Source organism: Camelus dromedarius, chromosome X (genome assembly GCF_036321535.1).
Source record: "Camelus dromedarius isolate mCamDro1 chromosome X, mCamDro1.pat, whole genome shotgun sequence".
Taxonomy (NCBI): domain Eukaryota; kingdom Metazoa; phylum Chordata; class Mammalia; order Artiodactyla; family Camelidae; genus Camelus; species Camelus dromedarius.
Window position 1 is genome coordinate 24992983 of NC_087472.1, and position 144179 is coordinate 25137161.

Consider the following 144179-nt stretch of genomic DNA (forward strand, 5'->3'; position numbering starts at 1 on the left):
CTTGGTTCAGGATGGTGGAAACCCCAACTTGTGTCATCCTCTTCTGAACTGTTTTCTGACCACCAGCTCTGGCTCCAACACAAGCAGAGCCCAGCATGGTAAATCCACACCCAGAAGTCAAGAAACAATCACCCTCTGTTCAGACAAGAGCAACAGCTGCTAGCTGGGGTCAGGGAGGGGATAGCTGAAGGCTGTCGGGAGGTTATTTCTACGGCTCAAAACTCTGCCACTGGGACATGACAACCTGTTATCTGGCTAGACTCTCAGGCCCAAAGACACCTATACATTGTAGACTTTGGATTCAGGGAGGTGAAAGAAAAATTTATGGTCTAGTCAGACTTTGGGACTCCCAGTCTCCAGCTCTTTCCAGTATATCAGTTCTTCCACAACTCTTCCACCCACTTTTGTAGAAGGAAGCATGACATGGCTTGGCATTGACTTTGCCCGCCCTTTGCCTCCTGAAAGTCTGTCTTCTGGGCAGGGTGACCAGAAGCTGTCAAAAGGGAGAATCCTCAGCCTAATCCTCATCCTACGCCTCTTCCTCCGGGAAACTGGGACACTATCCTCTGAATTCACTAAACATACAAGGTATAGAGAGGAATTCTAGCCCCAGACCGGCTATAAATGCACAGTATAATGTTGGACAAGTTAGTCACTTAAGCTCTTTGGACCTGTTTCCTCAAAGGGCTGTTGTGAGGACAGCATGTCATCACTCTGCTGAGAGTGCTAGACGAATCATCAGGCCTTCTGGGAAATGATAAGTGGGAATGGCCTCACTCCTCCACGGCCTCCAATTTTTTCTCTCCCCAGCCCTACACTGGCAGCTTCAGTTGTTGCTCCAGCTTCAGTGATCAGAGAGAATGATTGCCTAACATCTCAATGTTGTGGATAAAAAGAGTTTGTAGATAATAAGAGCAAAAGACCTATATGAACAAAAGGGATACTTGGGACTCCTGAGATTAGAAATCTCTACTGAAACCACTTTATACAATTAATTTGGGGGTTATAAATATATGGAAAATGTGATCTTGAGATCCCACCATTGTATACCCCCTGAACCTTGCTGAACCTGGGTGGTCCAGCAAGGATACAGGAGGCCTGGTGCCTTTGATGTAGAGTTTGGCAAGTATCCCCCAGGAGCTAAAACTAGTAGTCATTTAGGGAACAGCTCAGGTGAGCCTGTTGTGTCCTCTGGGAATTTTTTTCATCAATATGAATATGCCTGACAAAAGCCTATTACAAGAACCATAACCCTGGGAAAATAGCATGATTAAGAAGATAAGATGATAGATTAAGGGCTTCCGTTAACCTAGGAGACAGAAGGAAAAAGAATTATAATCAGATAGTTTTAACCTCTTCTCTGCTTAACGAGACACCCAGATCATCCAACTTGAAAAGTAAGGTCAGGTCCAGTGACACGTAGGTGTGGAGGAAAGGCAAGGAGGAGTGATGTCATACGATGCAGCAGCTCCCCCTGTGTACAGCTCAGGAAGCAACAGCATCCTGGGAAAAGAGTGTGGGTTCTGGAGTCAAACAGGCATGGGTACAATTCTCCGTTCCAACACTTTTCACCTGTGTGACCATCAAGACTTGAGATGGTTCTGAGATTTTATCTTACTTGCAAGCTAACAAAACCTGCCACATTTTTTTTCATGGATGCTGGCAGAAGACATGAGACTCCTGGGCCAGAGATAAGGGACTTTGTTTCTCACAGCAACAGTAGTAGCCAGAGTATAAGCATTTTCCTGTGTCAGTTCCCCTTGCTCCCAAGACTCATAAGAGCTACTCAAAACGGGGCCAGGTGACACCTGCACATGCTGTGGGTTGTGTTACAGGAGAGCAACAGTGACCTAAAGGAATCTGAATCCTTTATTATGGGCAGTAATTTGCCTTTCCATTGCTCTGGAGGGAGCCACTATATCTTCCAAAGCTGTTCATTATACAAATATCCTTGAAAAAATTGCCCAGAACAGTGTCAGTCTGTGTCTCTGTTCACAAGATGGGCAGAAACATGGGAGATTCATGGGAAATTGTCTCACAGTAATGATCATGAGCAAGTTATGCAATCTCTTTGAATCAATCTCTTTTTCTTCATCTGTAAAATGTGTATTGTAATAGTACCTATCTCATGGAGTTGTGAAGATTAAATGAGTTCATACATGTTAAAGCACCATACACCTAGAAGATGCTCAACCAATGTTAGTTTCATTATTCTCACCCTCACTTTCTCACCACTGTCACTAGAAGGCTCTACTATTCTGCACTTCCTGTTCTGTTCCTGCAGTCATTTCATGGCTCCCAACGAAGACCTCAGTTTATTTCTCACCATTTTTTCTCCCTCATTTGCTAGTTTCCATTCATGCCCTGTCAGGATTTAATTCCCACTTAACTGATTAATTCTTTATTTAACAGATATTTATAGGATGGTGACTCTGTGTCAGATACTGTGCTGGGTGCTGGCAATACAGCAGAGAATGAAAGAGACATGGTCAGCAGCCTCACGGAGCAGGCCCTTTAGTTGCGGGGGTAGACATTAAACAAGTAAATCAGAAATTATTGATCACCAGGAAAGCATAACATATGGAAGAGAGCGTTATCCACATTATTTGATCTGTACTGCCTCACTGAGAGACACGGTCCACATAGAATCATGTCTCTTACCACTTTTCCTTGTTGGAGTCAGACTTTAATCCTGGGCTCTAACTAGGTAAAAGGTCAATCTAAACTTGCGGACCAGCTAGTATGTAGAACACTGTCCAAGGAGTGGAGTCCTATTACTTTTCAAGACAGGCAGCAACACTGGTGACAGAAAGGAGAGTCATGAATATAAGGCTTCTAGAATCTGCCGAGGACTTGAAAGAACAGATCCCAGTTGACATTATTAGACATTCTTTAAGAGAAAATACAGCTATGAAAGGTGTTTTTGAAAGCAAATCTGTTGGCCTTCACTCTTAAGGAACCTACACAGTGCCCTTATTTTTCACAATTAGCTGCACAAACCTTCCTCCCTTTATTCAAAGGTCAGCGTCACCTCTGGCATATAAAGAAATGATCATGCACTCTAAACCAGTGAGATATTTTCTCTTCCTTCTCCTAGCTGAATATTTTTTCTCTCCAATGGGATTGCAAGAACCTTGAAGGCAAGCCTTGTCCCTCACACTTCTCTTGTAACCCACTTCAACTCTTTCCCTTCCCAGCAAAGCCTGCATCTGTTCAGTGACACGGTCTGTTTTTTTAAAAAAAAAAAAGCTAAAAAAAGGAATGATGCTGTGGAATGGCATGGTGTTTACAAGCATATTCGTGGTTATTTTATTTATAAAAATTCCCAGACTTCTCTGGTCAGTCACTCTTATGGTATCAACAAAAACATTTTTTTTCCCCAAGTATTTTGTTAGCCCAAACAGACTGGTCTCCCTGGTTTCACAGATAGAAAGTCAGGTGTTAATGTGAACCAATCCCATGCTAGTACAGTACTGCTAAAAATAGAAGCAAGGAAACATTATCCCTAACTCTCTCTTTAATCATTAGCTCGGCCTCTTAGTCTAATCCCCTTGATCATGAGTCAGGGACCTTTCCAAGCGGTATGCCAAGACGTCCGTCACTGCTTCTGCCCAGGGCAGGGGGCAAGGGGTGATTAACTTCAGGGGAGGGCTTGAGGGAGGAGGTTGTTACCTCTCAGCTATTGTAACTTGGAAGTCAAGAGGAGGAGCCAGCTCTTTGGAGAAACGAGATTGGAAGGAATTTTTGAATGCTTGTGAGCAGTAGAGAAGAAGAAGCTATGACAATTGCAAAAAATTAGCCCAGGCACTAAATCTGGCTGTTCACTTATCAGGACTGGACCTAGGAGACCTTGGAAAGTCAATAATTCCTAACTTGATTCTAGAGAGGGGGATGGTGTAATAAGAAAAGCATAGAATTTTGACTTTGATAGCCCACTGTACTTAAGTCTAAAGTTAATATACTTACACACCTCCTAAAAAATGTGAGAAATTTAGAGCACTATAACTGTAATCACTTCTCTCCAGACTTTTACTCCTTTTAAAAAAACTGTGAAATATAATATACATACAGAATTTGAAACAGACTTTGTTTTTAGAGCAGTTTTAGGTTGATAGCAAAATTGAATAGAAAGTACAGAGAGTCCCCATATACTCCCTGCCCCCACCAACCTCCCCCCACCATCAACATCCCATACCAGAGCAGGACATTTGTTACAATCAATGAACCTACACTGACACATCATAATCACCCAAAGTCCTCAGTTTACATTAGGGTTCCCTCTTGGTGTTGTACATGCTATGCATTTTGACAAGTATATAATGGCATGTATCCACCATTATAGTATCATACAGAATAGCTTTACTGCCCTAAAAATCCTCTGTCCTCCATCTAGTCATCCCTCCCTCCCCACTAACCCTTAGCAACCACTGACATTTTCACTATCTCCAGTTTTAACTTTTCCATAATGTTATATAATTGGAATCATAACAGTGTGTAGTCTTTTCAGATTGACTTATCTCACTAAGCATATGCATTTAAGTTTCTCCACATTTTTTCATGGCTTGATAGCTCATTTCTTATCTGTACTGATTACACAAATTTGATGCATAAAATATTGTGTGGCCTAATGAAAAAAAATTAAAAGCTAACACCATAGGGAACTCACTACCCTGGGCAAGAAATAGAAGATTGACAGCACTCAAGAAATAATCCTCCTCCCATGTGGCCTTGTAAAAACAACTAGTCTGGACTCTTTAAAATATAAATAACATGAAAAGAAAAAGGGTAAGGTCTGTTTTAGGTTAAAGAAATCTAAAGAGACAAAGTAACAAAATGTAATATGTGAACCTTGTTTGGTTATTGGTTCCCCACCCCCACCCCCCAAAAAGACCCATAAAAGACATTCTTGGAGAAGTTTGAATATGGACTGTTTATTAGATGATACTATAGAATTATGTTAATTTATTCAAGGATGATAAAGGTATTGAGGTTCTATAGGAGTATGTCCTTATTTGGGGGAGATTAATGCTGAAATATTTAGGGATGTTTCCTAATGCCTGCAACTTATTTTTATACAGCTCAGCAAAAATATACATGGATATATATGGGAGTTCCATTGCTGGCATGATGATGTGAGGAGCTCTGTGGACCAGCTCTTCAGTGAAATTGGTGGAAATTGTGAAAAAATACATACGACCATTAAAAATCTCTGGAAATGATCCTAAGGACATACAAAAAATGAAGAAACATCTACTCAAGAAAGTCTACTAAAATTTGATTAGAACATGGGGACAATGTGGTATTTGAACCAAGACCCATTCCCTTCCTCCCTCTTTCCTAGCTCTGCAAGAAGAAAACTCCTCTCCAGACTGATGCAAATAAGAACACAGGTCTCTACCTTCCCTGAGCTCCCAGTTGGAGGGCTGACTTCTCAGGAAGTGCAGGATGTGAGCTTTTCTCATCTGGCCCTTAGCTATCTGTTGCTGAGGCTAAGATCCAGTGAGTGTGGCCAAGAGGTGCAGGTTTCCTTTTTCTGTGCAGCCCCCACTTGTGGGATGGAGGCTCTACCTTGGGTATGGCACTGCTGAGAATATTCGGGCACCGATCACCCTTGCTCTGGCTTGTAAGGTGGTGGTTCTCTGCTGGGAGAAGCAAGCCTTGAAAACTTGAGGTTACTGCCCCCTATTCCTCTGAGTATTAAGCTTCTAGAGGCAGAAGAGAGAAGGGAGCAGAAAAAGTATTTGAAGAAATAATAGCTGCAGTCTTCACAAATATATTGAAAAACATTTGTCTACACATCCACGAAGCTCAATGAACTCTAAGGAAATACAAAACAAGATAAAAACAGGAAATGCAAGGAAATACAAAACAAGGGATTTATAAAGAACTCTTACAACTCAGTAATACAGAGAGAAATAACCCAATTAAACATTGGGCAAAATATCTGAATAAACATTTCTGCAAAGAAGAAATGCAAACAGCCAATAAGCACATAAAAAGGATGCTTGACATCATGACTGATCAGAGAAATGCAAATTAAAACCACAGTTGGATGCCATTCACACCCACTAAAATGACTATAATAAAAAGTCAGATAATAACAAGTGGTGTCAAAGATTTGATAAAATTATAACCCTTATACACTGCTGGTGGGAATGTAAAACAGTGCAGCCACTTCAGAAAACAGTCTGGCAGTTCCTGTAAACATAGTTACCACATGATCCAGCAATTCAACTCCTTGGTACACACCCAAGAGAAATGTACATACATGTTCACACAAAAATTTGTACACAATGGTTTGTTGTATAGCAGCATTATTCATAGTAGGTAAAAGGTATTAACAACCCAATGCCTATCAACTGATGAATGGATATACAAAATGTGATATAGCTAGACAATGGAATATTATTTGGCTATAAATAGGAATTAAATGCTGTTATAGACTGAATTATGTCCCTCCAAATGTATATGTTGAAGCCCTAACCCCCAATGTATATGAATTTGGATGTAGAGCTTTTAAGGAGATAATTAATGTTAAAAGAGGTACTAAAGGTAGAGTCTTAATCCCATAGGACTCGGATGCTTATAAGAAGAGGATGAAATACCAGAGATCTCCCTCTTTGCAGGCACACAGAGGAAAGGCCATATGAGGCCATTGAGAACATGGCGGTGTGTAACCCAAGGAGCAGTCTCACCAGAAACCAACCATGATGGCACCTCAATCTTGGACTTCCAGATTCCAGAACTGTGAGAAAATAAATGTGTTGTTTAAACATCTCTGGTTGTAGTGTTCTGTTATGGCAGACCAAGCAGACAAATACAAGTACGGACACATGCCATGGCATGTATGAAACTTTAAAACATTATGTTAAATGAAGGAAGCCAATCACAAAAAACATATGATTCCGTATATATGAAATGTCCATAATACACAAATCTACTGAGACAGAAGGTATACTAGTGCTTGCTTAGGGCTGGGAGGATGGGGGGATGGGGAGTGGATAGCTAAAACTATGACGTTTACATCTGAGGTGATGAAAATGTCCTAAAATCGAATATGCTTATGGTTGCATATAGCTGTGATTATATTAAAAACCATTGAATCATACACTTCAAATGGGTGAATTGTATGGTGTATGAATTACATTTCAATAAAGCTGTTAAAATGTATGTATGTATACATGGAGAAATATAAAGCAAAATGCCAAGATGTTAGCATTTGTTACATCCAATTAGAGGGTACGTAAGTGTTAATTGTTTTATTTTTCCAACTTTTCCAGTATCTGTCAAATTTTCCTTAATAAAAAATTGAAAAAAAAATAGAAGCCTTCCCATGTGTCCCTTCTTGGTCACTCTCATTTTTCCTCTTGAAGAAATAACCAATATGTTGACTTTTGTTAATCATGTCCTTTCTTTTCTTTATAGTTCTACTATCTATGTATGAGTTCCTAAACAATGGAGTTTAGTTTTCCTGTTTTTCAGCTTTCTATACATGGGGTCATAGAGTATGTAATATTTGTTCCTGACTTGTTTCCATCAATATTATGTTTGTAGGGTACATTTGTGGTCTTACATATAGCCACAGTTCATTAATTTTCATTGCTAAATAGTATTTTATTGTTTGGAAATATCACAAATTTTTATCTTCTCTACTGCTGGTCAACACTTTGGATTATTCAAGTATAAGGGCTATTACAACAGTGCTGCTAAGAACATTCTTGTACATGTCTTTTGATGAACATACATACAAATTTCTGTTGTGTGTATATATAGAAGTGGAATTGCTGGGTCACAGAAAATGCATTAATTTCAAATCTAGATGATGCCAAACTTTTTCAAAATGGCTAAATCACATTACATCTCCACCAGCAGTATGTCAGAGTTCCTGTTCCACATCTCTGCCAAAAATTGATATTGTAAGGATTAAAAAAAAAAAAAACTTAGCTATTCTGGTAGATGTGTGGTGATATTGCATAATGGTTTTAATTTGCATTTCTCTGGTAAAATTGAGGACATTTTCATATGTTTATTGGCCATGTGGATTTCCATTTTTGTGAAGTTACTGTTTATGACTTTTTGCCCATTTAAAAATTTTTATTATAATTTTCCAGCAATTCTGTACATGTCCCAGGTCCTAGAACTTTATTTGCTACATATATATTGCAAATATCTTCCTCTATTCTATGGATCAATTTTTAATTCTCTTAATGGTATCTTTTAATGAACTGTTTAATTTTAATGGAGTCAAAGTTATCAGTTTTTTTCTTTATGGTTAATAGTTTTGTGTACTATTCAAGAGATTCTTCACTATCCCAAGGTTGTGAACATAATCATTTACCTTTTAAAAGCATAATTTTGCCCCTCAAATTTAGATGTATAACCTGTTTGTACTGATTTTGGGGTATTAATTGAAGTAAGGGTCCAATTTATTTCCTTTTTCTATGTGTGTACCCAGTTGTCCCAGCATCATTTTTTAAAAGAACCATCTATGCCTCTTGGCTATTCTTTCAAGAAGATTTTGCCATTCAGCTGCAAGGAGTGCATTTAGCTGTCAGCCTCCGGTGCATCACCTTTGAGATCGCTAAAGTATTTAAGCAAAAGCCAAGATCTTCCCACACAGCCCCTAGTCAATGACTGAGCATGGGAGGTGTACAAAGCTAAGGTCTGATCCTTTCTGCCCAATGAGGAATTTCTCTAATGAACTCTTCATTCAGGATGCCAAAATTTTCACAATTTAAGGTTCTCAATGCCCAATCTTGCTTTCCCTTCCTTTCCCACGTTACCCTCCAGTAAACCTCTTGTGCTTTGTGCTCCATTTAGGTGTCTCCTTACCAGAGGACCTAAACTAATACATCTGCTACCAGGAGTGATCCAAGAAATCAGGCAGTAAAATGGAGTTTGGGAGATGGTATTACTCACCACCAGGCTGTCAAGGCAGACCCCATCCCTAGTGGTAAGTGTGGTATGTATTGTCCCAGGCACCAGATGGTGGCACACTTGCTGAAACTTTCACAAGTAGTGTCTTGGGGAAATGTTCTATGAAAGGGAATGCTTTGTCCATGCAATGATTCAGGCTTCTGGGAAATGGGGGCAGGGGGCGTGGAGAAGAGGGAATCATACAAAGACAATGAAATTTATCAGCTGTTATTTAGTTTTATTGATACCTACAGAAGGATAATGAAAAGGTGAGGGCTGTTAATGAACAGTCAAATACTGTGAAATATAGAGTGTCTCTTTGGTAACTTACACCAAAGCTCTTATCTTCTGCAAGGGAAGAACACAAAAAAATCTGAAGACCAAACTCAGGATTTTAAAGAGTAGAGGAGCTTTGAAGATGCCAATATTTGGTAGAGGCAAGTTTGTTATGCTAAAGTCAGAGCCTTGGTTGGGAAAACTTGGGGCACATGTGGTTGAATGACCCTGAACATTTTGGCTTCTTAGTCCATTCCAGTTACTATAACAAAATGCCACAGATTTGGTGACTTATAAACAACAGAAATTTACCATTCACAGTTCTGGAGGCTGGAAGCCTGAGGTCAGCATGCCAGCCTGGTTGGGTGAGGGCCCTCTTCCCTGGTAACAGACTTCTTGCTGTGTCCTCACATGGTGAAAAGGGCTAGTGAGCTCTTTGGGGTCTCTTTTATAAGAGCACTAATCCCATTCATGAGGGCTCCCCACTCATGACCTAATCATCTCCCAAAGGCCCCATCTCCTAATACCATTAATTGGGCATTAGGATTTCAACAAATAAATTTGGGAGGGACACAAACATTTAGATCATAACAGCTCCCCGAGCTAGCACTGCCAGATTTAGCAAATAAAAATATAACAAAAATTAAAATATCACATGGGACATAATTATGCTAAAATTGTATTTGTTTATCTGAAATTCTAATTTAACTGGGCATCCTATCAATTATCTGACAGCACACCCCAGCCCCCTCTGCACCCTCAGTACCGGCACAGGTGGCCCATTCCTTCTTATTAAGAAATAATGCACCAGCCCCCCTCCCCACGTGGGAAGACACTGCAGAGGCCTCTCTCCCTCAAGGCAGCAGGAGACACCCTCAGGATCTACCCACCTCTTCTCCTGCAGTCATAGCAGCATAACCCATCTAAGAACATCATGGGCCTGATGGGGGAGGACAGGGCCTGTATCCCAAGGGATATGCACAAATTAGCTAGAATGTGTTGGCTGGAGTCAGAAGAGTATTCATGGGACTTGATTTTGAGGGTGCTCAATCAAGGGGGCCATGTCATAAGACTGGATAAGGGAGAATTTATTGATTTGAGGATACTCTCTTGGGGTATAAGATTTAATACTTGTAATAGTTCATTTTATGTGTCCACCTGACTGGGCTAAGGGATGCTCAGATAGCTGATAAAACATGATTTCTGCGTGTATCTGTGCAAGTGTTTTTTGGAAGAGAATAGCATTTAATTCAGGAGACTGATACAGAGGTTCACCCTCACTCATCAGTGTGGACAAGAGGTCCACCCTCACTCATCGATGTGGACAAGCATCATCTAATCTGTTGAGGGTCCAAAAAGAACAAAACGGTGAAGAAAGGGCGAATTTCCTTTCTCTCTTCTTGAGCTAGAATGTTCATTTTTCCTGTCCTCGGATATCAGAACTCCTGGTTCTCAGGCCTTTGGACTCAGAAGAAATGATATCACCAACTTTCCCAGTCGCCAGCTTACAGACAGCAGATCATGGGACTTCTTGGCCTCCATAACCACATGAGCCAATTCCTATGAATCCCCTCTTACATATCTATGTATATGCTATTGATTATATTTCTCTGGAGAGTTCTTACTAATACAGATTTTGGTCCTGGGGGCAGAGTAGTGCTGCTGTATCAAATACCGAAGAAACCGAAAGCAGCTTTGGAACTGGGTAATGGATAGAGGCTGGAAGAGTTTGGAGGTACCTGCTAGAAAAAGCCTACAATGCCATGAACAGACCATTAAAGGCCATTTGGGTGATGGCTCAGAAGAAAAGAGCTGTAGAGACAGCCTCAGTCTTCTTAGAGAATAGCTAAGTGGTCATAAACAGAATGGTTACAGTATGTCACAGAATGGACAGTAAAGGTCATTCTGATAAATTCTCAATGGAAATGTGGAACATCTTATTGGAAACTAGGGGGAACTTGTTATAAAGTGGCAAAGAGCTTGGCTGAATTGTGTTCATGTCCTAGTGTTTTGCAGAAGACAGAATTTGTGAGCGATAAAATTGGATATTTGGCTGAAACTATTTCTAAGCAAAGTGTTGAAGGAGCAGCTTGGCTTCTCTTGAATGCTCGTAGTAAAATGAGACAAGAGCAATGGCTTAAAGACAGAATTGTTAATCAAAAGTATAACAAATTAAAGTTTTGGAAAATTCTCAGCCTATCCATATGGTGAAAAAATGAGAAAGCATGTTCATATGAGAACACTAATAGCATGACCAAGGGATGCTTTGATAAGATTAGTAGGGTGTAAGCTGTGAACTTAATCAGCCACCCCAGCAGGAAAACAGTCTATTTGAACTGAAGGAGGAGATGGGAAAGAATGAGAGAAAAGTTCTTAGATTTTATAGGACAGGACCATAGAGTTATTCATCTGTGAAAGTGCAATATTCTTCAAGACAAGGGACAAAGGACCCAAAGGCAATTCAGAGATTATCATGGCTGCCTCCTTGGTTCCAAAGGTGGGGGGCATCTCCTGGGTTTCAACAGACCAGATGACTCCCACTCAAAGTTATGGGTGCTGGACTTCTGCCCAGTGGAGTTGTTGGGAGCTGAGTCACCCCTAAGACCCAGACTGGTAGAGCCACCAGCATGTGATTCCAGCCTGAGAGAGCTGCCACATGAGCTGCATCCAGCAAAGCCATGGGAGCTGAGCACCCCAGTGTGTCCTGAAGGCAGAGTTCCTGTCCCAATGTGTCTAGAAGGTGGGACCTCTGCCCTAGAGGGTGAAGCGTTAAGTTAAAGATTATTCTCAAGCCTTAAGATTTAATATTGTTTGTCTTGGAGTTCGACTCGCTTGGGACCTGCCACCCCTTCCTTTCCTGTTTCTCCCTTTTGGAATGGGAATGTCTGCTCTATGCTGGTCCCACCATTGCGTTTTGGAAGCTCATAACTTGTTTGATTCCACAAGTTCACAGCTGGAAGGGAATGTGTTTCAGAATGAATCATACCTTGAGTTTCATCCAATTTAGATGCTATTTAAATGAGACTTTGGACTTTATACTTTTAAGTTGATGCTGAAATGAGTTGTCTTTTGGGATGGAATGAATGTATTTGCATGCAAGAAAGACATTAATTTTGGAGGGCTGCGGTGGAATGCCATATTCTGAATGTTTGTGTTCCTGCAAAATTCATATGTTGAAGTCCTAACCCCCAAAGGTGATGGTGAGGCCTTTGGGAAGTGCTTAGGTCATGAGGGTTGGCAACTGGAGTAACCTACACATTGGGTCTTTTGTCCTGGGGCATAAAAGCTACAATAGTGGAAAGGCAAGTCAAAGGTTCTAAAACTGCAGCAGACAGCCAAGATAGTAAATAAAAATCAATACTCCACCCCCTACCCCAGGCAGAGATTGGTGCTACTCTAAGGATCTCAAGGGTGAAACGATGGTGTTCCCCATTTCATACATACACCAGTATAGACCCTGCAAAAATTGAATAGAACTTGAAAAATTGCTGGAGATGACCACAAGTTTAAGCAATTAGTAGCCAATCACAACCTCTATGCTGGTCATGGATCTTTACTAGAGCAGATTAATTTGGCTTTGGGTACATGATGTATGGCTATTGATTTGGCAAATACGTTCTTTGCTATTTCAAACAAGAGAGAGGATCAGAAAGAGTTCACATTTATGCAGAATGCAGAACAATATTCATTTATAGTTTTGTCCAGGGATTTGTTATTTTTTCCTGCCTTCTGTCATAATATAATTCAAAGAGATCTGGCCTCTAGGAACATCCACAAAAATATCCCATTTATCCATTACATCGATGATCTCATTGTGCTGATTGAGCAGGATGAGCAAGCGATGGCTAGTTCTCTGGAGGCCTTGGTAAGACACATGTGCTCCAGAGTGGAGGAGATAAAGCCTATAAAGATTTAATGAAGTGTTTCATGAGGGCGAAAAAAAAAAAGATTTAATGAAATGCTTAAGGATCCAGGGGTCAGGAGCATGTGGAGAAATACTTGCCAAAGTAAAACACAAATTGTAGCATCTTGTGATCCCTGCCACAAAGAAGAAACGCACTGTACCAGGAAGAACTATTTTGGTTTTAGAGGAAATAATTCCATACTTGAAAACACTGATCCAGTCATATAAATGGAAGTCTACCACCTTTGAGTAAGTCACAGACCAAGAAAGGGCTCTTTGCAGCAGATCCTATGGAGTGGGAAGAATAAGGGGTGAGAAATTTGTAGAGTTTATGGCAAGTCCCAGTGGGCTGCTGTTACAAAATGGGAACAGGATGAAATATGAATGGAGCTTATGTAATCCATTTGGACAACTCTTGATACTCCATTGCCTTGCTCTATTTTAATTGTGAATGGACAAGTGCAGCAACCCCAAACCAAGGTGTGTATGGTTGCCAGGGTCTCAGGTTTCACAGCATTGAGGGTTTTACTGACATCGCAAAGTAAGCCACCAGGACTAGCAGAGGTGATATCTGAGGGTGAGAGGAATTTAGGATGGATAGTGAAGGAGGGAGACAACACACGTAAAGCAGCTTCAGAATTTTGAATCTATACCACTGCCAAAAACATACCCACTACCTAGAGTACACTATTTGTTTGTACTTATTTTGTTTTTAAGCCTAGGGTATAGAGTCAAAATATTGTGTTCAAAAGTTTCTTGGGTTAGTTCTCACTCCACTCCCAAACCCTAAAGTGGTTGTGTTATTTGTTTAAAATACTGTTAGGTTCATTTGTTTCTGTTTTTATTCTATTTTGGATTTCTGTTCTGCCCCCGTACTTGAGGAATTTATTTATTTAGTGAAAGTAGAATAAAACAAATGACTTTTGTGTATTGATTTTGTATCCAGAAACCTTGCTAAACCTCTACTTATTTTCATACAATTATTGCTTAGTATTTTCATTGTATTATTTTTTTAAAATACGAGTCATACACTATTGTTTTGCCTTGTTTGTTCGGATTTACCCACATGATCATCAACTCTTTCTCACTATTTCTTTTTGTGATTTAGACCATCTTTCTGATATCACTTTTTTTTAAAGTACATCCTTTACTGAACTCCCTAAGTGTTTGCTTGTCTGAAAATACCTTTATTTCACCATTGTGCACAAAAGAAAATATTTCCTGGATATCAATTCAGGATTGACAGACTTTTGTAGAACCTTTGAGGACAACATTGTACTGTCTTCTGATTTTCATTGCTGCTATTGAGAAGTCTGCTGACAGTCTGTTTTTCCTTTGTGGAGGATCTGTATTTTCTCTCTGGCTACTTTTTTAAAATTAAAAATTGTATTGATATAATTTTAGATTTACATACAGTTGTAAAAAGATAATACAAAGTCATACACTTTATACTTTGCCAAATTTCCCAATGGTAACATTTTGCAAAAATAATAATATGGTATCACAACTAGGATACTAATATCCACGATCTTATTCAGATTTCCCCAATTTTACTCACATCCATTTTTTGTGTATATGTCTGTGATGTAAGTTTATATTAAGTTCTGTGCAATTTTATCACCTGTATAGGTTTGTGTATCCACCACCACAGTCAAGATAATAAGTAGTTCCAACACCACAAGGATCCTTCATGTTGCCCTTTTATAACTTCACCCACCTCCCTCTTACCCCCTCCCCCTATCTCTAATCTTTGGAAACCACCAATCTGTTCCCCATTTTTATAATGCTGTCATTTCAAGAATGTTATATGAATGTAATCATATAGTATGTAACTTTTGGAGATTGGCTTTTATCACTCAACATAATTCTCTGGAAATTCATCCAAGTTGTGTGTATCAATAGTTTGTTCCTTTTTATTGGTTGGTAGTATTCTATGGTATGCACATATAATACTTTGTTTCACCATTCTCCCATTGAAAGACATCTGGCCAGTACCATATTTTGCCAAAAAGCTGCTGTGAATATCCAGTAACAGGCTTTTATGTGAACATAAATTTTCATTTCTTTGAGAAAAATGCCCCTGGCTATTTTTAAGGTCTGTTCATCTCTGGTAGTCTGCATTTCACAGTGTGTCTACGTGTGAAGTTCTTTTTCGTTATTCTGCCTGGTTTGCATTGTGTTTCCTATTATCTGTGGATTCAGATATTTGCAGCCATTATCTCTTCAACTATTCTTTTTCAATTTGGTCTTTCTGAAATTCCAATAAGATGTATATTGGACTCTCATACTATCTTATTTCACTTTTAACTTCTTTCATATTTATCATCTCTGTCTTTCTATAGTGTTTAGTGAGTAACAGCACAACTTTATTCCAGCATGACCTTGATACTACAATCATACAAAGACATGAAAAGAAAAGCAAAGTGCAGACAATCCTCAAGACCCTAGACCCTTTAGGAACACAGACACAAAACCTTTGAATAAAATTTTAGCAAACAAAGTCAAAACTACAATGAGGTATCACCTCACACTGGTCAGAATGGCCATCATTAAAAAATCCACAAACGATAAATCCTAGAGAGGATGTGGAGAAAAAGGAACCCTCCTACACTGCTGGTGGGAATGCAGTTTGGTGTGGAAAACAGTATAGAGATTCCTCAAAAGACTAAGAATAGACTTACCATATGACCCAGGAATCCTGCTCCTGGGCATATATCCAGAAGGAACCCTACTTCAAAAAGACATCTGCACCCCAATGTTCATAGCAGCACTATTTACAATAGCCAAGACATGGAAAAAGCCTAAATGTCCATCAACAGATGACTGAATAAAGAAGAGGTGGTATATTTATACAATGGAATACTATTCAGCCATAAAAATGACAACATAATGCCATTTGCAGCAACATGGATGTCCCTAGAGAATGTCATTCTAAGTGAAGTAAGCCAGAAAGAGAAAGAAAAATACCATATGAGATCGCTCATATGTGGAATCATAAAAAAAAAAAGAACATAAATACAAAACAGAAACAGACTCATAGACATAGAATGTAAACTTGTGGTTGCCAAGGGGGTGGGGGGTGGGAAGGGACAGACTGGGATTTCAAAATTTGTAGATACTGACAGGCATATGCAGAATAGATAAACAAGATTATACTGTATAGCACAGGGAAATATATACAAGATCTTGTGGTAGCTCACAGCGAAAAAAAATTTGACAATGAATATATGTATGTTCATGTATAACTGAAAAGGTATGCTCTACACTGGAATTTGACACAATATTGTAAAATGACTATAATTCAATAAAAAAAAGTTAAAAAAAAAAACCCTAAAAATAGACTTACCATATGATCTAGCAATCCCACTCCTGGTCATATATCCAGAGGGAATTTTAATTCAAAAAGATACATGCACTCCAATGTTCATAGAAGCACTATTTACAACAGCCAAGATATGGAAACAACCTAAATGTCCATCAACAGATGACTGGATAAAGAAGATGTGGTATATTTATACAATGGAATACTACTTAGCCCTAAAAAATAATAAAATAATGCCTTTTGCAACATGAATGGACTTGGAGATAATCATTTTAAGTGAAGTAAGCCAGAAAGAGAAAGAAAAATACCATATGATATCACTTATATGTGGAATCTAAAAAAAAAGGCACAAACTTATTTACAAAACATAAACAGACTCACAGATACAGAAAACGAACTTAATGGCTACCAGAGGGGAAAGGAGGTGGGAAGGGATAAATTGGGAGTTCGAGATTTGCAGATACTAACTACTGTGTATAAAATAGATAAATAACAAGTTTCTTCTGTATAGCACAGGGAACTATATTCAATATCTTGTAGTAACCTATAATGAAAAAGAATATGAAAATGAATATATGTATGTATATATATGACTGAACTATTATGCCATACACCAGAAATTGATACGACATTGTAAACTGACTATGCTACAATAAAAAAAATTTAGCAAACAGAGTCAAGCAATATATAGGAAAGATAATAAATCACTAAATTACTGTTTATCCCAGGAATCAAAAGTTGTTTTAACTTTTTAAAATCAGTCACTTTAATTCACCATATTAACTGACTAAATGCAGAAAAAAGATTTGGCAAAACCCATCACCCATTCCTGATAAAATCTCTCAGCAAACTGAGAAAAGAACGTCCTAAACCTAATGAAGGCAACTATGGAGAACCTATAGCTACCATCATAATTAATGGTGAAGAAATGAATTTTCTCCTAAGATAACAAAGCTAGTATGTCTGGTCTCATGACTTCTATTCAACATTGTACTAAAGATTCTAGATCATGTAATAAGGGAAGAAAAAGGGGAAAAAGACATACAGGTTGGAGGAACAACTCTTTATTCACAGGCAACATGATGGTCTGTATAGAAAACCTTAAGGAATCTACAAAAAAAGTTATTAGAACTAATATATGAGTAACAAGGTTGCATAATATGAAGTCAGTATACAAAAATCAATGATATTTCTATATACCAGCTTTGAAGATCCTAAAATTGAAATGAAAACTATGCCACTTATGGTAACATCAAATGATTTTGACATAATGAGCTGACAAAAGATGTGGAAGATCTGTGCACTTAAAAGTATGAAATATTACTGAGAGAAATAAAAGAAAACCTAAATAAATTGTGAGATATATAATATTACTGTATCAGAGTACTTGATATTCTTAAAATGTCATTTCTTTCTGACTTGATCTGTAGATTCAGCACAATCCAAGTAAAAAATCACAGCAGCTTTTTTTTTTGCAGAAAATAACAAGCTTTTTTTCTATTTAGAGTAGACCTTTCAATATTTCTTTTAGCATGGGTTTAGTATTGCTAAACTCTTGTAGTTTTTTCTTGTCTGTGAAATTCTTTATGTCTCCTTCTATCCTAAAGGATAGCCTTCCTGGATAAAGTATCCTAGGCTGCATCTTTTTTTTTCACTCAGGACTTTGAATATATCTTGCCACTCCCTTCTGGCCTGTAGTGTTTGTGTAGAGAAATCAGCTGAGAGCCTTATGGGGGTTCCCTTGTAACTCACTCTTTGCTTTTCTCTTGCTGCCTTTAGGATCACTTCTTTATCCTTGACTCTGGCCATCTTGATCATGATATGTCTTGGTGTGGGTCTGTTTGGGTTCTTCCTGTTTGGGACCCTTTGAACTTCCTGTACTTGGATATCTGATTCCTTCTTTAAGTTTGGGAAGTTTTCAGTCATGATTTCTTCAAAAACCTTTTCAATCCCCTTTGATCTTTCTTCCTTTTCTGGGACCCCTATTATGTATAGATTGGCATGCTTTATATTATCCCATAGGTCCCTTATGTTGCTTTAATTTGTTTTTATTTGTTTATCTTGCAGTTGTTCTGATTGGGTGCTTTCTAGGTCACTAATTCATTCCTCTGCATTATCTAGTCTGCTTTGTACAGCCTTTAGATCTATTCTCATCTCAGCCAATGAGTTTACCAATTCTACTTGGCTCTTCTTTATAGCTTCGATTTCATTTTTGACATATTTTATATCTCTAAACACTATCTCTTTTAGTTCCTTCAATACTTTGGAGACCGTCTAAATGTCCATCAATGGATGACTGGATAAAGAAGACGTGGTGTATTTATAAAATGGAATACTACTCAGCCATAAAAACTGAGAACATAACGCCATTTGCAGCAACATGGATGCTCCTGGAGAATGTCATTCTAAGGGAAGTAAGCCAGAAAGAGAAAGAAAAATACCATATGAGATCGCTCATATGTGGAATCTAAAAAAAAAAAAAAAAAAAAAAAAAAAGACAAAAAAACAAAGCATAAATACAAAACAGAAATAGACTCATAGACATAGAATACAAACTTGTGGTTGCCAAGGGAGCAGAGGGTGGGAAGGGATAGACGGGATTTCAAAATTGTAGAATAGATAAACAAAATTATACTGTATAGAACAGGGAAATATACACAAGATCTTATGGTAGCTCAAAGAGAAAAAATGTGACAATGAATATATATATGTTCATGTATAACTGAAAAACTGCTCTACACTGGAATTTGACACAATATTGTAAAACGATTATAAATCAATAACAAACGTTAAAAAAAAAGAAAATAACAAGCTGATTCTAAAATTTATATGAAAATGCAAAGGAACCTAGTGAAATATAGTGGTGAAAAAGTAGAACGTTAGGGAGCCAGCATCAAGGATGCATGTTGATTCTTCTTATTTCATGTCAGGAGACTTCATGGAGGAGACAAGATTTGAGTAGGAGCTAAAAAGATCAGCGAAGGAGACAAACTGAAGACTGATAGACCTGATAAATGACCTGACATCTCTGTCCCTGAGTGGAGAATGGAGCAGTTCTAAGCATCTTGCTAGTCCTAAGCTAGATGGACACACTGGGTATTCTATGTCAGCAAAAAACAAGATGGGAATGACATTGGGTTTCAAACCACAGATGGCATGGTCAATGAGAAATGTATTCTCAAATCTAAGTTTTTCTGGTGTCTCTTATCTCTCTTGAGATTGGCCTTCTCAATCTTCTCGGTCTCTAAATGACCCTTAAATATTGCTGTTCCTTACAATTCTTTCCTAAGATTTCTGTTCTTCATATCATACAGATTCCTCCTGCGTGACCTCATCCACTCCAATGTTTTAAATTATTCTTACATCTTCCACATTTTTATCTCTATACAGATTCCCCCCCAATCTTCAGATCTATATACTCAGCTTCCTATTGTATAGCTCTACCTAGATATCCTACAGATATCTCAAACTCAAAAGGTTCAAAATTGAATTAATTAGACTGATGTCAGCAATAATGGAGTGGAAAGGACCTCAGAAAATACTCTCTTTCACAGAGCCAATGAGAACACTGTTAATAATGGTCATAATCTGCTTTTTTAGATCTCTGGAAAGTAACAAAATGCTTGCAGGAACCAGAGTGTGTGTTGAAGAAAAACAGCTAGAGTGCAGTAAGAACAGCAAGCTGAGTGGCATTTTAACTTGCTCTAAGCCCATCTCCTTCTCTCCAGTCCTGCAGTAGCCTTTAAAACTGACAACCCACAATAATGTGGAAACCAAAAGCCTGGCAGCCACTAGAGAGGCAAAATGGGGTTAGAGCTCCTTCAAACCCTATACCTATATAGTTGTCATTGTTTGACCTGTTTGATGGTTCCCTGGAAGACACCATTCACAAGGTTTGTTTTTATTTGACCTTAGAGCTCACCCAGTGTGAACAGCCTTTTCCTTGAGGGTGTTTGCTGAAAATAGTAAGTGGCAATTATTTAACATCATTGCTGCTAGACACAGTGGGAAACAATAGGCTTACCAAAAATCTCAAAAGGAAAAGTGGGGAATGAAAGGCCCATAGGGGTTTTGACAAGCTCTGACAATTCCTGGGACTCTAGAAAGTCACACACATGTGTGAGTCTGTGTGCACACTCAGGAAAAACCTGAGGAGGCCCAAAGTTCTCACATCCAGCTGATTTTGAGGTTCTATGTAATCAGGAAATGAGGGCTAAGACAGATTTTCAAGTTATCTGGCTCAATATTAAAAGCTCCAAAGTGAACACAGAGCCCCTCAATAAATACTGGGAGATATTGATTCCAGGCATTTAAGGAAACTATCTAATCATTAGCTGCTCAGTAAGCTAACCAAGCAAAGACATATGATGAAGAATACAAACTTTACAGAATTACTTCAGAAAAGTCATTAACCAAACAAACAGCAATAATAACAAAAACAAACAGAAAAACAAAACATAAAACACCCTGGGCATAAGAGAGAATCTAATTTTAGGAGTTGTCACATTATATTATTGAAAAATCCAGTTTTCAGAAAAAATTATGAGACATGCAAAGAAACAAGAAAGACTGACTCATACACGGGAAAAAAGCAGTCAATAGGAAATGTCCTAGAGAAAGCCCAGACATTGGAGTTACTGGGCAAAAACTTTAAATGAGAGGTTTTAAATATGCTGAAGTAAAGGATCTCAAGTCTACTGAACTAAAGCAAAGTATGAAAATGATGTCTCACTAAATACCAATTATCAATAAAGAGATAGAAATTATAAAATGAATGGAATAGAAAGTATGGAGTTGAAAAGCTTAATAACTGAAATGAAAAATTCGCTAGAGGAACTTGACAACAGAATTGATCAGGCAGAATAAAGAATTAATGAACTTGAAGATAGTTCAATTGAGATTTTTGAGTTTGAGGAGCACAAAGAAGGGAAAAAAGGAAAATGAACAGAGCCTGAGAGACCTGTTGGACACAGTGAAGCATCAACACAATGGGTGAGAGGAGAGAAAGAATGGGGCAAAAAGTACATTTGATGAAATAATGTCAGAAAGCTTCCCAAGTTTCATTTAAAAAGAAACATGAATCTGCACATCTGAGAAACTAAACAAATCCAAGTAGGATTTGTAAATGTAAATGTAAAAAGATCCACGCCTAGATACATCATAATCAAACTGTCAAAAGACAAAGAAAAAGAGATCATCCTAAAAGCAGCAAGAGAAAAGTGACTCATTTGATACAAGGTTGCTCAACAAGATTAACAGCTAATTTCTCATCAGAAACCATAGAGGCCAGAAGGCAGTAAGGTGACATATTAAAAGTGCTGAAAGAAAAAAGACTGTTACCTAAAGAATTCTATATCCAGTAAAACTTTTCTTCAAAAATGAAGGAGATAAAAACTAAGAGAATTTATTGTTGGCAGATCTTCCCTACAAAAAATACTAAAGTGATATTTTTAGGCTTAAATGAAAGAACACTAGATAGCAACTTAAATCTACATGAAAAAAAAAAAGAAATTGCTAAATTGAAATACATAGATAAGTATAAAAGACAATATAAATGTATTTTTTCTTTATGACTTCTTGGTTTGAGCACCACCTCTTCATTCCATTGGTGAAGGATGGATTCCCCAACCTAAGGTTATGGAGATGGCTGAACATACAACACCCAACACTGGACAGATGAAATGGACAGCAGTTTATTAGTCACATATACACACAGCCCAGTGAAAGAGGACAATGCATGCCATGCAGGGCCACAAGGGGTTTGCACTTGGGAACAGGGTGAACAAAGAGGGTCTGAAGGAGTCAGACTTTGTAGTATCAAGAGTATGCCTTGACTCTCAGTTCCCACAGAAGGATGTGATTGGCTTGTTTGAATAATTCCATGGGCCGACAGGGAACTGAGGCATGCTATTCAGGGTTAAGTAGGAACTATTCCTGATTCCCATGAGAAGGAGAAGTTTTTGGCTAGGGGACCTTATCATCCATAGGAACAGTGAGGAGGGGAACTTGGATTTAGGCTACTTGAGGCCTTCCTGATTTTACCAGCTGTCAAGGCAGCACTCAATATTAATTTTAAGATTTACATCACAGCTGACCTCTTGAATCTTGATATCAATTTAAATCTTGATCATGACTGAGACTTTTAGGGATAGGAAAAGTGCCTCCCTAGGAAGTGAAGTAGGAACTTGACCAGGAGAAAGAGGGCCACATGATGAAGAGATCATCAAAAAACATTAACTTTAGAGGTGTCCCCCTTGGTGGACAATAAAGGCAGTTGAGGGACCTGTGTGGCATTGGTGCAGGGAGTACATGTCCCCAGAAGGCATGAATTTAGACTAATCAATGCCTGTGGCAATAGTGACACCCAGTGGGGGTCCATTTGCCACTTTGTGACTTTAATAAGCGTTCTCTGAGGAGCTCAGTTTGCCTTTCACTCAAACCAACTTCCTGGGGCCTATAGGAGGGGTGGAAGTTCCACTGAATGCCTTCCTTAAGATCCAGCATTGTGTATTCTGAAAAGTGAAATGAGTACCTTTGTCACTATCACTGATGTCTACAACTCCAAACTAAATAAGAAGCATCCTGGTAAGGCCTTGTATTGTGGCCTTAGTATATGTAGAGACATTTGTGACCTTGGTTTATATTTTGGGTATCTATGGATCAAGAGATTCCCAGAGTCCTTTATCTCAAAGGGGGCAACTCTTAGGCAATGGCCCAAGAGTTTGTAAAAATGTACAGATGAGACTATTTGTTGGCCAGGGTATCCAATGTTAAAATGATTACCTGAAGTGTGGCCAATTTTGCTGACTCTTGTGTACCATCCTTTTCAGAGACATTCTGGTTAAGGGATGAAAAACAGCAACATCCTATTGAACTCTATCAAGCATGGTGGTGTGATGCCATCCATAAAGTGTATGAATGCCCATTATTGGCCACCTGGTTGATCCTAAGGGAGTCCCCAGGTTGCCAAGAGTCTGGGAGACTAGCATCATGGTATCTGGCAAGTGACTGAAGATAGAGGAGACCACCCTTCTTGTAGCCAGGTTTGGCTCCATCCAGTGGCAAGGAGACCTCATTAGCTGTGATATGCTTGTGGGGTGCTGCTTCCATGACCCAAGGCATAATGGGCAGCTAGGTATAAAAGGTCACAGGCTCAGGGACTATGAGAACCTTGATTTTCAGAAGATCTCGGTATGTGGCCATCAGTTGTTGCCCTGATGGTATGTAGTATAGGGCTATGACGCTTCTTGCATCAGAAGCCTATGGACAACTTAATTTATAGTCATCGTAGGTGGCCTAGAGATTCCAGGAGGCATGAAAGGATGTTGCTAAGCTACAATGAAGGAGTCTCTGAGGGAACTAACAGAAGTGCTTGTTGATTTCAATTTGACAGATTCTAGAGCTTTTTGTTGGAGAAGGCCCTATTCAAGATGGGCCAGTTCGCAAGTAATGCATCAGTGATATAAAGTAAAATTTGTAGATGAAGAATGTGATGCCTCCAGAACCACAAAAAAAAAAAAAAAAAAAAAAAAAAAACAAAACCCCAACCCTCAAAGCTGTTGGACTTGTATTAATATTGTGGGCACTTAAAAGGTCAACAGCTGTTTAAGACAATGTCAGAGATGATATAGCTCTCAGTTTATCAAAGAATTTTCAGAAATGTAACAGAGGTGGTCTTGCCTTATGTTTGGAGCAATGGTCTATCCTCTTTTTGTTAGTGCCTTTGTGAGTTATTTGTATGTCCTCAATAAGTGTGTCAAATCAATCTCCTTGGAGGAGTATGTTATTGTGGTAATGTCATATCTGTGTTCCTAGAGAAAGGTGGATGCAGTTGGGATCTGGTGTGTGATGGCAAGGTTGCTGTGGTACCCTAGTAAATACACCCTAGTAAAGGTATATTGTGTCCTTTCAGAGGTGAAGCCAAACAGCAGTTGAGAAGCTACTGAAATAGACACTGAACAGAATATACTATCCAAATCTATAATAGCAAAATATTTACCAGTTGGAGAGAGTAAGTAATTACAACAATATTTGGTGTAGGGGCCTTAGTGGATGAAACCACAGCATTGAGGTTGTAGTTATCTCCTGTGAGGCACCATTCATTCTTTCCAGGTTTAAGAACAGGTCAAATTGGGATGTCAAATGAAGGAGCAGTGGAGATAATCACCCCTTCACTAATTAGGTCTTATATATAAGTTTTAATCTTTGAAGTCCCTGTTTTAAGTTACATTAGGTCATATTAACTATTTTAACAGGGGAATCCATGGCACCTCGTTTAGTTAAGGCAATTTGTAAATGCCAAAGACTTTATTTAATTTTAATTTATTATTCATTGGGTCAGAATGTCCATGCCCACTACGGGACATTTTAGGATAGTGAGTGCTATGACCATGGGGAATATAGGCAAAATGGTAATTCTGATGGTTAAGGTGAAGCATACCTATTTGTCCTCTATTTTACATTCAGTAACTCCCTTAAGATTATGGAGGGTACCTTGTTATAATTTAATGGGTCCCCAGGTATAACTGTAATCTGAGCCTTAGTATTGACTAACTCCATGAACATTTGCCAGTTGGTGCATTTCAGCTGCAAATGTTGAAGTTAATTCAGAGCCTATGTTGTAGAGGTGCAAAAGTGCCCTTTTGTCTTTTTGCTGTATGAATTATTTTAGTACATTTTGTATTTCCAATTGTGTCCAATTGTGGACCTTTGTTTCAATGTAATGTTTTTCCTGCAACCCTGAGAATTGAGCTCTTTGTCCCACAGGAGGCATGAGCAGCAGAGTGGTGTAACAGAAGATCATTGGGTCCACAATTGTGCTACAGCCCTACTCTTTCCCCTGCAGGGGCTTCCCTTCCCCACCCTTTTCTTTCTCTAAAAATTCCCTCATAACAGTTTAGATTTCTAGCCATGTGAAGCCACTGCTTTCAGTTTCTCTCTCTGCCCAGTCATCAGTGATGTGGACTTTCTTGATGGTTATGGGTTGAGGTCCACATCCAGTAAGATCATTTTGTCTATAGCCTAAATGGAATTCATCAAGCTCTGTGATTGCAAGATTAGGACTTTTGATGCACTGGTAAGCAGCAGCGTTAGGCAAAACCCAGGCACATTGGTTAGGAGTTATGCATTGGGAGAGCAATTAGGTATGAAATACTCCTTCCCATTTTTAAAATCATTGATGCCTGGGCCATGGGCCACCATGGATGTGTACCTGAATACCTTTGGGGGTTAGGAGAGCATACATGACAGCCACAAAGGAAGCAGCAGTACAGGAGATGAGCAAGAATGTTCTCCTTGCCTGAATAACAGTGACTGTTAGGCAACTAATAGTCAGCTTAATTCTCCCCAAGATGATGGTCTCCTTCCTTTCCACTAGCCTCACAGAGGTGTCCCTGGGTCTGTCCTAGTAGCACACAACCATGAACAAGGTATGTTATGGCTGTTCAAGCAGCCAGTGACAGTAACCAGGCTAGAAAAAGTGATCAGAAAGCTATAGCTCCACCCTTGGTAACTGCACCTCAAGTGCCAACTGGTTAGGAATCTGTGTGTGCTGCCTGCACAGGCAGGAGCCTCAGAGACCAGCTGCCAAACACAGGTCAAAACCATGATGGGATATAGTCAATTAGCAGTAATTCTTATCTTGAGGATTAGAGCATTCAAAGTGGAAAGAGATGGCAATACCTAGCAAAGACCACACACAGTGCCTTGCAAGCCAAAGCACAAGTCCACCAGCAACTGGCAGTTCTGTCCAAGACAGCATTTGTCATATCATGGAGTCAGTTAATTAGCCTGAGCAGTTAATTAAAGCTGACCAGCTGTCCTGGGTCATGGTTGGTCCATCCTGTTCATGACGCCAATTGTTTTGATCACCTCCTCTTCACACCATTGTTGAGGGAGGGATCCTGCCCTAGGGCTATGGGGATGACCACGTACACAACACTGGACAGATGAAATGGACAGCAGTTTATTAGTCACATATACTTGCAGCCTGAAGGGGGAGGACACTGCATGTCACACAGGGCCACACAGGGTTTGCACTTGGAAAGAGTGAACAAGCAGGGGTATGGGAGGCAGGCTTTGCAGTATCAAGAAGACGGAGAAGCCCCTGGTTCCTGTGGGAGGATTTGATTGGTTTGTTTAACTAATTCTATGGGCTGGCAGGGAACTGAAGCCCACTACTCAGGGATAAGCAGGAACTGTACCTGGTCTCCATGATAAAGAGGGTTGTTTGGCTAGAGGATCTTATCTGTGGAAGCAGAGTGGGGAAGGGAATTTGCAGTTAGGCCATTTGAGGCCCTCTTGATTTTACCATATGTCAAGGCAATACATAATATTAATTTTAGGCCATATACCACATTCCACCCCTCCCCCCGCTGCTTTCTGATTTAAAAGACAACTGTGTAAAGCAATCATGACAAGTCTGTGTTGATGACACTGTATAAAGATGTAATTTGTATGACAATAACAGCACAAAGGAGCAGGAAGAGAATGGAGCATTCTTGGAGCAAGTTCTTGAATAATATTGAAAACTAATTTGGTATTAATTTCAATTGGTTTGTATAAGTTAATATACTCATTGCAATCTCCAGGGAAGCCACTATGAAAATATAGTAAAAGAAACAAGTTAATCAAAATGGTAGGCTAGAAAATAATCCACTTAACCCAAAAGAAGGCAGTAATGGAGGAGCTGATGAACAAAAATGACATGAAATATAGAAAACAAATAGCAAAAGCAGACATAAATCCTACCTTTTTGATAATTACATCAAATTCAAACATCTTAAACACTACACCCAAAAGGCAGAGTTGGAAGAATGGATAAAAAGCATGATCCAATTATATGCTGTCTACAGACATCCTTTGGATTCAAAGACACAATTAAGTTGAAAGTAAAAGGATGAAAAAAGATGCATCATGAAAACAGTAACTAAAAGAGAGTTGACATACTAATATCAGACAAATAAACTTTATGACAAAAATTGTTACTAGAGACAAGGAAGAACATTTTATAATGATAATAGGGTCAATACTTCAGGAAGATATAACAATTATAAATATATACACACCTAAAAAGAGACCCCCTCCCCAAACTACAGGAAGCAAAACCTGACAGAATTGCAGGGAGAAATAGACAATTCAACAATTATAGCTGGGGACATTACTACTGAACTTACAGATGTTTTTTTAAAGGCATACTATGAATAATTGTATGCCAACAAATTAGATAACCTAGGTGAAATGGACAAGTTTCTAGAAAGACACAAGTTATCAAAACTGATTTAAGGAGAAATAGAAATCTGAATAGACCGATACAAGTGAAATGAATCAGCCATCAAAAATTTCTACCAAAGACCTCCCCCTCCCAAAACAATAACACAAACCAGATAGCTTCACTGGTGAACTCTACCAAGTGTTTAAGGAAGAATTAAAACCAATCCTTCTGCTCAAGCCAAAAACCTAGAAATCTTCCTTGACTCTTCCCTTTCCATCACCCCTCCCCCATGTATCCCAAGTGCTTAACACAGTGCTTGGCATATTAATAAGCATGTATTCATTTATTCAATGAATATCGTGTTCTTACCATATTCCAGGTACTGTTCTAGGCATTAGACCTACAACAGCGAACAAAAGCCCCTGACCTCATGCGACTTACATCCTAGAGAATGAATGAATGAGTAAATCTTTTAATACTTAAATCAGGTACCACTTCTCCCACCCCTTCTCAGTCCTCTCTCTGTATCCAGCATACACTTTTACCATTGCATTTAGTTTTCTGTGCCGAAATTATCTTTTTTTTTTACAAGACCCCCCCCCCCCACTTAACTGTGAACTCCTTGAGAGCGAATCTTATTTATTTATTGAATCTTATTTATTTCTAGGACCTGGTACATAGCAAGTGCTCAATAATGGTTTTTTCTATACTATTCAAGGTATCTTCTAACTTTGAACACCATCTCCACCCTCTCTGGTTCAGTTCCGCCTCTAGACCCTACCACACACATACACAACTTGATGTGGTCAGGAACACCAGTCAGTTCTTTGTTTTTCCTGGATTCCAGATTCATTTCACACATAGGACCTTGGGGTGGTGCCTCAGGCAAAGCCTGCAAGTCTTGAAGTCATCTCAGCTGCCCACGGAGAAGAGACTGCTCAGCCCTTTCTTTGAGTTTAGAGGGGGTTGTTACAGCCTGGTCATTCTGATCCGTTTGGTCCTGAAAGGCTACCCTTTCCACTGTAAACTGGGGTCTTAATAATTCCAAGCTCTTGCCTCGTCCTGGGTTAAATCCCTGCGGTGAGTCTGGGGTACACTCTGGACGGGTTAAGTGGAAGTTTTTCAAACTGGGGAAATAAAGATCAGCAAGAAAGTGTGACTAGTGCATTCAGCCCAGCTCCACTCCTGGGAGGACATCTCAAACCGCAGCTCCTGGTGAGGAAGGCCCAGCACAGTCAGCTTGGACGTAAGGCACACCGGGTCATTTGAGTGGTGGGACGTGGCAGTCCCCTCGATCCCTGCCGCACTTCCTATCTGTTAGGGAGTATAAATAATGCCGACCGCAGAATGTCTGCAGGTCAGTGTAATAACCGCCGTGCTTCTGTCAGGAAAGTGGGCCAAGAAGGGTTAATTAGACCAAGGGACTCCAGTCATTTTGGGGAGGAGAGACTATTTTTCATTCCACATAAGCCTTGAGAACACCTGTGCGGGGCGGCGAGGCACGTGTGCTTGTGTGTCTGTGTGAGAGTGTTGGACGAAGCTGTCAGTGAAGGCCTTGAAGCAGATGGGGGGAGCACGAAGAGTGATGGATTTGAGGGACTCGGGGAACGGATAATAATGAAAGGAGGGGGTTAGAGGAGCCGACGGGGAAGACCCTGGGGGCAGGAACGAGGCTGACAGTAAAGGTCCTGGGAGTGGGGAGGGGCTGACAGTGACCGCGGTGACCCTACCCAGAGCTCTGGCAGGGCTGCGGCTGCTGCCTGCATTTCCTTGCTAGTTGCTCCGGTGTCCCAGGCGGGCCCCCGTGGGCTGGACTAATACCGTGTGTGCCCCGCCACAACGCCAACACATCAAACAAGGCGCCATTAGGACAGGATCGTTTTCCTCCAGGCAGCTACTTGCTGCAATCATTCTGCTGATTAAATTTCATTCTGGAAAGTACTGCACAGACATTAATCAGGTGTCACAGCCACTCCATCCTATAGAGCCAAAGCCTCACTGACCTTTAAAAATACACCAAACAGTTGCTAGAACACATGTCCCCTGGGAGGATAGGTCCTCAGGCCAGCCCACAGAAATCTACGCTCTTCTTGCCCCCTTCCAAGCCATCCTCCTCTCTCCTGGAGATAGAAAAGGGTAACAGAGACCTTTCTGACACTTTTGCCTGGGGGACTCTGGTCAGCTGTCCATCTTGGCGGTGCCAGCAACCCCCTACATAGGTGGATTTGAAGGTCTGGAAGGTCTTCCCCATCTCAAAATAGCTTCCCCACTGGCCTGTGCCACCGCCTGACATTTTCACTGTAATAAGCACTCCTCCCAGTTAAAACATTGTAGTCTCCAGAAATCCCCTGCTTAAATAAGACAAAGTAAAACTGGTTTATCTACAGGAGAGAATCCATAAATAATAACGGCACCTGACAATCACATAGCACTTTTCCTTGCTTTCAGTGGACTTTCCCCTCTGTGATCTCGTTTCATCTCTACATCAGCCCTTTGAAGAAGATACTATTATTATTATCCCCATTTTGCAGATGTCAAAATGGAGGCTCAGAGAGATTAACTGATTTGATCAAAGGCCTAGGGCTAAAAAATGGTCTCCTGATGTCAAGCCTTAGGTGCTCTCTGTCATGCTAATACAAATGAATACTGGCAACGGAGAGTTCTAAAAAAAGATGTGTTTTCTACATACAGGCACATGTAGAATAGATAAACAAGATTATACTGTATAGCACAGGGAAATATATACAAGATCTTGTAGCTCACAGCGAAAAAGAATGTGACAATGAATATATGTATGTTCATGTATAACTGAAAAATTGTGCTCTACACTGGAAATTGACACAACATTGTAAACTGACTATAATTCAATAAAAAAGTTAGAAAATAAAAAAATAAAAAGAGATGTGTTTTGATGGGGGTGCAGGCAATGGCTGGTGTCACCTCCAAATAGGGTGTCGGAGAAAGGGCTGTCTAGCCAGATGACTGATGGAGACGGTGAGCCCCTGAGTGTAGGGGAGGGAGATGGGGGATAGGAGGGGTCGAAAGCAGCCTGGTCTCCTTCAATTCGAATGTTAGTATTAGTGCACCCCAACTTTTCTCCCCGCTGGTAGGTGGAAAATAAAGTGCCTTATCTTGCTGCCAGAAGTGGTGGAGAGATGCTGGATGTAAGTGGGGAAGGGAAGTTCACATATTTGTGTCTCCCTGGGTCGGGCTGTCCTTTGTGCCATGTACCAGCAGCCTCTGGCCGCCCCACTCTCTTCAGGCAGTGTCCATTCAAGTCCAGGGCATTAAGATGAAGACAGAGCATTACAACACTGTATCAGTAATATAAGACAGTGCCCTGTCCTTAAAGCGTAATATCGTTTAAAATGCAGTGTGTAGTAGACTGCAACTCAATTGGAAAGGATGCCTTGGACCATTTGGGACGCTACAGAACATTTGGCATAGCCATTAAAAAGTGTCCTCCAGAGCCCAGGAAACTAATTGCAAATGGTTAGGTAATGCACAGCTGATGGAAAGAAGATTTCCCCTTAAGTTGATTCCATGGAATATGTACAAGGATGTTTATTGCACTATTGCTTGTAACTATGAAAAACTGGAACTAAATTAAATGTCCAACCATGGGGAGTTGGTTAAATAAGTCTGAAACATTCCCATGATGGAATGTTATATAGTTACTAAAAAAATGAGGTAAACCTATATATACTGACATGGAAACATGCCCATGAAGTAATATTGGTGTTTTTTTCAAAAGTAAGTTACAGAATAATATTTATAGTTTGGTTCCATTTTTGTTCTCTACCTATGTGTGTAACTCTGTGTGTATGTGCATATATGCTTGTTGTGTATGCGTAGGAAAAGTGGAAAGGTCTGGAAAAATATACACCAGACTTTTTATCAGGTTACTTCTGAAGAGTGAGATTGGAGAGGGAAGGAATTTCACGTTTTAATTTCTACACTTCTGTATTGCTTGAAATTTAGGTGCATATTTCACTTTTGCACCTGCTGACTGTTTGTTAAAGGAAGACAGCCTTTACTGAGCAGCCCCTCCTCGTTATAGCAGGATCTGGGTTCCTAGCAGGGCTGAGAGGCAGGCATGGAGCTGGGTGCATTTAACCTTCAACAGAACTTCTTACCCATCCAACTGAACTGCAGTGCTACATTTTTTTAACAGCAAGACACTAAAAGACAACCTTACTAAGATACCCTCTCTACTAACCAAAACTGCTCATTCTATCCCTGTCTCTACTCTGTCTTTCCCTCAAACTCCCACCACCCCATCACACCCCAGGCAGAATTTCTTTTATCTTCCCACAGGTCAGTTTCCCAGAAAGCTGTTCCTTTCAGGCAATCCACAGAGTAGACAGCCCCCTACTGGTGTAATTTCAGGGGCCTAGAAAGAGCTGGACCAGAAAAAGTACTCGCCATGTGCCAGCACCAACAAGCTTTAATCACACAATTAAAGAGAAGTACAAATTCCCTTTACAGAGGTGACATATTGCCTGAAACTTGCACTCCGGCAAGGCAGACTGAAAGCAGAGCTGTGTGTGTGTGTGTGTGTGAGAGAGAGAGAGAGAAAGAGAGAGAGAGAACCAAAGTAGGTGAGTCCTAACTCCAAGTACACAGCACAGGGAAGACAGAGTACAATTTATGAAACATTTACCTGTTTGTTTAATTTGTTTATCAGATAGAATTTGGAGGGTTTGGGGGGCTAATTTTAATAATAATACATGCTCACTGAATATATTTGAAAGATACAGAAAAGGATAAAGAAGTTAGTCACCTGTAATTCTGCCTCCCAGAGATAATTACAGTGAATGTTTATGACTTTCCTCTTAGTCATTTTTCTCTGCATAGATATGCAATTAAAAAAAATCAGGATCAAACTATACATGCAGTTCTTAGCCTACATATTCACTCATCATTATGGCTATTTCTATGTTCTTAATATTTGAAAGCAATTTTCATAGCTATATAATATGAGCATCATATGGCTGTGGTATCATCTGGTTAATCATTCCCTTAATTTGGGGCATTTCTGGTTTTTTCCAGTTTTTCTCCTTTTATAAATAACATTGCCGTGGACATCCTTGCACATAAATCTTATTCTGGATTTCTCTTTACTTAGTACAGATTCCCAGAAGTGGAATTACTGGGTCACAGAGTGTAAACATTTTTAAAGGCTCTGTGGAGCAGTTTGAACTGGTAGCAAATCTATTGATTCCAAGAAACTACCGAACACAGAAATCCTCTCCAGTCCAAACTTGAACAAAGCAGTTGGACACATACCCCCACACGCAACAATGCCACATCTATTAGATGTTTAATGAATGTTTTTGATGGGGATAAAGGAAAAGTATGTACTGAGCTCTGTAATTAATTAGAGGAAGGAAACAAAGCAGTTACAGCTTCACTGAATCCTACCCCACTATCCCCACCAACCGCCATCTCTGGCAGGTAAACCAGGGCATTCGTGAAACCCACCAAATGATCACCAGACCTATTCCTATGGGCTTAAGGCCACTCACCCTCATCTCCTGCCCTTTTTCCCCCTGATTATAAAGCAGTACATCCAGTGAATTTTTCTGTATGGATTTTTTCCCTTCAATAAAGAGTTTACTGTATAAAATATGTTAACCATGTTTACTCATTGACTGATCTCGCTCTAACCTTAACCTTTTGTGATGATTAACCTCTGTCACATTTATTCTAAAATTCAAAAAAGCATTATCTAGCCTTTTTGAATATCAAGATTTCCCTAGTGTATTCATTGATGCTTGTGTTATTGTTCTCTGTTGCTGTTTTCTGCCTTCAAATTAGGAAAATGTGAAATTCTGTGGGAAAAAAAACCTTTGATTTTAAAAAGAAATTACCTCCTTTCTATAGTAAGAAACAGGTTGTTCTTCAGAACTTCTCCATCAAGAAGTTACTAGACATATGTATACTGGTATCATTTTTACGCTTTTGTTAATGTTTCCAAACAATGTACTTTGAAATCAGAATCATTTGTTTATATTCATTTTCGTATAATTCTCTTGATGGTCTTCGGAGCATTAGAACACATTAATGATTAGTGATCAGAAACAAGCTGTAATTTCCACTCCCTGCCTTTAAGAGCTAAGTAGGTATTGTAATACAAGTGGAAGGGAGTTTTATTGTGCAAGAATGAACTATCATTGGGTTTGATTGATTGAAGATGAACTTTGATGTGGTGCATTTGAAAGCTATTAAATGCACCTTACAATGCTTAACAAAAGTATATTATATTATTATCGACAAAGTTTACGTTTTAAAAGGAGTATTTAACTCTCAAAACAAATAAACAAAAGTAAAAAACAGTGTACGTGGAGAAAACTATGGGGGAAAATGCATTCTAACCCGTGAATCGTTGTTACCTCTGGGGAGAAGAACTGTGGGGGAGAGGGTAATTGCTGCGTCATGCGCCTCTTCAGTGTCATGTTTTCTTTCCGTAAGCAGAAAAAAGCAAGGGATAAAAAGTGCCATATATTCAACAAGTATTTAAGACCCTACTATGTACCAGGCATAACTAAGTGATCATTGTAGAGATTTTGAAAGCTGCGTGCAAAGACAACCTGGGGTATGTACAACAGAGAGCAGTAATGAATAAAAGAAAACAACCGAGCAGTTGGAGGTTTCTAAGGTACTTGTGGACTGTGACACTATGTTGCCTGCCTTCTAGGACTGCCCTCAGCCTCTGGCTCCAAGATCTGTGATTCCCACTGGACGCCTAGTACCCAGCTGAACCCCAATCCGGCTCTTTGACAGGTCCTTCCCGTCGCTGACTGTAACCAGGTGTGTCTCAAGAGCTACAACATCTCCTTTGCAAGGTAAAGCCAAGAAGGTGTGAGGACCCAGTTATTTTCACTTGCTGATGGGGAGAATGTACTCTGCTACAAATATTTTGGAGGACAACTTGGCGATATATATTAAAAGCCTTAAAAATATTTGGACTTGATAAAACTCAGTGTAGTGGTTACTTCTAGGAGGGTTATTGGCTGAGAAGGGGCTCAAGGGAACCATCTGGGATGTGGGAAGGGTTCAACATCTTGATCTGGTGGTGGTCACAAGAGTATATTTATGTAAAAATTCATTGATATGTATACTTAAGACCTGTGTACTTTACCATATGTTGATAAAAATGTTTTAATTAGGAAATATATATTTAAAACTTTTGAACCAAAAATTCCACTGTAATATTGTATCTTATGGTAATAAGGGTGCAAATATTTAATTCACTGTGTTATTTATAATGTTGAAAAATTAGAAACTTCTAATATATCCCATAACAGGGAGTGATAAGTAAATGATATTCCATCCATTTAAAATCACGTTATGGAAAATGGCTTCTTAGTATTGGAAAACACTTATGATGTAGTGTTTGGTCACTAAAGCAGGTCACAGAATAGAAAGAAAACAATAACAAAGTAAAGGCAAGTACCAGCTTTGTTCCTTGGTGCTGTGGTGATTTTCCTGGTACCTGAAGAAAAAGACCAGCTGACAATGGGAATGTATCGAGTTTCATGGGCAAAATAACACCATCAACCATGGTTCTCCTCTGATTCTGCTGTTTGTGGTGCAGGCACTGAGTACTAGGCATTGACCTAAGGTAGTCGGGTGGGTAAAACTCAAGCCTCGATTAGGGATGTTGGACTCTTTCCAGTTCTCTCTTATTCTGAAGCTCCTCTCTTTCTTTGGTCAACTCAAGGATGGGAGCTGAGAGGTAGGTGGTGGTAAATCATGGTGGAGAGGAATGGTTAGGATGTAAATGTGTGTGTATGTATGTGTGGGGGTGTGTGTGTGTCTCTGCATTTGTGAATGCTTGTGTGGCCACTGTTTCAAATATGCATGAATGCACGTCTGTGTATGTACACGTGGAGACATGATCCCTCTAGCCCACATTCCCAAATTTGGAATCAGAAAGGTACCACGCTAATTTAACCAAGTCAAACTGATCATCAAAATAAGGTGGTGATGGGGGGAGAGTATGGCTCAGTGATAGAGCACACGATTAGCAGGCATGAGGTCCTGTGTTGGATCCCCAGTACCTCCACTAAAATCAATAAATCAATAAATCAACCTAGTCACACCCTCCACCAAATAAATTAAAAATTAAAAAAAAATAAGGTGGTGATGGAGTGTTCTGGCTATTCCCAGGGTGAACATGCTAGAGACAGAGCGCCATCTGGCATTTTTCTAGTGGTCTGAAGGCTTCTGGGGAGCACGATCATCACTGGTTTGAAAAAGACAGAGAGAAGCAGGCTGCAGCCCCATTGGCAAACGTCTCCTCCTGCTATAAAACAGTTTGTAACCTACGGCAAAATTGTATGCTTGATTAAGCTTGCAATGAAAAGGATTTATTTTAAGCCATTTTAATAATTTCTCTTTTATCAGAAGCTAACCAAGCAGTTTTATAGTAGCCCTCATTAGCATGAAAGACCTGTTCCCTCATCTAGGTGTCTTGCCTATTGGTAAATTTCACAATGAACTGATTTATGTGTAAAACGCACAAGTGTTTTGACGTGAAGAAAATCAGAATAGCGCTCCAGAAAAATGCCTCTAGCTTTTTAATTGTCCAGCTCATTCTGAGTTAAAATAAACTTTATTTTGGTGGAAAGGGGGTCTTCGTACCAGGCTTGGTTGAAATGTGTTGTGGGTCCCTCCTCCCCCCGAGTTCCCATTCTAGTCCCTCCCCTTATCCCAGATCCTCTGTCCAAACAAGCCACCACCTCTGGGGAGAAGACTGCTACTACTCTCTGAGCTGCCGCAGCTGCTACTATTGTCACTGCTCCTGGTCTCAAAGTCATTTTTAACTTGACTGAGCCTGCTGTGTTCCAAGTCCCATACGGTACCCTGTGAGGCAGTTCGAAGGAAATATGCAGTACACAGTTCTTTGAAACAGCCAACTCCTCTAGTATTTTTTTAAATAGTGTTTCATTTCCATGCAGGATTCAGGCATACAGATGTTGCATACAGCAAGGCTCACCCCCATTAAGGGCCCCTCACTAGTTCACGGCTTTGATTATAAAAGTTACATTACAGATGCCTTCTGTATCAACTAACGGGTAACATTCTCTCTAAAGTGAAAAGGCCTGACTCTGTCCATGGAAACCAGCATGGTAGCAAGTTTCTCTTCGGCTTCTTCAGGGACCTCCAGCTGTACGGTTGCTATTGAGGAGTCCAAATCCCTAAAGAAGGTGTAAAGCTGTCTTTTACAGCCTGTATAAAAACTGCTTTTCTTTGAGGCTACTTTCACAGAAACAGAATTAGTTAATTATGAACTCCTGAGAAATCAGTGCTGGTTGCTGGAGTTCTTTGCATTAAATGCATGAGATATTTAGAGTGGGGGAAGGAAGCGAGAGTAAACAGAACTAAAGACAAACATGGCAAGAGTGTAAATATGGACTTTCTCTCCGCCTTTGTGGAGCTTGTGGCCGCTCTGACACAAGCCAAACATGCTTAAGACACGCACGTCTACAAGAGTGGGCCTCTTGTCTGGATCTAGGACATAGATCACAGGTTTCTAAGGCACATCTATGGTGTAGGGCTGCTGATAATACCTGACCCCTAGGGTGCCCAAGTTCTTTATAAAGGGCCTCCTTTTCAGTTTTCAGGAAGCATCTTTTCTTCCTTTGGAAGAAGGGAAAGGGCAAGGGCCCCTGGTTCCATTTCCTGGATAAGGAAGCAAAGCTTTGCAGTAGGTTAGCAAGCCAGAGCTGGAAAGACCCACGTTCTCTTCTTCATCCCATCAACTCTCAGGAAAGTTTTATACTTGATTTTGGGGGTATTTTGGGGGTGCAGGTGGAGAGAGGGTTGCAGCAGTCATCAGGGGGAGGTGGCAGGAAGGAGACCTGGCAAGCAGAACCCAGGAGCTCTCACTGGGAAAGAATGGATGCCTTCAAACAGGTGAATTCTCTGGGATTCTGGGCCCACAGGGCTGAGTTTCCTGAAGGAGCTGGAGCCCACTGCTCTCCCCTTCCTCACCTTCCACATCCCTTGGCCACCAGGCAGAAGCCTCAGGGCACTCCGAGGAGGCCTCATCCTATTCTGCTGCTGTTTGGGGGACACCAGAACCACCCTCTGGGCCAAGGGCATAGTGATTCCAGCCCAATATCCTAATGGGGTCTGAAGGGACAGGCTGGGGAAGGATGTGGCTGTTCTCCAAGATCAAGAACATTCCTACCACAACCCGTTTCCCTTAGCAATCCACAGTAGATCTGTCAGCCATAACTTTCTCCCTCTTTTCAAGACTATTTGTATTTTCATCCTGTTGCACCTCTTGGGGCTAATGAATTCCTTAGGCTCTCAGTATGCAATGTAGAGTAACATTTCTTTTCAGCTGCCATAGCAGGAGAAGCACTGACCTGGGAGTCCAACAGATCTAGGTTCAAATCCCACCTCTATCACTTACTGGCTGAGTGAGTACAGGAAATTTTCATCCTTTCTCTGAGACTCAGTTTCTTCATCTATAAAATAGGATTATCGATACCTCTTCTTCCTGCCTTGCATGGCTGCTGTGATGAGAAAATGAGATCCTTGACATAAAAGAGCCTGGAGCAAAAGCACAAACAGGGGTGCTGATGCAGAGTCATATTTGCTTTAACTGAATCTCCTTCTAGCTCTTAGGGGGCTGTTGGTTCTAGAATTCTCAGATCTGGTGAATAAGGCTGTGTTCCCTTGCTCCATCTCTGCATAATTTTATACACTCTAGTCACATCCCTTCCCAGACTTCATCCTTCTAGACTAGAGTCTGCATTTGTTTAATCTATCTTCATATGGCAGCCCCCTCCCCCTCCCCCATTCCTTGATTATAGAGTGGCCCTTCTCTGGATCATCTCCAGCTCCATTATGTCATTCTGGAAGCACTAAGACCAAACCTGCACAAATGTGTGTGTGTCTCTGTGTGTGTGTTCTCAGCTCTGAACCTCTTACTCTGCCCTCTCCCCAATTATAAATCCTAGAACAAGATGCTTGCCCAAGACCCTCTTCAAACTACAGAGAAGGCCGGTTGGCCCCAGGCTGTAGCCTCCCCCTCTTTCTCTGCGCAGCCCTGGCCTCAAGGGGCTAAAACAGCTCCCTGTCTGGCTTTGGAGGCTGGGAGGTGGATAACTAGGATGGGGGGGGGCCGAGGGGGAGGGAGGAGGGGGGTCTTGCGCAAGCGCACGTCGCTGCTCGGACCGCCAATGCTGCTGCCTCCTGGAGCAGAGGGAGGCAGGAGAGGAGCGAGGGAGAAGAGGGGAGGGGAGGGGGAGGCGGCACTTGAGCTGCAGCTCGCAACCAGAGGCAGTCTCTCTCAGCTCTCGGGAGGTACCGGGAGCGGCAGCCGCCGCGGAGTAGGATGCTCTGCGGGGCGCCCTGAGCCGGGGGCGCGTGAAGCAGCTTCGGGGACCGGGGCCACAGGGCAGCTTTCACCATGCATCAGTCCCTGACTCAGCAGCGGTCCAGCGACATGTCCCTGCCGGATTCCATGGGTAAGTCTAGCCGCCCTTCCTAGGGGCGGCGGCGGGCAAGGGGTGAGTGCGCTGCCCTCCGGACTAGGAGCGCCTCGGCCGCTCCGACAGCCAGGGAGCGGGAAGCTGGGCGAGGGAGGGGGTCCGCGCGCCCCAGCTTCGGAGTCTCGGACCAGAGCCCCAGGGGAGCGGCCCGGCGGGGGCGGGGACGATGCGCGGAGATCTGAGCGCCCAGATTGCGTCGGAGTATCCCTGCCCCGGAGTGCGGGTGTGTGCGTGTTTGTGTGCGTGTGCCGACAGACTTGCAGCTGGTGGTAAATCCCAGCTGTCTGGGGATCAAAACACTTCCCTGCAACCTGCGCCTTCGCTTTCCATTCGACGCTCCCTCTTTGCAAAGTCCCCGTCACTTCTAAGAGCTCGCGACTAACGATAATTAGAAGAAGCAGGGTCCTCGCCCCCTCCCAACTCTGTCGACGCTGCCCTGAAATTCAGAGCTGCAGTAGGGGGAGGCCTGACTTGCACCTCGCTGATGGGGGGGTTTGCGCAACCCTGGGGGATGGGCGAGGGGGAGAGAAGAAAGGAGAGGGGCTGGCAGGAGGGGAATTCCTGAGGAATCACTCAAGAAAGCCCAGCCTGGCCGTCTGCAGCGGCAGGATCAACATTCCTTGAATTTGATTCCTATTTTGCTCCAAATGCACGGAATGTGCGTTAGTGTGAAAGGGGGGGGGGGGGGGAACGAGTGAAAGCGCGAGAAAGAAAGAGCCAGCGCTCGAGCCCGCGCATCTTCTGAAGTCGCGCTTTCCCACTCTGGGTGAAAGGGAGGGGGAGGGGGGAACCCACTATCTTGATTTGGTTCAATATCTTTCCTTATGGAAACTGGGGGACAGCTACCTCCAGGCACCAACTTGGCTGCCCCTCGAAGCTGCTTTTTGGTAGTTACAAACAAACAACCCTACCCACCCCCACCCCCCGCCAGTCCCCCTCAGCTTTTAGGCACCTTCCCAAGCCCTATGATTTCACTGGGCGGAGAAATTAATTTGGAGCCCAGGAGAGCGGGAGGGGATTGTCAAACCATGATCCCACCTAATCTTAAAATTCGCCTCGGATATACTTGAACCAAATCGAATTCTCTCTTTACAACATACTTTACATTCTGCAAAATCCCTCCGTCCCGAATTCTTGCCATCCAGTCTGCTCAGGTCTTCTCCGAAGAATTTGCGGGAACATCGAGGGGAGGGGGCAAGGCAGAGGGCTGAACCCCCTATGTGAGCGCCCTACTGCTTGCAAAAGACTCAGTTTCAGCAGAATTCGTTCACCGCAGGGGCCCCAGAAAGTGTTATCTCCTGGATGGTGGAAAGATCCATATTTTCAATGGTTTTGCATATTCAATATAAGAATTTGCTCTTTTTTTTATTTTTAAGGGCGTAGTTATTTGCAACGTGGTACAAATGAGGCCAAGGACTCGGGTCCGAATCCAGAACTCAGCAGTACCAGACTCCCCCCCAGCTCTCTCCCCAACACACGCACACACACACACACACGCACACGCGCGCACGCACACAGAATGCACTCCTCACCTTGGCCAGCTGTGGCGCCAACGCAGCCCTGGCTCCCCGACGCCAGGCTGGTGCGCGAGGGAGGGCTGGGTGGAAGAGTGCGAGGCTTCGGCCGCGCGCATCCCCTCAGCGGGCCACAACCACCAGCAAACGCGGCCCCCAGCGCCCGCCCGTCTGCCGGTTTGGGAGTGGGCAGGTTAGGGACCCCGGGCTTAAAGCGTTGCTCCTTGGCACGCTGCTCTGTGTGTTGGGGAACAAGATGAAGAGAGTTCTTTCTCCGGCTCCCAGGGGCCCTCAGCCAATCACGCGTTTTCCGAAAGATCTGCGCAACAAGAAGATGAGTGGGCTTCGCCCAGCCCAGAGTCGACACTGCGGGAAAAGAGTCACAGATCCCATATGGACGCGCGAGCCCGCTCCGCGCAGCCGGCTTCGTAAAGCCCGCAGACCGAGGGCACTAGCAAATTCCCGAGTCGAGTGGTAGTCCTGGGTTTCCAGAGTTTGGACAGGGGAGTATCCTCGGAGTTCCCTGGCGCTGGTCCCGCACAGCCCAGGCCTGAATCAGCGTCTAGGCTGTTTAGGAGCTACTCCCACTTAACTCAGTCCTGGCAACGCCACCTTCCCTTGCATGGGGGGAGGGGAAGTGGAGGTGGGTGGGTTAGTGTTTCAGCCTCCAAGGGCAGCATTTCTGAGGGGATTCCCTCTACAGGCAGGACACAATCGCAGCCAAAACAATAAAATATAAAATACACAGACACACACTGCACCAAGGTGCCTGCACTCTATGCTTGCCGGCTGCCTGGGGATGAGCGATTAGTCCAAGGCTCCGAGCGGAGCAGGCGCTTGGCTGGTAATTTGATTCCAGCGCCCCTTCATCCCACTCCCAGCAACCCCCATCTCCCTTTTGGCAACACCGCCCCCAGGCGCTAAGGCACCTCCACTACAGCGGGGCGCTCCTTCCCTTGTAAATAACACATTTGTAATCCACTGGTGGCCTCGGGTGTCTCCTATCAAAGAACTGCCCAAAGGGGGGATTTCAGCACCTTTAAGGAAATGTTTGGGAGATTGGCAGAGCCTTCAGGCTCTTGTGTGGGCAGCCACCTGTATCCACGGATGCTCAATGCTGGGACTTCCTGGGACCCTCCCTGTGTGGCAAAGCTGACTCAGGTAAGCAAATCCTAACTGGTTCAAATATCTGCCCGAAGAATTAGTCAGTCAGCAACAACGTAGTGCACAGGACAGTATACTGGGCCTCCATCCTTGCTGCACTCTGATAGAGATTCCATACCCTGTAATCAAGGGGGAATCAAGAACATGTACAAGGTAAAAAACAAGTGAGCAGAGACAATCATCCTGCCTTCTGGCAACCCACACCTTGGTTCCTGTCAGATACATAATCCTGGAACTAGTGGACATCATGGGTTGTGGACCAGACCCACAATTACAATTGGAATTGTAGTAGTTATAATTAATATACTGAGTGCGGTATCTGGGAAGTCAGGGACATGAAATAATGAGTGATTAGAGTAGAATGAGCTTAATCAAGAAAAACTTCTCGGAGGAGGTGAATTTTGAACAGGTTTTGAAGGAAGGGAGGGACTCAGGTTCAAAGACCGCAGTGCAGGTTGGGGCTCTGACCAGGGGGGGAACATAGAGGAGGGAGAAGCTGGCTGTATTTGGAAGGGTGGAGACAGCAAGTAATTGGGCGCTTCTAGAGCAGAGCATCCTGGTCGTCACGAATCTGGGGTGGAGGTGGGGCACTGCAGAGAGGGAGGGCTGCAGTAGTTCTGCAGGGAGGCTGCTGGGGGTGGGGGGGTGGCAGTGACGGGATTCAGACTCTCCCACTGCTATTGGTTGCAGGGGTGGTTGTTGTTGCCTAAATAGAAAAACACTGGGCGCCAAGTAGACAGGCCAGTGAAAGACATTGGGGTTGTGACCCTAGTTGGCCAGAAGGCTTTTAGTTCTGGGGAGCCCTTGGGTGTACCCTGTTTTAAAAAATCAATTCTATGAGCGTCACCCATATTTATTCACCCAATGGCCCCCACAGTCTCTTTGATGAGAAAGGAAGCGATTCTGAAATGTTGCCTCTTGTTTATTCAACAAGTATTGACTGCTCACTCGGTATCAGACACGGTGATGGGCGCTGTTTTCAAATACCTGCTCCTTTATTTAAGTACCTCATGGTGTCTGAGGTTTTTTGATATGTCTACTTACTAAACAAAATCGGAATAAGGTGTTCCTGTGTTTACAGGAACATCTAAGGCAGGTCCCACATTGTACCCTAATAAGAACAGAGCTCTAATTCTCCCTTCTCAAATAAAACAACCAGCAGGAAAATGTCCTAAGCAGACACACTAAGTTGCCTTTTGGGAGCCTGGGCCACACCTTCAGAAGACCGGTGCCTCTTGCTCTCAGTAGATGCGACTTTTAAGTCAAATTGACACTAAAGATACACGGAGGGGTGACACTTGTCGAAAGGATTCACCCTGGGGTTCCTTACAATGGTCAACTCCCCAAGTGCAACTAGAAATAACTTCATTTTATGCAGTTTTAGTCCTTATGGTGTAAAATAAGGGGTGACTTGGGGGAGGGCGTGAAGGGACAGAGAATAGTCAAGGGAGAGTTTTCTTAGGAATTTCGTCCAAAGCTAATCCTATCTGGAGGCAAGGCCCCTGTGGAGCTACAGGATCTCTGCCTGGGTTTCTCAACTGACTGGATTTTCAATTCAAGTTCTAAAGCAGGAGGAAAAAAAAAAGATTTTCAAATGACACCATGTGGTTTGCTGAGTCACTTTTCTGACCTGGCTCTTGTGCTTTTAAGAGTTAGAGTGATATTTGCAAAGGAGACCCAAGAGCTGTGAACAAGATCAGAAGCCAGTTGGCGGGGAAGGAGCAGACAAGTGATACCCACAACATTTAGAAAACCTGTACACACACACTCCCCCAAATCCAGTCTCTAAGGCGATGTGTTTTCCCTGTGAGGTGTTGAGACACTTTGGTGTGTCACAAAGGTACTCTCGGTGTATCCAGATGTTCCCTCACTCTGTTTTGCCAGTTTGGGGCTGGGGAGGGCCAAGATGGTGTGAGTGACAAAGGAGAAGGCAGACAGGACTGGGAGGTGATGTTGGTAAGTTCGTGTTAGAGCCCCTCTGTGGAGCCAACAAGCACATTCACTGAGAAGCAGCCCATCATCAAATGGACTTAGGGACCTCGGTTTAAAGACTCATTTAGGATCCCTCGGAATCTCGAGGAAGGATAACTAACCTTCAGATAAGCAGGAGAAACCAATTCTGCTCCTCCACCCCCAACCCTTCGCAGTTGGAGTCTCCCGCTGGGCTCCTAGTGTTTACCAGCAGTCCCCTCCCCATTTGCCTCCCAAATAGCCCTCTCACACAAAGGGCCCTGATGTCACAGGTGTCTCAAGCGGTCCTTCTGTTTTCTCCCCTAGAGGCTGGACTCAACCCCCCCCCCCCAGAGGAGCCTCATTTCCCAACTCTCTTTACCTCTCCTCCCAAGGTGTGATGTGGCGCTTTCATCTGTGGGTGCCTCGAAACGCTCAAGCCACTCTACATTTCGATGTAAAATGGTCTTAGAATAGTATCGTATTAGAAATGACCCTGATGAGTCACGGCCCTCACTTTCCAGGCTGACGTCAGGGGAGAGACCGCCAGCCCCTCCCCCCTCCCTTGGAGCCTTGGGCAGGGACCGCCCTAGGGGAGACGAGATGGCTGGTGGGCTCAGCCAGGGGGGCGCTCCTGACGTTCTTCTCTCTTCGAGGAGGGGGAATCTGCCCGGGGCTGCATGGCCAGCCGCAGCCCCTCCCTCTCACCACCAGCAGGCCTCCGGGGTCTCGCTGCTTTTCTCGCCTCCCTCCCCCTTCCTTTATCCCCTCTCCCCTCCGTCCCAGTGGTGCAGTCTGGGCGGCTTCACCGGCAGCTGCTTCCTGAGGCTGCAGTGAGGCCTCCCAGAATGACAGGGTCCTCGGAACAGTCCCCAGTGGCCTCTTTAGGCCCATAAACGACAGCCCAGTCACCTGGGTGGGCGACCCCATTATCAGGCTCCCCACCGCTTCATCTTACCCACTGGAGAACTGGTCTCTCATAGCAATTCCCCCAGTTGCTTATTTTTATGATGATGCCTAGGTGGTAACTCATCCCTGGTCTTTCCTGTTGAGAACCCCCTCCTGTGCCAGAGAAACGCATTCAGAGTGTTGAGCGGTGCTCCATTCCTTAAAAAAAAATTAAATTGAAAAGCGAGTCTAGATACCATTTTTCTATCTGGCTTAATAAGCCTGTTTTCGAAAAAAATATTGGTCTGCGCTATCATGTCTGATAAGCACTGAGTAGGAGAACGGGTTTCTCATCATTCGTATTTATGTCACCCTCACATAAGCCTAAACGGTGTAAGTTATAATCCTCTCCATCTACCTCCCCCGATACACATCTTTGTGGACTAATGGCCTCCAAACACTTAGTTTATTACACACATTTGTTATGTGGCAAATCTTGCCAACACACCATTTTAAAGTTTATACATGAGGTGGCAAATGTCAGAAATAAATGAAAGAAAAAAATCCCAGTACCTGGCTTGCTTCTGATGTTTGCACTGAAAATGAAATTTCGTATCTTCAGCTTATGAAAAACCCTTCTTAGTTGCATCTTGGCTTTAAAATATTTTCGTTTAATACCTCCACAGTACACTTTCCATTTATCATATGCCTTATAATTTGGCCTAAAAAACCACTCCACTAAATAGGTATGACACATCTTTTATAGAATGCCAAAAGCAGAAAGTTTGTTTAGCTTTGGTTTTACATAACTGGTATGATTTCTTCTGTTGTTTATTTTCAAACTGGAAATATATATATTATTATTATTGCAAACGTGGCATCTGATGGCTGCAAAAAAACTAGAGCTCTATCTCTTCCCCAGAATCCCACTCCCCAGAGATAACCCCAGTCACCAGTTGGAGTAGGAAACGAGAACCTTCCTAGTGATTCTTCTAAGTCCATCCCTTCTCTCACCGAGATGATCAATTTCTGTTTCTCCGTGTGTTTTCAGGAGCCTTCAATCGGAGGAAACGAAACTCCATCTATGTCACCGTGACTTTGCTTATTGTGTCCGTGCTAATTCTCACGGTGGGCCTCGCTGCAACCACCAGGACCCAGAATGTGACTGTTGGAGGTTATTACCCAGGAGTTATTGTAAGTATAGAAGGCATAGGTAGGTCTCAGTAGCTTGCTGGCTACAGACATTTGGGTTCTACTCTGATGGTTTTCAATTCTGTCTGAGTTTTTGTGTTTGCTCAGCTTTCTCCCTTTACATATCTCCACGTTTACTTAGAGAGGCCACTCTGGGCCCGTTTAGAAGAGCACTGGACTAAGAAACAGAAGAATCCCAGCCTCGTCTCTTAACTAGCAAGTCATGTCACTCTTTAGGATCTCGGTTTTCTGATCTAGGAGATGTTACTAACTAGCAGTGTTAACCTTAGGCTGAGGTCCTTTCCTCTCTGGGCATCTGCTTTCCTGTATATAATAGAGGTCACCTGATCTGACCTGAAATCTGAGGACCCTGGCAACCTGACAGTCTATGACCTACAGCACTGATCTCCCAAGTGATCCTGCCCTCCTATCAGGTAAATTGTGAAATAGTTACTCCTAAAATATGTATATTTATTCATTTACAAATTATATACATGTTCATCAAGCATACAAAAAAGGAAATGCAAAAATTTGATAAAATGAAATATACATTAATGTTTAATATCTTCATACTAATACTAACAAATTTTGAAGAATGACATGCACTTCACATGAAGTCTGTCATTAAAGATAGTGGTTATAAATCCTTATTTCAAAAAGCCTCCTAGATAATTTTGACTACTTTTGGCTGACTTCTTATCAGATATGTTTAGATCGTCATTGTCGTCACTGGTTTTTAACGTGATCTCACAGCGTGGCTGACAAAGAGCTCACCCCGAGAGTTCCAAGTATCAGTTCTGTCATTTTCCTCTTGCTCGCTGTGTTTACATTATTAGGGTCATTTTCATTTTGCGATTTCTCAACAGGAGTCTTTCCAAACCGCTTGTCTGTTTTGTTGGGACTAGTTTAGTTAAGACTAGATAAGACTGTCCAGGCACATGTAAACTGCCCCACCACCAACCCTTTGCTGCTTGGAACTTGCCCTCCTCCAGAAGGACAGCTCGCCTTGTCACCTGGCATTCACACCAACGGAGGGCGCCAGTGACAGTCTGTTTATTGAATATGTAACATATAATTTCTTTCTTCTTCTTTTAGATAAATGAAAAATAAGAAATGAGAGTTCAAGTAGTTTCTTTCCATATTTCAGTGGATTATTTTACCCGTCCCTGGGGTGCCTGCAGTCCACTCTGGAAACCACTGAACCCTGCACACAAAACTTCATTTTATAGCAAATCATCATGTTGTATGCTTTAAATACATACCATTTTATTTGTCAATTACACCTCAATAAAGCTGGGGGAAAAACAAACAAAAACCTCATTTGGATCTACACACACTGCTGTTCAACCCAAAAACCTAACTCTAAAGGTTGGATCATACTTTTAATCTCAATTAAATGACTTCCCAACTGTAACTGCTAGAGAGGGGAAAGGAACTTTAGGATGGTTGTTTTTTTTTCTTTCTCATTTTAGGTTAGCAAAGAGGTCAGACGTCTTTGTTGTTTTGTTTCTTTTCGTTCTCTCTCTCTCTTTTTTTTCCTGGAGAGGTGGGGGTTGGAGAGAGAAGCAAAGGAAGGGGAAGGGATTAAAGATGGATGCCTTTGACAAGCCAGCGCTGTGAGTGACCAAGCCTGACGCCTGTTGCCTAGGTCACCGATTCCACAGTCAGCCTCCTCAATAGCCCTATAGCCAAGCAGGGGCCTGACGTGGGCTGTGCCTCGCCGCGGCTGAAGGCTGCCCGCCCCGCCTGGGAAGCTCCTTCCTCACAGGCAGGCAGGGCTCCCCCCAACCCAGGGCAGGTGTCCCACAGACACCGTTTGGTGCCCTCTGTTAAGCATGTGATGTGAGAACTCACCCGGTCCACTTCCTGTGGTGAGGCAAGAAAACCAGTCGTCAGCAAAATTGGGTTTTATTTTTAAACACAAGAAGGGGGAGTGGAGGGAGGAAGAGGGGTAAGATTGCATTTTGGTGGCTTGGAAAAGCAATTTATAGGGTCTGCGTGACTTTGTGTGCTTCAGGTAGCTGCATTTAGTAAAAGATTTCTGACTGATGAGCCACTGCTCAAGCCAAGATTCAGACTCTCCCTGGGTGGGGGAAGGTATTTTCCATGTCATTTAAGAGTAGCAACTGCTATTCATGAACGGGGGCTCTGAACCTTCTCTGTGGAATATCTGCCTGTGGGTGGCTGGGTTGGAATACATTAACAAAGGAAGGAGGCCGCGTGATTGTTGTTATTCGAGTACCTGATGTTCAGCTAGCGCTGGAAGTTAAAGCGCTGGGGGCGTGTGTGTGTGTGTGTGTGTGTGTGTGTGTGTGTGTGACTAAGAGCTCGTTTGGAAATGTTATAGGAGAGCCATCCCTAGCAGTGTGCCCTATGGTTTAACCTAAAAAATTTTGCTTTTATAATTCCTGTAGATTGTTTCTTTAAAATGGGTTTTAATTATAGAAAGTGAAGGGGGAAGACTGCAGATTGAAGACCAGAAAAATCCATTTGAGTTTATAGGTCAGGTCATGTTGTAACAAATGCAAGAACGACTCATACCTCGGAAACAATAAACTCCTGAGAATCCAGAGTTATGTGAGAATGCAGTGCTTTCACTAATTGAATAGTTTGGTTATTAGAGAGGTACTGTGCAAACTCTGAGCCAGTGGTTTCCCCACCTCGGAGTGCATTTTAATAAACACTCCAAGGGAGTGTAGTTCAGGTGGATCAGCAACCACCTGGAACACTAAAACAGTAAAACCAGAATGACCATACTGTGATATTTTAAGATTCTGCACTATCAATTGGTCGGTATGAATATAAATGACCATTATATAGACTTGTGAAAAAATGTCAGGTTAATGGGAACTCTGCAGGTTATTGGTGACTCTGGTTAAAGCTGTACATGAGAATTTAAATTTTTAAAACAGGCAAATTAGGGAGCAGTTTATTAGATTAAAAGAAGACTTACCATGCAATTCGTTTCAATGTTGAGATCTCAGGCATTTCAAAATGTGATGTATTTGCAGAACTCTAAGTCACATGAAACTTTTCTGAGGCATCTTTATTTTGCCAAATGAGATGCCCTTGTACAGGGAGGTGCATTTTGATAGGGTGTATGCTACTCTCCCTGAGCTGGAATGTGTTATCATCATCCAAAGACACATATGCAACATGCATTTTTAAAGGTGTGCTAATCTGTACAGGCTGAACTGTACAATTTTTTTCAACATGAAAACCAACACAGAAAGACAAACTGGCTTAGGACTTGTACTGCCTTTGAATATTCAAGACCTATTCCATTGCAGAAGAGCTCCAGTGAGCTTTCTACTCTGGAGGCAGAACCTCCTCCTAAAAAAGGAAGAACCTCTGTTGTAAGAAGCCGAAAAAGGCAGGGGAGAGAGCCTGCACCTCTGTAACTCTCTTAACCTTTGATCCAGGAGAATGATGCCTCTAAATGTGTTTCCCATGCAACCCACAAGATGGAGTTGGCCACCTGATCAGGGCTTTCATTCTAGCACTCTCTCCCTCAGCTGTTGTACTGCCAGGGCCCACGCAGCCTGGGTTTTCTTTCAGGAAAGAAACCAGGAGTTTCTGCCTATTTCCCAGGTTGGGTGGTGGTGGTCTGTTAATCAAAAATTACATCAGTGTTACCATGGGATAATAGGAGACAGAGACAACAGGGATCATGAAGAACAATCAATAGTCCAGAAACCTTCTCTAGGCCAGGGTAGCGTCTGCTTCACATGTGAAGACTCTTGATAAATCCAACAAAGTTTTGACTAACTTGAATGTTCAGGAAATATAAGGAGCTCCGGGTACTGGGATTTGGTGGTTTATTGTGAATTAGGCAGAATTTTTTTCCACCTCTTGTTGAAAATGTTTCTAAACTATAAGATCATTCTAAGATAAAGTTCCTAGCTTAGTAAGTACATTTCAAAGATGAGACTTGAGTTTTGATTGGCTAGATAAGATTAACCTTCATTGGCTTCCTGCTGCCTCAGCACTGTCATTCAAAGCTCTCTGAAGATACCCTAGGCCTGGGCTCCCCTACCTCTCTTTTGCTCAGATTGTCAATTCACAGTCCTCTGAACATGACTTGGGTTGGAATGTCCTCCCTGAATGCTTTCTCTGTTTATCTAAATACTCTGTCCTATCCCAACTTAAACTCACAGTTAGGACATTTCTCAACCATTGGGATCCACAGTGGTGTCTACCATCTTTGAACTCCCTACCATAGATTCCTCCTACTCATGGTTCTTAGAAAATACTCACATTCTGCTGTGTGAGAAGTCGGGCTGTATTTTCATTTACCTTTGTTTATACAGGTCTGCAATCCCTTATCTGAATCCAGATGTGTTTGCAAATTTAGACTTGTTTAATTTCAGAAAGATTACACAGTGCATATATCATACATTATCTAACATCCCAGTGGGGTCTTGAGATCTACCCCATAATCAAATCTCTTCATCTTTCTATAATAAACTGTGAATTTGTATACTAAGTAGATAAACATTATAAGATAACCTCACATCAGTTCAAAGTCAGGTTTTGCCACCAACTTAGTTACAAAAAGCCCTTTTGGTTTTAAGAGCTTCATGGATTTCAAGATTAAGGAAAGGGATCGTGGACCCCTTTACCTAAATATAGCTTCTCGAGGCTGAGTCTCATTGGTCTTGGTATCATATCCCACCTCACTTCATGGCTTCCAAATCACAGGTCTAGCACAGTGCCTGCCACAGCATAGCTGTCCAATGAATACTGAATGATTATTCAATGATTAATCCTTTTGAGCCTCAGCCCCAGTGGATGGGAATAGGCTTAAGTTATAATGCCCAGCCTAGAAAGAGGCTTTGAATCTGACCAATTTCTAATGATTTGTCTTTTTTCCTCTACAAGTGGAAGGCAGCCAAAACAAAGCAAACTGGTTATTTGTTCAGGTAATGGGGAGTCAAGATGGGGGTCCAAAGGTCCAAACATTCCATGATTCCCCGCAGTTTCCGAGGGATGACCACAGAACTTACCTTTCGGAGGCCTTGGGAGAGCAAACAGTTGATTAGAAGCAGCTGCCCAGTTTCAGGAAATTCTGTTGACTTTTCCTTCTTTACTTTCACCCCCTCAGCTCTTCCTCAAATAGGACTTCTCAGTCCAGCCCTGTAGAGAACTTCTTCCCTAGGGGGCAGCGGTGAAGGTCACTATTCTGCTAACTGGCCACAAATGCAGTAAAGCGTGGCTGGAAGAACACCAGCTGTTAGTCAGGGGATCTGAGAGCTAGTCCTGGCCCTGCTGTGAACTTGCTCTGAGTGGGGACGAGTCCGTACAATCATCTAGGCCTCCATTTTGCTATCTATCAAATGGGAATGTTAGGAGCGCCACCAACCTCTGTACCAGTCCTGTGACCAAAATGGATGGCAAGTGCCTCTTTAAGTTAAAATGCTTTTCAATTGTAAGGTAGTTTTAATGACACTGGTGAGTTCATCACCCTGTCACCCAGATGAGTGAATTTCTCCAGCCAGGATTTAATAGATGTTAGTTTCTCACCCAGTGAACTCTACCTATCTTTGATCCCACTTAAAAATGTCTCCTCCTCTGTGAAATCTTAGAACTACCATGTATTTAGCAGCCTAGCAGCTGATATACAAGTCACGCTACATATAGACCTTATCTCATTTAATCCTCTGAGCAGTCTTGTGTGGTAGGTACCATTATGACTCCCATTTACGGATGAGGAAACCAGAGCACAGGGTGGTTAAGGAACTAGCCCAAGATCACACAGTTTATAAGTAGAGGAGCCAAGGATATAACACAAAATGAATTATTCTCTACTTCTATAGCGTTTTCTTTGTACCTCGCCTGTGGTCCTTAACCCACAGTCTGTCTCTCCTGCACTATACTATGAACTACATGTCTTTTTATTAATCTGACAGAAGTACTTAGTGAATGTTAGAAAACGGAATGAACCGGAGTGGAATAGAAATGGAATGAAAGAAAAGGGGAGGGAACTGGGGTAAGTAACTGGCTGGCCTGGGATTTCCAGTCCCAGAGCGCCTTGTCTTTCCAGCCAATTCCATGAGGCTTCAGCTCACCTCTTCCAGTCTCTGTCATCGGAGTGGTTTGAGAGTGTCAGGAACAGTGCGTGGCTCTGCCTCCTGTCTTAAGGCAGAGACTCCGGTTGGGGCTCAGCAGCCATTCAGCGAATATCTGTGGAAAGTGATGAACTGTTCAGTCAAAGGGCTTCTTTTCCATGTAAGAAGCTGTCTCTGACTTTCTCTCAGTCTCCACAAATGGCCCAGAGTGTCATAAGCACAGACTATTCATGGAATTCTTTCTGAAAAATAAAAGATGGGGAACATATTGGAAGGGGAGATAAGATAGAATACGAAACTCTTAAGAAATAGAGCAAATAGTGACAGGATTTTCCAGCTCAAATCAGGTTAGAGCTGCTCAAAATTTAAATGTCTTTAAAAATAGTAATAATAATCACTAGAACAATAACATTTACTGAGTACTTACTGTATGCTAAGCACTGTGCAGAGTTCTTTGGCTATAGCATTTTGTAATCCTTACAAAAACCCTATAAGATACTCACTACTGTGGTCCCCATTTTCCAGATAAGAAAACTGAGGCTTAGAGAGGTCAGTCCATTTGTTCAAAGTCGTACAGACAAAAGTGGAAGAGCTGGGGTTAGAAGCCAAGCTACTCTGATGACGTGGTGTCAAAAATTTTTTTTAATTGAAGTATAGTTGATGCACAATGTTGTGTTAGTTTCCAGTGTACAGCAAAGTGATTCAGTTACACACACACACACACATTCCTTCTCAGATTCTTTTCCATCATAGATTATTACAAGATGTTGAGTGTAGTTCCCTGTGCTATCCTGTAGGTCCTTGTTTTTTATCTATCTTACATACACATAGTGGTGTGTGTCTATTAATCACAAACTCCTAATTTATCCTTCTCTCTCCCCACCATTTCCCTTTGGTAACCATAAGTTTGTTTTCTACACCTGTGAGCCTGTTTTTGTTCTGTAAAAAAGTTCATTTGTATCATATTTTAGATTCTACATATAAGTGATATCATATGATATTTTTCCTTCTCTGTCTAACTTATTTCACTTAGTAATGATAATCTCTAGGTCCATCCATGTTGCAGCAAATGTCATGATGGCATTCTTTTTTGTGGCCAACTAATACTCCATTGTGTATATATACCACATCTTCTTTATCTGTTTACCTGGCAGTGGATGGTGAGCAGATGTTAATCACTATACTTAATCACAACACATTTTAATTACATTTCAAATAAGACCAGGTGGGAGACAGGCATAGTTCAACTGTTGAGTGAGGCATATCCTCTTCAGTTTCTGTTTCTCAAGAGGGGCTGCTGAGTGGTCCTGCAAAATGAGTCCTTGAGAATTTGTATTCATTCCTTCCCTTCATTCTCATTCATGCTTGGGTTTCTGAGACAACTACCCAGTCTCCCTACACTGCCCCCCCCCAAGCTCATGGCCAGTCTTGGGGTCCATTAGATTTCCAAGCCTAGCTGTAAGGCTTGGGGGCCTCAGACTGAAACAGCTGCCCCTGTGAGCCAAGGTTAAGGCTGCAGATGGAAAGCCTGGTCATTAGTGAGGCTAAAGAGAAATGTAAGTACATTGCTGAAGTTGTGTTAAGATTTACTGGTCCATTCCCATCACTTTTTACTTCTTCCACTTTCATCCCTGTCAACAGCCATTGGTTAGTGATTGTTTTCAACTGAGGATGGCAGACTCAATCCACTAATGGCAGAACTGGGAGGAAAGTGGGATCTGCTACACTGAGCCATAATCCCAGCCACTTAGACAGGGAAATTGTTTTTCAGGGTTTTACACTGCCATTTCTGTTCACCCTTTAATGAATGTTTTCTGTCCATAACTGAAGCAGAGATGGAAGAAGAGGTGAATAAGTGCTAACATAAACTGCAGTAGGTCAACCACAAATACAGGCTTTCAAAAAAATAGTTCTTTTTTTTTTTTAAATCTAGGTTAAGGTGCTTGCTGATTCCTAAAGTACTCCCTGGGTTTGATTAGCATGCCAGATGCATCAAAAATTGCTATTTCAAACCTTTATTTTGTAATTCGTGCACCAGGGTAGAAGGTCTCTTTTCAGACAAAAGATAAAGATCAGAATATAATGCATGCTTTTCACCATTATCTGTCTCTTACTGACTCACCAGTCACATGGTAGGTAATGGATACTGAAATTGAAATAAGCAGGCTCTGAAAAGTGATGGTTGACTTTTACTTTTTGCTTTTGGGCACATGAATTTCTTTTTAGGTGTGATTCATATCCACAAGGAAAAATTGGCAAATGGTGGGAGAAAGACTTTTCTTGCTCAGACTGTATTTGTGTAAGTAACAGCTGCATGGGCTTTAGCATCTATACCTCAGGTATTTTCTGTTATCCTGAACCATATCCCAGAGCTGGAATGATCGTGTGGTCAGGCTGACCATCTTCCCACATGCTTTGTGTGCCCTGTTGCTTTGCAGCTCGGCTTTGGATCGTTCCTTGGAATCATCGGCTCAAACCTTGTGGAGAACAAACGGCAGATGGTAAGTTTTCATCGCCATAAAATCAAATTCTTCATCTGAAAAAGCTCAACATTTCTATGGATAACACATTTCTTAAAGCTGCCCAAATGGGGCCACAAAAGAAATGGCTACTTGGACTTTTCTGCTAAGCCTGCAGGGAACTTGGTTTAAAGTGATCTTGCGACATGGAACTGGTTCTCACCTTGCCAGACGCTCCCTCAGTGACCTGGCTCGTCTCCCCTAAGTCACAGGTGTAAAATAATCTGTATCTTGCCCTTTGCTTTCCTCCTCACTTTCAAAGGAGTGCGCCAGCCTATCCAGTCGGGCTATTGTCCTCACCAACAATGCCTTTGCTCCTGTGATTTCCACTGCCACAGCCCCGGCTTCCCAGCCACCCTCACACCTTCCTCTCTGATGCATAATCTTTGGGGGGAATTTTCGCAGAGGGTTCCTGCCTTTTAGGCAATTCCAATCTAGGGAAATTTAATTAACAGAACAAATATATTGAGGGCACAGGAAGGCAAGATCAAACTATGAAGCCTTCCCTCTAGTTCAAGCCTAAGTATGTGGTAAGGTTGAGAAGAAGGGTAAGCATGTAACAGGAGGTGAAACTTCCCAAGTTCTAAGTCCTCATGGGGGCCCACAAGGGCCATCTGTTGTATTTTCCTGCTTCAGCCTGAGAAGGCTTCCTAGAGGGCAAGAGAAGAAAGTATAGACCCAACTGCAAGCATATTGCAGTTTTATGGGCTTGTAAATCAAGATGCCTGGTGAGTGGTCAGATGGTGGACTGATTAGCTCCCCTGGTACAAGTCTCTGTGGCATCTAGACTTAGATAATGGGGTCTATTTAACAGCAAGTTTAATCAGATAACGTAATAGCTCCAGGGACAGAGAACTCTAACCATATGTTCTCCCCCAGCAATGTGGGGAATCGCCCTCGGGGGAGTTCTAATGGTTCTCTTCTCCCATTTCACCTGGGTTCTCCTGCTGCCAGTTGTGTTTGCACTTTGGGTTTAAATTATTCAAAATAACAGGGGAGTTCTAATTGTAGAGCTGATCATAGCACAGCTAATAATGCCAATTTCATGACATCTTTCATCCATTATTTACCAATTCTCTGTAGCGCCGTGAAGTGAGATTTATGGGGCGAGGTTTCTGAACAGCGCCCAAAGGGCATTAAGTCTTTCCTCCCAGCCTGTTGAGATGGGAGAACCTTAGGGTGGCTTTGACTTTGATTTCCTCCTTCTCCCTTCCTGGAGAGCAGCTTAATGCCACGTAATTCCCCCCCTTTCCCTCACAAACACCTCAAGGAGGGTGTTTGAGGGTCAACAGGGACAGATAGTGGGCTCAAGTAGCACCTGTCCCTGCCCTTGGAAACACCTTGAAACACCTACCCCTACATTGGATTGGAGTATCACCCTTGTAATGGAAGACAATTATGAAATTTTCTGTTATCTAACATGATCAGAGAATAAGGTTCCAGCAAACATTTTTTCTTACTTGAAAATGTTCATATATACCACACAGTTTTGGAGACTTCAACCCTTGTAAAATGTCTTTGACACCTAAGCCTTAATAAGTTGAGTGTTGCTTTCTTCAGCATTGCCAGGCCATGAAGGGTTGTGAGGGGCCTTAGAATCACCCCTGTCTTCATCTGTGCCCACCGTGAGGGGTCCAGAAGAACAGTGGACTAGGAGTGGGCGGGGACAGGCTCTTCTCTAGACTGGATGGTGATGCTGAGCGTGCTGCCTCCCCTCTCTGAGCCTCCAATTCCACAATAAGTAAAATAGGGAGTTGGACTACATAATGTCAAAAGCCCAACATTTTTCTGAGTCTGAGAACAGAAGAGCCACGCAGTCTGATTCCTCAGCCTCCTCTTCCTTTGTTGCTCACACTCATGGAGTGAATTTCTTAGCTTGCCCTGAAAATGTGAGATGCGCTTTGGCCGCCCCTTCTATGCACCCCACTCCCCAGCTCCCACTCATCCCATGGGACTGAAAAGAGCATCCCTGCGAGGTGGCAGCCAGAGTTCTGTTTGGCTGCTGGTCTCTCAGGGATTGCCTGGTCTCTGGAAGCGGTGAGAGTGGAAGGCTAACAGACACTTTTGGTTTGTACCCCCGCAGCTGGTGGCTTCTATCGTCTTTATCAGCTTTGGTGTGATTGCGGCCTTTTGTTGCGCCATAGTTGATGGGGTCTTTGCTGCCAGACACATCGTGAGTATTTTTACTCCTGGATTAAAGTAAATGTGCAATACGATGACGCTGCATCGAGTGTGTGTGTGCTGGGTGTGTGCTCAGTGCTGTGAGGGGTACAGAAGAGGGAGAGGGCAGCATCCCTGCCTCAAGGGGCTGACATCAAGGTGACGACATCCCAGGAAACACACAGGCGTGTCGAGAACTGGGTCTAAGCTGAGGGATCTAAGCTCTAATTGCCGGAGTGGTTTATCTTGGACTCGCAGTCAGGGCAGGCTTCCCAGTGGTGGAGGGGCTGGAGCTAAGCCTTGTTTGACATGTGGGCGAGATTTGGAAACTTCAAAAACAAGGACATTGGGGCCAGGGGACTGGCCTGGAATTGGTGTCTGGAGTGAGGAGGTGGGGAGAGAGCAGCAAGAAGCCACATGACTTCCTGAGAGCCTCGAAGGTGGCAGAAGTGACCTCCCTCCCCTTCAACAGCAAGACAAGAGCTTGAGGACACACACCTTTCCGCGGATACCTGAACTTTGCTGTCCCTATAGCAGAGGTTGGAGAGGAGCCTTCTGATTGGGGTCTGGAGAAAGCCCCAGATCTACAAGCCTCCAATCAGAGCCCCGTCCTGGAGTTTAGGTGCTAAATGCTCCCTTCTCTGGAGAAGTCGTGCCTCAAGAAAGGCCGTTTTACTCCTGAAACCCACACCTATGCTCTTTCCCCAGGGAAGCCTGGGATTTGGGTCCTTCCCACGGGGCTGTTTCCAAGCCCTCGCCCTGCTTCCGGCACTTTCCATTTCATAGAATTCCAGAAATCTGACCGAGGACCACCTTCTCCATTGGGCTCAATAGACACAGTCCCTACGACCCTGGACTTTCAGGGTCCCCTAAAAATATTATAGTTTCTTTTCAAATCAGAAGAAAAATGATGAACTCTCTTGCCAGAAAAAAAAAGGCTTTCACAAATATAAATTTACTTGTCTTTATATCAATGCAGTCGTAAGATATAATTAAAATAAATAAAACATCACTTTCAATATTATTTAATGGAGGAAGGAAGGAGTTCATAAAAGCAACAGTCCCAGGGAAGTGATACTGTAGCCCTGATCTGGCCCCTACACCAAAATCACAGCAACTTACTGAGACCCTGCAATAAACTCAGATGCTCATTGTTTCCACAACTGAACCAACACTGAAAATGAAAACAGCCTGTGAACCAGTTGGAATTATGTTTTCTAAAACAATTGAATTAGAACAAAATTGTAGTATCAGAACATTCTATGGATCAATGATGCTTTATTCCATTTCTGTCATTGGCTAACAGGGCAGGTCATCCTGAAGTCATTTATGGGTATCATTGGATCCAGAGAAGGATGATTTGCAAGATGATTATCTCAGTTCCAACTTGTTCTAAGATTCTCCTCCCAGACATAAGAGTCAGTCTCTCATTTGTCAAGATGAGAGGAACTCATATGGTCACTGCTGACATCTCAGGAGATAATTTCTGGGCGGGGCAGGGGTTGGGGAAAAGTAAGGGGTGGGAGAGAGAAGCCTTTTGCCCAGTCTTCTTTTAGGGCCGGAAATATGTAGGCTCCTATATCAGACCCATCCCTTTGATTTTAGCTGAGAGCAGCCATCTTTTTCTTCATCTTTTTCTTCTTAAAAGGGCGAATGACACAACAGGTACCATCCACAATCCTACCACCCTAACATAGCAATTCTTATCATTTTTGCATATTACCCTCTGAGTATATACCTACTTTTGTAGTCTGCTTGCAGTCATAGTATGTGTGCTATTTTGTTTCAACAGAAGCCATCTTATTAACAATAATTCATTGTTTTTGTGTAGTGAATTTAGTGGTTCAGTGTGCCTTGACATCTATTATCTCATTTGAGACCCACAGCAATCCTGTGGGATATGTAGGGCAGGCGTTATTATTCCCATTTGACAAGCACTCCTCACTCGGAGGCTGTCTCCATGGCAACATAGGCCTAGTGGCCAAGAAGCCTGCAGTAGATTTTGATGGCATCATGAGCTAAAATGGCTTCCTCCTTTCCCTCCTCCTCCCACTCCTAATTTTTTTTTAAAATAGCTTTATTGAGATAGAATTCACATCCCATATAATTTACCCATCTGAAGAACATAATTCAGTGAGCTTTAGTACATTCACAGTTATGTGCAAACTATCACAACGTCAATTTTAGAAAATTTTCATCATCCCTTAAACAACCCCGTACCCTTTAGTTGTCACTTCCCTAATCCCCCTATTCCCCCAAGTCCTAGGCAATCACTAATCTACTTTCTTTTTCTATAGATTTCCCTATATTAATTAACATTTCATATTAATGAAATCATATAATATGTGGTCTTTAGTGACCTGAATTCTTTTACTTAGTATAATGTTTTTCAGGTTCATCCACATTGTAGCATGTCTCAGTGCTTCATTTCTTTTTCCAGCCTAATAGTGTTCCATTGTATGGATATACCACATTTTGGTTATCCATTCACCAGTTGATGGACATTTGGGTTGTTTCCACCTTTTGGCTGTTATGAATAATGCTGCGATAAACATTTGTGCACAGATTTTTATGTGGACATATGTTTTCATTTTCTTTGAGTATATGCCTATGATTGGAATTATTGGGTCATGTGATGATTATGTTTAACCTTTTGATGAACCGCCAATGGTGGCTGCACCATTTTATGGTCCCACTGGAAATGGATGAGTGTGCCAATCTCTCCAAGTCCTGCAAATTCCTGTTATTATTTGACTTTTTAATTCTAGCCATCCTAGTAGGTATGAATTGGTTTCTCATTGTGGTTTTGATCTGCATTTCCTTAACTCCTAAACTCTACTCCTAAACTCCTGAGGTTTTTGATCACTGGCATCAGTCAAAGGCAATGGGAGAAAAATCCAAATTATATTTACTGGAAGTTTCTTCTAGTCTTTGACTCTAGGCTGTTTGTACTTCCTGCCGTTAGTGGTCTGTGATGGAGCTTTGGATTTGGGGGTTTAGAGTAAGGCTGGATAAGTCTTTGAGAATACCTTTCTGCCTATACTGTCCCTGTCCTAAGATATCTGCCAGTCCTCACTGACACCAGCTTCCCCTCAAAACTTACCTTCTGACCCATCCCTCTAAACGTGTCTCATTCCTTCTCTCTCTTGTCCCCTATTTCCTTCCTTCCTCCTCCCCTAATGTAGCCATTAACTAGCTGGAAAAGTCACTTTACCTTCTGGTGCCAGTGTCTCCTCTTCCAGAGGGATGTAACAGTAACCTGGTTGCCTTTCAGGGTTTAATATGAGGACGATGGGAAATAACAGGTGTGAACGCGCCTGGAGAGGGCCGGGCATAGCGCACACAACACTCAGTGGAAAGCAGTCTCTGTTGCCAGTCCTCCCCCACCCCAGAGTTGCTAGGCCTTCAGATGTAGAAAGCTGCCACGCCCTCGCTGAGTGGCCTTTTCTTACCTCCCAATCCTGTGGGCTTGTTCCTCCCCGGTTGGTCTCAGTGTAGGAGAGCAGCCAGAGGCAGCACATGGGTGACCATCACACGTGTCTGTCTTCATTTAGGGCAGTTGGTGGTTGAATGCTCTTTGCAGAACCAGGAGATCACGAGGGCTATGACCAGCACATCAAGCCTCCCTTTATATGCGATAATAATGACGCCTGCCATTGCCCCAAAACGGAAAATAAACCCTCCAGGTGTGAACATGAGAACTTGTTTCCAGCCGGACTCCAGGCTAAGCCCACTGGACAATGTACTTTCAGAACATGGAGCAGTCAGGAGGTTCATGTAGAAGCAGCTGAAGGAAGGTCCTAGGTCCATGATGGGGCAGCAGGCTGGGAGGCAGGAAGCACTTGGGTGTCAGGTACAGGAGATGTGCAATCACATGGTAGACTCCCCCTGCCAGGGTTATTGGGCCAAACCCCTAAGGTCAGTTTGCATAAACCACTTGTCCTGTCCTAACTGCTTTTGGCTGAAGCCCCCTGTCACTCAGGGGATGATTAGTTCTTTAGTGTCCCCCTGAAACTGGGCAGCATCCCCGCGCACAGACTTTCATGCAACACCGGATTGTGTCCATCTGTTCAACCCCAGCCCCCATGACTGAGAGCTCCATCACCAGGCAGCTGGCCAAGCCAGCAGGGTAAGTCAACTGTCCTTGAGCCCCATGTTAGTTTTCTGGGCTGTAGCAGTATTTCCGGAGTTCACTGTCTTTATCTAATCTGCATAGTTGGATGAAAAAGGTTCATAGTTCAATTGAGTTAAAACCTACAACAGGCTCAGTGGCTGCCCATCCCCTTGGGGCTTGCTTCCTGAGTTCTTCCTTCTGGAAAAGCTGTGGCAGTGACAGCAAGGAGTACGTGTCAGCCAGCCCTGTTTCTGTCCCCAGGTGATAATGAGACCTCATTATTGGAGCTTCCATCCCTCCGTTCGGGAGTGTGATGTTGCAATAACCTGGAGTTTTGACTCTTGTTCCCTGGGGATTCTTTGCAAAAAAACAAAAACTAGAAATAAAAGAAAACTAGAACAGAAATTTCAAGAAACCCATTTCTTCTCTTTTTTTGATTGAAGTATAGTTGATTTACAATGTTGTGTTAGTTTCTGGTGTACAGCTTAGTGATTCAGTTACATATATATGTATTCTTTTTTGTATGGGTTATTAAAATATATTGAGTATAGTTCCCTGTGCTATTCAGTAGGACTTTATCTGTTTTATATATAGGAGTTTGTATCCACTAATCCCAAACTCCTAATTTATCCCTTTCCCCCTTTCCCCTTTGGTAACTGTAAGTTTGTTTTCTATGTCTATGAGTCTCTTTCTGTTTTGTAAATAAGTTCATTTGTATCATTTTTTTAAGATTCCACATATGAGTGATATCATATGATATTTGTCTTTCTCTGTCTGACTTACTTGACTTAGTATGATAATCTCTAGGTCTGTCCATGTTGCTACAAATGGCATTATTTCATTATTTTTATGGCTGAGTAGTATTCCATTATGTATATATACCACATCTTCTTTATCCAATCATCTGTGCATGGACATTGAGTTTGCTTCCATTTCTCAGCTATTGTAAATAGTGCTACTGTGAACATTAGGGTGCATGTATCTTTTCCAATTAGAGTTTTCCCCAGATATATGCCCAGGAGTGGGATTACTAGGTCATATGGTAACTCTATTTTTAGTTTTTTAAGGAACCTTCATACTGTTCTCCATAGTGGCTGCACCAAATTACATTCCCACCAGAAGTGTAGGAGGGTTCTCTTTTCTCCACATCCTCTCCAGAATTTATTGCTTGTGGACTTTTTTTAATGATGATCATTCTGACCAGTGTGAGGTGATACCTCATTGTAGTTTTGATTTGCAGTTCTCTGATAATTAGCAATATTGAACATTTTTTTCATGTGCCTATTGGCCATCTGATGTCTTCTTTGGAAAAAGGTCTATTTAGGTCTTCTGCCCATTTTTTGATTGGATTTTTTTTTTGTCATTGTATGATTTGTTTATATATTCTGAAAATTTAGCCCTTGTCAGTCGCATTGTTTGCAAATATATTCTCCCAGTCTGAAGGTTGTCTTTTCATTTTGTTTATGGTTTCCTTTGCTGTGCAAAAGCTTATAAGTTTGATTTGGTCCTATTTGTTTACTTTTGGTTTCATTTCTATTGCCTTGGTAGACTGCCCTAGGAAAACATTGCTACAATTTATGTCAGAGAATGTTTTGCCTGTGTTCTCTTCTAGGAGATTTATGGTGTCCTGTCTCATGTTTAAGTCTTTAAGACATATGAGTTTATTTTTGTGTATAGTGTGAGGGCGTGTTCCAACTTCACTGATTTCCATGTGGCTGTCCAGCTTTCCCAGCACCATTTGCTGAAGAGACTGTCTTTTCTCTGTTGTATATTCTTGATTCCTTTATTGAAGATTAATTAATTGTAGGTCTGTGGGTTTTATTTCTGGGCTCTTTATTCTGTTCCATTGATCCATATGTCTGTTTTTGTGCTAGTAACACACTGTTTTGATTACTGTAGCTTTTTTGTATTGTCTGAAGTCTGGGAGGGTGATGCCTCCAGCTTTGTTCTTTTTCCTAATTATTGCTTTGGCAATTCTGAGTCTTTTGTGATTCCATATAAATTTTAGGATATTTATTCTGATTCTGTGAAAAATGTCATGGTAATTTGATAGAGATCACATTAAATCTGTAGATTGCTTTGGGCACGGTGGCTATTTTAACAGTATTCATTCTTCCAATCTAAGAGCATGAGGTATCTTTCCATTCATTTAAATCATCTTTAATTTCCTTTATCAGTGTTTTTATAGTTCTCACCTCCTTGGTCAGGTTTATTCCTAAGTATTTTATTTTTTGATGTGATTTTTAAAGGAATGGTCTTTGTACTTTCCTTTTCTGATATTTTATTGTTAGTGTATAGAAAATGCAATGGATTTCTGTATGTTAATCTTATATCCTGCAACTTTGCTGAATTCATTTGTCAGTTCTAGTAGTTTTTGTGTGGATTCTTTAGGGTTTTCTATATATAGTATCATGTCATCCACATATAGTGACAATTTTACCTCTTTTCTTCCAGTTTGGATCCCTTTTATTTCTCTTTCTTGTCTGACTGCTGTGGCTAGGACTTCCAATGCTATGTTGAATAGAAGTGGTGAGAGTGGGCAACCTTGTATTGTTCCAGATTTTAGTGGGAAGGCTTTCAGTTTTTCACCTTTGAGTATTATGCTGGCTGTGAGTTTGTCATAAAGAGCTTTTATTATGTTGAAATATGTTCCCTCTGTACCCACTTTGGTAACAGTTTTTATCATGAATGGATGTTGAATTTCACCAAATGCTTTTTCTGCATCTATTGACATGATCATGTGGTTTTTGTCTTTTCTTTTGTTGATGTGGTGTATCACATTGATTGATTAGTGTATGTTGAGCCATCCTTGTGACACTGGGTTGAATCCAACTTGATCACGGTATATGATCTCTTTTATGTGTTGTTGGATTCGGTTTGGTAATATTTTGTTAAGAATTTTTTCATCTATGTTCATCAAAGATATTGGCCTGCAATTTTCTTTTTTGGTAGTGTCTTTGGTTTTGTTATAAGGGTGATGGTGGCTTCATAGAATGACTTTGAAAGTGTTCCCTCCTCTTCCATCTTTTGGAATAGTTTGAGAAGGATTGGTATAAGTTCTTCTTTGTATGTTTTGTAGAATTCTGTAGTGAAGCCATCCAGTCCTGGACTTTTGTTTGCAGGGAGTTGTTTTTTTTTTTTAAATTAGATTCTGTTTCACTTCTAGTGATCAGTCTATTCAAATTACCTATTTCTTCTTGATTTAGTTTTGGTGGACTGCATGTTTCTATGTTGTCCCATTTTTGGGCATATAATTGTTCATAGTATTCTCTCTGTCTCTCTCTTTTTTTTTTTTGTATATCTGTGGTATTGGTTGCTATTTCTCCTCTTTCATTATTTTATTTATTTGGACACTCTCTTTTCTTCTTGGTGATCCTGGCCAGAGGTTTGTTGATTTTGTTTACTCTTTCAAAAAAGAAGCTCTTGGTTTTATTGATTTTTCTATTTTTTAAATCTCTATTTTATTTATTTCCTCTCTGATCTTTATAATTTCTTTCCTTTTACTGACTTTAGGTTTTGTTTATTCTTCTTTTTCTAATTCTTTTAGGTGGTAGATTAGGTTGTTCTTTTGAGATTTTCCTTGTTTTTTGAGGAAGGCCTGTATTGCTGTGAACTTCCCTCTTAAGACTGCTTTTGTTGCATCCCGTAGATTTTGTGTGGTTGTGTTTTCATTGTCATTTGTCTCAAGGTATTTTAAAATTCATTCTTTGATTTTATCATTGACCCATTGGTTTTTAGTAGCATGTTGTTTAGTCTCCATGTAATCATTTTTTTCTTGCTTCTCTCTCTGTGGTTGATTTCTAGTTTCATGCCATTGTGGTTAGAAAAGATGCTTGAAATAATTTCTATCCTCTTAAATTTGTTGAGGCTTGTTTTGTGTCCTTGTATGCAGTCTATCCTAGAGAATATTCCATGTGCACTTGAAAAGAATGTATATTCTGGGGTTTTTTTTGGATATAGTGTCCTGAAAATATCAATTAAGGCTAACTGTTCTATTGTGTCATTTAGGATCTCTGTTGCCTTATTGATTTTCTGTCTGGAAGATCTGTCCATTGATGTTAGTGGGGTATTTATGTCTCCTACTATAGTGTATTTCCATCAATTTCTCACTTTATGTCTGTTAGTATTTGTTTTATGTATTTAGGTGCTCCTATATTGGGAACATGTATGTTAATGAGTATAATATCCTCTTCTTGTATTGATCTTTTATCATTATATAGTGTCCTTCTTTATCTTTCTTTATGTCCTTTGTTTTAAAGTCTATTTTGTCTGATATCAGTATTGCTAATGCCACTTTCTTGTCATTTCCATTTGCATGAAATATCTTTTTCCATCCCCTCACTTTCACTCTATGTGTGTCCTTTGCCCTGAAGTGGGTCTCTTGTAGGCAGCATATTGTAGCCTCTTGTTTTATTATCCAGTCTGCCACTGTATGTCTTTTTTTTTTTTTTTTTTTGGAGGGTAGAGGTAATTAGGTTTATTTATTTATTTATTTTTAAATGGAGGTACTGGGGATTGAACCCAGGACCTCATACATGCTAGGCATGCACTCTACCACTGAGCTATGCCCCCCCCAACTATATGTCTTTTGATTAGAGCATTTAGTCCATTGACATTTAAGGTAATTATTGATAAGTATATATTGCCATTTTAAACCTTGTTTTCCAGTTGATTTTATATTTCTTCTTCATTCCTTTCTTTTTCTTTTTGTTTTTACTTTTGTGATTTGATGATTTTTCTTTTGTATTATACTTGAGTTCTCTTCTTTTTGGTTTTTGTTACTCTATAGTATGCTTTTGATATGTGGTTACCCTGTTTTTCAAGTATGTTAACCCATTACTGTATCTACTTGCTTTAAACTGGTAGTCATATAGGCTCAAACACATTCAGGAAAAAGAAAGGAGAAAAAATCCCTACATTTTCTTACTCCTCTCCCTCACATATTATTATTTTGATGTCCTCTTTTACATCTTTATGTTTATTCTTTTGCTGTTCATTGTAGTTATCATCACATTTCCAATTGTGATTTTCTCTATTCTGTAGATTATTGCTTCTTTTCTGTTTAGAGAAGACCTTTCAATGTTTCTTTTAGGATAGGTTTAGTATTGCTTTATTCTTTTAATTTTGGCTTGTCTGAGAAATTCTTTATCTCTCCTTCTATTCTAAATGATAATCCTCCTGGGTAGAGTATCCTAGGTTACAGGTTTTTCCCTTTTAGGACTTTGAATGTATCTTGCCACTCCCCTCTGGCCTGTGAAGTTTCTACAGAGAAATCAGCTGATAGCCTGGGGGTTCCCTTGTAACTAACTGTTTTTCTCTTGCTGCCTTTAGAATCTTCTCTTTATCTTTAACTTTTGCCATTTTAATTATAATATGTCTTGGTATTGGTCTTTGGGGCTCATCTTGTTTGGGACCTCTGTGTTTACTGTACATGGATATCTGTTTCCTTCTTTAGGTCTGGGAAATTTTCAGCCATAATGTCTTCAAATACATTTTCAATCCCTTTTTCTCTTTCTTCTCTTTCTGGGACCCCATTATGCATAGATCAGCGTGCTTTATATTATCCCATAGGTCTTTTACCTTATTTTCTATTTTTTTCATTTGTTTTTCTGTCTGTTGTTCTGATTTGGTGATTTTCATTATTCTATCTTCCAGATCACTTATTCATTTTTCTGCATTGTTTAATTTACTGTTTATTGCCTTTAGCTTGGCTTTCATCTCAGCAAATGAGTTTTCTAATTTTACTTGGCTCCTCTTTATAGTTTCTAGCTCTTTATTACAATGATCTGCATTTCTATTGATAGCCTTTCTTAATTCCTTCAGTATTTTTATTATCTCCTTTTTGAACTTGTGATAGTAGACTGGAGAGTTCTCTTTCATTGTTTGTTCTTTAAGGAGATTTGTCTTGTTCTTTTAATTGGGAGTGTCTCCTTTGATTCTTCATTTTACTTATATTTCTGACTCTGAATTTAGGAGTAATAGTTATCTACTGTGATCTTGAAGGGTTGTTTTTTTCAAGTGGGAGCACCCCTGTGTAGACTGTGCACATCTTTTTGTCATGAGGGCTGTTTTTAGTATGGATGCTTGACACATCTTTCCTCCATGTATGCTGGCTGTTATCCCCTTGATAGGGGGTGTAGTTGGTGTAGTGGTGACCAGAGCCTGCACTGGATGTTGAGTAGGGCCTCCTCTTGGCTCTGTGGTTGTCACATCCCTGTCGGGGACAGGGTCTGCTCCCCACTTGTTGGCATAGAAGCCCCCAGATCCATTTCTGAGCTGCAGTGTGAGGTATGTGGGACTGGAGTGCTTCCACTGGGAGAGGAGCCACTGAGTATTCCTCCACAGGAGCTGTCCACTGGGAAGTGCACTCTGTGATGTTGTCTGTCACCTGTTGTGTAGGCTCACAAAGTACACTGTTGTTGGCACTGCCCAAGGCCCTACTTCAGCCATGGGAATTAAAGTAGTCTGTCCGGGTGTCCCTCAGGTGCTATGCTCACAAAGTCACCAGTGCAGATCCACTGAAGTCAGGCATCAGGGCTTACCATACTTGCATGTAGTCATGCAGTTGGATCCACTGTGGGAGCTACAGAGTCAGCCCAGATCCCAGCCCTGCCTCTGCATGTGCACCCACTGCTAACTCCAGACATGCCCCAGCCATGCACCAGTAATCTGCTCAGATGTCCCGCAAGGCACTGAGCTTACAAAGGCACAGGTGGCATAAATCCACCAAAGCCACCTGGGACACAGCTCAGATTTCAGCCCCGCTTCCGAAGTTACATGGCCCCTGGAAATAGACTCAGATTTCTGCCCTGCCTTAGCTTGGGAGCAACCTGTCAGCACTTGTGCTCTCCCAGGGCTCTTAGAGGCAGAGCTGTGCTGGCTGTGAGCACACTGAGAAGGGGGCTGCTATGGCAGGGTACTGCTCCTCCCTTCATGTGCATGTCTTAACAATGGGGTTTCTATGGCAGAGCCACACCCCTGTAAGCATGCCAAGAAAGAGGCTGCTATGGTGGGGTCCCGCCCCTTCCTTCACTCAAGTTAACAATGGGGCTTTTTATAGCAGACCCAGGCTCCATTGCACACACTCCCAGTTGTGGCCCATACCACACTCCAGCCCAAGGAGCCCAGTCATCTCCCTGGGTCTGTCCTCTAAAGCTTGAATTTCAGCATCTAGCCCCAGCGTGTACCAGCAGACGTGCGTCTTGGGCTGAGGAGTGCAGCGAGGTGGCATGGACCCTCTGTGCTGGGCTCTCTCTGTTCTGCCTGCTGCAAACTGGCTGCTGTATTCTCCTTCGAGCCTCCGAAGCGCCCTTTCTGTCCTGGCTGAACTCCCCACTGGTGAAGGGGCTTCCCAGGGTGAGGGAACCTTTCCTCTTTCACAGCTCTCTCCCAGGGGTACAGGTCCTGTCTCAATTCTTTTTTTTTTTTTTTGTCCTACCTGGTTATGTGGTGATCTTTTTTGTAGTTTTGATTGTATAAGAGCTTCTGCAAGAGTTCAGGAGGTATTCTGTGAGAATTGTTCCATATGTAGATGTATTTTTGATGTACTTGTAGGGGGAGGTGAGCTCCATGTCCTTCTCTTTCACCATCTTGATCCTGAGCCCATTCCTCAATAAATTTTTAATTTCCTGTTAAACAAGTGGCCCAGTAGAAAGAAGTTATTAGAACATTTTTATCTGATCCTCACATTCTCAGGCTCCCTAGATGGGCAACTTTCAGAAATTAACCCACCCACTGCCTGCTCTGGGGGGGCGGTGTGTGTGTGTGTGTGTGTGTGTGTATCCAAATCTTTTACTACAAATTAGAGCACTTGAGGCTTTACTTTCCAAAGCCAAAACCCACTTTGGTTTGGTGTTTCACTTTCTAGGATCTGAAGCCACTCTATGCCAACCGGTGCCACTATGTCCCCAAGACATCCCAGAAGGAAGCTGAGGAGGTAAGAGCCAGAATGAGGCTGCATGTCTTACCTTTTGGGAAAGTTTCCTGTTCTGCCTAGAACCCCCTTTCTTTTACTCCTTTACTCAGGCCTACACCTTGCTGTGAGGTTTCTTTAGTTGATTTGTTCAGTGGGTCAGAGCACAGTGCTAATGGGGCTATGGTCATAGGTTAGAGCATCAGGAGGCCTAATCAGATTTACTTTGTTCTGTGGCCACAGGCTGCCCCTCTGACCCTAGCAGGCAGCCTCTCAGTGTGTGGCTTTGATCCCAAGAGGGACAGATGAGAGTACGGAGGCCACAGGGCAGGCCCCTCCCCCATTGCTGTGGCTGATGGTTCAGCTGCCTGGACTCTATGTCCAGCTGGAAGAGAAGCAGGAGCCCCACCAAGGCCCCAGGCCTGGACCAGGGAGGCAGAGCCTGAGTCCCACATTCAGGTGTCAGGAAGCCAAATGAGGGTAATTGAGAAGCCTGGTCCACTTTGACACTCTGGGGAGACCTGGACTGCTGGCCCGGCCCCTCTGATGACACCTCCAAGAGGCCAGTCTCATAACGCTTGCATGGACACACAAGGTGTGTCTCTCCTGCCCTGCACAGCTCTCCTTGCATTCCATGTGGCCTCACACAGAACTTGAGGCAGTGGGTGGTGAGGTAAAGCTCGACTCCAGGTCATTTTTGGGCAGCTTTCATTTCAGTTCACAATCTTCGTTCCCCATCCCAGAGACACCTTTAATATGAAACTCTACCATGTGCTTCTAGGAACCTCGACCATTTGGTACTCTATTAACCTCAAATTGAAAGTCAACCTCCCCGTCACCCCCAAGAATAATTAGAAAAATGGTAACTTTGTGATTGGGAGAAAAGGGAGACAAGTGGATGTAAAATGGCAATCACATTGCCCAAGTTCAGGGGAAGCCATTCTCCATAAAATACAGTGTGAGCAGTGCCCTTGGAGTCAGGCAAAGCGGTGACCCTGCTCCAAAGGCATAGGGGAAAATACTTCAATTACAGCTCTTCCATTGACTTGCTCCATTTTCCTTCCCCAGTCACCAATTTACCATTTTTCGAACTATTCTTGGGTTAGGAGGGAGGAGCAGAAATGTGTATGTGCCAACAGCTTATCAGAAAGGCATGAGCTTTTGTATGAAGGACCCAATATAGAAAAATATGCCCATTTACTACCAATATTCTCTATAACACAGCAAAACAAATTTACAAACACTCCATTGCATCTGTATGGGAGTCTGGGAGAGCCTGGAAAATTTCTCACAAGCGAGAGACAGTAAATGGAAATTACTTTTTAATTTTTTTTGCAAACTCAACATGTATAAAATGTCATTACTATTTTCTTGATTTCATTGTGATCACTTTCTTGTGTTAACTTGGTGACTGTACAGATGTTAATAATGACTTCCACAGGTTTGCTTGTAACCCTGGTCCCCCTAACCCTATTTTTCCTATATAAGGTCATAAGTTCCTCAACCAAAAATTCTCCTTCCGCGAGGGTTATGAGGAACCTTACCCAGGCAGCTAGAGAGGTACTATTGTACTTCAGAGTGCATGTGATGGCCCCTCTGTCTTCCCTCCCATCTGATCCCCATCCCTCCTCTACCCTGATTTTCCTTCCACTCATATCCTCATTTCCTACTGTCCATTTGTTCTTCTGTCTGTCCTTCCATCTGTCCTTCCTCCTCTCCATCTCCATCCTTCAGGGATGGGGCACTGAGGGCTGTGGCTGTGGCTGGACACGAGCCCAGCTACACAGTGACTTACCTCACACACAGGTTCAGCCAGCCACCGGCCCAGCCCCATCCCTCGTGTTCATTTCACAGCCATCCTTACCGTCTCCATCAGTCACTAACTCAAGTTTCCAATCCCAGAGGGTCCTACCTCCTATCCAATGCCATCTCATCTCTTCACTGTTGTGTGCCCTCAGGTGAACTGCCCTCACCTCAGCCGTGGATTCTGCACACCTCGCATCCGGGGCAACACCTGCTTCTGCTGTGACCTCTACAACTGCGGCAAGTGAGTGCTGAGGTCCTGGGCACAGGGATGATTATTTGGCCACAATGGCATGAAAAGGGCTAGTGTGGGGGAAGGGCGCCTGGTAGGGATCAGAGAAGTAGAAGACATTGGTCTGCCAACAGATTTCAGCTGACATGCATTAACTGCCTTCTCTGTTCCAGGCATCGTGCTCAGTGTTCTCAAATATCTGATCTCATTTAATTCTTATCTGTGATGTATGGAGAATTATTATCCCCATTTCAAAGATGATAAGAGTGAGGCTCAGAGGCAACGGACAACTAGCCCAAGGTGACACAGAATTTAAAAATGGTAGAGGTAGGATTCAAACCCCGTTCTAAGTCCAAGTTCAACAACATTCAACAAATAGTCATTGAGCACTTTGTGCCTGGCCCTGTTCCAGACACTGGAGATTCAGCAGCCAACAAAACAAGGTCCTTGCCCTCGTGGAGCTTATATTTTATTAGGGAAGAGTGTCAATAAACACGTGAATATATACCATGCCAAGTGTTGATCAGAGCTCTGAAAAAAAAAATGAAGCAGGAGAGATAGGTAGACAAAGTGGAGACTGTGTGTGCCCCATTATATGGAGTAGCCAGGAAAGACCTCTTTGAGGAGGTGAAATTTGTGAAGAGCCCTGAATGATGTGAGAGGGCAGCCCAAGTAGATACTTGGGTAAAGAATGTCTCGGAGGGAACAGCAAGTGCAAAGGCCCTGAGGCAGGAGCTGGCTTGGTGCTTGTTCTGCTAAAGCATGTTTAGGTGCCAGGAATACAGAGACTCCTGCTAAGAAGTTCACAAACTAGTAAGGATGACAGACATGGGAGCCACTAATTACAATAGTGTGTGCAGAGATCCATGGACGTACTGGGGAGCCTCATGACACAAATGACTGAAAGTCAGAGTTGCTGGGGGCAGGAGGTGGTGTCAAGGAGGAGGTGATGTGGGAGCTGGGACTTCACGGATAAGTAGGGAGTTAGGAAGCAAACCCAAATGGGGTGGAGGTGGGGACCGTATTCCCAGCAGTGGTGGTGGTGTGGGTGGTTACACAAGGTAGTAGAAGGTGAGAGCAGGACTGTAGTCACAGATCAGATCATGGAGGGCTCATTGGCCGTAGAGATGCCTTTGGACTTGACCCTGTAAGCAGTGGGGAGCCATCAAATGGTATGGCATGGAAGATGATTTGAATGGTTAGAGACTGGAGGCAGCTAGGGGGGCCACTTTAAGAGTCCAGCCCAAAGGGAATGGAGCCTAGATGAAGTTGGTTTGGGGACATTTGAAAGCAAGGAGTACTTTTAAGAGTAATTTAGAAGGTGGAAGAGACAAAAATGCGAGAGCAGGTGATGCCAAGCCTGAGTGGACAGCCATGCATGTGGGGCGTGTCAGCCAATGCCTGCCACGGACATATTTTCTTCAGACTCTCAATGCAGGGATGCTAAGGGCCAGAATGGGGAGGGTGGAAGGGAGGAGTTGGCCAAGGGGTCCTGGATGGAGGTAGATCGATCTAGAGGGGTCACATGGAAGCACCCCTTCCTTACTCCCTGCTCTCGGTGTTGGGGGGCCAGTTTCTCCTGTTTGAGGGTTAAGACTGACAGATCAGGGGTGGGGTGCGGGGGGAGGAGAAGAGGGACTCATAGCACTGGTCTCATTTCATTACAAGGCTTGGCAGCAGAGGAAGAGAAACTTAAAGACTCAAATGAGGCTTGGGGATTATCTGGAAGGTTCAATTATTCATGTTATAATAATAACTAACACTTGTAAAGGACTTCCCGCCTTCACAGCGGTGATGGAGAGCTGGCTATAATTGTACTTCCTGAGCCCATCCTTCCAAAAACGATCAAAGGAATGGAAAATAGGTCCTTGGGGAACTGGGGTTATTTTGCTATCTTTTCTCTTGCCTCCCCTTAACCCTCCCCCTGCTCTGTCCTTCCCGCTCTTTTTACCTTCTCCCTCGTCTCGACACCTCTCCTCCACCAGCTCCCCTCTCCGCACTCCTTTCCCATTTTGCGGCCTCCTGCGCCCGAGGCTGGGAGGTGGCCAGACCTGGGCCTGAGACCCCAGGAGGAGAGAGGAGGCCTGCTGGGAGAGAGACGTGATTCCTGGCTGACACACCTTTCTCTCTGCAATTAGGTGTGTTTCTGGAAAAAAAGGTTTGACTAAACTAAACCCTACTTTAAATTCCATTTAGCTGAGCCCTTAGGTGAATTTTTTTTTAAGTGGAGACGCAAGGCCAATTTATCTTCCTGTCAATCTGAACTTCATAACCACTGACTTTCTTAAAGCAAGTTATGCCGGTATTGTCTTCAAGGCCCTAGAGGAATTTTATGAGGAGCTCTGCTAAACTCTGGGCTCCCTAAAGGCAGAGAACGTGACTTAATCTTATCTGCATCCTCAGGCCCCCAGCACAGGACGGGGCTTGAGTAAAGACCTGATGACAAAGGAGTGACATGTTTTGAAAAGGATCAGAAAGAGGAACACCTTTTACCCAGGAAAATAAACTACGAGACTAGGCAACTAAGAGGGGTCCTGAGGACACTGCCCCTTTAGACCTTCAAGCCTGGAAATGGTGTTCACCCACCTGGTGCCTGGAGACCAGTCTCAGGAGCCTTGCCCGGGCAGGTCTGCGGTGCTGAGATTCCAAGGGCAAAGCCACTAGAAAAGCACTTACCAAGCTTTTCATCAGGAAACAGTCCCACTCGGTCAGAAACCAAGGCTGTGAGACTTAAGAGGCGATGATCCTACAATAGAGGGAAAAGATTTTCCTTGACCCAAGGCTTTTTCCAGCCAGCTGAGGGGAGACTGAAACTCTAGGCCTAAGCATAGCTGGCAGCAAGCCTTCTGAGGCTGGGAGACTAATTTTGCCGAATGCATATTTGTTTTCCTCACACAAAGCCTATTTTTAATCAATTGCCAGCTCCTCCAGTCCATTTCCTGGAAGGGAGGCCAAGAAAAAAAAAAGTGGGAACCAAAACATCAGGCAGTCATTTGTACAGCGCTATGGAAACAGGGTTTCTACTGTCCCCTTGGAGCCACAGACCTTCTTTGACGTCAGGGGCAGTGAGGTTTTGATACCAAGCTTAGATGACTCCATTTCGTCTTGTGTGGGAAGGTGGCTTTCTCTAGGACACATCTCAGCGGCTGCCTTTCAGGACTTCACTCAGCTTTGGAGAGGTCAAGTCAAGATCGATGGTTTTCAGTGTGTAACCTCCAGGACACGAAAGAAAATGGGGGTAGTTTGTGAACTGCTGCAGCTGGTAGTAAATCAAAAACGAGATGAGAGTTCACTTTCATTCATTCCTCCCTTTGCCAAACTTTCATTGAGCTCTTACTGTGTGCTGGGGACTGTTCTAGAAGAATAGAACATGACATCCCTAAAATATCATTTTGTCTTGAAGGAACTCAGTCCGCCAGGGGGATTGTGGGGAGAGGGATGTAGACAGATACACAGAATATGTGCAGTGAGAGAAATGCACCAAGGCTGCCCATTGCTGCTGCGGGCCACCAAGAGTTGGTGAACTGTTCCAGGTCCCTTTCAAAGAGCAGAAGGATGCCTTTCAGCCTTATCCAAGATCTGTTGCCTTTTACTTTGTTAAATGGGGACTGAAACACAGAGAGGTTAGTGGTTTCTCCAGGCACACCCAGCCAGTTGGGAGCAAGGCGGTGAAAGCCCACATTGGGTAATCAATCTTAAGATAAATGCAATGATCAGCACTCTTTGAACTCAGTTACTCATTCACTGAGTATCTATTGACGACCCATAACGTTTCTACCACTGAGCTGGGAGGCCGTGAGGGAGACACAAAAGAAGTGTGAGAGATGACCTTGCCCTCAAGAGGTTACAGTTTAGACGGAGCCTTCATGTCCACCTTGGCCTTGGGTGTAGCTTCAGGTACCCCACACAGTACTCAGCACTGAGTCAGCTCTCAGTAACTAACCATCGAATGAAGGGAATAACTGAATTATTGACATATGCAAAGTGCCAAACTAGGAAGGACAGACTGTCCGAGGCTGTGGGAGTCCAGGGGAAAAGCTAAGGAATGGGCACTGGGGTCCTTGAAGAAGGCGCTGGAGACGTGTGTGTTGAACTCTGAGCAGTGGGAGAGAGGAGGTTGTGCAGAGAACAGAAGGCAGCACCTCCCATGCAGGGGCAGAAATCTGAGCAATGGTCTGGAGTCAGTGCCCAGCGTGGCCAGTTTGGGGCCTCTGAGGTCTCCGGCCTGGCTGGAGTGTGGACACCATTTTGGAGTCGGATTATGGCAGACTGAGGAATTGGGACACTTTTCCCTGAAGGTGATGGGGAGCCACGGAAGGGTTTTGATTAAATGAATGACTGAGTTTTAAAAATGTTTTAGCAAGCTTAATCAGGCAGCAGTAGGGTATGGCAGGAGAGCCCTGCCGTCCTGGAGGCTTGAGGGAGGGAGCAGTGAAAAGGCACAAGATGGCATTTCGGGGCAGGGGGAGCTCTGCCCAGAGACTGAACCAAACAGAATCGTGACTCTCAAACAGAAACAAACCACATAAATTTGTTAAACCCTGAACCAGATCTAAGTATTAACATTCTTTTGCTTCATAGTTTAGTTAAAAAAAATTTAGTAGGTGCTGAACCCACACAAACTGAAACCAAACATATGTTCTCTACAACTACTGAATATTTTTAAATGAACTATTTTGTGGTCTGTGCATTTTAAGTGTGACTGCCTTTAAGAGTAAGATTCAAAGGGTTGAATCATGTTGCCAGAGGCTGGCTCTTAGAAGGGAAAAATATAGCTACAGGTTTCCAGGGGGCTCTTCTCAGGTGCTGGAGTACTTTTGTGGGTCCACTCATTAAATCTGCCTGGCTCAGAGAGGTTAAGAAACTTGCTCAAGGTCAGTCAGTAAATAAGTGGCAGTGCCAGGTTTCACGTGCTGTCCAACTCCAGAGTCTGCTATGCCACATGGCCCACCTGTCCGCGCTACCAGCCCTCCCGCAGTGTATTAGGAGGTAGGCAAAATAATTTGGGGGAAGTCAGAGCTCATTCTTGAGCCCCCTGGGCTCCCCTACAACGCCCTGCTCACCTTCACACACTCGCCTGCCCTTTTCAGGGGCTGGTGCTTGTAAAGCTGTGCCCTTTCGAACCAGAAGTAATCCGTGTATCCTTCCTGTCCCATCCCCAGGCCTGAGTACCATGCCAACTGATGGGAGACACTCGTATACGCTTACGCGTGGCTCCTGAAAGGGCTGAAATCCAGTTCAAGTTCTGATGAATTGGAACACCTTTAAAATTCCACTATGGAAGCTTACTATTTAAAACAGTGGGTCTCAAATGAATTTGTTAACACAGATTCCAAAGCCTCATCCCAAGAGATTCTGCCAGATTTATTAGTAGGACTGGGGCTGGGCCTGGGAATCTGCCTGTTTAACCATCTCTTTCTCAAAGAGGCGTGCACACGTACACAGACCCACAGAGACATTGCAGGCACACACAAGTAACGCAGTGACACACACAAGCAGGCACACAGACACACTAACACAGATGATTCTGATGCAGGCTGTCCTGTAACCACCTGATTTCAAGTCCTTAGAGGAACACTGGCTTTAAAGAATTCTAAGGTAATTCATCTGCAAAGTTTCAAAGTCTTTTCTTGTGTGAATAATCCCTCCCAGCTTCATCGTGGAGGTTAACTTTTAATTTTTTTTTTTCTTTTTAAGTTTTGGTGTTCTTATAGCAGAGGAGTCACATGTAACAACCTTTCTGACATCAGGGCATTGGGTGGTGACTTTAATTTTAAGAATCAAAGTGTTTGAGATTTGTTACTGATTCCAGTGGCCAAGTTGTAAACTTGTTTACAACATCCAGGAAGACAGGAACTTTCATTTATTAATTTAACAGGTATTTCTATAGCACAGCAGTGAACAAAACAAACCAAGTCCTTGCCCTCACAGAGATCACATTCAAGTTGGGACTGGGGGCCAGACAGTGAGGAAGCAGACACGCTATGGAAGAATTAGGGAAGGGAAATGTGTGAGTCAGCTGGAGCTGCCATAACAAAAATACCATAGACTGGGTGGCTTAAACAACAGATCTTTATTTTCTCATAGTTCTGGGGACTGGAAGTCTGAGATCAGCACAGTCAGGGTCTGGTGATAGCCTTCTTCAGAGCTTGCAGACAGCCACCTTGTGGCCATGTCCTCACGTGGCCTTTCCTCAGTGTGTGCAGGCGTGTGGAGACATCACTCTTCCTCTTTTTGTAAAGCCACCAATCCTGTCGGATTAGGGCCTCATCCTTATGACCTCAGCTAACCTTCATTACCTCCTAAAAGCCCTTTGCCAAATACAGTCACCTTGAGAGTTAGGGCTTCAATATATGAATTTTGGAGGGGGACACAAGTCAGTTCATAGCAAGTCATGGGATGGAGAGTGACTGGGCTGGGTGGGGTTGGGGTGTCTTTGGACAGAGTGGTCAGGGAAGTCCTCTCCAAGGAGGTGATATGCAGATTTTGTGCAGGAACTCAGCTTTAGTTCTTTATTGGAATACTGTTTTTTGTTTCTTGGTGGTTTGTTTTGAGAGCAGAAACACTGAAATTGTTGAAGTCTGAATTCAGATTCCAGCTCTACCACTTAGGACTTGAGCAAGTTCCTAACCTCTCTGTGCTTCAGTTTCTTCATCTGTAAAACGGGAAGGGTGGTAGTACCTGCCTCATAGAACACTGAAAGGATTTGCAGTGCTGCCTAATAGAACCTTCTGTGAGGATGGAAATGTTCTGTAATCTGCTCTGTCCAGGACAGTAACCAGCCATGAGTATGGCTGTGGAGCACTTAACATGTGGCTGGTGAGACCAAAAAACTGAATTTTAAAATTTAATTTTACTTAATGTCAATGTAAATCACCACCTGTGACTAGTAGCGGCCGTATTAGCACAGATTAAATGAATCCACCATGGAAAATACTTAGCCCCGAACCCGGCACGCAGCAAGTGTCAATAATTGTCATCTAGCATTAACGGTAGTGATAGTAACAAGTGTTTCTCAGCCAGGTAGGAGGGTTTTTTTTTTTTGGGTAAACAGCCATTAAGCTTTGATAGATTATAGTGTCTTGCTCCCTGAGTGCATACTTGGCTACGATGTCCCTCACAATGGCTCCCCACCCGCCCACCTGTCTTTTCCCTGAGCTGCATGCGTGGTAGCCGAAGCCCTAGGGGCCAGTCTGCTCCCTGGGGACTGACTGGAGTGTGCTTCTCCCTGCGCAGCCGGGTGGAGATCACCGGTGGCTACTACGAATACATTGACGTCAGCAGCTGCCAGGACATCATCCACCTCTACCACCTGCTCTGGTCCGCTACCATCCTCAACATCGTCGGCCTATTTCTGGGCATCATCACTGCTGCCGTCCTGGGGGGCTTTAAGGACATGGTAAGGAAGGAAGTGACTTCTCATTCTGCAGGGGCCCCCTCCCTCCCATCAGGGCCGGGCGAGGCTAGGCGGTCGGGGGCATTGGCGACCCATGTTTTGAAGTTAGGGGAACAGAAGACGTTGCTTCAAGAATGTAGCTGCCTTCAGACATCTCAGACATCTCAAGTCAAAGGAGCCAGTTCATGTCGTCAGTCTGCTAAGACTTCTTGTTAACATGAGTTGTCTATGTTCTTGAGGCACCTTCTGGGGGTGGGTGGGGTTCATGCTGATTATGTAAACATAGCTTTTCATTACCACCCACCTCCACCCACACACACACTTGTAGTAGAAACCTTTTTGGGTGGTTTTTCCACTAACAGACTTTGGGAGAGATGGAAGGAAGACATTTTTAGCTACAGGTAAGAGTACTGCTAGTCTCCCCCTCCCCCGGAATTTCATCCTGGACCTTGTCCAGAAAGAGCCTTGGGACTCTTTCTGCCTGCGAAGGGCCAGCCCTAGGCTAAGCTGCTTGTCAGATCTTGTCCTCAGCCTCAACCTCAGTCTCAGCCTCCCAGGGTCCCCTACCCTCCTCCTCAACTCTTTTCCATATTGGCGTGTGTGTCCGCAAAGGCGCCCCAGGACTCAGCACCCAGGAGGTGTTCTGTAATAGTAGGCGCCTTCCTTTGCTTTTAAAGCATTTCAAAGCATTTATTTGCTTATTTAATAAATCTTGATCTCTGATTATGGAGATAGTCGCTTTAGGGCGATAGTTATCAACCTGGCTTCAGATTAAATGGAATCACCTGAGGTGCTGTAAAAAAAAAAAAAGTGCCTGGCCGCTCCTCCAGAGATGCTGGATCAATCGGTCTACATTGAAGCCCAGGCCTCAATACTTTTGTAAAAGCCCTCCGCCAGGTGATTGCAGTCTGCGGCCATGGCGCAGCACGGCTGCTTTAAAGAAATCTCCCACGTGTGTCGAAGAAATTATTTTGTGCCTAAAAAGGATTTTATTTTCACCCCAGAAATGAGGCAGATAACGCCTAGGCCCTTGGCTTTTCCTGTCCCATTTCGGGGTTGCTGAAGAACAGGAACCTGAAAGGCTGGACTGTCGAGAGGATGAGTAAGGGAGAGTGAAATGTGGGTAGGTCAAGGGAAGGAAATAACTCCTCAGTTTGGGGCAGCAAGTGGTCAGCGGACCCGCGCTGACTGGAGGTATTGAGTGTTCCTGCTGGTGACCATCAGTCAAGGTAAAGCCTTCCTGCTCAGCCCCGTCTGTCTTTCTCTTTTTTCTCTCTGGCTCTCATCCACACATTTCTCCTTCCCACACCCCTCCTCCCACCTGGGAAGCCCGAGCACTGAGCAGTGGGGGAGGCATCAAGGTAGGTGGGCCCCTTGGAGGGAGCGCGATGTTTGGGCCTGCAGGAGCTTTGGGGTGAGAGAGCTGTTTCTGGGTTGGGGCATCTTTGGAGAAAGATGAAGGTGAAGAGCAGGGGTGAGAGATTAGATTCATGAGGTGAGGGGACGAGTGGGAGTTAGAAGATGGGGCCGCCAAGGAGGAAGCCCTGCCTAGATGACTTTATTAAAACAAGACATGGTGTCGAAAATCCTGGGACAGCAACTAGGTAGGCCCACATAAAACCCTTGGCCTAAGTCGAGATGTGCGTGGTGGCTCGTGAGGCACCTCCTTCCTGGGCGGAATGCCCTGGGGGCCTCAGGGAGGCTGGGGGTGCAGGCTGATGAAAGGCATTCCCAAGGAGGGAGGGCGGGTGCCCAGGGCCATGAGTCCACAGCCTTCAACGGGGTCAAGGAGGGGATGCCATCTCCAGAGTGGCAGGAACCCGAAAGGAGGAAGGCGGTCTTCGTTCCTGACCAGAGGGGTGTGGGGAAAAGGCTCTGGAAGAAATGTTTGATGGCCAAAATGTTTGCTGCCCAAAGACAGAAGACTTTGAGGTGACTCTTGAAAAAGAGATTCTGTCTGGCCGTTTTCTCCTACTTGGTGTCTTTGGCTTACAGTGAACTGGCATTCTTTCCAAAGTCCGCCGCCACTGTCTCAGCAGAGACTCCACTGAGCCCAGGCCAGACTGCTCTCACCGATCCCTGTGCCACCTGGTCACCTGTTGCCCTGGCTCTCAGAATGCTGCTGACCCAAAATGGGGATCTCATAACTTAAGCCCCAGAATTTGAACAAAAATACACTCCTATGTGCACACATACAAATAGAGCCCATATTTATTGTGAAACCAGAATTACTGATGTAAAATAGGACCAGGCTGTTATTCGGGACGGTCCCTTTGCTCCTTCCCTGCCCACCTCTTCACTCCCTCGACCTCTCCTGGCGTCCGGTCGGTTTTCTCCACGTCCTCTGCGCTTCTCTTCTGTGACTTACTCAGCCTTCCTCCTGTGTTTCTTTCTCTATAATAGAGATGATCCTGGCCCCCCGGCCTCGCTGCACATACACAAGCCTTTATAGATACAGTTCACATGGCGTGATTCTTTCTCTATGCTTAGGCTTAGTTTATTTGTGTAGAAGAACTGGTTTTGCTTTGCAAGAATTGCTGGAGGGTGTATTTTTAATTGACACATGGCCAAGGGAACATGATTTCTGGAGCTTCCTCCAGGATTACATTTCATCTTAGAATCCTGGTGGAGGGGTAAGGGCACTTCTGAGCACTCTGCCTCTGTAAAGCGAGCCAGCCCTTGGAATGGTCAAGATCTCAGCCGTCTCCCACACACCAGAGAGGCTGTGAACATTTCTCTGGTTGTCTGTGAGCAGCATCATAATGACTGAGGTTCGTAGCTCTTCAAACCTAGAGATGTAAACAGTAACCCACTCCAAGGAAGAGAGCAACAGACTGTGTTGAAACTTGCTCTCAAGGAGTTTCCTCTGCCAACACCCCAACATGGTTGCCTATGCCATTGCCAAAGCCTGCCCACACATTTTCATCACTTGAGAGGAAGCTTCTGCTCTCCGTTCATGCAAGGTAGATGTGTACCAGAAACCAGACGCGTGGGTTTTGCAGACAGCTCTTGATTATCCACACAAATGGAGAGGGTGTCAGTGACACGAAAGATGGAAATAAAACATTTACCCTACCCCTTGACCCATGGGGCACTCATAAGGTACAAAACACAGTCCTGCTTGGGAACTAATGAGCAGTGGGGCCTGCCTTTAGCGGTGGTCGGGCCTTCTTGAGATCAGGGCTCCCATCCTGGACAGGATTAGCTTTACCCCTTGAGGGGCTCCACACACCACTGTTATAAAAAGTGGTATTAAATTCTTTCTGTATTATTTTGTTTGCCTCCCAGAAACGGACATATCAATATACTCTGCTTGGTCTTTCCTGGTTTCTGTGCTAGGGTTTTGCCTCCAGCCTTTAGGGCTGATGTGAAATGAATATCCTTCATTGTCTGCCCAAGGGCTCCTCAGCAAGGCTGGAGTCTGCAGGAATACTCACGACTTTTACAAACCCTTTGTGGTCGATCACCTTTCTGTCAGAGGAAGAGCAGTAGCCTTGTCTATTTGACATTTTGTAGTTGGGATCTTAATTATTTTTTTGTGAAAACTCACAAATAAATGATTCCAACTTTTTATGGGTTTGAATTTTTCAAAATAATAGGTTGGGGGGAAGTGTCACAAGTAATACATATTAGTTGTAAAAACTTTGGCTGTATAATAGTGAAGAGTCCCCATTTACTTTCTAATAACCCCTGCCCTCCTCAGAGATAACCAGAGTTAACAGTTTGTTCTGAATTTTTCCAGATTAGTTTATTTTCATTTACAAAGTACATACATATATCATTGTTTGCATCTTTATTTATACATAAACTGCGATTGTGCTATATTGATATAAAATGGTGGCTTTTTAAAAGACTTAATTTTTTTAGAGCAGCTTTAGATTCACAGCAAAATTGAGAGGAAGGTACAGCGATTTCCCATGTACTCTCTGCCTGCACACAGGCACAGCCTCTCCCACTGTTCACATCCCTCATCAGTGTGGCATATTTGGTACAATTGATGAACCAAAATGGGCACATTATTGTCAGCCTAAGTCCATAGTTTACCTTAGGGTTCACTCTTGGTGTTGTACACTCTATGAGTTTGGACAAATCTGTGGTAACATGTATCCAGCATTATGGTCTCATACAGAGCATTTTCACTGTCCTAAAAATCCTCTGTGTTCTGCCTACTCATCCTTCTCCCCACTCCCAACCCATGGCAACCACTGATCTTTTTATTGTCTCTATACTTTTGCCAGTGGCTTGTTTTTGTTTTTTAACTTTAACCATATATCCTGGACAACTTTCACCAAATATAGGTGCACATCATTGCTGATCAAGAGTTGCATGGTACTCTGTATTATGGATGGACCATGGTTTATTTAACCGTCCTCCTAGTGACGAACACTTATGTTGTCGCTAATTTGTGTTTTTCTCCAGAACCCAACCCTCCCAGCCCTGAACTGCTCTGTTGAGAATGCGCACCCGACTGTTTCTTACTACGCCCGTCCTCAGGTGACATCCTATAACACCTACTACCACAGCCCTCCTCACCTGCCACCGTATTCGGCTTATGACTTTCAGGTATGTTTTGAGAGAAAAAGAACTTTCCATGACCCTTGCTCTCATTCATGCTCTCTTGTTCTCTCCCTAATTGTGGAACCTTCCTGATGTGTATGAGGTAGCTGGGCTCTCTGTCCCTGATGGCCTTTGGCAGCCCATGGGTACCCACGGCTAGCTTAAGGCCTATGTGGGCAGGAGATGATGGGAGAGATGGGGAGAGTGGGAAAGACACAAGAGGAGAAGAAACAGAATAATGGGAGAGAAGGGGAGAGAAAGAGACAGGGCCCAGGTGTCCTAAATTGCCTTGACCTACACTGGGGAGAAGACGGGGGCTCATGATTATGTCACCATGGACCCCTGATCAACAGTGGCTTTTTCCATTTCTCTGCCACAGGGAGAGGCCTACCTAGTCCTACTCCTTAGCACAAGGGCATTCTCAGCCACAAATCTGTAATGAGGATGAAGTCCCTTCTTTTTCTCCAGCCTTCCTAAGTGGGACCATAGAAAATATTTTTTATAACACCCCTCCCCTTTTTTGCCTCATTATCACATGAGACTGAAATAGTGTTACCACATTTGCACTTGCCTATTGTCCTTTTGAGCTAAGACTAAGCACAGAAAAACAGAACCACAAAGGCTTAATTAAAAGGAATTCACTGTAGGCAGAGCACTGAACGAGGCACTTCAGGACAGATGAAATGCTCTTTTAGGCATTTGCGCTGATCATAAACCCTGGACTACAGCAGAGTGGGATAACTCTTGAATCTGGTTAATGCAAAGTGTGGGGACCAAGGCAATGCCTTTGAAAGGATGGAGACTCATAATGAATTTACTTCTATTGACTAAGAGTGCATGAATGCTCCAAGGGGACATAAAAGCATGACTGATTGGGGGTGCTTCCAATTAACCAGCCAGCTGGGAAAAGCAGAGTCCTTGGGCAACCTAATTTCAGCTTCAAATTAACAAAATAATTGAAACTGAAAAACCTCCATTTAGCTGAATTAAGTGTACTTTTGTTTGGTTTAGATACTGTTTGGGGATGTCTAGGACTCTATAGTGCAATAGTAATACGTATGTAGAGTGTGAACCTGGGCTCGTTCCCTGTTGTAAAATATAGCACCAGCACAAGGAGGCATTTGTTAAAGCTTGGAAAAAAATGTTAGAACTTGTTTTAAAGCCTGCTGTGTTCACAGGTAGACAACTCAGAGAACTTGTTACCCAGATAGGTAATATAGACTGGAAGACATGAATATGTTCAAAAAGGGCATAGATAATTTCTTTTTTTAAAATTGAAGTATGGTTGATTTACAATGTTGTTAGTTTCTGGTGTACAGCGTAGTGATTCAGTCATATATATGTATATATGTGTATATATTCTTTTTCATATTCTTTTCCATTATAGGTTATTACAAGATATTGAATATAGTTCCCCATGCTATACCATAGGACCTTGTTGTTTATTGATTTTATATTTAATAGTTGTATCTGCTAATCCCAAACTCCTAATTTATCTCTTCCACCCCTCTTCCCTCTGGTAACCATAAGTTTGTTTTCTATGTCTGTGAGTCTGTTTCTGTTTTGTATATAGGTTCATTTGTATTATTTTTAGATTCTACATATAAGTGATATCATGTAGCATTTGTCTTTCTCTATTTGACTTATTTTACTAAGCATAATAATCTCCAGGTCCATCCATGTTGCTACAAATGGCATTATTTCATTTTTTATGGCTGAGTAGCATTCCATTGTATAAATATGCCACAGCTTCTTTATCCAGTCATGTAGACATTTAGGTTGTTTCCATGTCTTGGCTATGGTAAATAGTGCTGCTTGAACATTGGGTGCATGTATCTTTTCGAATTAGAGTTTCTTCCAGATATATGCCCAGGAGTGGGGTTGCTTGATCACATGATAACTCTAGTTTTTTAAGGAATCTCCATACTGTTTTCCACAGTGGCTATACCAAACTTACATTCCCACCAGCAGTGTAGGAGGGTTCCCTTTTCTCTACAGCCTCTCCAGCATTTATCATTTGTGGACTTTTGAATGATGGCCATTCTGACTGATGTGAGGTGATACCTCATGGTATTTTTTATTTGCATTTCTCTGATAATTAGCAATATTGAGCATCTTTTCACATGCCTATTGGCCATCTGTATGTCTTCTTTGGAGAAATGTCTGTTTAGGTCTTCAGGGCATAGATAATTTCAGTAGTGACAGAGGCAAAAAGCAATCCGTTAAGAGAATGCAGGGATGCTGAACCTAGCACAAGAGGGTCACCACTCTTTGGGGCACCTATAATATAAAGTCATCCTGGGACAGAGGGGCCATGCATGGGTCCAGCTGAAGAGACTGCCTCTATTTTTTTTTTATATCTAAGTAAATTATATTGACTATATTGATTTTGGGACTTTTCACTCTATAATGAACTCCTGAAGTAGGAACAGTAACCTCCCTGGTGATGGTTGCTGCAAACTCTAACATAGGAAGGCCTTGTTTAGGGGATGGAGCCATCTCTCTGTCCATCATTCCTCATTCAGACACTGCCCTAGGCATGAAAATGAGATTGGCAAAGCCAGTGGTGACTCGGGCTGTTGGTTTCAGTTCCGCCAGTGTTTCCTCTGTGTTCCTGTATGCCAGGCACTGTGCTGGGAGCTGTGGACATAGGCCTTGCATTAAGAGATCAATCTAGGGACCTGAGGGGGGATGGTCCGGGGACAGTAGTGGGGACAAAAAGGTAAATAGACTATTACGCATAGTGCTATGGAAACCCAGAAACAGGGTTCTTAACCCAGAGAAGGGATCCAAATCTAATCACCTAGCCCAAAGCTACACTGTGGGCTTCTAGCAGGCACTTCAGGGATTTCTGGGCACCTCACTTTTGAATGACAGCCCCTATTCAGTGAGCACTTACAAGCGTTGTGCTAAGTGCTTTACATATATCATCTCATTTTAGTCCTTTGAGGGAAATACTCTGGTCATTGCCGTTTTTAAGTTGAGATGACTGAGTCACGGAGAAAGTTAAGTGACTTCCCCAAAGTCACTGAGCTGGTAAGTGGAGGACAGGATTTGTATCCAGGTCTGTCTGACTCCAGAGATTGGCTTGAGGGATTCTTTGGAGAACCTGGAAATCTGAGCACAGCGTAGATCTTTTCCCCAGTTAATTTGAGGATATTTACCTATTCTACTGGTTTAAATTGTGGGCTTCCTAATCATGACTCAGAAAGAATCTCTTTATCTTATTACAGCATCGAACTGCTCCCCACTCCAAAGGCTGCAGGGACACCCCTTATACCTCTCCTGGTTCCTTCCCTAGGTTCCAGCCATCTTTTGTATTTCCTTTTTGCAGACTTTATAGTTGTATGTTGTGGGTTTTGAGGAGTATATTTTTAAGTGATTTGTTGCCATCTAGAACTTAAGTGGCATTTCATTTTAGTATTTGAGTGGAGCTTTCTTTTGTTTATCAAGTTCCCTCCCTTATCATTTCGTAGAAGGAAATACCAGTCTTTACCCAAGAAAGCCAAGAGGATAAGGGAACATCTGCTATGTTCCCAGATAAATAGAAAGCAGTCAGCAAAATGCACACCAGCTCTAGCAATAAAATCACCAGAAGCATAGACCTGCCAAAAAAAACAAAACAAAACAAAACAAAACAAAACAAAACAAAACAAAAAAACCCAGAGCTCCCTTATTCTCTTCTCAGATTGTAAAAGGGCCCAAGTTATAGCAGGAAAACTGACCTTTCTAGACTTTCTTCTGAATGACTTCCCCATTCTGGTCATTTCCAAATAGGACTATTTATGTGACTTTGCCTTTGAAGACTTCTGTTTTCTTTTTCCCCTGAGGCTGACAGAAGGAAGAGGAGAGAGATTTATAGGGTTTTGTTCTAACCCCTCAAAGTCATGCCCTTCCTGGGTAGCTGTCCAGTTAGGAAGCTTGGGAAACATTTCTTGTGGTCAGATATGAGTAGGACTTGGGTCTGGTCAGCTGGCCCTGAGGATATTGTGAGTGCTGAGCTTGGAGAAACAGGATTCTTTTTTTTTTTTTTTTAACATTTTTTTTATTGAGTAATAGTCATTTTATAACGTTGTGTCAAATTCTTTATCTCTCCTTATCTATTCTACATTTTAAAATCCCAGTCTGTCCCTTCCCACCCCCGCCCCGTTGGCAACCACAAGTTTGTATTCTATGTCTGTGAGTCTGTTTCTGTTTTGTATTTATGTTCTTTTTTTTTTTTTTTACATTCCACATATGAGTGATCTCATATGGTATTTTTCTTTCTCTTTCTGGCTTACTTCACTTAGAATGACATTCTCCAGGAACATCCATGTTGCTGCAAATGGCATTATGTTGTCAGTTTTAGTGGCTGAATAGTATTCCATTGTATAAATATACCACCACTTCTTTATCCAGTCATCTGCTGATGGACATTTAGGCTGTTTCCATGTCTTGGCTATTGTAAATAGTGCTGCTATGAACATTGGGGTGCAGGTGTCATTTTGAAGTAGGGTTCCTTCTGGATATGTGCCCAGGAGTGGGATTCCTGGGTCACCTGGTAAGTCTATTCCTAGTCTTTTGAGGAATCTCCATACTGTTTTCCACAGTGGCTTTCCTTGCTCCCCTCTCCCACTCTTAATGATTTAGATGTCTTCTTTTACAATTTTGTGTTTATTCTATTATTTGTAATTCATGGTAGTTATCACCTTTCCAGTTATGAGTTTCTCATTTTTGTAGCATCCTGCTTCTTTTCTATTTAGAGTAGACCTGTGAATATTTCTTTTAGCATGGGTTTAGTGTTGCTAAACTCTTTTAGTTTTTGCTTGTCTGTGGCTTGTTTATCTCTCCTTCTAGTCTAAAGGATAGCCTTGCTGGATGGAGTATCCTAGGCTGCATCTTTTTTTCATTCAGGATTTTGAATACATCTTGCCACTCCCTTCTGGCCCGTAGTGTTTGTGTAGAGAAATCAGCTGATGCTTTATGGGGGTTCCCTTGTATCTCACTCTTTGTTTTTCTCTTGCTGCCTTTAGGATCATTTCTTTATCCTTGACTCTGGCCATCTTGATTATGATATGTCTTGGTGTGGGTCTGTTTGGGTTCTTCCTGTTTGGGACACTCTGAGCCTCCTGTACTTGGATATCTGATTCCTTCTTTAGGTTTGGGAAGTTTTCAGTCATGATTTCTTCAAATACCTTTTCAATCCCCTTGGTTCTTTCTTCGCCTTCTGGAACCCCTGTTATGCGTAGATTGGCATGCTTTATATTATCCCATAGGTCCCTTATATTGTTTTCATTGTTTTTTATTTGTTTTTCTCTCAGCTGTTCTGATTGGGTGCTTTCTTTTGTCCTGTCTTCTAGGTCATTTATTTGTTCCTCTGCATTATGTAGCCTGCTTTGTACAGCCTTTCGGTCAGCTCTCATCTCAGCAAATGAGTTTACTAATTCTACTTGGTTCTTCTTTATAGCTTCTATTTCATTTTTGACACCTTTTTTATGTATATAAACATTTTTTATTGAGTTATAGTCATTTTACAATGTTGTGTCAAATTCCAGTGTAGAGCACAATTTTTCAGTTATACATGAACATACATACATTCATTGTCAATTCTCTTTCACTGTGAGCCACCACAAGATCCTGTATATATTTCCCTGTGCTACACAGTACAATCTTGTTTATCTATTCTACATTTTGAAATCCCAGTCCCTTCCCACCCCACCCCCCCATTTTGGACGTATTTTATATCTCTAAACACTGTTTCTTTTAGTTCCTTCAGTACTTTGATCACTCCTTTTTTGAAATCTTGATCTAGTAGGCCATCAATGTCTATTTCCTTGATCGTGCTTTCAGAGGATTTCTCTTGATCTTTTCATTGGGAGTGGTTCCTCTGCTTCTTCATATTGCTCATGTCTCTCTGGCACCAGTGGGCAGGCAGGTCACTGCCCTTCCCGATGCTGCAGTCAGATGCTGCACTTGGGCGAGGCAGGTGGGCGGATTGCGCCCCCTCCCAGCACTGTGGCTAGGTGCTGTGTTCCTGCCAGGAAGGTGGGTTGCCATCCGCCCTCTCCCAGTCACTCTGCTGCTCTGTGCAGCTGCCCACTCCGCCTTGGGTCAGCGCTCCATAGGCGGGCTCGGGGAACACCGCGGAACAGCCCCGCCCCTGCTCTGTGCCAAATCTCAGCTCCTTGTTTGTCTTGGCGGTTTGAGTTCTCTGAGGTTCCAGGGCAGAAAGATCCTATCTGCCTCGGGCTGTAAACAATTCTCAGTCCTGCCTAGGAGGTTGCAGAGCCCCCGGGTGTGGATTCAGGGCTCGGCCCTGCGCCTGCCTGGGTGCTGTGCACAGGAGGAGATGGCAGCTGTGGCTGCACCCCACCTCTCTTCTCACGAGAAGAGCCAGTAATGGTGCCGCGGGTCTGAGGAGACAAAGGCTAAGGTGCCCCTCCCCCCAGGGCACCCCAGCTGTGTTGCTTTGTTTTTTTGCAATTTATGGGGGACCGAGGTTGTTCTGCTCTGTATCCCCTCCCAGCCATGGTGCGCAGCCCCCTGCAGTCCCATGGGGCTGCCTCAGTGCAGCCGCCCCAGTCCTCTGCCCGGCTTGGGCGGCCTGTCCCAGCCCCTGGCTGCTGGCTTGCATCTTGGGCTGGGTGTTGCGGGGACCCTCTGTGCCCGTTTCACTTAGTTCTGTCAGTCAAGGGCTGCTCTGTACAGATCCGAGCCTCTGAGGCTCCTCCTCTGTCCCGCTGGCCTCTTGGTTGGAGAGGGGGGAACCCAGCGAAAGAGCGCCAGTCCTCCTTTGCCGCTCCCTCCCTGTGGGACCCGTCCCACACTGTTTTGCTTTTCCTTCTTTCTTTTTTCCTTTTCTCCTACCAGAGTTTTGGCGTCTTTGTCTTTTGAAGAGGGCAATGTTCTGTTGGAGTTCAGCAGGTGCTCTGGTTGGCTGAGTGGGTCTGTAGATGTGAGTTTTGGTGTATTTGTGGGAGAGGGTAAGCTACAAGTGTCCTTCTACTCTACCATCTTGCTTCTCTCCCAGGATTCTTTCAAACATTGCACAACCAGCTGTCCCATCCACCCAGGCAGGAAGACTAGAAGCCGAGACTCCTGGTGCCTCCTCACCTCCCCAGCGCTCACTTCTCTTTCCCCTTGCATTCCTTTCCCCATTACCTGTACTTCAGTGTCAGCCAAATTCTGTAGCATATAAAACATCAGTTTCTACTTCTGCTGGGAAAGTCATCCCAGTGTAGCTTTGGGTAAGCCCCTAAAGGATTGCAGCCATCCTTCCCAGCCTGGCCTACTGGGCCAGCCCCCTGTTTTACTCTAGCCATGGACTGGTCCCTTTCCTGTCCATTTGGTGACCTGCCAAGTTTAGCTTCAAACCAAAGTCTCAGGCTATGCAGTATGCAAGCACCTCTGTTTATGCTCTTTTTAAATCACATGAAGGTAACTAGGTTTCATTGTCACCACTGAAAAGGACCCATTATAAGTTGTGGACAGCAGTAGTCCAGGGGAGGCGGGGTGTGGCACAGGTTGCCAAGAGCTTCGAAGGCTGCTGCTGCCACCCCTCAATTTTCCCCCTTTATTTCCCCTCTCCTGCGTTTCTCCTTTCTTCTCCTTTGTCTTGTTTCTGATCCCCCCTTTTCCTCACTTTTCCTTTTCTCTACTCTTCTTTCCATACCCCGGCTTTTCTTTCTGGGCCAGAAACAGAGGGGGGATGCAAAGAACCAAGAGCCCCTGGATTTTACCCTTGGGATACAGGATCTTCTGCTGGTACCCTTTATCACCCGGCTGGTTCTGGGGCTCTTTTCGGAGTCACTGCCTCCCAGTGCTTCTAAAGAGAGCAGCACGCGTGACAGGAATGCACAGCGGTCACGCGGAGTGTGGTCAGCCATCGGGCAGGGAGGGGCAGACTAAGGTGGGAGATGGGAGCCTCGTGTGTCCGGCAAGGGCACTCCTCGGTCCTCCAGAGCACCGCCCCCCTCGGCCACCCCAGCCTCTAAGAAGCAGCTCAGGAAGCTGGAGCTGACCAGACCCAGCAGTAGGCTATTTAGATGCTTTTCATGCTTTTCATGCTTTGTGGTGCAAAAGGATTCAAAGCTCTGTTCTTCCAAGCTGCCTGAGCTGCCTGTCCCGTTAGTCAAGTCGACTCTTAGGCAGCAACTAAAATGCACCTGGCCAGCTCTCCAGCCGCAACAAAGCCACATCTTTCCCAAGGTGCCTACCTGTTGCTAGGAAACTACGCACTGGTACTGTGGGCACCCCCTCCCCGCCAAATCCCCAGGGCGCATGGACTACGGCCAGTGAGCTCCCTAGCTCTGCTAGGAGCCCTCGGATTTGATCCTTAAGATTCCCAGCATCCTCAAAGGGAAGTGAGAAGCATCCCACTCCCTTCCCCCTTAATACTTCCTCAAACGTGAAAATGAGAAGTGAAAACTCAAGGCCATCGCCCCACCCCCTTTTATGATCAAAGTGTACAACTGCCACCCATGGCAGCCTTTTGCTGCCTCTCAGGACAGAACAACCTTCAGGTCCACTGTAGAAAACTTGACCCTCCTGCCTTCTGTGGCCGGGCTGCTGCACACTGGCCTCCCAACTCTCACCATCCCAGAGCGGGATTTAGGAGGGCAGAGAACCACATCCTGGTCACGGAGATCTTGCCCCTGGTGGGGTTTTGCTCTCCTCTCTGGTTTAAGAGGACAGTGCTCTTTGTTGAAGAGAGCAACAGGAGAGAGGAGAGAGTTGTGCAGGGTGGAGCAGAAAACCAGGAAATCACAAGACCGATGTCTTAGAAAGCATATCTCCTCCGGGAGGGAGGAGAAAAAACTGGGATTATAGAAAGGAATCTGACTTGTTTCTCAAGTTGTTTTGCCTTTAAAGGGCTTTCTGTGACCCTGTCATTCCCTCACTCAGGGAGAAAGAATGGATGGGGTGAGGGAGGAGGGGATGGTGGCAGCTACGGTTTCTTCCCAGTCCTAACATTATATGGCAAGAGACAGAGATTTCAGTGTCTCAAGCATGACCTAAGGAGTGCAAAGGTCAGGCCTGGGGATAAGGAGAATCAGCCAACTGGTCTCAGGCTCCAGACACCTTATAGCAAGGCTGACTGTAGATCACACCAGGCCTGGAAATAACACGCTCTACTCAGACTCAGGCCAGCAGAACAAAGTAAAGGTATTGCCCACCCCCATCAGCGCTTGAACCTTTGAGAAATTTTGGTGTAAGTTGGTTTTTTTTTTTTAATATAGCAGTTCCTCCTAGAGCTGAGGCACAACAGACAATCGCAGTTCTGCAGCCCTGTTTGGTGGCTTACGTTGGCTCTTCCTGAGAGCCTAAAACTGGCCTCCTGCCTCTCACCATCCCTGTAGACCCCTCCTTCAGGCCTCAGCTGTGCTCCACTACTGCAGCAAGGCAGTGGTACCCACAAGATGTGACCATATTCATTGGAAATAGATTTTGGTTTTTTTAAAAAATGCCAAGCTCATCTTCTATACTCCTGACGTTATGGTCATTCATCCAACATTTATTGAGGGCCTGCTACTTGCCAAGCACCATTCTGAGCTCTGGAGAATAGCAGTGAACAAGAAAGGCAACTTTCCTTGAGCAAGAAAATCATTCAAGTCAAGGGTATACATGGGCCTGGGAGAGAGAAGTGGCCGATGACTCCTAATGTGCTGATTCACTAGGTATTTTTAAAACCCATTATCTGTCCCCTTCCCAAAGACTACGAAAGGTGGACAACACAGAGAAAAATGGAATCCTCAAGCAGCCCTGCAACCTGACAAATTGCTCCTCATTCTTATCACTGGCCTTCTCACCTCCATGCCTTTTGTTTCTCTTTGCTCTCCAGCTGACCCTGCACTTGGGGGGGGTGGGCCAGAGTTTCCATGAAATAGACATTGTTGGACTTAGAAGACTCTAGATCCAAGAAAGCCACTTAACCTCTCTGACCTTAGTTTTGTTTTGGTCTGAGATGGGCTCTGTGACATATTTTTGTACCAAAGACTTTCCCAGGTATTAATGGCTGAACCGCAAATGTTCTTAAGGCCCAGACTACTTTTTTGAAGACTAGCTGGGACGCTGTTGCCATAGCTCAAGGGGGAAGTACTGGAGGACTGAGTTAGAAATGTGGTAAAGGGAGCGATGGATTCAAGAGTAAGCATAGAAACAGGAGTAACAGGATTTGGTAACTGACTGAATGCAGGGTCCAAAGGGAGGGGGAGGAGGATTCCGAGGCATCTCTGCATAAGCTTTGGAGCCTGAGTGACTGAGAGTAAGTGGGACCAGCTCAGTTTCATTAACCCTGTGAGGTTTAGGTGCTCTTGGTTGTTCCAAACAGAATCACACTGGGTCCATATCTATTTTTAAATAATGACTGATATTGGGGCATTTTGATCTCACTGCCTAAATTGATATTGTTTTATTTTGATTACACAGCATTCCAGTGTCTTTCCATCCTCCCCTCCCTCTGGACTTTCTGACGAGCCCCAGTCTGCCTCTCCTTCGCCCAGCTACATGTGGTCCTCGAGTGCTCCACCCCGTTACTCTCCACCCTACTATCCACCTTTTGAAAAGCCACCCCCTTACAGCCCCTAAAGAGGAATGCCTGCTGGCTATTGACATTATTGTGGCTTTTGTATTTCTGCTTTAGTGGAAGTATGTAGGGTACAACATTCAAAGTTGATTCTTCTGCATAGTTTAAAGTTTTACAATGGCCTGCCTGGCTAGGGAAAGATAGGGAAGAAGCTTATTTGTTATCAGTGGGGAGCAGGGGTTGCTAGGCTGAGTGCAGCACCTCCAAGAAGGGCAGTGCACACTCTCTAACCCAGGCTGGGGAGCCATCCCAGCAAGCAGCTTGTGTTTGGACCTGCGTCAACCTGTGGCTCCACCTGTGTGCAGCAGAAGCATGGTTGTCATCTGCCTCACTTCGTGTAAATGGAGTGTTGTCCTCCAGCCCTTGGCAGATTGCCACCCTAGCACCTCGGTTGAAGCACCTGGCTTAGAGGCCCTATCTTTCCCTTCCACTACAGTCAGTCCCTAAGGAACATTTCCCAGATGATGGGGCTACATGGTCATTCCAGCGCAGAGAGTTCTGGATAGGACTTTGTTTGCTTGTATCTAGATGTTGAAAAAAGCTGCCCCTCTTTTACTCCTTTCTTCTCCGTATTGTAAAAATGGCTGTTGTGATCATTCAGCTCAGCTTTTGTGATTGGTACCTCCCAAAGGGAAAAGTGCAATATTCCTTCAAGTAGTGGAGAACATGACTGACTGATCAAGCAGCACTGAAATACACAGAGCAACATGTGAGATGTTTAAATAGATCTCAGTTGTACATCTGATAACTTAGGAGACAGCGGTTCTACTACATGTTGCACTTGCTGGAGATAGAAATCTTAAAATTCAGAGTTATAAAATGCTAGATTAGGTTCTTTGGGTCGTGATATGAATTGTTACTAATCTTTGTGACTATTTAATCTTCAAATACTGTGCTTCAACCCCAGCAAACTGCACGTATCCTGCACCCCACCCCAGAAGAATCATCTGTATTTTAATACCACTACTCTTATTGGTCCTTTTTTTCTGTTGAGACCAATCATGACAGCGTTCAAGATTATGAAAGTGTTACAATGCCGCTTTAAGTCTGCAAAACCTCAACTGTAGCCAACTTGACAAATTCTTCAGTATTACTGTAGATTTAAAACCCATCTGGCACATTGTGGTAGGTATTTGTACAGTTCTTTTAAATATATATAGCTTTAAACCATCAACCTGATGAATTTAACACTTTGGCACCCATGCCTTCACTTCGGAAAGAACATTTTCATTGTGATCTTACGTTAACCTGAGAATCGACTGATTTACAGGACAATTGATAATCCTACACTTGTACAATGTAAAAATACAGGGGCTACAGGAGGGTACCTAACTAGACAGTTCTGCAGACACAGAACACACACAGGAGAAATTTCCAGCCAACTTCGCTACCTCCCGACTTGCTGGATTAGAGGTAGCAGGCAAACGCTGGTGCTCCCATCTACCTTGTAGACACCCAGTCATCAAGAATTATCAAGGCACAAATGCCCTCACTGTTAACAGTAAATGTTTGCAAAACCTTCAGTTGAACTTTCGGCATCATGAACGATGTCTCATCCGGATTTCAAATCTGAACAACTATAATCCTTTTGCGTTACATAAAATTACTATTATTTTCTACAGTTGTGAGCATATTTAAAATTCTATTGGAGTTCAAAAAGGAATAACCAATTGACTTACTATTACAAATATCAACTTGTAATACTCAATGATATTTTTTGCCGTTTACACTTTACATTTTGCTTTAGAGAACATGTACGAGTATTTAATTTTTTAAAGGCACCATTACACAGTATATTCTACATTTATCACATTTCTTAGTGTTAAGATTCTATGACTCATTTGTATGTATTTTTCTTACTTTACAAAATAACTTGAAACAGTGTAGATTTTGTAACACTTAATTTGAGCAGCTTTTTTATTACATTGAATTATAAAAAGTGCATGTTACCTTAGAAAAATTAATATTTGCTGCTTTACTCTTTTGCAAAAATATTTGCTGTAATGAAGGAATTTATATTTCCAAAATGTACCTTAACTGCATTTTGTAATATTTACTGCTGTATTCCTAATTCTGCTTTAAAGTATTGAACTGGGCATGAAACATTAAAATATTAATCCAGAACCTGAATAAACTGGATGTTGCTTAAAATCTGTATCACTGCCATGTTGGAAACCCAGACTGCTTTTGTGATGTTTCAAATTAATAAAACTATCCTCCTCCTTATCAACTTACATGTGTCTTCATGGAATCAACAGACGTTATCACGAACGCTCTAAAGCAACTGACGGCAGCTGACTGACTTTTGACTATTATGGTTCAAGATACAATGGGCATGCGATTAACCAACATATAAAACCTAATGGGAAACTCTGTCATGCTGTCATCAGAAATACAGTTCCAGTCTCCTGCTACAAAAACTGAAAAGCAACAGACTATAAAAGTCTATATAATTCCTGGAAGGTAATCTCATAAAAAATGCACTCAAAAATCAGAATTAAAACATTTTATTTTTGCCACAAGAAGCTCTATGAACTAATATCAGGTAATGGTTAATGAAAAGTAGAACTTAAAGTCATGATAGGGAAGATTGTACAAGTATGAACATTACAGTATTGGGTGGAAATGAACAAGGTTTCATGACTGACATAGGTGAGAAAGCCAGTGCTGCTGAATTAGCATTTCATTCTTTAGAATCCACATGCCTTGACAATATAAAATACCTTGATCATTTTTACTATTTGTTTTTGGTACAACGGGAAAAACTGCAGCGTCAATTCTTCATAGTGGTTGTATGTGGGGGATCATTACCAGCAAAATGATAATGATCATTTAAAATATATTAAGTGAATCTTGCAAGATTGCTATGGCATTTAAAAATCTTTGCTCAGTTTGAGCATTTTCATTTTGTCATTTCTTTTTAACAAATTGCTACTTGAAATAGTTCCTATCCGGAATATCTATAGGTAATGTAGCATAGGAGCAAATTTGAAGCCAACTTGAAAGGAAAAAAAAGTTCAAATACCAGAAAGCTAAGTATAAAATAGGAAAAGCCCATGGTAAGTTTTAAACAGCATCTTGCTACAGATTTCCAACCCCATAAATACTGGGAGTGAAGGGTTTTAACCCCAAAGGAGTATTTCACATGAATTCTGAACTTTGGATATAGAGACTTCTAGAAAAACTGAAACCCTGACATACATGCAAGTAAGAGTCTTCTGGCAAAAATACAATTTAAAGTGAATTTTCCAGTTTTCTTCCTCCCCCAAAACTCCAGAAGATACCTTCAGTAGGCAAAGTTTGAAATTTCATACTCAGAATTTACATAGAGCTCAGCAGCAGCAAATAATAGGGAATCCTTATATCCAGATAATTCAGAACGGATAGTTTTCCATTATAGAATTAATTCCTGGTTTGTCATAATAACCTTGTAGAAACTACCAAGTTTTATTATGACAGACTAATTTATGTAGCAGTTAAGTCTGAAAGGACTGGAAGCTCTGCTGGCATCAGTATCATTCACAACTTGAAGAATTATGTCTAACTGGTGGGACAGCATTAATGAAACAAATTTCCATTGAAAATATTTCAGAATGTACCCTATGGTCAAAGAGTAATGTTACCAATACCTACACAAAAAGGAAACAGATATTCTAATTCCAGAGATCAGAGTCTTAAGTTGTAAGATAATTTAAAATTTTCCAAGGATTAGTTTACAAAATGGTCTGAAGGTCTCAACTCACAGAACAGAGAACACATAGCTGCACATCATTCCCATCCTCGGTATGCAAACGGTTATATTTTTCTTTCTCCTTGTATTATTGCAAATACTGATGCTGGATACCCTCAGATACCATCTTAAACACTGAAACCATTATCTTCACATCTAGTTCACTATCAGAAGAATGATGTATACGTGGGAAATCATGATTAAAGCTTTAAGTTCAAAGTCAAGAAATAAGACTATTTTCAAAAATACATGGTTAAGGAGAAAGAAAATATCTATGTTGAATTAAGAAATACTTAAGCAAGGTTACAAATGACTAATAACTATGCACAACAATCTCTTTCAGTATCTATTAATTTTTTTCCTTTGCAAAAAGTCATTTACAGAAGTTCATCAAGTCAATCCTGTTATAAATGCTAGACTATATATTTGTTCCAACCTGCTTCCCTTTTAATACTAGCACTTTAATAAGTTTTGACTTTATTTTCTAAGTGTTTAAATGTGTCATTTTAAAAGGGAGAAAAAATGGTATTTATTGTTCTCAAGAAAAAATGGGAAATCAACAAGCCTATTTAACTTCCAAAGACAGCTTCTGATCGCTATAATATTGCAGCAATTTGCAGATGGAATGGAACTTATTTTAGAAGGGGTAAAAACCTAAATGGTCTTGCTGAAAGGACAATACTAGATCACTGATTCAACTATTTCAAAAAAAAAAAAAAGTCCTATTAGAGATTCTAAGTAATATGAACATTTAAAAATATATGCCAGTAGCCTCCTGCCCAAAATATGTAGGAGTCTCATTTATGAAATTTGTCACTTATAAAGATGTATACATAAAAATTTACTTGGTGGTTTTCAGATTCAAAATTCGAAAAATTTCATGGGACTATTTTTAACCATACTGAGCAAAAAGGAAATCTCCATTCACTTCCATGCTCTGGCTGTATCCCGTTAAAAGCACAGAATTCCAAACAAACACGGCAGAACTTTTCATCTTCTATCTGCATTATGGAGATTTGTTGTTTTCCTTTAGTATTTTTGCCCATGGAAACCACATTGCAAAAGTATATATATACTGTATATATACGGTAGTCCAGCCACCAAAGTCTTTTCTGGACTATGGCGATAAAAGTAAGATTTCTCATTATGTAAAACTAATTCATTCTTCAAATGAGAGACTTGTCTGCATGGCCATTTTCATGGGGGGGGGGGGCGGGAGGCAGGAGGTTGCTATCTATTTCAACTAGCAGTATACACAACCAAGCAGAGACTCATTCTGAAAATTTCCAGGACAACTTTAGAAGTTCTTGTTACCTTTTTATGCCATATACAAAACACAACACACATTTATAGTCTCAATATTAAGAAAATTGAGAATTCAGCAGTAAAGTGCTAACACGGAAGGGGAAAGTTGCAAGACATACTAGGGTATGCTAATAACTCCAGTTATTTTCAAAGAACATTCAGACTGCTTCAGATTCTATTCAGGAAACTATCTCTCCAAGCTTTTTTTTTTTTGCCTCTTTTAAATGTGCTGAAAGCTAACTATATAAACAGATACTGGGGGAGGGGGGATTTCTTAATCTCTATTCACACTTCCAGAATAATTTGTTCCTAAAAATTATTAACAAATAATCCAACTAGACTACCTTCAGATGACGTGGCAGATCAAATTAATTTGTTTTACAGGTCTTCTGAAAGCCCTGCCCCTTAATCCAAACCAAAACTTTCTGATTTTTCAAAGTTCAGTAAGATTCTGGTATTATAAATTCAAACTCAGTACTGCCATCTGTTACATTCTGTTTAAAAATTGAATCATTTTCCTGCTGAATAAAAATATCTTCCCAGGTCATTGGCTTGTTCTGAGGAGTAGATGTGGTCCCTACTGGAGGTTCTTTCCCAGCATCAACCTTATACCCAACACCATCATCCTTCATCACAGGCATAGTGCCTGACCTATCAGAAAGGTATGCATATTGTCTGATCTGTAAAGACCTGCACGGATGTAAACGATAAAGCTTCGAGTCTCCAGAAGGATCTTGACTATGAACTGACTTTATGTGTGAAGACATAAACTGATAGTTGATGAAAGATTTGCCACAGGCCAAACATTGATACCTTCGCTCCCCTGTGTGATGAATTTCATGCTTTGTGCGATATTCTGCAAGAGGAAATACCTTCTCACAGTAACGGCAAGGATACTTCTTCTCCCAAGAATGAATGTTAAAATGTCTCCGCAAGCTTGTCAGACAGACATAGGACCTTTTGCATACAATACATATATAATAGACCCTTCCATCTACTATTAACTCATAGTGATCATCGTGTTTTACTTTCATACGTTTATTTGCCGTCTCACTGCTAGATGTTTTTGGTAGCTCATTCTCAAGTCTGGCCTCCCCTTCGTCAGGGTCATCTTTGACAGGGATCACTATATCATAAGTATCTTCACCGATATTTGCATAAACCTTGCAACCCGTCGACAAGCCTTCGATTTCAGTAGCTGTATCTAAAGTAATGATCTTCTGACCCTCCATTAGATGTTTTGATCCTAAACCTGGATCATTAGTGTTTCTAGTAATTATATCTGAAATTTTTAAAGAATTGTTAAGTGGCTCTTGCAGAAGTGTAGGAATTTGCATCTTCTGTATCAATGATCCATCAAAAGTGGTATTTGGGGGGTTATCAGCCTGTGGGACCAAAGAGGTATTACTGACCGCTGAATCTGGACTGGAGCTAATAGTGTCATCATCATCATCTATAATTTCCTCCTCTTCCTCTTCATTGGCCTTGTTTCCTGTTAAAACAGCACTGTTTGGTGGCTGCTGATTCTGCACAAGTAAATTGATTGAAGGAGACATATGATTTGGAAGTGAAGAACTGACATTTGGTGGTGTAGTAAGTGGTGTCTGATTTAACAAAATAATATTGGGAGTCAGATGTGTCGGGGCCGAAGATACCAGCACTTTTTCACTTCCTTGTGTTTGGCTCAGAGTTGCCTGATTCACAGAAGTAGGAAGTTTCTGAGTAGGTGTGATATTTGTTAAAGGGGGAGAGCTATTGCTAGCACAAGGTGCAACATCTGAAATAGCAACAGAGCCTGGGTTAGGCTGGACCTGTGCCACTGCATTGGTACTCGGTAAAGTCTCCTTTGCAGGCAGAATCTCAGAGCAGAAAATGACGTCATCGTCATCATCATCTGAATCGGTAACAATGATCTTTTTTGTCTCATAATCTTCAGCAGATAAGGAAAAAGACTCTGTTATAATAGGCATTATAGTAGCCCCATTATCTTGGGCTTCATCTTTTGATTTTTGTATTTCAAGGTTCTTGTCACTAGAACCAGGAGGTAAGGTTTCTGCATTACCATCTTGAGCTGTACCTGAGATGCTTTTAACCTGTGACAATGGAACACCAAGCTCTGCTATAAATTTAACTCCTAATAACTGCCCTGATTTAATTAACTCATCAAGTAAATCTGATCTAACACGAACAATTTTAGAACTATAGATATAATTGAGAATTTCTGCAAAGATCTCTGCTCTTATAAAGCTCAGTTCAACAACTTGCCCAGCAACTGAGAAGAGCTGATGGAAGTAAGTACTGGAAGCTGAAAGAATGTTCCTGTGGGCTCGGAATTTTCGGTCTTCCACAATAACAGTGACATCGCAGAAGAGTCCATGGCCACGTTGCTCATTCAAGGAGTTCAGCAGACTGCCAGAGTATTGAATGTCTGTAGCAGAAATCAGTTTTCTAGTCTCCATGTCTGCAAGAGAAAGGGAGGAGATGGGAGATTAGGATAGAAAAACAGAAGTACCTCGTCATTCAGAATTTCAGCTACAGCATCATTAAATAGTTCATTCAAGTTTTAACCAAAGTTTGGCATAACTTTTTGGTTTTTATATAAATTGTTCATACAGGCTGGTTTTTAAACCACATGTCAAATCTCATGACTTCCCCCTAAGAAAAGACAAGCAAGGTTTAAACTGATCTACAGATTTGAATACTAATCTCTTCCTGTGAATCAGTTACATGCATCACCACTAAGCAATTTTTAAAGACTAGAACTAATTTTCTTAGTTCCAATTTTGGATTTTCTCAAAAAGAGTTAAGAGTTAATTTTTAACTATCTTAAAACTTTAAGAAAAACCTTCATCATGAACAAATAAGTTATTTCACCTGTAAATGAGTGACTTAAATGTTAGAAAAGCCTTTTTTGTGTGCAATACTGAGTCCGAAACAGTCTTCCTAAATTTTAACTTTAAGAGCATCTTCAAAAGCTACTCCCTGCAGCCAATGACTAAATTAGCATTTATAAACACTGGCGATGATTAACTCTAAACTTCCCATTATATTTCTGTTCTTATTTAAATTGGGATGCCTCATCTGAATGAACTATGAAACACCTTTCTTAATCTCTCCTCTTTCTTCATCCCTTGCCCCTTCCCCTCACCTCTTTACCCTTACAATCTCCAGAGGTGGAATGTTAAACAGAGTGCCAGATGAAGTCAACAGATGCTGTTGTGAAAAAATAAAACAAAAGAAAAGGAAAGTTTACTATTTCTTAAAGCTCATTTGCAAGAAAACACAAAACAATTCATTTTGTTGGTAAAGAAGTAGGTGCACTGATATGAGAACTTTCTTCACATCAAATACATTAGTGAAAACGAAGACATAAACTTACCGGAACAAACATTACTCTAAAAAAAGGGGGAATGTCAGTAAGTCGTATTGCTGTGTACCACCCCCTAAACACTTTTTGGCACTTTGCAGAAGACATTCCCAGTAACAATGACACTGAATTGTAAAAAAAAAAAAAAAAAAAAAAAGAATCAAATAAAAAGTATATATAATAGCAATTAGTTGATAAATACTTTTGGAAAAGAAATTCTTCTATTGCTAATATTCTTTCCCTTTAGAGTTAGCAAAATAGTACCACTGTCACAGTGCTTAAGTTATATACACATGGAAGGCAGGGCGTCTCAAATAGCTTCTCAATTTTTCAAAATTATAACTTAAAAAAGTAGGAGAACGTTAACAGTACCAAGGAATTCCAGGTTACCATAAAAGCATTCATCAGAAAGTGTGACCTTTGGACAACAAGCCAGCAACCAGGGCTTCCGAAATATGGGGATTTCGGCACAGGTTACTTTTCAGTGGATAGATGGGTTTTTCTGAATAAGGTCCCACAATTTTTGTCCTTTGCAAGTGGGTTTTCCCAGTGGGGGAATGCTTTACATGTACGTGTCCAGGTGACACTGGGACTTAGATTCATTTTGTTGTTTAGGTTTCCAACTCTTCCCCGTTAAGGTGGGCCCAGGAACAGCACAATCGGTCTGAACCTACCCCAAACAAGATCTGCGACCTGACTGTAGAAAAGCCATTCTGCATCCCTGTGAAACAAACCCTTGACTGAGGGCAGGTGAAGGTGGAAGAGAGAGAAACGCCACCCGCGGGAGTGAACCAACCAACACGCGGTTCCCTGCGGCAGCTGAACCCCATCTCCCTCCTTCCCCTCCCTCTTCCCCATTTGCACCCGGCCGGCGGCAACCCGGGCTTTTCACCCCAATTCACGTGAAAAGGCAGCTTCTTGCAAACACCGAAGGAGGCAAGGCCAGCCCAGCCAGGGCGGGGGTAGTAAGGCGAGCCGGGGAAAGTAGAAGGTGGCGAACGGGAGGGTGGGGTGTTGGGAGGGGATGAGGCCAAGCAGGAGGCATTGTTGTGCCCTGGGAAGGGGACGGAAGGGGAGGATGGGCCCGGCAGAAAAGCTCTAAATCAAAGTAGGGGCTGGGAGGGAAGAAAGAGGCGCAAAAAGGAAGGCGGAGGGGCGAGGAAAACGCCCAGCGGTTCTCCGCCGTGGGCTCCCCACGCTCCGGGCCTACCCGGGGCGCCGGCAGCCCCTCGGCCCCTGCCGGAGGAGGGAACTGCGCCGCGGCCCTCCGGGTCCGTCCCCTCCTTCGCTCCCGGGCCCACACAAAGAAAGGGCCGGAGGAGCCGAGCCTCCGACTCCGCCGCTTCCTGGTTCAAGTGAGGAGAAAGCGGAGGCAGGCGCGGCCCAGGGACGGAGGAAGCCGGCGCGCTCCCTCGCCCCCTTCCGAATCGGGGCCGGCTCCTCACCTGCTTCCCGGCGCCGCCGCCTCTCGCCGTCGGGCCGCGCGGAAGGGTGGGAGTCCTCCAACAACCAGAAGCCAGACTCAGCGGCGATTCGGCTCCTTCTTTAAACGTCGCTCCAGTCTTGGTCGACGTCGACGCGGCTGCCGCTTCCTGCCGCCACCGCTGCCCCACGCCGCCGACAGAGGGCACCGCACGGGGGCCAGGCGCCGAAGGCAAAGGCGCCCTCCCCTTCCGAGCGCCGCTCGGCTCTTTCCGGAGGGGCCCGAGCGCTAGGCGGCCCCGCTTCGGCACCCCGCTCCGCCTTCGGCTCCTTCCGCAGGGGGCGGAGGAAGACTGGGAAGCTCCGGGAGCGCTCGGCCCCTTCCGGAGGGCGAAAGGGTGGGAAAAAGGAAAGGGAAAGATGGGGAAATGCGGTCACCAACGGCTGGAATGCTAGCGAAACTAGTCTCTTTCACCTCCGTTCCGTGTAAGCTTCTAGGGCGTAAAAACTTGAGAGACTAGAAAGGTTTCGTTTCTTTAGCAAGTTTGAAACTGCTGTTTAATTGTTTGTTAGATGATAAACCACCTTGAAATATAATCGGAATAAATATAATAAAAAAAAGTATCGACTCATTATGATTTAGAGAAATTCAAGTTCTAGAATAACACAATAACAACTACATGAATAATAACTACTTTGAAGAAATAAATCCAGTTTTTGGACCAGTACTGTCTTCTTAACTGAATACTAAATGATGCAACACCACGTTGATTCCTTCATTTCAACTATCATTTTCTGACCACCTGTTCGATCTGTACCAAATCTTATTTTAGGTTCTATGGAATACAAAAATGAATAAGCCAAGGTCTCTACCTTTTAAAAGAGTTCAGTAGATAGGAACACAAACGTTGACAAAAGTATTTGTAAGGTACAGAACCCAGAGAAGGGAATAGCAAACTGAATTTGAGCTACATCCTGAAAGATAAATAATATTAACACTTACATTGTTTATTTATTATTTTTATTTACATAGCATTTCCTCCTCAGAAGGCTTTACTGTCTGACACAAGTAGGTGTTCAATAATTGTTTAATGAATGAATACATGAATGAATTGTAGTAGTTTTAAAAACTCCCCTGGTGATACACTTCCGACTGAGAACCATGATGCATGAAGCAACAGCATGGATGTTTGGAGGACAAAGTATTTCCCTTTAGGCTGATTATTGATCACATTCAACTAAGGAACCAAAATAGTAGCATTTTTCTTCAACAATTAGAGCCATTCACTACCTTCATTTTCTTTTTCAAAAATGTATAGGATAATATTGCATCAGTTTCCAGAAACTTGAATTGGCAGCTATTTACCATTCAGTTGGAGTCCCTGTGCTTCCTTCCTACAAAAATCTTGCTGAAAATGTCTATCGGGATATTCCAGAATAAAAACAGATCAAACTATATCTAATTTTCTTCAACATGAAATCAGACAAGGAACTCATTATCTATCCATTTCCAATCTATTCTACATTCTCCTCAATAAAGTAAAGCCACAGAGTAAAACATCAAAGTACTGTAATACAGCTGTATTTTCACATGGAGATAAGAAATTCACATGAAATTCCTTAGGCATTTCTCCAAGGTTTTGTATCGTGGGAAAATAGTCTATGTAGGAATTACAGCATTACTGCTTTTTGATTATGACTCAAAATTATTAAAGTTTCATTGTTTATATAATGACATTTCATGAGAAGTGGGAATGCACTGTTGTAAAAGAAACTAAGACAGATGGTAGTATTTTCTTGGCAACTTAACACGACTAGTTAGCAGATTAATGACCTTTTTTTTTTTCTGAGTCAACCTTCCCCAAAATTTAGTACCAAAAAAAAATTTTAGGAAAAAGGACAAAGTATGTCTTGAAAGTTTAGGATCTATTTTCAGTAGCTTAGTTGACTAAAACTAAAATGAGACGTACCCTTGAAATGTAGATCACAGTGGCAGTAGCTGCCACTCTTGATATCAAATATTTGATAGTTTCCTGTCAGTAAATTTTAAGACACAATACAATTTCTTTTGCACCAGCATTAACAGCACCAAGGCTACTGACAGAATTGCCTTTCCTTTGTCCCTTTCTTGAAAGAGCTTTAAAAGTGTGGAGCCCCAAGCGAAGTATGATGAAAACCTGTTAATTCAAAGTATAGGAAACCTTCTCTTCCTTCTGTCCGTGTCGCTTACCCCATAACTTGGCAAAAACTAATCTAAAATTAAAAAGCCACCTATAACCCATGCACCAATGTCAATTAATCTACGACAAAGAAGGCAAGAATATACAATGGAGAAAAGCCAGGCTCTTCAGCAAGTGGTGCTGGAAAAGCTGGACAGCTGCATGTAAATCAATGAAATTAGAATATTCCCTCACACTATATATTAAAAAGAAAACTCAAAATGCTTTAAAGACCTAACCTAAATGTAACACATGACACCACAAAACTCCTAGAAGATAACATAGGTGAAACATTCTCTGACATAAATCATAGCAATATTTTCATTGGTCAGTCTCCCGAGGCAAAAGAAATTAAAGCAAAAATAAACAAATGGGACCTAGCCAAACTTAAAAGCTTTTGCACAGCAAAGGAAACCATCAATAAAACTAAAAGACAACCTATGGACTGGGAGAAAATATTTGCAAATGATGCAACCAGCAAGGTGTTAATATCCAAAATATACACACGGCACATACATCTAAATATCAATAAACCAAACACACAATCAAAAAATGGGCAGAAAATCTAAACATATTTTTCCAAAGAAGGCATACGGATGGCCAACTGGCACATGAAAAGATGCCCAACATCACTACATATTAGAGAAATGCAAATCAAAACCACAATGAGGTATCACCTCATGCTGGTCAAAATGGCTATCATCAAAAAATCTACAAATAAATGCTGGAGAGGGTGTGGAGAAAAGGGAACTCTCCTTCACTGTTGGTGGGGATGTAAATTGGTGTAACCACTATGGAGAAACAACTAAAAATAGACTTACCATATGATCCAGAAATCCCATTCCTGGGCATATATCCAGAGAAAATTCTAATTCAAAATGATACATGCACCCCCAATATTCATAGCAGCACTTTACAATATCCAAGATATGGAAGCAACCCAAATGTCCATCAACAGATGAGTGGATAAAGATGTGGTATATATATATACATATACACATACAATGGAATACTGCTCAGCCATAAAAAAGAATGAAATAATGCCATTTGCAGCAACATAGATGGACCTGGATATTATCACACTGAGTGAAGTAAATCAAACAAAGAAAGACAAATATCATATGACATCACTCATATTTGGAACCTAAAAAATGATACAAATGAACTTATTTACAAAACAGAAACAGACTCACAAGTGTAAAAAACAAATTTATGGTTACCAAAAGGGAAAGGGAGGGAGGGATAAATTAGGAGTATGGGATTAACAGATACACACTACCATACATAAAATAAACAAGGATTTACTGTGTAGCACAGGGAACAATATTCAATATCCTGTAAGAACCTATAATGGAAGAGAATTTAAAAAGCAAAAGTATATAGATATAAACATATATATAACAAAATCACTTTGCTGTACACCTGAAACTAACATAATATTGTAAATCAACTAAACTTCAGTTCAAAAAGTGAAAAAAAAAAAGATGTGGTATACACACATACACACACGATGGAATATTACTCAGCCATAAAAAGAATAAAACATTGCCATTTGCAGCAACATGGATGGACCTAGAGAATATTATGCTTAATGAAGTAAGTCAGGCAGAGAAAGACAAATATTATATGATATCACTTATATGTGGTATCAAAAAATAATACAAATGACTTCATATACAAAATAGAAACAGACTCACAGGCATAGAAAATCAATTTATGGTTACAAAAGGGGAGAGGGAAGGGAGGAGGGATAAATTAGGAGTATGGGATTAACAGATACAAACTACTACACATAAAATAGATAAGCAACAGGAATTTACTGTATAGCATTGGGAATTATATTCAATATCTTATAATAACCTTAATGGAATGGAAAATAATCTGAAAATAATCTGAATGGAACCTTAATAATGGGAAATAATCTGAAATATATATATATCTGAATCATTTTGCTGAACACCTGAAACTAATGCAATATTGTAAGTCAAGTATACTTCAATTAAAAAAAAACTAAACATATAGCTACCATATGACCCAGCAATCCCACTCCTGGGTATATACCTGGAAAAAATGAAAACTCTAATTGAAAAGATATATGTACCCAAATGTTCATAGAAGCACTACTTACAATAGCCAAGACATAAAAGCAATCCAAACGCCCATCAATAGATGATTGGCTTAAGAAGATGTGGTATATATACAATGGAATATTACTCAGCCATAAAAAAGAATGAAATGCCATCTGCAGCAACATTGATGGACCTGGATATTATCATGCTTAGTGAAATAAATCAGATAGAGAAAGACAAATACAATATGATATCACTTATATATATAATCTAAAAATAATACAAATGAATCTATATATAAAACAGAAGCAGACTCACAGACAAAGAAAACAAACTTATGGTTACCAAAGGGGAAAGAGGGGAGGGATAAATTAGGAGTTTGGAATTAGCAGATACAAACTACTACATATATAATAGATAAACAACAAAGTCCTACTGTATAGCATAGGGAACTATATTCAATACCTTGTAATAACCTATAATGAAAAATAGGAAAAAGAATATATATGTATGACTGAATCACTATGCCATACAACAGAAACTAACACAACATTGTAAATCAACTATACTTCACTAATTAAAAAAATAGAAATGAGTCAAAATAAAGAATTAAGAATGGACATTCTGCAGTGAGCCAGTCTATTTAAATGGAGGACTAAGACCAAACAACAAGGTTGATTATGAATATGTGATAGAGTGAAACTATTATAAACCCTGATACAATAAAAATCCATTAATTCATTTGTTCATTAAATTCATATCAGTTAGTATTTACTCTGGGCCAGGCAATGCTGTACACATTATGGATACAATCATCATCAAGATGAACTCCCAGTCTTCATGAAGTTAGATTCTAATGGGAGAGACATACAACATATTATCTAAATATGTAATATAACATAAGATAGTAATGAGTGCTATGACAAAAAATGTATAAAAAATAGAGAATGATGAGGGTGCTGTTGTAAATAGTGTGGTCAGGGACGACCTCTCTGAAAAGATGATCTATGAGCAAAGAACAGAATGAACTAAGGAAAAGAGCCATGGAAAATGTCTGGGGAAGGGCATTCTAGGCAGTGGAACACGTCAATGCCCTTCAACCAAAGACTACCAGGAACATACTCATAGTTGACAAGTTGGGTTTATTAGTTTTTGCAGGGAGGGAGAACAAACTGTGGAATGTTTCAGTAAGAGAAGGTGAGAAAGAACCTACTATAGTATTTGGGCAATTTAGGAGAGGGTTGAAGGAAGCAGGAGTTTGCTCTAAATCAAATGCTGTCAGAAAGCAGAGGCAACTGTATGACTGGGCATCTCAATAATCTTATCTACAAGGGGTGGGGGTGGGGGTGCAGACTAGAGCAAGAATAAAGTTGTAATTTGTAAAGTAGCAGTCACCTATTTTGGCCAAGAGAGGGAGTATTTGGTGTTTTCTGGGTGGCACAGTGACTTTTTTAATCTTTCTATCTGCACTTAGAAAAATCTATGAAGTGGTCTTGTTTTGTTTCACTTTGTCAGTCACCTAGTGATTTTGACTTAGGTTGGGGTTCTGTGAGCTTACGTCCAACAGAAGAAAGTGGCCTGAGCGCTAGCCATCTTCCAGATATTAGGGGCTGCTTCCTAACCCATTTTCTCAAACAGCAAGTGGAAAACCTTAAAATATAAGGAATAAATTTTAGAAGTGTTGGGAAAGGAGAGAGGAGGTATAATTGTGGCTATGTCCTCATCTTTAATAGAAAATAGTCATTTAATTGTGCATTATTACTCTATGGGACACACTTATCCTAAAACATTATTCATTGTTTAGCTGAAATTCAAATGTAAACAGACCTACTGTATTTTTTTTTTGCTAAGCCTGACAACACTAAAATAAATACACTGTCAGCTGCATAAGAAATACTTTGAATACTTTGTGCCTTTCCTTTTCATTCCATTTAGAGTCTTCTTTTAATTCAGGATAGACTCTGAAAAAAATATGTAATTCAATTTGAGCCACTCCTCTATATTCTATATGGGCATATATATATATGCACATATATGTGCATATATTATGTATATGTACATACGTACACACAAACACGAGACACAGTAAGCACCCAATAGTATATAATACATAACAAACACACACAGAGCACTTGGAACACAAGCAGAATTGACTATGTTGGCAATGCGGCCGCTCTGTGAAATGTATCCTGTGGCTTGTCATCCTTCCCTTCAGTCATTTCAAGTACAAGGCTGAGAAAGACACGGTCTCAGATCCAATTTAGACCTGGCGAACCTCTTGCGGAACCGGAAAGATGGGCAGAACCGATTGCAGCGGCGGCTTGTTTACACCGATGCACACACCCCTTTCACGTCGCCTGGAGGCCACGTAAGCCGGGGGAAGGCTTTTGCCGATGTACCCGGAACGGTTTCCATGGTTGCCTCAGCTTTGCAGGGGGTTGCTCCGCGGCGGGTTCTGAGAGCCCAAGAGATCGAAATCTTTGTAGTCTCGAGAGACTGTTCCCTCTTTTCTCGGCAACAAGGGCTCGGGTGGTCTGACTCGCACAGCCCGGGATGGGGAAGCATCATAGTTCGTCAAAGAGCCCCGAGCCCGCGGGGCCGCCGCTCTCCCTCCTACCCTTGCTCTCGGCCGGGAGACCAGACTGGCCTCGGCCATCAGTGAGGTGGCCTCAGCCGAGGCTCCCGAAACCAACCCTGCGGCTCCGCTTGCGGCTCGCGGCGGCTTTCGCAAGAGCAGCCCTCGGCGCCGCGGGGCGCCCCCTCCGCTTCTGCTTCCTCGTCTGCGGGGCGCGGCCGCCTCTTGCGCCGCTGCCGGAGCGACGAGCCGAGACCTAGCCTCCTGGACAGGGACTGGGAGGAGGTGAGTGATGCGGATGCACCTTCGCTCTGAGGATCCCACCTGCCTTCAGAGTCCTTTTCATCTCTCATCCCGGTTCTTACTGTTCGCATTTCGCTTTCTACCTTCCATGCGCCCATTTCTATCTTTTTGCTTCAGTCTATCCACGACAGCGCCTTATTTGCCCCTCTCTTAATTCTCACTTACCCTTGAGCCCCTTCATACGGTGCTCTAACCGCTCCATCCCTTCCGCGACTGGTCTGGCAGCGGACATGGCCAAGGGTCTCAGACATATGAATAGGATTTATTTACTTTGTGTTATCATTTGTGAGCAAGTTTTTATTCTCCACTGGACTGAGTTCATGGAAAGGAGGAGCCCGATTTTATTCATCACAGAATTTGCAGTGCCTAGCACTTAGTAAGAGCTCAATCATAGTGTGTTGAATGAACAGATCGGTTTGAGACGATAACAGGATGTGTAAGTGGAAATTCTTTGTAGGGAGCTGGGGAGCGCTGAGATTAAGGGTTTAAACTGAAGAGGAGAAAACTTTCCCCCAAGCCATGATTGGATGAATGTAGGAAAAGTGATGTGCATAAATGCAGATGAAGCTACCTTGAGCAAGATCTTGTTAAGTGGTCTCAGTCTTGACCTTGAGGAATGAGGGGAGGGTGAGATCAATTTTCCTCTAATGAAAGTGAGTCCTGGAGGGGAAAAATAGTTAACAAAGAGAAGGAAAAGTTGTAATTATTGCTGAGTAAGTATTCATACCTACAAAGTGCCGTGAATGCGCTAAAGAAGAGAAATTTACAAACATTACAGGCATTGAAGGGCAGGTTGAAATTACAACAGTTGGGAGACGTCTTGATGATATTTTTTTCCAGCAGTGGGAAGTGAGGAGGAGGATACTGGCTGGATTCAGATTGCCTGAGTTTGAAGCCCTGCTTTGCCACTTAATACCTGTATGACCTTGGGTGTCAAGAGCTTACCTGAGCTCTCAATACTCCATGGTATTGCTGCCTCAGCATTCATTTTGTTTGCGGGGCTTGCAGGGACCTTAAATTGTCACTGGCCTCCTTATGTAATCACATGCCCTAGATAGCAACTTACAGAGTCACAAGCAAATGTAAGTTCCTGGTATGACTTCTCCAACAGGCCTTGTGATCTACAGTCTCCCCTGCCTCCTAGCACCTGTATGCTGTACGAGCCCCTTAGAAAAGACCACCATGGGGCTTACCAAAACCCCTGCTCTTTTGGTTTAAATTGACCAATCTCACCCTAGTCTGGGACCCCAAAACACTCCACCCACAGATCCTAATAAAAGCATGTGTCCCAGATCCTGTCACTCTCTGTCTGCACAATAACTTGACCTCCTTGTGTGCCTCCTGGAAGCAAATTGTGTACTTCCTCCAGGACCTCTGAGTAGTAAACTGTTCTATTTCAGTTTCTCTTGTGGTCTGTTGCTGACCTTTGGCTCACCATCCAGCACCCTGTGCCCCACTTAACAAATGTTAATTTAAGAAAGTAAAAACATTGGTCAAATTACTTAACATCTTCAAGCTTCACTTCTTCACCTGTAAAGAAGGGGATAAAAATAGTGCTGACATTTTTAGGGTTGTTGTAATGATTTAGTGCCTGGAACATAATACACATTTCGTTTTACCTATTAGGGTTTCATACCTGGGAGCAGGAACAGCAAAAATAGTCCTGAGTTATATTGGAGAACTACTTCTCCAAGTTATATGTTTCAGAAAGGTCTCCCCAATCTGTGTCAGTCAGAAACCAAACAGCTTTAGAATCTTAACCAAAAGGTGTAAGGACAGCTTGGATGAAATTTGCATTTGTCCATGTAGAAGATAAACAATTTATCTTAAGAATCCAGATGAAAGCAGGTAGCAGCCGGGACTGTTTTAATGGTCTCGTATTCACCCTGTTGGAGGGAGAGAGGGAATCCTCTCTTGGGTTATGGGGCAGCTGAACACAGGACCCCTGACACTGGACACAGAAGATCCACTCTGCAGGGCTAATCTGGAACTGCTCCTGTCCCTTTGATAAAGAGGTTTGTTTGGCTAGAGGACCTTATCCGCAGGAGCAGAGTGGGAAGGGGAATCTGCATTTAGGCCATTGGAGGCCCTGCTGGTTTGCCCAGATGTCAGGCAGTACATAACATTGGGCCTCAATTTTAGGTCCTACACCACAAGGATTCTGTGTCTTTGCAGCCTGGCTGGCATCATTGACCCTTATACTTATATATTTCAAGGACTGTTATTTGTATGTTTACTTTTTAGAGTATCTGCTTCTGGGAGCGAGAGACCCTGTGAGTCCAAATCTGTATAGTTATAATACCTTTTCCCCTGAATAAGGAAGTAAAAAATAATTTATTCAAACAATGAAACCAAATATATTTATTTTGTAAGTATTTTTTAAAACAGAGACAAAAGCAGCTAAATGTTGGGAGAATTAAGCCTCTGTTAGTTTTTTTTTTCAGTTTATGAGTAATAATAGCAAATATTAAATAGAAGAAATGACAAACATTACAATAAAACAAAAAAATTTTTAATGTCCTCCAAAGAGCAGATAGAGAATGTACTCCTATTCTAAAAAGGAACTAAAGGGAAAACAAGAGAGAGAACAAACCCTGAATTTCATTGAATACAACTTTTGTCACATAGAACTTTTCAGAGCTCCCTTTATTTTCTACTTCTTCTAGTGCTTCATTTTAAAAAATTGTCCTTACTAATTCTTGGGTTTCTGAAAACTAAAGTTTTAACCAAATTGGAACAGACTTCTTTTTCCTTTCATAAATATGCATAAACAAATGAAGTTATTTCCGAATGTAAAACTGTTTCTGTCACGTATTGCAGGGGATGAAATGAGCAGTTAGGAGCTGTGTCATGCGTGCAGCAGAAGGGACACACTTGACAGCCTCGCAGGCTGCATTTCTGGCCGGGCATCTCAGCTGTCTGTAGTCTGTGCCATTTGATAGTACTACCAGAACACCAGATCCTAAGTGTTGAGTTTACATTTATACCAAGTTTTTATTAAAGTTTAAAACATAAAGGGAGGATAGAATAACTAAACTTGTTGAATGTGAAAATACATATATATACATATAAATAACAGAATTCAGTCATCAAGTTATAATTTACATTCACATATCTTCTGGAAAGTTAGTGAGAGAGGATTAGAGAATTGGGAGCTCCTGAAGTATGAGGACTTTCTCCAAAGAATCCTTGTTATAGACTGAACTGGCTGCCCCCCAAATTTGCATGTTGAAGCCCTAACCTTCAAAGTGAATGTATTAGGCAGCAGCCCTAATTCAATGGGACTGGTGTCCTTCGAAGATGAGGAAGAGACACCAGAGATCTCAATTAACCAGTCTCTCTTCCCCGCCCCCCCCACTCCCTCCTTCCCCTGACCTGAGCACAGAGGACACAGAGGAGATGCCACATGACAACACAGCAAGAAGGTTGGGGGTCTACAAGCCAGGAGGAGAGGTCTTACTAGAAACCAACCCTGATGATACCTTGATCTTGGATTTTTAACCCCCAGAATGGTGAAAGAATAAATTTCTGTTGTTTAAGCCACCCAGTCTGTGGGATTTTGTTATGGCAGCCCTAGCTGACAATATAATCTTGAACCAGAGTAAGTCTTTTAAAAAATGTATTTTAAAAATATGACATTTGTTAAATCCGAGTCCATTGTTAAATTTTTTATTAAGTGAAGAACTCTAAGTACATTTCACATATTTCTTCTTTCTTGTGAGTTTTCCTTTTATATCCCTTAAATTTTAAAGCTATGGAACATACATAAGAAAACATGTTGCCAGTGGATTTCAGCATGCTACTTGTTCTCTTTAAATTATAATTCATGGGGTACTAATTTCTTATTCATAGAAGGGTTCAGTGTTAAAACAAATATGCATTTATCTCATTTTGAATTATTTTTTCCTCAACTAACCCAATAGCAGGTTGCATGCCAGATTTTAGCATTACAAAGGGATTTTTGAAATGAATGTGCTAGTATGGTTTTCTTTAGTTAATTTTCCTATATCCAATGCTATCTGAAGGCTTAATGCTTCTTCTGTTTCCTTATTTCTTTTCTGTTTGGTGCTATTCATTAGCTGCTGCTTCCCTTTCCTCTCTTTCTGTGTCTGCTTTAGGTTGAGTTCAGACAGTGTGCTTGACAGATAAACCTGTAATTTGTGACAAGTTGATAAAGCATTATTATCAGAAACTTGTTCTTACATATATTCTTTTAAGAACCTGAAATCATAGAGTTAGAGAAGTCACCCTAAATATAATTTTCTAGGCAATACCTCTATTCTAGATGTGACTTCAGAGAAAAAGATTATATGACATGGAAATTCCCATTCTAAACTATTGTAGCATGTTAATAATAGTCATTTTCGGAATTCTCTACAACAGGATGAAATCCCTTTACACTGTAGTGTGTAAGGTTCTTGCTCTGGGGAGACAGAACAGTTGCTGCTCTACCATATGCCTGTTCCACATAAAGAGTAAAATCACCAAGTCTTCCCTCAGCCTTCTTATCTCCAGTTTCTTTCATCTTTCCTTATGATTCCTGTTTCCCTGCATTTTCCCTATGGTTTCTTCTGAAAATATAAATCTCACATCCTGCTTTCAGTGTGAATAGCACTTTGTAAACTATAAAGCATTATGCAAATAAAAATGATTATTATGTTATTATGAAGGTGGTAGACCCTTAAACTGTACTGTTACAAAAGCAGTCCGGTGCTGGCTCTTAATGGTTCTTGGACAATCAGTTTGTTACTGAAAAGTTTTAAGTCTGTATTTTTATACTCCATGATCCGTATTTTATCACTTTTCTGATTCTCACAACCATTTTCTTTAAACTCAGCTCTGATGAACATACACCAGTAGAGGATGAAGAGCCAAAGAAAAGCACCACTTCAGCTTCTACTTCAGAAGGTATTTTTTAAATATGGAAATTTTTTATTGAGGAGTTTTAGAAGTTTGTAAATAGTTGAACATTAGACTTTACTCAAATTGCCATCATCAGTTCCTTTCCAGTATTTCAAATACAATAAAATTGATGCTCAGAAATACTTCTTTAGAAGTTGTTTTTTCGTATTTTATGTAGACGACAAGAAGAAGAAGAAGAAGTCTAGTCATTCGAAAGAAAGGTCCAAGAAAAGGAGGAAGAAAAAATCATCTAAAAGAAAACACAGGAAGTATTCTGACGATAGTGACAGTGACTCTGATTCTGAAACAGACTCCAGTGGTAAGAAAGCCAACATCGTTCTGCGAGCCTTGCTTCAAAACTAGTTTTACTTCTTCAAGGCTGATTTTAGAGGAAGGTTCTTAAAAACAATAATAGCCAAGAGTTTTGAACACTCCCGACTTTGTGTGGGGCTCCCTGCTAAGTGCTTGATATGCATTATTGCTATTTAATCCACACAGTAACTGTAGTTCACCTCTTAGAGAGGCGGAAAGGGAGGCTCGGAGCAGGTTGTAAATACTGCACCCAGGGTCACCCAGTTGGGATTCAGACCTAGGTGTTGCGGCTCCAGATTGGTTGTGTACAGCTGTACAGGCGTGTGGTGCCAAACCAAGTCATAGGGGCTGCATCAGCCCAGTGGAGTGGCTCTTTTGTGCGATTCTCACACTCAGTGGGCAATTGCACTTTGTGCAATTTTCAGAAAGCCGCACCACAGAGGAGCCGTCAGGCTGGCAGCTGATTTATAGAAGACACCCCCTGGGGGCCGATGCGTCCCAAAAAACCACCTTTTTGTGCCCCCTCCCAGCTGATGATTGATAGAGGGTGTCTCCTGGGGACACATTACACAGAGGCGCCCCTTCCTCTGATGTCACCTGGGTTTCCTGGCCACCATTGTCACTTTTCTTCCTCACTGCTGGAAGGCTGAGCTTTCTTGAAGCACAAATCTGAACATGTTGGTCCCTATTTAGAATCCTTCAGTAGCTCTCCGTGGCCTTCAGGGTGAAGTTCAGACCCTGGTTGAGCTCTCTCATCACACAGACCCCGCGCTCTCGTGCAGCATCCTCTGTGGCCTGAGGATGACTTTCTGTCTCCTCCATATCTCACGTCCTTTCTCTTGACTCTCTTACTTAGTACAGAGAGTCTGTCTGCCTGCAAGGCCAGTCTCTCCCTGCCTGCGACTTGGCTTACTCATTTTAACAGTGGCATGCCTAATTTTTGTAAAAAAACTGATTTTAAAAGAACGAGCTTAAGAGTCACCTTTTCCTGGTCAACCTTTCCTCAACCACCCTCCCCAAATCAGCCTGATTTTGAGATTCCTCTGTGCTCCCAGAACACCCACGTCCTTCTGTCACTGGATGCTGTTTACCTCTTTATCTCTATCTCCTCCATTAGACTGAGCTCCTGGAAAGCATCCCCCACAATACACAGCAGGAAAATACTCTCACATTCAGAAAAGTAAAGGGAATAGTATAATTAATATCATATACATATCACCTTAATTCTAACAATTATTAGTATTTTGACATTTTTTTAAAAATACAGGTTTTTTGCTGAGGTATGTAAAGTAAAATACAAATTTCATCTACACTTCAATGCTAAATATTTCTGCATGCAACTCTTAAAAAGAGAACATGTTCCTGCTTAACTACAATACCATTATCTCACCCAGTAAATTAATATTCCCTAAATCATCGAATACCTAGTGTGACTTTAATTTCTATGCTTTTCATGTCTAGCATGGTTTGTAGCATAAATGTGTGAATGAATGAATTTTTCTGTAAGAATAAATGGGATCGCAAAAGCATATTTATCTGGTCAAAGGTATTAAGGTTTTAGAGGTAAATTTTTTTTCAGTTTTAATATTTTTAAATTTTCAGATGAAGATACAAAAAGGAAAGCAAAAAAGCCCAGAAAAAGGAAAAGAAGAAACATAAATGACCAGGGTTTTTTTCTTTAATTTTTATTACTGCAAAGGTCAAATACATATATATACAAGTATAGAGAACAGTGTAATGATCTCCCATATACACACCACCCAGCTTGAATAATTATCAACTTGTGGGAAATTGCCACCAGCCCCCAATTATTTTGAAACAAATTCCAGATATCACTTCATTTATAAACAATTCAGCATGTTTCTTTAAAAGATAGACATTCTTATTTAAACGTAACCACATTACCATTACAATGCCTAATACTTAACAGTAATTCCTCAGTTCTTATCACACTTCATTTTTATTTTCGTTTTCTAGCCTGACAGTTTCACATGAGGAAGACAGCATAAAGAAATCCAAGGTCTCACTGCTTCTTTTCAATGATTCATTAATCTGGAATATTCATCAGGGGAATCCCTTTTGCTTCCAGCAACACTAAACCAAAAGGTTCCCTTTTAGTGTTTAGTCATCAGGAACCAGGGTTCTCTCAAGGATGCTGAATGAGACAAAATACATTTGAAGACATGACTGTCACTTCTTAGCTGGGAAGACACAATAATATGGCCTCTGTGGTGGGGGGAGGGGAGAAAAGGGAGAAGAGCCTCTCTGGCGTTGATGGCATCTCCTCTTGTGTTTACTTTGAAGCAGCAGTTCCTTTGGGCCAGAATGGTTTCCATTCCCCTATATGCTCTGCAAGAAGGGAGAGCAGTGAACAGAATTTGGAGCATCTAGAAGAAAACCAGGTGAATGTTTGGATGCCAACTTCGGATAAAGCCCTATGAATAGTGGGCTTCTTAAGAAGATTCCTGAGAGTCCAGGATTGTGCCTGAGCTTCTCATCATGGAGCTCGACCCTGTCTTGCAACATACTGTTCTCTCAGTAGGGACCTTCCCCACCCTGTCTTGTACGTGTATGTATCTAAGAAGTGCAGGGCCTATTGACAGTGAGTTAGGGATGTCACCTCATGAAAAGAGACCACCTTGATATTCCTTAGCAATTCTTACCCATACAATACTAACCCCACTTGGCACACAAAAACAAGTATACGAGGGAATTCACATGTTTACTGAAAGTACGAAAATGTGCCTTATAAAAACACGATGCAGTTTGCATTTATTCACTTCATTTGTCAGGCCTTCGGTGAACTGCTCTTGATGATGTGCTATGAAGAATCTGAATCTGGCAGAAAAACATTTTGGAAAAACTGTCACCCTGGAAGAAAGTATATCTATATATACTTAGATAGATAGACAGGCAGCACAGGTGTAGGAAAAGTGGTTCTATTTTTTTTTCCTTTGGGAACTCATGTTCCCATTGATAATGGGCAATTTCCACAAGTTGGAATTTACTGATCCCATTTACTACCCATTAAAGCCCCCAAAGTTTAAAACTTATTTTCCAATCATTTAAAAGGCTACAAAAACAAACCAATGTGAGATATACAGGACAAGATGTCCAAGTCCTGAAGCAGGCTTTAGAATGGCTGCCCTGCCAAGTTGCTTTTTTCAGGTTTACTGACCTGCATTCTAGCTTCGGTCTCATTCATGCATATTGCAAGCTCCTTCCTGAGGGGAGGGAGCCACAAATGTTTGGTATTTGGAAATGTGGATGAAATTAAATATACAGATGTTATTTCACGCTTGTTTTAAAATTTCTATTCCCCTCAGGCCCCCTACCCCAGTATACTTTTCCATAATAACCAACTCAAGGCTTGCTTTAGAGGGTGGTTTCCTCTTCTGTACAAAATTTAATGTGGCACCAAAAAAAATCAGGAATCAAGATAAATAATGTTTTAATGCAGTATTTAACAAGTATCAAAATTAGTGCAAAAATAATCCATAATGAAAATACTACCTAAATTTAAACATAGGTAGGATCTGACCCTGTACTTGCTTCACCGTGCCTCATGAATGGTTCCAATAAAACGTTATTTACAGAACAAGTCTCTCGCCAGTTTCCCTACTTGGTGGATTTAAATACTGCATGAAAATATTTACCTTGATGCCTAGTAGACACTGACCCCACCCCAGAGTCCTGGGGAAGGGGGCCCTGGTGGCGGCTTTGGGCTATGAAAAGGAGAGAAGGGACTCTGGAAGAGGGCCAGAGGCATCCAGAAACAACAGAACTAGGCACATCCAGGAGCAAGCCTCATACACGGGGAACACATCGGGGTGTCCAGTGTGGTGTAAGAGGCTCTCCATCTGTAGCTGCAAAGGGGTAAATGTGATGTAGTAGAGGTGATGCTGCCTGTCCCCAGGCTTCAGCCCCTCAGGCTCCTGGCCACTGCCACCTCGTCCTCCCCCGCCCCTGTTCGGACCGTATTTCCTCCTCTTCTCCCGCTACCATCCCTGAGATCTGGGGAGGCTTCATATCTGAAGAGGGGGAAGGGGAAAGGGAGAGGTTATAGGGAGGCGAAGGACTGCAACTGAGAACAGCAGCAGCGTCCTGTCCACTCGCCTTTCACTAGGAAAGGACATTTCCTGGACTTTGCCAAAGCATTTGTACGGGTCCGCGCACTGACCACGCAGTCCTTCCCAGTCTCCGTCAACTCCACGCAGTGATAGTATCGTCAAGGCTGCCCCCGAGCCCAGGCTCCCCGTCTTGAGTGCTGTGGATGAAGCTGACTCTGCGCTGGATCCGCGGGAATGCCCTCATCGGGGTTAGATCTGGGGTCAGTAGCGGGGTCAGGTCCTCTTTCCGACGCCTGGTCTGGGTTATAGCGTGTCGGCTGCAGGTGCAGCGCTGGGCGGCGCCTGAGGCCGGGGCGTGGCCATAGAGTAGTAGGGTCCGTGCAGGGAGGGTCCTGGCGGGGGCGCGCCGGTTGGGGGAGTTGGAGCTCCGACTTGTGGCTTAGCTGACTAGGCCCTGCTCGGGCGGGGTGACTGACCTGAGGAAGGGGCTTTGCTGCACTGCGCGAGCCGACTTGGGGCTGGGGAGGGGCGGGGAACCAGACCTCACTCGCCTCCGAGCCCGGGAGCAGTGTTGGGAGCATGTCTCTCCGCCTGGCCCTTGACAGGCGCAGCTCTGTTGCTTTTAGTTCCCCCGGAGCGAGAGACGCAGAGATGGGGCTGGAGAAAGCGCGAGGTCCCCAGCAGCCCCAGCTGGCTGAAGCAACGACCGTCCCCCTTGTCGCGTGGGCTCTGAGCACGACTCTTCCCTCTGGGGAGTTGGTAACCCTGGTTCCGTTCCACTCGCCTCCAAAGTGTACGAATTGGGACAGTGATTCAGATGAAATGATTAGCTAGGGGACTGCCTGCTCTGGGTTTTTGCAACAACGCTGAAGCAGAGCCTTCTGGGCTCCGGGAGGCGCATGGTAGTGGGATTTGGGGGCTGGGTTTGCAGTGCCCGCTGCAAGAAACCCAACCTGTCCCTTGCAGATGCAACAAGTACTCCAGATTTGTAGTAACAGTGTAAAACTTGCCAGTGCTTAGTGTATCCAAGAACGCTTACAGTGCAAGGGGCCCTTCCTTGGACTTTGCACATAATTGTGGAACATGCATCGTCCACCTCTGGCTGCAGGCACCCTACAAAGGCGCACGTTTGCCCTTTATTTGGGCGTGTGCTGAAGACCGGGGAGTTTCCATCTTCTACAGCGGTGCCCTGGGGAACCTACACCCCATCTCCCTCCCTTCTCCTCCCACCCTGTCTCTCCTCTAACTTCCTGAATTCCTGTTTCCCACTGAGAAAGGTCAAATTAAGAACCAGGTCAGATTGAGGGCTTTATGGTTCTTCAAGAGGTGTTTACAGGGGCCCTAGGACGTGTTAAAATCCTGAAAACTTTGCAAATTTTCTCTTGAGTGAGTGAACTTCAGGGGTTGGAAGTTCAATCTGGACTGGAGGGGCTATGCCTCACCCTGCATTGCTCTGTCTGTCCCTCAGGGGTGGGGGGCATGGGGACCATTCATTTCCTGGAGAGAACAATAGTTTTTTTTTAATATCCTGAATACTAAGAATAGCTTCTAACCATGGGTCCTATGCATCACATGATTTATCCGATTTTTACCTGCATGACTACCATTATTATCATCCCTTTTAAAAAAGACATTAAACGAGGATGGAATGGCTTAACCTCACTCACAGACAAGCCCTGCCCTGATGATGAGGTGGTTCCACTCACTGCACTTAAAGATGTGGCCTGTCTTCCACCAGTGAGTTGAAATAGAGAAGAGCAGGGAGACAACAAACCTGCCTTCAAGGGGACAAGGGGATTTGATTAAACAGCCTCTTAGGTAGCTTTATCCTAAAGAACATTAATTATTTTTTTCGTTAATTAATTCCATTTATAAATTCTTCAAATTTCTCATTCTTAATGACACTTTAGGGCAGGTGTGGAGGAGAGGAGGTGAGATTTGTGTCCGCATCATTAATGGGCTCTTTGGGAGCTTGTCTTGGAGAGTGGAGGTTACTTACATCATGGGCACTAACACTTTGGGATTGAATATTTTCACCAAAACTTTACAGATGACCATACCGCACTGCTTTATATTCACCACTTCAGTCACCTTCTATTTATTTATTTATTCATGAGGGTCTGTGAGAGGGGAGATGGTTATCCTTGGGTGGTTTGCAATGAGGAAAGGATGTTTTCTTGTGAAATAATGTCCCTCCTGCACTTTTTTGTATCTGTGAGCTTCAGTCAATAAGCCAGTGTTGGCTGCTGGTATACAGGGCCCTGTGCTGGGCAGTGTTGGGGCGTGTCACAATGCCTGACCCTGGGGGTTTTGGCAAGCAGAAGGATCTGTTACAGTTTGTTAACCCAATCATGGGCTCCCACATGACCCAGCCCTTGTGCTGTGGGTTCTCAGAGTCTGTCTGGAGAGGCAGATCGGCCCACACCACAGAAAGAAGCCACACATTATGGAGGCAGACTGCCCAGCCCGACCATTTACTCGCTCCATGACCCTGCTAGTTGGCTGACCTCTGTGTGCCTTAGTTTCCCCATCTGTAGAATGGGTATCACAATGGCACCTGCCTTATGGTGCTATGAAGTTTAAATAAAGGAATAAAGATAAGACCCATGGTGAGCGCTCAGTCAACATTAGCTGGTGCTGGAGTAAAGGGATCAAGAGTGCGGTCAGTCTGTATCCACGTCCACATTGACACTGAAGATGTCAGGTGAGGAGTTACTGCGAAGAACACAAGCATCTGTACAGGTTAGACGCAGAGGACAGTGCCTGGCACAGTATAGGTAAGTACTTGATTCACGTGAGCTACTGCTATTATCTGCATTGTTGCTTCTGTGTTATTGATGAAAACTACCTCTAATTCATTGACCCTTACCCGAGTCATTGGCTAGCAGTGAGAACTGAGCCTGGATGCAGGGAACGGTTAGGAATTCAATACAGTACACAGCTCAAGCAGAAAAGACTTGAGCCAAGGCCCCAAGCCGGGAGCAGGCAGGTATGTCCAGGAGATGGAGGAATGTCAGGGATCCACAGACTGTGCACGATGGAAGGGAGACTGGAGTATCATAGGACATAAGGTTGAAAGGGAAGAAATAAAGATGTGGCCCTGCTGGGTGCAACTGCCAGTTATTCTATATGTAAGGGGGAACCAGGAGATATTTCAAGCAAAGGAGTTTCATGAGCACATTCATATTCTGGGAGGGTGACACAGGCTGCTGGGGGTGGGAGAGGAGAGATGGAAGCTAAAGTTAGGGATCAAGTAGTAGTTTGTGGTAATAATAAGTTGTAAAAGCAAGTCCCCATGAGGGCCTGGCAATGAGAATCAGAAAAAAAGGGAGAATCAGAGAATTTACGGATTTGAAGACGATTAGAAGGGAGAGTGTCGAACAGCTGTGAAGTTTAGAGCATGGTGACTGAAGGGTGGTAATGCCATTACCCAATGTAGGGAGCACAGGCTTGTGGTGGTAAACAGTTAGGGCCGCACATGTTGAATCTGAGATTCATGTGTGATTCAATGAACTGTTAGAATTATGATCCTGGCATTTGGGAGACAGAGCAGAGATAAAGGATAGATTTGTAAATCATCAGTGCAAAGGGATGATGGTTGAATCCACGAGAGCAGAAAACATCGTAAAGGGATAAAGGGTAAAGTGAGAATTCAAGAGTGCTAAGACTGGGCTTTGGGCAAAACTACACCTCAAGGAGCAGGTAGAAGACAATCAGCAAAGCAGACAGAGAAGGAGCAGTTGGAGAGACAGAAGAAAATCTCATAGAGTGCAGCTCATGGAAACCAAGAGAGGAGGGAATTTCAAGAACGAGAAAGTAGCCAACTGTGCTGAGAAGTACAAAGAAATAAAGAAGACTGAGACCTGGGTTTGGGGGTTTGGTAAGTCCCTGAGGAATTAAAAAAAAAAAAGTTGGTAAGATAGGAGTCATATTTAAGGGACTGTAGAGAAAAATGGAAGGAAGAAAAATAAGTTGGCAATAAACATACAGTACAATTTAAAGGAGTCTGACACCAAAAAGAAAGGAAGGGTAATAGATAGTTACTTAATTGTCCTGTACAAATCTTTTTTTTTTAAATCAAAAATTCTTTTGTCAGCTACAGTAATCAAAACACCATGGTACTGGCACAAAAACAGACACATATATCACTGGAACAGAACAGACAGCCCAGAAATAAGCCCACACACCTAAGGTCAATTAATCTTCAACAAAGGAGGCAAGAATACACAATGGAGAAAAAATAGCCTCTTCAACCAGTGGTGTTGGGAAAGCTGGACAGCCGCATGTAAATCAATGTAATTAGAACACTCCCTCACACCACACACAAAATAAACTCAAAATGGTTTAAAGACCTAAATGTAAGACATGACACCATAAAACTCCTCTTTTTGAACATAGGTGAAATATTCTTTGACGTAAATCTTAACAGTATTTTCTTAGATCAGTCTCTCAAGGCAAAAGAAATAAAAGCAAATTAAACAAATGGGACCTAATCAAACTTAAAAGCTTTTGCACAGCAAAGGAAACCATCAACAAAATGAAAAGACTACCTATGGAATGGGAGAAAATATTTGCAGATGATGCAACCAACAGGGGGTTAATAGCCAAAGTGTACAAACAGCTCATACATCTCAATATTGAAAAAAACAACCCAATCAAAAAATGAGCAGAAGACTTAAGACATTTCTCTAAAGAAGATACACAGATGGCCAATAGGCATTTGAAAAGATGTTCCACATCGCTAACTATTAGAGAAATGCGAATCAAAACCACAGTGAGGTATCACCTCATACCAGTCAGAATGGCTGTTATCAAGAAATCTACAAATAAATGCTGGAGAAGGTGTGGAGAAAAGGAACCCTCCTATACTGTTGGTGGGATTGTAAATTGGTGCAGCCACTATGGAAAACAGTATGGAGATTCCTCAAAAAATAAAAATAGAGTTATTACATGATCCAGCAAACCCACTCCTGGACATACATCCGGAGAAAACTCTAATTTGAAAAGATACATGCACCCCAATGTTCATAGCAGCACTATTTACAATATCCAAGACATGGAAACAACCCAAGTACCCATCAATAGATGAATGAATAAAGATGTGGCATATATATACAATGGAATACTACTCAGCCATAAAAGAATGAAATTTTGCCATTTGCAGCAACATGGATGGACTTGGAGGGTATTATGCTTAGTGAAATAAGTCAGACAAAGACAAATAATATATGATTATCATTTATACATGGAATCTTAAAAACAATACAAACAAATCCATATACAAAAGAGAAACAGACTCACAGACAGAAAACTTATGGTTACCAAAGGTGGTAGGGGGAGAGGGACAAATTAGGAGTATGAGATTAACAGATACAAACCATTATACATAAAATAGATAAGCAACAAGGATTTACTGTATAGCACAGGGAAGTATATCCAATATCTTGTAGTAACTATAATGGAATATAATCTTCAAAAAAAACCCTGAATCACTATACTGTACACATAAAACTAATGTAATACTGTAAATAAACTATACTTCAATTTAAAAAATTCTTTTGTCATGTCTGTAATCCTGTATCTGAGTTTCAAATTTGGATGTAAAATAAGACTCACCTAAACACAGTCATAGGTTTTGATCAGAGAAGCAGAGTGAAAAGCAATGAGGGATTTATTATAGGGATTAGACCTGATGTGATCGTGGGAGCCGAGGAAAAAGTCTATGAAAGGCTGCACATGCACTTGGCCCAGAATCTGGAGATGTTGGAGGAGGAGATCTTGTGGGCTGGAGTTGCTGTGGGCCCTACTGCTGTCCCACACCAAGGTGTACCAGAGGGTCAGTGCCACCACGTGCCAGTGGCAATGTCGCCTGGTCCTACACCAAACTTCAGAACATAATGGCTATTGCTCCACTTCCACCTCCCAAATCCTGCTCCAATTTTTCTTCTGGCCAACCTTTACTCAGAACAGGGAAGACAATCCCAGAGAACATATTTCCAGCCTAGCTAAAATGACAAAGCCACTACAACAAGTGTTAGACATTACAGTAGAATGTAACTGGTCACCACTGGAAAGGAGGATGGCACCCCATGGCAAAGACACACTGGGGTTGTTCCGAGCCTCAGTTATACACAAGGATTTCCCAGCATTTGGTGCTCAGATTCGACAAAAGCTGTGTCCAGGAAAGACTCATTTAAGCACCACATTTACTCCGCCAATCCTGTTGAGTGTATCTGTCCACAATGCTCAGTGGAGCAGAAGAAGGAACAGTAAGTATGCATGGAGTTACAGGCAGCATTTTGGAAACATTCTGGTCACCGTGAATTTTGTCACTGACTGCTGACTTCTGAGGTAGGCCACCCAGCTGTGAACCTTCCACTCAGCTCTTCAAAGAGGGTGAGTATTCCTGGGTATATAGCCAAATAAATGAAAACACTAATTTAAAAAGATACATACACCACAGTCTTCACAGCAGCATTATTTACAATAGCCAAGATACGGAAGCAACCTCAGTGTCCATCAACAGGTTAATGGATAAAGGAGATGTGGTGTATACATACAATGGAATATTACTCAGCCATTAAAAAGAATGAAATAATGCCATTTGCAGCAACATGGATGGACCTAGACATCATCATACTAAGTAAGTCAGACAGAGAAAGACAAATACTGCGTGATATCATTTATTTGTGGAATCTAAAAAATACAACAAACTAGTGAATATAACAAAACAGAAACAGACTCACAGATATAGAGAACAAACCAGTGGTACTAGTGGGGAGAGGGAAGTGGGGAGGGACAAGATAGTGGTAGGGGATTAAGAGATATAAAACCACTATGCATAAAATAAATAAGCTACAAGGATACAGTGTACAGCACAGGGATTATGACCAATATTTTATAATAACCATAAATGTATAATCTTTAAAATTGTGAATTGCCATGTTGTACATGTGAAACTTACATAATATTGTACATCAACTCTACCTCAATTTTTAAAATTAAAATATAAATAAATAAAACAGAGTGAATGTTTCCTTCTTTTTTGACAACCCTTGGAGAAATAAAGGTGACACAGGATCAGATTAGCTGTATAGGCTTTGGTAGAACAGTGATTAGTTTCCAAAGCTTCCGATGGGAATATGAACCTGAAATCTGTCCCACTGTGACTCATGGATATCTTCCCAGATTAAAAGCAGAGTTTCAGGGGTTAGGGTGTAGCTCAGGGGTAGAGCACATGCTTAGCATGCACAAGGTCCTGGGTTCAATCCCCAGTACCTCCATTAAAAAATAAAAAAATAAAAAAACCTAATTACCTCCCCCCACAAAATAAATATTTTTTTTAAAAAAAGCAAAGTTTCAGAGGCAAGAACTTCTGCTTCTCTACTCTCTCTCATACCTATTTAAATAAGAACTAGAGGGGGACCTTGGATACAAGAGAAAATCAGAGGAGAAAAGCTTAGCAGCACTGGGATGCTGCACAGGTGAGAGCAGATATTCTGCTGATTGTATGGGATATGCTGTGATTTAAGCACTTTCCAAAAGAGAAAGAATCAGAGGTGGCTTTATTACAAAACAGTTGATTTTTACATAAGAACCTTCAATGAAAAGTTACACTTTTCTGTTTTGACTGGCATTAAGCTCTATAACCAGAACATGGTAAGCAGCTCTACAGCCCACACTTCATTGAAATTTATAAGTTATCCTAGGGATAAATTAAGTTAGAAATAGGAAATATTAATTTAGCTACTAAAGCTTTACACCTAAAAACTTTTTCATGAAATTCTGATTACTCTCTTTTAAAGAGTAATAGAAATTATGGGAGTTACTTTGAAGAAGACTAGTTCTTCAAAAAAAAATAATAATAATAATAAAATAATAGCTAATTTTGATTTAAGACTTGCTATGTGTTAGGCACTAACCAATTATTTAACATGTATTGTCTCATTTAATCCTCCAAATACCTGTAGGCAATCAGTAGTCTGACTGCTTCCACTTAAAGATGAGGAAATTGGAGTCTGGAAAGGTTGTGATATGTGTAAAGACACACAGTAAATTCCAGAGCCAGAGTTGAAACCCAGCCTACACCACTGCACTACCTTCCTACAAAAATTCACACTGATCAACAGATAGACATTACTTCAGCAAAAGATGTATAAACAGGAATGTTCAGTGCAGCATCTTTTATAGGAGTTTAGCATTTGAAAAAGTTTATATGTTTATCATAAGGGGCTGTGATTAAAGCCCCTTATGACAGCCCTTCATTAAATTGTTTCCACTTAAGGATGAGGAAATTGGAGCCTAGAAAGGTGGTGATTTGTGTTGACGCTAAATTCCAGAGCCAGAGTTAATGAAGGTACCTCCATTCAATAGAATAGTTATGCATCTGTTAGGAATTATATTGCAAAGAAGTATGGATAGTGTGATTCAATTTTAGTAAATATAGCATCTTTATCAGTACTTTTATACAAGAAAAAATCTGGAAAATTATGCAGCAAAAATACTAACAACAAACATTTTGAAATGATAGGATGCTAGGTGAATTAAAATATTAACTACTCCCAACTTTTCCTACAACAATCATGTAATAAAGAATAGAATAAAATCTTTCAAAATCACACTACTGCCCTTTCACTGAGAGTTACTACTTCCCTCTTGAGCTCCAGACTGGAAATCAGCCCTGACTGCACTCTGGTGCTATGAGGCTTTGAACGTCACTTATCCTCTCCCGGCCTCCTGTTCCACATATATAATGATGAGAAGGTGATTTCACTTCAAAAATTCCTTCCAGCTCTAACATTCTTTGATTTAGTCAATTTCATTCCTAGCGAAGTTCTTTATTAAAACAATGACAACAACATAGAAAGGGCTTGTGGGGATTTAAATGTTGATAAACGGTCTCCTCACACTTTATCTGTTTTCTCTGGCGTATGAAGTTGTGCCCATTATTCCCTTCCCACCAGTCTTGTGAAGGGAATGTTAACGCATTTCACCACAAATGTGTCAAATCCCTCTAGAAAAATAAGGGTCTTTTCCCAGAAAAAAAACATTTTTAACCTATATATTAACAAACAGGCAGGCAAACAAACAAAAAAACCTCATTACATGCCAAAACAGCATACCCTGCAACCCAAGCCAAAAAAAGAAACAAAAGCAAACTATCCAAACACAATCCCCACTGTTCTTGTTCCAAAGACTCTAGGCTTCTTTCTTAACATCACCTGTTACCTATACATCTGAACAATGATGATGATGATGACGATGACGATGATAATAATAATAACAACAACAACTAACCTTTCTTTTGCTTCTATGCATAGGGCCATTTAAACTAGCGAACTCACTGCAGAGCAGAGGAAGACGAGGAAAGAAGTCTGCTTTTTAGAAAGGCGGCAGCTGCCAGGTCTTGGCTTACTACCTGCCCGGGAGTTATTCCCGCGCGGGGGCGGCCCCTGCGCCCGCGCGTCTGGCCGGGGAGTGCCAAGAGGCTCTCCAGCGCCCTCTGCTGTGGAGTTGGCTCCACGCCGCCTCTGCCCGCAGATCCTCCTGGCAGTCTCTTCCCCACCCGCAGCTTCCTTCCAAGCCTCTCGCCCTTGGTGGGGTGATATGAGACTGCGAGGTGATGTGGCGTGAAGTGGAGCTTGCAGGGGGCTGTGGTGGAGGGCGTTTGTAGTCTGAGAAGTAATGTGCAGACAGGGGAGAGGTTGAGGGGAGTCTGTTGGGGTGCGAGAGTGATGTGCTGGATACCGTGGCACCAACACCTACTTTCCCCTATGCGAGCGAGCATGGTTCTGGCACAGCCCATGCCCCGACATCTCCCGCACCCCGCAGCCCTTTGTTCTGCTTAAGGGAGTGGTACAAAGCCGGGGGCGGTTTTTCTATTGCCTCTTTAAACCTGCCTCCTTCCTATAAACCTGAAAATATACCCTTAGAGGAAAAGCGCTGTGTTTTCTATTATCCTTCCCAGCCAGGGCAGTCTTTCAGCAGTCTGTATTAAGAAAACAGAAGATACACCTCCCCTCCCTGGGAGGATCATCTCCCCAAGAGTCAGTGGGCTGGAGTCTTCCTTGCTCCCCACCTCTACTTTCCATCCCGTTATCAAATACTTTCCTAGATGATGTATTCACCTAAGAACTGTAAGATTCTGAGGTCTCATTTATTTCCACTCGCTAGCTGTGACAGCAGGTAAATCACTAAACTATTCTGAGCTAATGACATCAACATCATAGAGTGGATGAATAAACCTCTCTTATTCACTCGTTTCACATATGTCCAGCAGCTGGGCACTGGGCTAGGTGCTGGAAACACATCAGTGAGCAAGACAGATGCTTTCCTTACTGTCATGAAATTTGCCACCCAATTGGGAACCCAGACAATAAACTAATAAATACACAAGTGGTGCTAAATGTATCCACGTAAGGAACATGGTACAAGGAGAGAGAATCCAATGGATTCTGATTTAGGCTGTAGAAGTCAATTCCAAGGAAGGGACAAGAAAGCTTAATCTGAAGGATAAATAAGCCAGATGAAAAGTGTTGGGCAAAGATCCTGAGCTGGGAAGGTTTCATATGTCCCAGGAGAGGCGGTGTGGCTAGATATCAGGAGTGAGGAGAAGAGGGGCTCCAAAGGAGTTTGGAGAATTAACCAGGGGACTTGTAGTGTTGTACATTCTATGGGTTTGGACAAATGTATAATGATGTGTATCCATCATTATAGTATCAAACAGAGCATTTTCACTGCCCTAAAAATCCTCTGTGCTCTGCCTACTCATTCCTTCCCCTGACCCTCAACCCCTGGCAGACACTCATCTTTTTTCTGTCTCCATAATTTTGCCTTGTCCACAGTGTCATATTGTTGGAATAATACAGTATTTAGCATTTTCAGATTGGCTTGTTTCACTAAGTAATAATGCATCTAAGTCTCTTCCATGTCTTGTCATGGACTCTCATCAGATATTTTTATATGTCCAAAGAGCTAAAAGAAACAATGTCTAAAATCTAAAGCAAAGATTCTGCTCCAACATGTAAAGTGCTTACAAATCATCACTCCCATCTTCACAAGAAAAAAATATGAACAGATTAAAAATAAATGATTAAATGATTAAAAAAAACTATTCTTGGATAAATCACAGAATTGAGGTCACGGGACAAATTGCAACCTTCAAACTGTAGAAATAGGTGATTCTGGTGATTACAGATTACAATGAATACAGATCAGTGCACCTGAAACTGAAACTTCTGGAATCTGTAAAACTGGTACTTAAATGGTAGCGTCAGTGAATTGCTGGTGCCTGAGTGTGAACTAATTTGAGGGGGCCTAATCTAAGTGAGCCCCCTCCAACAATCATGGTGTTTACCCCTAGGATCCTCCACAGATTTTCTTGGTAAAGATCAGAGAAAAACTGCCTCCTTTTTGGCCAGGAAGTGTGGAGAAGTAACCATTTTGAAATAAGCCAAGAACATTCTCCACAACAATGGCCTACCCAACAAGGGAGAAGACTTCACCAGAGTCTTTTTGGACTTGGGATAAGGGAAATTACCAATCTTCAGACCCTCTAGCCATCCCCTTTCACATCAGGAGGGGAAATCTGAGAAGCACTTGTGAAGGTCACAGAATAGGAGGACAGGCACACTAAAAGACTGAGATTGGATCATAGGATTATATAATACATCGCCTCAACCCAGACCTGACCAAACATCAATAAGGGCGCCTGTATAATAACAGCGGCTCACAACTGAAAGAACTGCAATGCTCAGACTCTATTGAAGAAGGGGTTTCTGGGGGAAATGCAAGATGCCAGAAGACAAAAACAGACACTTGTGGAAATTGAATCCTCTGATACTACATATACAAAAAACAGTAAACACAGCATATCTCCTGGCCAGATAACAATAAGATGTCATACAAAGGCCTGTCTACTCCTTAATATCTGATAATTCATGGTTGGCTTTCAACAAAAAAAAAATTACATGACTTGATAAAAGGAAAGAAGAAACAGTCTGAAGAGACAAAGCAAGTGTCAGAACCAGATTCAGCCATAGCAGAGATTTTGATATTATCAGACTGAGAATTAAAAATAAGTAAGATTAATATGCTAAGGGTTCTAGTGGGAAAGTGGATAACATACATAATGTAGACTGAGACATAGAAACCCTTAGAAAGAATACAAAGGAAATACTAGAATAAAAAACACTGTAAATAAAGAAAGAATGCATTTCATGGACCCATCAGATGATTGGAAAGAGCTGGGATTAGAATCAGAGAGCTTGAAGATATATCAGTAGAAACTTCCCAGGCTGAAATGCAAAGAGAAAAAAAATAATTAATAAAAAACGGAATAGAATATCTTCCAATTGCTGTAAGACAATTATAAAAGGTATAACATATATGTAATGGGACTACCAAAAGCAGAAGAGAGAAAGAAACAGAGGAAATATTTGGCTGACATTTTTCTAAAAGTAATGACAGAAACCACACCATATATCTAGGAAGTTCAGAGAACACCAAGCAGGATAAATGCCAAAAGTTATATACACCTAAGCATATTACATTCAAATTGCAGAAAACAAAACACAAAGAGAAAATCTTGAAAAGAGTCAGAGAAAAAACACCTTACCTAGAGAGGAACACAAATAAGAATTACATCAGACTTCACTTCAGAAATAATGAAAGCAGGAAGAGAGTTGAATGAAATATTTAAAGTGTTGAAAGAAAAACCCAACACCTAGGAGTCTATATCCAGAAAAATCATCCTTCAAAAATGAAGGGACTAACTAATATATATAAAATGAACAGCAAGTTCATACTGTATAGCGCAGGGAACTATATTCAATGTCTTGTAGTAACTTATGGTGAAAAGAATATGAAAACAAATATACGTATGTCCATGTATGACTGTACACCATGCTGTACACCAGAAATTGACACTACATTGTAAACTGACTATACTTCAATAAAAAAATATATCTTAAAAAGTGAAGGGAAAATAAAGACTTCCTTAGTGCATTTGTTTGCAAGGCTGCTATAACAAAATACCACAGAAATTTAAAGAATAGGTGGCTTAAGCAACAGAAGTTTCTTTTCTCACAGTTCTGGAAGCTGGAAATCAAAGGTCACGGTGCCTGAACGGTTATCTTCTCCAGTGGCCTCTCTGCCTGGCTTGCAGATGGCTGTCTTGCTTCTGTCTCCTCACATGGTCTTTTCTTTGCATACATGTGCATCCTTCGTGTCTCTTCCTTTTCTTATAACGACGCCAGTCGTATTGGATTAGGGACACACCCTTATGATCTCATTGAACCTTAATTAACTCCTAAAAGCCCTATCTCTGAATACAGTCACATTGGGAGTTAGAGCTTCAACATAATGGATTTTGGAGGGGTATACAATTCAGTCCATAACTCTCAGACTAATACAACTGAGAGAATTTTTCACCAATAAATACCAAAAGATGTTCTTCAGAGAGAAAGAACATGATATTGGTCAGAAATTTAAATCCACATAAAGAAAGGAAACATGTTAGTGAAAGAATAAATGAAGGTTAAAATAAAATCTTTTATGTTTCTTATTCTTATTTAATGTAATGCATAACTGCTCAAAGTAATAATAGCGATAATGTATTGGATGATTATAGTGCATAGATAAGTGAAATGAATCTCTGCAGTGCTATAAGGGATGGGAAGGAGGAATTGGGAATTCTCTGTTATAAGAAAACACTACCCATGAAATGGTATAGTATTATTTGAAGGTGGACTTAGATTTCTTATAAACTTATATTGCACACTCTAGGTCTAGGGCAACTAAAAAATTAAAAAGAAATATAACTGTTATGCTAAGAGAAAAGAGAAAATGAAATAATAAAAAATGCTCAGTTAAAACCAGAGAAGGTAAAAAAAAGATATATTTTTAAAAAAACTAGTGCAATAAATACAGAACATTTACAAACATGGTAGACATAAATCCAACTGTATCAATAATCACTTTAAATGTGAATGGTCCGTAGAAGACTGGACTATATGCCAAGAAAGGCAAAGGGCCATCACCGTGCCGACTCTAGCGGGACCACCTATCAAGTCTCTTATCCCATGGTACCTGGTCCTGAGATTCGTAGTGGGGAGCCCATCAAACTCCTTTGAGGCCCCATTATTGAGTGACCAGATCCAAATGTCTTTGGGAAAGCCCTTGCCCAAATTGTCCAGAAGAGGGCGCCTGATTACCATTTTTACATTGTTCTTTTCTTTCTGTCCCTTTTTGTTATTTTTGCAGTAACCGTTTATTTCTGTGCCCAGGAAGAAGGCAGGGCTATGGTTTGGGGCCTGCTGTGGCACTAGAAGGTTCACAGCAGTTGGCCTGATGGGCTTTAGGGAAGCCAGACAAGTGAGCAGAACTGAGGCCAGTCACCATCATCATCGGCAGTATTCATAGCTCTGGAGCCTCTGTGCTCCATACAAGTCATCCTTCTTCCTTGACTGCTGGCCACTGACCCTAATGAGGGAGAGCTCAAGACACATCTGCTCCTGTAGTACTGAGAAAATTCTCCCAGCTTCAAGGAAGCAGTGGGCTTTTTCTGATTCCTCTACTTTTTTATTCTGTGTGTTGTTAGTCTCTTCATCATCCATCATCATTGCAGTAGCTAATGTGTACTGAACACCCACTGCACACCAGGCCTTGTTCTGAGTGCTCTACATGAATCTCTTCATTTCATCTTCTTTCAGTTCTATGAACTAAGTACTCTTAAAATCCCATTGTACAGATGAGACTCAGAAAGCTGCAACAATCTGTCCGAAGTCATAAAGCTAGTATCTGGCAGAACTGATTTAATCCCTCCAAGTCCAAAGTTTGTCTCCTTCCTATTAAGCCACACCACCTTCCACTCCCTTCCCCCCCCCCCCCCCCACCCTGGCAGGCCTCTAACTCTCCATGCCATCTCAGCAGCACAGTCTGTATGGGGGTCCTGGATGTGCATGGTATCTTCTAGGCAGTGAGCTCAGAGAGGACACTTAGCAAAGCACTTTCCTTTCTTTGTTGGGATTGAGACCAATTGTCTCAACATGAGAAACCCACCACTCCATATACAAAGCACAGTGGTTAAGGGCAGGGGCTCCCAGCCTTGGAGATTTCATAAACTAATAATATTAATAAAATAAAACTGGGTTCTGACATGGGTCATAATCTTTTCATTTTACTAATTAAGAGCATTTAAAAGAACACCATTCATTCTCCTACTTCTAATAATATTAATAACAGGAATAATATCTAAACCTTACAGAGAAAGGTTACAGTGAACCAGGTACTATTCTCAATCTTTCAGTGAACTGAGTTCATCCTCATAAAAATCATATTCAGCAGGCATTTTTGTTACCGCCATTTTATAGGCAAGGAAATTGAAAAAGAGAAGTGTTATGTAAACGACTCCTGATTCTGTGTTGATAGTCATGATAGTATACTCTCTCTCATCTGTTTCATAAAAGATAACTTTAAAAGAAACCATCTTACATTTCCCTTGCAAACCAAGCATACAACAGAGGCCCTGATCTCAAGTAAAAATACATTAATGCTCTGTGTCTCTGTTTTTTTGAAATTTAATATGAAAATACTAATATCTGTTGTGTGGAGTAAATGACAATATATATTGAGACATTAACCCAGTGACTGTCACATAATAAGGAACCCCCAGTACATACCAGCTGCGATGTTTATCACTGTTATTCCTCCTGGCACAGTCCTGCAAACTCATCACTTGCTGGGAAAAAACTGACTATGGATACTATAGACTAGTCCTGTTACTGAGGTCAGGGAGTTTCTGTGACTGGCTCTACCCTCCTTCCTTCAATTGTCTCCAATTTCCCCATCCTTGACTGAACTGAAGCAGAGAGAAATGTGTAACCTCTTAGGATGACCAGTTGTGTTAAAGGAGGGTAGCCTTATTGTTTGGCCTTGTGATGGGGGACGTGGAAAGGGAGGTTAGGGTCTGATTTACATATTAACCTGAGTTCTGTTTTTCCCTTATATCTTTTTCTTGTAAAGCCCAGCTGGTCAGAGCCACTTCCTTGTTCCCTTCTGACTTCCTCCCAGAGGCAGTACCCAGCTGCTTTACCCCTCGCCCCTGCTTGCCACCTTGCTCCCCCACACCCCTAGACAGCTCTGGGCTCAGCCATTGCCATGGATTTCTTTCTCCCCTAGGCCTCCACATCCTCCTTTTCCACTTCTGATTTCAAGACATCCTTTGTTTCATTTTTTTGTCTCCCTCATTCAAGGGGTATGAGACAGAGAGTATTTCTTGTTCTCTGTCTTGCTTCCATTATTTTTCCTAAACTAAGATACTTGGCCTTAAAATAGAAGATCCTGATCCAACTCTGCAGTTGTCATAGAGGCCCTGGTTCTATCTGGGGACTGGGCTTTGAAGGGGCACAGGTGTACCAGCTTCGCCATCCATGCCTGAATGCTGCCTCTGAAATCACTTGTCTTTTTATAACACAACAGAACATGCTTTCAGAAGGAGTCTTGTATTCTTTGTTTCTAAAATATTGGGAGAACGGTTTCCAAGATATTAGCCTGCTTTCCAAAAATAAAAATTAATTCAACATAAGCACAGAGCTGGCTGGTGCTCAAGCATTTTTCTGTCAGTTGGCAGGCACAGATGTGCAAGAAGATTGGGAGAAAACAGAGTTACAGTGGAGTCACACCTGGCCTTTTGTAAGGAAAGTACAAATTGAATCACTTTCTCAAGGCCCACAAGAATGGACACCAAGGTAGATACTGCATGCCTTCTGGGGAGATTGTCTACTTTTCCTAGAAAAATAAAGAATGGCCCATTCCTAAAAACTCATCCAGTGCCATGGCTTGGAGAGAAGCCTTGAGTCTTCAGCCCTAAGTGAAAGATTTCTGAGCAGGATGGTGTAGTAAATGTCAGGCTATGAGCCTGGCTGGTGTATGTTGCCGTAATTGTTGGCCTTCTCTAAGCTGGACTCTGAATGTTCTCTTGAGCCAGCCACGCCACTGCTCTATGCCTGCACTCACTCATCGGAAGAATGAAGAGAGTGGACTGGATGACTGCAAAGGTCCCCTACAGTTGTTGTATAAACTATAGAGTCCAAAGTAGGTCAGTATAACAGTGGAGGTTGCTTATTTTTCTTAGAGGTAGACTGGCCCAGAGCTGAGGCTCAGAGCAGAGCCTTAAATCTGTAGTCCTGTGAAGAGTTCTGAGCAGGATGGAGGTGGTAGGCACTGAGCAGCTGAATCTGGGGTAGTGGGCACTGACTGTACCTGGGTGGGTGACTTGGGCCTGAGGGAGGGCATGGCCACTCAGAGGCTGGCCTTTTCCAGAATGCATGCTCTGTTTTGAAGGCCATTTATCTGCTATGGGCCTGTGTTCCCTCATCTGTAAAGTGAAAGGAGTAGGCTGAGTGCCCCCAAAAATTGTTGGAGGGAGTCTAAGTGGCTGCCAGGGCTATTGGAGTTCTTAGCTGTGCCTCCAGTCCCACATCTAATGACCAGGGCAGGCAGGGGTGGTGGCTAGACCTGGTGGTCTGTGCACACTCAGCTGTGGGGGGTAGCTGCAGGTGCCTGTGTAGTGGCAGGGGCCAGTTACAGACACAAACGTAGTAGTGGGAGCCAGGGCCAGCAGAAAAGGCCTGGGCCAACTGTGGGCACACTGGCAGTTGCAAGGGCCCCAGTGACAGGCGACAGGGCCAGATCTGGCCCCACAAGCAGCTGTGGGAGCTCTGGCTATCAGTGTACACACAACTGTAGACAGCATACAGTTGGACCCTGTTTTTGTAATCAGTGCTGCCCATCTATGTCTTTTCATTGGGAAGTTTAATTCATTTACCTTTAAAGTAATTACTTATAAGTAAGAACTTACTACTGACATTTGGTTATTTGTTTTCTATGTGTCTTACAGCTTTTTGTCCCTGATTTCTCCCTTACTGCTTTCCTTTGTGTTTAGTGGATTTTGTGTAGAGAGATGTTTTGATTCCCTTTTCATTTCCTTTTGTGAACATTTTATACATATTTACTTTGTGGTTGCCATGGGGATTACAAATAAAACCCTAAAATGATAACAATCTGTTTTAAAGTAATACTGAAATTCAATCACATACAGAAAGTCTAATCTCTTACATCCTTGCTTATTTTCTGTCTTATTCCAGCCTGATTCAGGAACACTGGGTATAGTAGGCAGGGGTCTTTGTCTTTCCCCAAAGATAGACATGCTCCAGAGTAGGAAGCCTCAAGAGTGACTAATATTTTGCACCATTCTTTCTCACTTAGCTTTATATCCCCCTCATAATGGGAACAGTGTGATCTGCCCTCTGGAGCATGGATGAAAGGTGTGGAGGCAGAAAATGCTGGCCTATCTCCTTTCCCACCCAACTAGGACTTCAGAGAACTTTAGGAATTGCCTACCTGAGGGGCCTTAACCTTTGACAGCCTTGTGAAAGGAACAGAGAAAGCTGGGAATTTCTCCCAGGGGAGTGGGTAATTTTCCTCCACCAATTTCAACTGGTTTCTGTTCTGAGGAAGTATAATGCGAAGATATTTAGAGCCATCCTTCTTCATATACCCCACTAGTTATGCATAGCAACCCCCAAACTCCTCAGCCATATGAAGGGATCAGAGACAGGTATAGGATGAAGTAAAAACTCATGAGCCTTTACATCTGACTGTGCAGTCAATACATCCCAAAGCTAAATAAATAAAAATGACTTTTGGTCCATGCACATCCCCTGTTAATATGATAATTCTAAAGTTGGTGATAGAGAACTCCATTTTTGGAGGGGCATCTTTTTCCTTAGGCCACAAAAACACCATTTAATTCACTAGGATGTGTAGGAGTATTAAATTTCCATAGGGAAAAGTAAGGCTGTGATGGTACAAACACTAGAAATATGATTGTACTTTTCACAAATATTTTCACACCTTGATTTTGACATACTTCTGGGGATTGCTGAGATGATCTCATGAAATTATGTATGTGAAGCAATTTGTAAATGTATGGCCCTAAGGATGTAAAAGGGAACGATGCTGGCATAGTGAATAAGTACTTCTTTAAAAGCTCTCCAGCCAACCCCAAATTCCCAGAAGGAACTGACCCAAATGATTGGGAAGGAAATTTAGGCCCAGTGCATAACCTTAGGACTTCGCCTAAGGATGGGAAGTGGTTGCCAGGAGAACCAACCCTGTGATTAGAGGGTTGTAATTTTCAGTCCCACTACTGACCTTCAAGGAAGGGGAGAGGAGCTGGAGATTGAGTTAATGGCCAACAGTCAATGATTTAATCAATCGTGCCTATGTTATGAAGCTTCCACAAAAACCCAAAAGGATTGGGTTCAGAGAGCTTCGGGGTTGGTGAACACGTGGAGATTTGTAGGGGAGTTGTAAGCTTGGAGAGGGCATGGAAGTCCTGTGCCCCTTCCCCACATCATGCCCTCTGCACCTCTTCCATCTGGCTGTTCCTGAGTTATATCCTTTTATAATAAACGAGTAATCTGATAAGTAAAATGTTTCTCTGAGTTCTGTGAGTTGCTCTAGAAAATTAAGTAAACCCAAATCCTTGGAACCTCCCTGCACCTCCCACCTCCCATATTAGTCAGGGTTCTTTAGAGAAACAGAATCAATAGGAGAGACGATATATAGATATAGATAAAATAGGAATTGGCCTACGCAATTACAGAGGCCGAGAAATCCCACAATTTGCCATCCACAAGCTGGAGAATGAGGAAAATGGGTAGTGTAATTCAGTCTGAGTCTGAAGGCCTGAGACATGGTTGGGGGGGGGGGCGGTGGTGAGTGAGGCAATGGTGTAAGTGCTGGTCTGAGTCTGAAGTCCCCAAAATCAGAAGTGCCAATGTCTGAGGGCAGGAGAAGATGTAGAAGATGGATGCCCCAGCTCAGGCAAAAGAGCAAATTTGCCCTTCCCTCTGCCTTTTTGTTCTCTTTAGGCCCTCAATGGAACGGATGCTTTCCATTGGTAAGAATGATTTTCTTTACTCAGTCTACCAATTCAAATACTAATCTCTTCCAGAAATACTATCAGAGGTACACCCAGAAATAACATTTTACCAGCTATCTGGACATCCCTTAGAGCAGCCAAGTTGACACATAAAATAAACCATCACACCCTTCCCATTCCCACTCCAGAGCTACAACATGGGGAACCTGAATGAGGAAAACTGAGCTTAAGATGCTAATGTGAAGACTCAAATGAACACTGGTTAATGTACATACAGAAATGTTCAAAGGCTGTTCAAATCATTCTTGGGCTGATGTCCACGGGAGCTGAGTTGATCGTGTAGTATCCATCCAACCTTGGATCCAGTAATGATGTTGAGAAAAGGGACAAAGTACTGCCCTTCTTAGTCCTGCTCCTGACACACAGATAGGTAATCCTAAAACTAATATAGCAATAATTAAACTCTCTTCCTTCCTGTACTATCCATTTTTCCACACCACTACTGTCTCACTAGAGACCTGATCTCATCCTTACATCATTCTTCAGGATTAGAATGAAACCATTTAACAGATTTTTCTCAAGGCTGCTTCATCTATAACTTCTGAGGGGGAGCAGAACACATCACCCCAAAATGTGCCACTTTGGCATGTGGATTATTTTGAACTGAAGGCAACTAAGACCAGCAGACTCAGGAAAAGCTTTTTACACCCCCCCCTTATCTGCCTAAAAGAATTGAGATGGGGGCTATACTAGGAAGAAAACTACCACCAGAGAGAACTTTTTATATCAGAAAGACACATGTGCAAGGCATGGCAAACATTTGCGCTTCTCATCTTCCTACAAATTATCTTACTTCCGTTTGAAGTCCCAGACCCCTCCCCTCTTCTCCTTAGCTCAGGATGATATATAAGCTTCAACTGCCTGACTGCCGGGGAGGGAGTCTTCATGTCTTGGTGGGGCTGTGGTACATAATGAAATTTGTTTTTCTCCTGTTAATTGGTCTTATGCCAATTTAATTATTAGACCAGCCAAGGAACCTACAGGGGAAAAGGGGAAAAGTATTTCACCTCTACACTTAGAAGATCATTTTTCCTACAGTAATTAAATTATCTTGTCTCAGAGGAAGGTTTTCTCCTTTCCAATTAAAACCTTTAATATCAACCCTTCCCAATTCCCTACAAAGCATTTGTATTTAAATATCCTGTTATCCTCTTGAACCTATTATGCCTGTTCATTTATTCAACAATGTCTGGGAGCCTACAAAGTGCTAGGGACTGCAAACTCTGTGATGAATAAAATAAGTCTCATTTTCATGAATTCAGTATAGTGGGAAATAAATAAATACTCAATAATCGTATCAACATAAAGCAAGTAGATGCTACAGTTCTGGTATATCTGCAGGGCTTAGACATGTCTGCTCCAAGCCAGGTGGAGGTGGAGGGAGAGTAGGGAATTGTTTGAAGGAATCATATTATATATGCTTTTTGAATATAAACAATTATTAAATGTAAATGTTCTTTCAATTTAACAGAAGAAAAAGAAATAAAGGAGATTGAAAGAACTGCTAAATTGCAGGGGGAAAATATTTCTTTACCAAAAGAAATATTAGCTCCCTAAAATCCCCTTTTCCATCTCTGGGATGCTCTGACATCCTCAGCCTCTTACCTTATCTGTTGAGGCCTAACGTTTCTTAAGGCTCACCCCAGTGGCCTGAATTATTAAAACAAACTACAAAAGGTGCCAGAAAGGTCAAGTCATGTGGGGTTAAAGCCTGATTTGTTATTGTGATGTCTCCTGTTTTCAATATTTGTGATGTCTTGGTCTTTAGTGGTCAGGGATTTGAGATCAGAACTAGGTCATGAGAGTGAAAGACAAAGTTAGAGAAACCCACAGGCAAGGCTGAGGATAGGAGAACAGAGCACATATGGGAGAAATACTTATATGATGAGGGGAAAAAGGGCAGAATGATGGTGTGGGCGAGTAGAACACACCACTCCAAAATGTGCCACTTCGTCATGTGGATTATTTGAAGCTGAAGACAACTGGGGCCCAAGAGACAAAGGAAGAGCTTTTTCCCTCCCCTTTAACCACCTAAAAGAATTGAGAAAGGTGGCCTGTACCAGGAAGAGAGCTATTACCAGAGAGAATGTTTTCTATCAGAAAGACTTCTGTGCATGGCATGGCAGACATTTGTTTACTAAACATCTGCTCTTCTCATCTTCCTGTGAATTGTCTTCCTCCCTTTTGAAGCCCAAAACCCCTGCCACCTTTTCCTGAGCTCAGGAAGGTACACAAGCCTCAAGGACCTGACTGCTGGGGAGTCTCATATTTTTATGGGGCGCCTTTACTTACGAAATTAAATTTTTCTCCTGTTAATCTATCTTATGTCAATTTATTAGAGCAGCCAAAGAACCTAGGAGGGAGAAAGGGAAATGTTTTCTGCCCGTAGCATTTTAGGATTGTTGGCTTTAGAAGTGGTCTCAATTACATTGTACTGCTCCAGAGTTTTGAAATTTGCTTAAAATTACCTTCTCAGGCAAAGGATGCAAGTTAGCAGCTGCATCCTGTATCTGGTCTGCAGACCTATTTTACAGGACTAACACACTTTTGAATAGAGCATATTTGAATTGATTGCCAAGATTTAAAGAATATAAGGTTTCATATAAATATTTCTACTCTGGCCAGTCTTGACAAAGTGGAAAACCTTCCAGCTCCAGGTCCCAAATCTCCACCCAGAAAAACTGAGCTGGAGCTGAGTATTAGCCTTCCCTTTTGGAGGACACATATCCTTTCGCAGTTTGCCACAGACTCCACTTTGCTTCTTTTCCTCATTTATGGTAGCATTTAGGTTTTCAACTGAGGGTCTTTTTGAAAAATAATTATTATGGAAAACATCCAACATATACAAAAACAGAGAAAATCATAAAATGAACCCACATATAGCCATCACCCAGTTTCAACAATTACATTCACATCCAATCTTATTTCATCAGTACCTTACCAATTCTCCAACACCCTTGCCCTCAACCCATGATTATTTTGAAGCAAATCTAGACCTCACATAATTTCATCAGGAAGTATTTCAGTGTATATGTTTAAATGCTACACATTTTATACACAAATCTATAGTGTTATTATCACAGCCAGTACACAGATAAGTTTTTACTATCATCAAATATCCACTATGCTTACTTTTAAAAATTCCTCTCTTTTCTATTTATTTGATTTCCTTTCTGTGTATTTGGAGAGGAAGGACAAATCAGAAGCACTGGTCTTGGAAGTGTGGTGGAGAGCAGAAACATGAATAGGACCCTCCAACTTCTAGCAAACAATGCATTAAATGATTGCCCGCAAAACACATTGAATCCATTTTTGTAAAAAAGTTTTGGAAACATGCCTGATATTTTTTTCACCGTTAGACCTATTCCAAATACATGGGTAAGGCTGTAACTACCATGATTCTATAGATGGGACAACAGAGATAGAGAAGGTTAAGTGGCTCGTTCAAAGACACAGAGAAAATAATACAGCTGCAAGAAGAACCCAGATCTCCTGCCTCCTAATCAGGCCTCTATCCTTTATGCCATATAGAAAAGGTGAGACAACAGGTTATAACATAATAGGAGGTGATGTGGAATCAGAGTAGTGAACAATTCTCTGTGCTTACTCTGTGACTAGGCATTGTGGGAGAAACTTACATTTATCATTTATTCCTCTCATCAATCCTATGACTTAATATTCCCATCTTATAGAAAAGGATGGTGAAGCCATAGAGGTTAAGCAAACTTCCCAGGGATAAACAGATAGGATGCGGGAGAGCTGGGATTAGGAGCCAGATTGTGCCATCACAGTGTCTGACCACTGTATTAAATTTGATAAAGCATGGGCTCTGGAGTCAGACAGACTTGGTTTCAAATTCTGGCTCTCTTATTAGCTTTGTGACAGCGGGAAACAGGTTCCTCCTCTTTAATGCTGACAATAGTACCCTGTTCTTAGGATTTATTTGAGCATCAATAGCATATTGCTTGCACAGAGTAAAGGCATAATAGATGTAAGCTACTAGTAAAAAGGATTTATAAAAGTACTATTTACACCAATATGACCCAGTGAAATGAATACTTTGTTCCCTACCCAGCCCCCCTGAACTAGCCCCATCATATGCTACCTCAACAGTATGTGGTTCAAGATCAGTTTCTAGACATTCTGTATGGTTTTTAAGTGAAATGGCATTCTAGTTCTAATTGCACACATTTTAATTATTTAAAGTATGAGAGTTTTGTTTGGGAAGTTTGGAATCTAGCATACCAGTAGCTAGATAGCTTCTCAGACTTTGATCCTAAGAGATGTCAACCAAGAAAATGCAGAAGGCTGCAACTAAGAAAAGAGTTTATTTGGGGGTCTTAGGAAACACAAATTGGGAGACAGATTTGGGTAAAAACGAGACTGATTCAGGGAAGAGAAAGAGTCAGGGGCTTATAAAGGCAAAACCCACAAGGTTGTTAAAGTTGTCTGGCAAGAATTATGATTGAACTTGATGCAAGAAGGATATATTTGTCCTTAAGGGATAGACTGTCACGAGTTCTTTTAGGGTAAGTGTGCAACAAGTAGCTAGGTTGGATGCCCGATTAAGACAATAAGTGGTCAAAAGTCCATCTGCACTGAGGCATACATAAGTCTCACTTTCTAAGTGGCCTCCCGGCTACATGTTACAGAGGTCTCTTACAATACCAACTCCATTTGATTTCCTTTCTCTGGACTTATCAGACACATGAAAGACAATGC

At 42.3% G+C, this 144179-nt stretch overlaps 2 protein-coding genes and 1 long non-coding RNA gene across 7 annotated transcripts; 2 read left to right on the plus strand and 1 right to left on the minus strand.

Moving 5' to 3' along the window:
* Positions 1–38906: 38906 nt before the first annotated feature.
* On the plus strand, positions 38907–95405 carry TMEM255A (transmembrane protein 255A). 2 transcript variants are annotated; one of them, XM_031445570.2, is made up of 10 exons: positions 38907–39119; positions 45711–45853; positions 54357–54419; positions 56521–56610; positions 68579–68647; positions 70112–70183; positions 70582–70670; positions 77895–78057; positions 82474–82617; positions 93019–95405. In XM_031445570.2, the coding sequence occupies exons 1-10, from the start codon at positions 39062–39064 to the stop codon at positions 93175–93177; spliced, it is 1050 nt and encodes a 349-aa protein (XP_031301430.1). In that variant the 5' UTR covers positions 38907–39061; the 3' UTR covers positions 93178–95405. The 2 variants fall into 2 exon arrangements, with proteins under 2 accessions (XP_031301430.1, XP_031301432.1); XM_031445572.2 differs by lacking the exon at positions 70112–70183.
* Positions 95406–95666: 261 nt separating this feature from the next.
* ZBTB33 (zinc finger and BTB domain containing 33) lies at positions 95667–103206 on the minus strand. 3 transcript variants are annotated; one of them, XM_031445568.2, is made up of 3 exons: positions 103023–103206; positions 101359–101423; positions 95667–100671 (listed from the first exon to the last, which is right to left on the minus strand). In XM_031445568.2, exon 3 carries the CDS (start codon positions 100667–100669, stop codon positions 98651–98653), a length of 2019 nt encoding a protein of 672 aa, XP_031301428.1. In that variant the 5' UTR covers positions 100670–100671; positions 101359–101423; positions 103023–103206; the 3' UTR covers positions 95667–98650. The 3 variants fall into 3 exon arrangements, with proteins under 3 accessions (XP_031301428.1, XP_064338866.1, XP_031301427.1); XM_064482796.1 differs by lacking the exon at positions 103023–103206 and adding an exon at positions 101590–101664; XM_031445567.2 differs by lacking the exon at positions 101359–101423.
* Positions 103207–109700: 6494 nt separating this feature from the next.
* Positions 109701–118965, plus strand: LOC135320136 (uncharacterized). Of its 2 annotated transcripts, none has more exons than XR_010379359.1 (4): positions 109701–110147; positions 115003–115073; positions 115246–115386; positions 117687–118965. It is a non-coding gene; the product is annotated as an uncharacterized LOC135320136 (long non-coding RNA). The 2 variants fall into 2 exon arrangements; XR_010379358.1 differs by lacking the exon at positions 117687–118965 and adding an exon at positions 116982–117348.
* Positions 118966–144179: the final 25214 nt, after the last annotated feature.

Bases quoted from the DNA above. Each gene is read 5' to 3' on its own strand.
- TMEM255A (XM_031445570.2), top strand. From the start codon at position 39,062: ATGCATCAGTCCCTGACTCAGCAGCGGTCCAGCGACATGTCCCTGCCG. The intron at 45,854-54,356 runs GTAAGTATAGAA...GTTGCTTTGCAG, and splicing joins GTTATTACCCAGGAGTTATT to CTCGGCTTTGGATCGTTCCT. The intron at 78,058-82,473 runs GTAAGGAAGGAA...GTTTTTCTCCAG, and splicing joins TGGGGGGCTTTAAGGACATG to AACCCAACCCTCCCAGCCCT.
- ZBTB33 (XM_031445567.2), bottom strand. From the start codon at position 100,669: ATGGAGACTAGAAAACTGATTTCTGCTACAGACATTCAATACTCTGGC.